Source organism: Nipponia nippon, unplaced genomic scaffold, assembly GCF_047370975.1.
Source record: "Nipponia nippon isolate SJK-2023a ecotype South Korea unplaced genomic scaffold, ASM4737097v1 scaffold_10, whole genome shotgun sequence".
NCBI lineage: Eukaryota > Metazoa > Chordata > Aves > Pelecaniformes > Threskiornithidae > Nipponia > Nipponia nippon.
In genome coordinates this window covers 10,692,944-10,837,122 of record NW_028262291.1, presented here as the reverse complement: position 1 = coordinate 10,837,122, position 144,179 = coordinate 10,692,944, and the positions used below count along the sequence as shown (strand labels likewise).

At 38.6% G+C, this 144,179-nt stretch overlaps 4 protein-coding genes across 17 annotated transcripts; 2 read left to right on the top strand and 2 right to left on the bottom strand.

The window, feature by feature from the left end:
* Positions 1-37,224: 37,224 nt before the first annotated feature.
* Positions 37,225-91,173, top strand: BMAL1 (basic helix-loop-helix ARNT like 1). Of its 4 annotated transcripts, none has more exons than XM_087744499.1 (19): positions 37,225-37,321; positions 63,827-63,950; positions 64,686-64,833; positions 67,902-67,922; positions 68,869-68,907; positions 69,243-69,284; positions 70,249-70,406; positions 71,860-71,939; positions 72,981-73,073; positions 73,996-74,113; positions 76,742-76,891; positions 78,246-78,492; positions 82,927-83,033; positions 83,377-83,527; positions 84,124-84,212; positions 86,115-86,223; positions 88,020-88,113; positions 89,743-89,845; positions 90,461-91,173. In XM_087744499.1, the coding sequence occupies exons 3-19, from the start codon at positions 64,694-64,696 to the stop codon at positions 90,619-90,621; spliced, it is 1,902 nt and encodes a 633-aa protein (XP_087600625.1). In that variant the 5' UTR covers positions 37,225-37,321; positions 63,827-63,950; positions 64,686-64,693; the 3' UTR covers positions 90,622-91,173. The 4 variants fall into 4 exon arrangements, with proteins under 4 accessions (XP_087600625.1, XP_087600620.1, XP_087600633.1 ...); XM_087744494.1 differs by lacking the exon at positions 37,225-37,321 and adding an exon at positions 37,335-37,489; XM_087744507.1 differs by lacking the exons at positions 37,225-37,321; positions 67,902-67,922 and adding an exon at positions 37,335-37,489.
* Positions 91,174-91,467: 294 nt separating this feature from the next.
* On the bottom strand, positions 91,468-122,290 carry BTBD10 (BTB domain containing 10). 11 transcript variants are annotated; one of them, XM_087744548.1, is made up of 10 exons: positions 122,160-122,290; positions 115,385-115,486; positions 114,540-114,698; positions 101,165-101,358; positions 100,198-100,483; positions 97,818-97,920; positions 96,927-97,047; positions 95,623-95,820; positions 94,073-94,183; positions 91,468-92,576 (listed from the first exon to the last, which is right to left on the bottom strand). In XM_087744548.1, the coding sequence occupies exons 3-10, from the start codon at positions 114,638-114,640 to the stop codon at positions 92,266-92,268; spliced, it is 1,425 nt and encodes a 474-aa protein (XP_087600674.1). In that variant the 5' UTR covers positions 114,641-114,698; positions 115,385-115,486; positions 122,160-122,290; the 3' UTR covers positions 91,468-92,265. The 11 variants fall into 11 exon arrangements, with proteins under 11 accessions (XP_087600674.1, XP_087600701.1, XP_087600693.1 ...); XM_087744575.1 differs by having other exon boundaries at positions 114,540-114,669; XM_087744567.1 differs by having other exon boundaries at positions 114,540-114,664.
* Positions 118,891-140,090, top strand: LOC148057060 (uncharacterized). The gene is made up of 5 exons (XM_087746659.1): positions 118,891-118,908; positions 121,857-122,648; positions 123,448-123,580; positions 133,312-133,407; positions 136,935-140,090. The coding sequence occupies exons 1-4, from the start codon at positions 118,891-118,893 to the stop codon at positions 133,344-133,346; spliced, it is 978 nt and encodes a 325-aa protein (XP_087602785.1). The 3' UTR covers positions 133,347-133,407; positions 136,935-140,090.
* On the bottom strand, positions 127,645-128,804 carry PTH (parathyroid hormone). The gene is made up of 2 exons (XM_009461428.2): positions 128,710-128,804; positions 127,645-127,918 (listed from the first exon to the last, which is right to left on the bottom strand). The coding sequence occupies exons 1-2, from the start codon at positions 128,793-128,795 to the stop codon at positions 127,645-127,647; spliced, it is 360 nt and encodes a 119-aa protein (XP_009459703.1). The 5' UTR covers positions 128,796-128,804.
* Positions 140,091-144,179: the final 4,089 nt, after the last annotated feature.

Below are 144,179 nucleotides of genomic sequence, written 5' to 3'. Positions count from 1 at the left end.
AATTGTCTTTATCTCAACCCGTGAGTTTTCTCACTTTTAGCCTTCCGATTCTCTCCCCCATCCTACTGGGGGGGGAGTGAGCGAGCGGCTGCGTGGTGCTTAGTTGGCAACTGGGGTTAAACCACGACATCCACTATGCTTTGTTTTTCTTCTGTGATAGACACTCAAAAAATAAAACCAAAATACAATCACTACCCTGGATTTCATTTACCCTGGGCCCCAAATACCAAACTACTGCACTTGTAACTCTTAAGTCCTGCACTCTGCTCTGTAACACAATCAATAATAATGCCCTATCTCCATACATAAAGAGCAGTTTGTACCATGTGTGCCCCTGACAGAAGCATTTTCTCTCTCAGGCATGTCTCACTCCTCTTTTCTGCTCATGGATTAGTTTTCGAAACCAATGAATAAGAATACTTCGCACTTAATCTTCAAAGCTTCTCAAAAACTTCAACACTAAAAAATTTCTAGCATGGTATTATTCCCATTCCACTGATCAGGAAGCTGAACAAGGAAGTCCACAGATTTTATGTTCACCGAGCAGCAGAAAAAAACCTACTCCTGGTCTTCTCCTTAAATTCCAAATCAATTCAGAATTGATTTAGATCAAACTTCTCAAAAATGTAAAAGGAAAGAATATAGCGTGAAACTCCTAATCATTGCCAGTTATGTCATCAGAGAACTTCCACTTCCAGTGCTAGTTTTACTAAAACTGTAATTAGGCATTTAGTGTCATTAAAACTTTGTTTAGTGTTATCTTTAATAATTTTTAGAGGAATTAGGAAGTCATGAATATAGCCACAAGCAGGATTCAAATTACTGCATGTCAATTTTTTTTAGTTATTTTGCAAGCAGAATGCTGATTTGGACAGCCTTCAATGTCTTTCAGATGCTTACTACAGCACTGAATATTGGCACAGTGCAATAAATTGTATTTTATCTTTTTTTCCATCATGGCAAGCTGTTAGTCTTTGCTAACATCAACTTCAGTGATAGCTAGGAAATAGTGTTGTTTGAAATTGAATTAAGATGCACATAACATTCATATAAGGATTTTCCTGCTAGTACTTTGACATGGTTGTAGCTTTTCCACAAATCAGACTTGTAAACCCAGTATACTCGTATAGAATCAATAGCTTCTAAACTAGGTGCATCTCTCACATATTTATTACAGTATAAAAATCTTGTCTACTTGCAATGGTATAGTATCTAAAACTGAGGATGAAATTATATTCTCTTCTCTCTTAAAATATCTCATCTTGGCAGAAGTATCTTGAACAGATAGTGAATGTTAAACAGTGAATTAATCTCTAATTCCAGAAAAAGAGTGTTAGAACAAAATTATACGTAGTATTTAACAAAAAGATCATCAAATATCAGAACAAAAAACTGCAAAGAAGTTTAAAATTATTCTTTATGTTAAAGATTTCAGTTGTTAAAAGATATTTTAGGGATTTAATGATTTAATGATTCAGCCAGCCATCTACAGTAGGTTGGACTTTAAGCCATTCTTTACGATTTCTTGCTTTGGAAAGGAAAAGTAGTCTTCATAATGGGACAAATGGAAGAAAAAAGAAATTAACATGAAGAATTGTGAGGCTTAGGAAAAAACGACCTAAGTGAGTGAAAAGGAATAAGGAGGGAAGAGGTAAGGAGCATCACAAGGTTGATGCTTTTGAATATATACACTCTCTCTTGATTTACAGTGAGAGAAATTACCATATTAAATATATTTAAAATATATTTGGTAAGACCAACAGAAAGAAAGAGATACCAATATTTTTACTTAATTTTTCTACAATGCAGGAGTTAGTTACAAATGCAGAAATTTAGTCACAAAAAAGTAACTGAAATTAAAATTTTGATGGTAGCTTTTCTTAAATGTTTGTCCTATTTTACCAATAATCTTTTCTGTGTTTAAAGTACTTCTTTTCAGTTTTAAAATTAGCTCCAGCCAGTGCTACTACAAACTTGCTATGGAAGTTCCAGTTGAAATAAACAATTGTCAAGTATCATGAGCTTTAAAACTCCAGGAGTATGAAGAAAGAATGCTTTCACTACCTGTAGATATCTTATATTGCAAAGAAGTTCTAAGGAAGGTATTTAGTGTACTTTATTTTAAATAAGGTACAATTCAGTGCGCTTTTATGTACTGTAATATGATCACACACTTCGCAGATACTGCATAAGACTTCCTAAGCTAATATAATGTTTCCAGCTCTCGATAGCCAGGATAATTTTATTATTCTGTTGGTTCAACCTGCTGTGTGTCAAAAAATGTTGCTGGTTATTCCTAGACTACTTTAACTCTAAGGTGCTCAAAAAGACAGCATAGCAAACCACATTATTAGTAAATATTTTAATATTACAAATATGTCACACTTCTTTGCAGGACACCTGAAACTAGTTTGAAATGGTGAAAGAACAAGCTATCAGGGTCTAAAAGACACAAAACCACTGCAGCTTTACACTTTCTGTAAACAACTTAGGTGACAAATGTGAATAAAAATGAAGAAGCCTATATTCTTATCTTCTGTTCTTTTTTCCAAAATAATTTATATTTTCTTTATATACAGTTCTAAAGCACTGTTTCTCCCAATGGACAAAACTTTCTGCTAGCTTCTGTTTAACTCTTTTATTTCATCCAATACTTAACTGTACCGCTTAATATCCATTGCATAAAGTGCATTTGTATCATTAAATGTAGTGAACATAATATCTTCACAAATATTCAAAGAAAAGACTAAAAACTTATAACAGGGTTTTTTTAAACATCTGCAATAGATTATACACAGAAAGCCTCTCACCAGGGAACCCAGAAGAGGCCCTGTGGTGTTTTCCACACCCAGTCAATTAAAGGATTACCACTATTAAAAAACAAGTCTTTCTTTGGAACTATAGATTTAAGCGCATTATCTGAAATTGGTAGGGATCATCTTTGCTTGTAAAATGCCAGTAGGCTTACTGACATCAAATTTTGAGCTAGGCATCTTTGAGACCCACACAAAAAATCTGAGAGGCTTCTATAATAAGACAGACCAGATCTTATACCAGTTTCTATTAGTGCAGAAATGTAGTTCCTATATTTTTAGTTCTCTTTTGATAGGACCTGTTATCAGCAAATCCCTTCCATTTTCTCTTCAATGACTAAGCACTTGTGTCCAAACTGAAAAATATATCTCATTTGTTGTGTCTAAGACAATTGTTCCTAAAGAAAAGGATTTGTTGGGCTATCACAACTATGTATGCATAGCACAAAATACGTTTTTTTTTCAGTTTTAGTTTTACATAGATCCAGTACTGACACTAATTAAATGCCAACAAGTGTCCACTGTTTTTATATTATGGAATCCCATAAGTGTTTTAGTAGATATAGGCCAATAGGTTGATATAAAATAAATCAGACATGTTAAGAATAGAACCAATACTGCGTGACTTACACAGTGTGTATTAAGGCCTGCTGGAAAAAGGCAGAAAATAGGTGAATATATTATGGCAGACTTTTATATAGAAAAAACGTAGAAGACAAAGAACAGAGATACACGCATATATGTACTTCAGGTCAAGCTTCTGACCTTAGTGACATTAACCTAATCCACAATAACGCTTTTGGATTCGTTTGAGTTCTGTGGCTCATAGATCGGCCAACCACAAACCAAAATTGCCGTGAAAGATGGCACAATTTCTGTATGCAGCCACCTCTGGATTAAGTCCTGTTTTAGGGCTCTCACAAACTTAATTTACTTAAGCAGTATTGCAAAAGGAAACAAATATGGTTGGCATTTGGCCTTTAACTGTCTACCATTCATTGCTTCCTCACAAAGGTCAGAACTGAGGCTTTATACCTACAAACAGCTTCAAGCAAAACATCTGGGGGGAAAAAAAGCTTCAGAGACTAGTTCTGCAAGCTTTATCTGAATGAATGAGTCTCCTGCACTACCTCTTCATTTCACTAACTCGAGTGGAGACACTCTGCAATAGGTTGTCCTAAAGTTACTCCCATGGTATCAAGAAGGTAAGAGGAACTCAAAACAATACAAACCATACTAAAATAAAGAGATACACTTTGGCCAATGAAATCAAGCTTCAAGTATTATTCATAAAACATACATCTCTGTTAAACATGAACAATAGCTGACAGGATCAAAAGTAGCTCTGGTCTGGATGTGCCTGTATTTTGAAAAGAAAAGAAAAAAAAAAAAAAGAGCAGATGGATGCAACAAAGCACTTAAGCCGCTTACTTTACAGTAATACTACATTTTTGCACTTGACGAGCAAATAGTGGATGAGTCCTGCCATGGCAGGTGGCACCTGTAGTTTTGACTATCATAGGAAACATATTTAACTATATCTAAAAAGCTTAGATAAAATGAAGAAGCCAATTACAAAGACTTGGATATATTTAGAGCCACCCTTGAAATAGTACACTATCATAGTGTACACACTACAGAAGTAAAAAAATGTGATATATGTATGCTTAACATTATTAAAAAGTAGATTGATGTGATCAGAAGTATGCTGATTTTACATACAGAGATTAAACATATATCTCAATGTTTATTATCATACTTAAGTTCCTTGTAGAATATATTTTATCTTCCCATATCCCATGACAGGGTCCTTTTACTTGTTCTTTTTTAGTCCTTTTATCTTAATTAGAGAATATATAACTACAAAGCAAGCTCTTCGCTACAGAAATACACAATATTAATGTAAGCTAAGCAGTTAAAGATCTTTAGTAGAGCTTACTGAAGAGAAGGGGATATAAGGCAAGTAAGAAGTGGGATTTAAAATTCTTCACTTACACGCATAGTCCTAATGCCTTTAATTTTCCTGATCACCTCCAGACAGACAAGATCTAAATAACATTTCAGGAGAGTTACTGGTCCTGATCACACTGAACACAGCTGCTCATGCAAAATACACAGAATCAAAGATTTCGGTGAGACTATTCTCCACTATTTAGAGTTTTAAACAGTATTTTAATGCTTTGACTTTGAAGCATACTTGCTAGGTATTAGATAGCTGGCTATTGAATAAATTAGGTCTACAGTGCAGAAGATCAATTCTTTGATAGGTACTGTAATGAGAAAATCTCCTACCTTTACTAATAGGACAATGTTGGAAGTTTTGTATCTACAAATCAAACTCTCATTTACATATCTTATCATTCTCACAGGCAAAGTTCAGCAGTTGAGAAAGTACCTACAATACCATACTATTACCTTCATCTAACTAGGCTAAGCTCTAAGCAAATGTCTCAGTTTTTCTCAGCAACCTCATTTGTGTAGCCAGAGCAACAAAGCAGGTTATGATGATATACTGTTATAATAACCCTGACCAGGCCATGCGAAGCACTGTAATCACCACTCAGCCTTGCTTCCTAATTAGTTCTCTATGAAGTTATACATACACAATCTTTTTTTCTTGACTAAGGAATTTGTTCACAAGAACCGAAAACTTACGTGTAAAAAAATTAACAAAACAGACTTTATCTCCCTCTGTTAGCACTAAATCAACCAAAAATCAGTTTCTTAGTGGAAAACAGTCTTCAGTTAAGCAATACAAAAGCTACCTCTGCACCATCACCCAAAACTCGTTATTCCATGCACACTAATGTAATCTCTGGGACAAAATGAAATTTAGTGCATATGGTCACTGCTGGCTTTTAGAAATCAGGTAAGATGTCTCAGGGCAAGAAATACATTTCCCACAACATTGCTTCAAGCATTTTCAGAAACAGGGTGGAATGCAATTCACCATCTAGAAAGAAAGAATGTGTTTATAACCTTGTATTTAACTGATCTACAAGCATTGTTTCCACTGCTTTTATCCAATTTGTTCATATTCCGGGCAAAAATTCAATCTAAAATGATTTCTAACTTCTCTACTTTATCCCCTCCAAAGTATAGTACCCACTTTATCTGAAAAATTAGCTCACCATTAGATCTGTGGCAAATTTCCTCACAGATGGTCTTTCTTTATCTTTTCAATGCCTTAATTGGATTTTTATTTTGCAGTGATCAAGCTCAATAAAGGTCCATTTCACAAGACATCCCTCTTGCATTTATCACATTGTCTACAAATGTAGTTTTCAATCCCAAATATTCTTTAAGGAATGTTTCTTTAAATATGCTAAATTTATACCTAAGTGCTTTCTAATGCATTTTGCGTAGTCTCAGAATACAATAAAAACTTTACAGACTATTCACAGACTGCATTTGTTAATGATTACGGACATGGGAATGCTTATAGAAAGCCTTTATCCCACCATTTTTTATTGCCATGTTTTCCTTTTTTTATACTTTTCACACAATTTGCACTAATTCTTGGTCCAATACTTACCTGCATGTCTAAATTTCAGATGACTTTCCTATAGGCCTTTTCACAATTAAAAGTTATCAGAAATCACTGACATATAGTACTGTTATACAGTTGCAAATTAAACACATTAAAATTTGCTGACTTAAAAATTCTACTTTTTCTTCTCCTCTGCCACAGTAGTGATTAACCATGATATTCTAAACTTAGTTTCTATGATTATCTTGTCCAGGCTAAACAGAAATCTCAACTAAATCGCTTAAGAGAAGTTTAATACAATTTACTCTTCAAATTTAAATCAGAAGTGAAAGCTAAGATTTACTGCATCTGGGAAATAGTTTCTTGGATCATGCTATCATTGATTAGAAAGAGAAATAAGTACTTATGAAGTTGCCATTGCCCTATTTGGGAAATTTGCTTACAGTAGTTCAATACATTACTGTTTTGTGGTAGCTTAATTTACATTTGCTTCTAACAAAAATACTGTTGTTTTCTGTAATAATGTAATCTCTTTCATGATCCCTAAGAGTCTTTGCCCATGGTTTCCTTCTCCTAGCTTGGAACGAAGACAATAAGAAATCTTTCATAGTAATCTGAGGCTACAAACTACTTCCTTCCAGAAGCCTCCCATATTATCACTTCCAAAGCTGTGTAACATACTAATAGGATTAACTTGGTATCAACTGTAACATGAACTAATGAACATGTAATTAAGTAGTTCAAAGCCACTGTGATACATAAGTAGATAACTGTAGATAAGTTTCCCTTCCACTTGCTCATCATCCAAATATTTTGCCTCTTACAAAATTGTGGGATTTCACAGGCAGACAGAAACCGGGGAGAGGGACCTAGAAAATTGTGAAATTAGCAAATTATGTAAAAACAATATAAGCTCCTTACACTTCTTTGGAAATACTATTAGTTGACTATCTTCATCATTAGACACCTCGAGATCCTTGTAAATGTGACCCTAATCCTCATTCTCAGAAGAGATTTATGCCAGAATCCACAAAAGGGCTTCAGTATTGTTCCATTCAACACCGCAAGGCCTAATTGTAAGTGTCCTGCAACATAAGGGAAACCAGTACTCAGGACCTGCACAAAATGCCTGAGCAAAGCGAAGCACCTTACAAAGAGATGGTCAAGGACAGAAAGTGAAGTGAAGAAGCTACCTCTGCCAGTCATTAGAAAAAATATAGGAGAAGATAACTTGACAGTTCACATCCAGCTCCGTGCCTAGTTTACCTGTGTCTGAAATAAAAATCCTCTCTTGGCACCAGAACCTGAGCCAAGTCAGCCTTTTCCTCACAGTTACAAAACTCAAAGCAAAACCCAACCAGAGCAAGGAAAGCATGCAGCACGTCAGCCTCAAAAGTCACCGCCCGTTGTGCTGGCAGAGCGAACTCTACCAGGAGGGAGAGAGACAGGTGAACGCTGTGTTAAAACCCGTAAAGGGGCTTAGCTGCCAAGCTGCACGTCAGCATGGTGCACAGGAGCTGATTGTGCATGGCAAACTGTTAAGCTAACTTGGTATCCAAAAGACTAGATAATATTCAGGGAATTTGGCTGTCTGTTGTTTTTAAGCTGTTGGTAAGCAGCAGTTTTGAGGATCTCAGAGGAATCTAATCTTAGCCTGAGGTATCTAAATAACAATTAGATGCTTATGCTATATTGGCATGCATAAGGAAAAAGACCGTAGCCATACCTGAAAAAACTTACTTGTTATTCTTAACACACACAAAAAAATACCAAATACAAGCTTACTATCAACTTACTGTCAAGAAAAGTACATTAGATGGACTGATATGGATGAGACATTCAGTTACAACATTCTCCTGGTAAGCTTTAATACAAGTAAGATTGTAATGGATACGTTGTACTTAAGGTATATGAATACAGTGTATTTAATAAGAGTCATGTTGACTTTAGTATTGGTTGAATTTAGTCCCAGAGCTTCATCTGGTAGTAGCCAAGAATTCCCACATGCTTTGTAAAGTATTATGATAGGTTAGTACTATTATTATATAGTCAAACTGCAGTAGAATTTAGAGGTCTCAATTAGGAAGGAATGAAAGGACAATGAAATAGCACTGAGGACTTTTAGTTAATACCATGCATCAAATAGTATAGGGGAAATTTAAAGATACTTGTTGGAAATACTTAAAAGGGCAGTAAAGGCTGCCATTCCAGATGCCATACAGTCAGCAGTTCAAGTGTATAAGAGATGGTAAGGTGAGGTCTAAAAAGATAAAGCAAATAATACCACAGTACAAGAGAGGGAACAATGGAACACCAAAATAACAAGAAGAAAAATATTTTAAAAGATACACATGCTGCAAGCCAGTATTTGTTGAGACGAGAATGAAGATGACTGGTGTTGTCAAGACATGAAATGATAAGGGCCTGAGTGAGAGTTCTGGTCATGTGAATGGAGAACAAAGGCTGAATCAGGCTGAGATTGAGTAGGAAGCAGTAAATCTATGTTAACAATAGCAAAAAGAAAAAAAAAGTAAAAGGCAATGAAGTGAAGTCTAACGTGGAATAACACGTATGATCGTGTACATACTGCCCTGATAGCATGGCATTTAAGGTCACAACATTTCAGACTGGGTTCTCATTTTGTAGTACTTTCAGCTTCCTAACTAGATACCTTTGGCAAAGCCAGTCTGAGAATACAAATGACGTGCTGGAAGGCGGCTATGCAGCTGGTTCTGCAGATGCAAGACATGCATCCTCAGGTGTTTCCTAAGAAAGTACTTCGATGTCAGAGTCCTGGTAGAAATATAGTCTTCATATTTTCCTTTTCTTTCTTGAAGTCCTTCTTGTGTTGCTGACAAAAATACATTCACCATTATGCTGATGGAGACTTCCAGTACTATATTTCTCTTCAAATTCTGACAAAGCCATGACTTTGAAGTGTGTTGATACTCATCTGATAGATCTTGGCATTTTCTTCAAGAAAGGATATATCAATATTCTCTCACTTTAGAACCATTTTGGAAAAACTTGCCATGATTTTGGAATGAAAGTCCTTCTGCCAAAATATTTAAGTGCAGTAGCCCTCAGAGAGGATCTTGTGTTCCCACCTCCTCACCAGTCACTTCCAGAAGTATCAGTTAAAACGAAGGCAAGAAAAGTGGTCTGAAGATGACTGTACAGCAGTAAGTAAAACACTTCATTTACTATAAGTCTTCTTTCTAATGCTAGCACATGAGATTCCTGGCATGATATACACGAAATCTTTTCAATCCATTTTAAAAGAAAAAAAAATTGTAAGTTTTTTCCTTCAGCAAGTAGAGTTTCATATTCTATGCAACTAAAAAAGCTTAATCCTTTTATTAAAAATAATTTAAAAGATTAGTAGAAAAGAATTAACCTGCATTTATTTCAAAAGTCTGTTCTATCTCCTTTTCTGACTAGAAAGCAGTGTGCAATTCAAAAAAGTACCTTAATTCTTGACCCACTCTTAAAATGACTCAGTGTTGTCCCATTGATAAACTGTTTCATAAGAACATGTTAAAACTTGGAGGAATTAAAACCTTAATGTTAAAAAACAACTCGCTCCAAAGGCTGCCTGGTCATTAAAGACTACAATATTCTTCTGAAAGGAGTGATCTTTGGCATTTTTCATAAATACAGCCATCGCAGTTCAGGGGCATTTGTAAATTCTGACTGAGGCTGAATGAATTAGGGTCAACTTTTCACCAGACTCCCCTGCATTAAGAAATGTGAAGGTAAGTCCATATTCTCTTTGCATCTTTACTGAATATGGCCCCAAACTCAAGTTTTGAGATGACTTTCACTTATAACATCATTACAGAAACTATGCAAAGATTATATTGAGTAATGTGATAATGTGCTGGTCTTTGAAAGATTGGTGGGATAAGTTTGGCAACTATGAAGCATACTGTTAATGAGAAATTAGAGGTTGTGAAATTTTAAAAATGATGATGAGCCCCAAACTCTTATTCATCAGCTATACCAGCTGGACAGTCAGCGGTGAGCTAAATTTTTTAAGTAAAAAGCAGGCTGCAGCACATTCTGAGTCAAGAATTTCTGGAACAGTTGCACAATTCAGTTATACAGTAAACAATCATGAGAAAATAAAAATAGAAGAAATACATACATAAATCCACTTCATCAGAAACTGACCAGCTCTTTAATTTTGTTATGTTTAAATGTTTTCTTCCTGAAATTAATAACTTTATACTCTCCACATATGAAAATGTAATGCACAAAAGTGAAAGGAAAAAGGCACAATTTAGTCAAGATTATTTTACGCCAATTTATCTGATTTTAAGAAAATCTGAACTTTAGTCATTCCTCAAAATTTTTAACAAAAGTAAAACCAAAATTTCAAACGGCCAAACACTGCGACAGTGGGAATTTAGGAGTCGCAGCATAAAACAGAGCTACTGGCAGTAGCTGCCATCAATAAAATACACTGGTGTTATACTAGCGGAGTAAGCTATTTTTTTTCATTATGAAACACAATAGATTTAACATCATGTTGAACACACAAAATCCCCAGTACTTTCATTGAATCACTGAAAGACAGGCTCCCAAGGACTGCAACATTTTTCAGTAGCTGCCTCTTACTGACAGGAGCAAGTGTGTAAACTGAGAAGCGGGTCTGATACAATTCAGATACACTGTATGAGAACAGGCGTTTAATTTAATCTGCAGACAATTACTGGTAAAGCTGCTTTGTGTGTTGGGTTTAATTCCTGGGCTGTGAAGTCATGAAATGGTGCTCAGCAGAGCAGAAAGGTGAACGGCATCCTGTTAAGTGAAAGCAAAGAGGCCATTTTACGTATGGCTCTATAAGCTGGCTAAAGCAGGGGCCTGTGTCTCAAACAAAGAACACTGCTTCACAGCCACATTCCCACCCAACTAACCGAAATCACAAGCTGTAAAGTAACTTGACACAAACAATGGTTAAGCCTCTGACTTGTGGCTTGAAGCAAATTTTTTGTCAGAGTCTATCTGTGGACATAATTAGTTGTTTGCCAGAGAATCTCTTGGCACAGATGATAGCCTAACACTTTTAAAAACAGCATGCATTTCTACCCATTGGCAAAGGGGTTCCAAAATACTTTATTGTCAGAAACCATTAAATTAAGGATGTAATTGAAGAGAAAGTGTTGCTTGAAGGTATGAGGAACCCACTGGATACCTGCCATTTCTGGGATGCTCACAAGGGAGTTACTTCTAAAAAATAAAAAGAGGAAGTATTACTCTTAACTATTTACATGTACATAACCTACCATTTATCAAGATTGCTCTAAGCCCTAAATTTGCATAATGATGTGGTGGCACTGAGCCATGCCTGGTACCTGGAAAACCCTGGTGACTTTTCTTAGCTTACAGAAACAGGAAAAGGGGCCCCTTGATTGCAACAAGTACGTTTGGAACTGAAGCACAAGTCAGGCAGTGCTTTTTAATTTCAGGCTTGTGCGCACGTATAACCTGAGAACGTGGCAAAACACATTGCAAAAAATTCAAGGACATTAGTGATCAAAGTTTTGGGCAGTGCACGGGCAGGGCAGAGAGGAGATGTGCCACAGCTGATGCTGCAGTGGGCCCTATGCCATTCACAGGGGCAGAATGGCCGACCTGTGCTGCTCTCATGTTTATGGCTGTTAGCCTGCTGAGACAAACTTCCCGTAGAGGTCACCTAAAAAACTACCAGTTCTTGTGAAATAAGGCCACGCCAGCAGCACCGACTGCATTTGCCTTTAGAATCGTGTACTTAAAAATCAGACCTGTAAACTACTGTAAAACTGAAGATATTGCACAGGTGTTCTGCTTTCCAAATAGGACGTCTAATTGTGATGCCAGCTATACCCATGTGATACAGTAAAATTTAGGAACCGTATTAGTAGCTGATAAATACGTTCAAACAAAAAGGGGAAAAAAAAATTGGAAATACCGAAGACAGATAGTAAAGTGAGGAGGAAAATAAGATATGAACAGATTTCAAGCATAAGATACATAAATAATTATTATGGCAAAACCTAAACGATTTTATTATGATTCATAATTTTAACTTTCTGTAAAAAAAATTTGGAATAATACCTTTCTAGTGAAATGTTTTAAAATAATTTCAAATAAGTATTTTTCAGTAGATAGTACTAATCAGGAATATGTGTGCCAATATTCAAGATCTGACTAATTCTCTCTTCCTGACACTAAAGCACTATATTTCATAGTACTGTTATTACTAAGTTTTAGACTTAGCAAATTTGCTGCCTTTAAAAGGACTGCATCTGGCAGTAAAGTCAGATGTAAAGGCCAGCTACAAAACTGCTGATTTCACCAACCCAATGAAGAAGCTGCTATTCACATTTCTTGAGATAAAATCAAATAGGAAAAAATTGTACGTGCAAACATAGACCCTTCAGCATAACAAAGTTTCATCTACAATGCTTACATTCAGAAACTATTAAAAGGAATCGAAGATTTCCCGCCAATCATCAGACTAGGAAGACCTGACTATTCCCAAAGAGTTAAAAAAAATCACATTATTCTGATTATCACAGACTACAATCTTTCAAGATCAAATATAAAAATTACAATGTAAATAATACTTAATTCATCAACTTTTTAAAATAAAAATTATCAAAAAGCAAAAGCAAGGTTATTAATTTTCAAACCATATTTGAATGAGCAAAACTGGAGACAAGGAAACATCTTCAGCAGTTTGGAATCCAGCATCCACACAAGCCATACAAAAACCAATGAATACATTTGGCTTTTTTAAAAGTAGATGTCAATTGGAATAAAAATGCTAGACTACCCAGATAAAAATTTAATCATAAAAAATTAACGGAATTATTTATCTTTATAAAACATTAAATTCAGAAAAGCTACTTTCTATTTATAGAATAAATGGTTTATGTATTATATAGTGTATATACTATGTAATTGAGTTCCAGTTTTTCTTTTCTTCACAGCCTTTAATAGTATGCTTACATATTACAGTAAATAGGAACTGTATGATTCACAGGGAATCCTCTAAGTAACTCAAAAATATTATATAACTATTTGTAAGGTTTGGCAGTCCCCAGTCAGATGATAACACAATCTGATTCTATCATTTTACTCTTAGTTTGAATGCCTGTACTTTCAAAGATTAAGAATTGCCTCTATGAACTTATCTTAAAACACAGAGAACAACTTGAAGGCAGTTATATGAAACCATTAATTCTTCAAATACTGGTAGGTGGGATTTGCACAACAAACTGAGTGACTTAGGAGCAAAATTCTCCACCATTAATGATGTAAGTTACATTTGAAGGATAGAAAATTTCTATACAATTTCATACAATTCTACAATACTATTTCACACAACTTAGATGTGAAATTAAATTCTAACCTCCTGTCTCTGTGTAAAATATAAAGATCACATTTCAGTTTGTCAGTCTGAAAACAGACTCTACCATCAAGGCAGTGAAACTGGGCAAGTTTCTAAGTACTATAATTTTTTCCAGTAAAGGCAGTGTGTACATACACACACACAAGCCAAGGGGTAGTTTGCATCAAAAAGAAAGGAAACAGAAAAAGTTAATCACTGTAACATAACAGTACAAAAATGAGACCAAAAGGAAATGAAGAGGGAAAAAAATTATTCAGCACTGGAGAAATTAATACACAATGCTATAGTGCCAATTACAGATAGATTTCAGCATTGCTACGCAGTGTTTGAAAACAAAGTAACTAGCCAGTATTCAGGTGGACAGAGTCCAAAACAAGACATACTGCTAGTAAACAGCTAGCATAAATATTAATCACAGAAACAACTAGATTAAAACCAAAAAGATTTAGCATCTGCCTGTTGTTTACAAAAAGAACAACAGTTCATGGTTTTTAACAATCGAAATCAACTTTTCATTTACAAGTATTTAGATACTGTTCTAAATTGAGCACATTAACCAGATCCAAAGTCATAAGTTACTTCTTCAGTGAATAAACAACAGGGTTAGTCAAGCTGCCAATCCTTTTCCCTAAAGCAGGAATTGCTCATATAAGGCAACACTCTCTCTGTAAGCTTTCATTTATCACATGCAAGGTTCATGTTGTCATGATCCATTTTGTAGTCAGGCTTCATGCAGTATCAACAGCAGAAGAAAGAATGTCAAAGTAGAATTGACCACCGTAAGTTTCACTTTGCTTTCCAACAAATAATAGAAAGTGCATCTTAACAGAATTGGTCCATTTTAGGTTGACATCTCATCCTATCCATAACCTCTAGCACAGCGGAAACCGATGGACTTGCCCAGAAATGGACAAATATGACAAAACAGAGGAGAGTGCACATGCAAACAGTGAAAGAGGGGGAGTCAGCAGGAATGGAGAAAGCTGAAGCAAAGGCTAAATGAGGAAGGAAACAGAGTAAACTACCTTCCTATACCTCTGCAGACCAACAGAATTCTCCATCACGGGCTTCACCTCCTTAACGCAAATTAACCTGGAAACTCCAAAAACCTCTTTGCTTTTTTTTCAGCTGGCAAAGCATTGCCAGTTGGGCACGATCCTTTCCTTGTGTTTCATAACAAACATCACAGTATCATTTCCCTACAACAGCTTTATATTTGTTCCTGAACATACATGAAACCAGAGTTGCCCTAAACCAGCAAACATCTACGCAACTTACCCCCCAAAAATGGACCCCGTGAATACTATCTCAAGCTGAAAACAATGCCAACTTGGGAAGCAGAATACCTGATCTCAAATGGAGAGAAGGTGTAGCTGAGTAGAAATTGTGTGAGATGATGCTTCAGTAGGCAGAATTATAGATAGTCATGAACAAAGGATGACAGAAGGTGATATTCTCAAGCATTTAAGGGTTTTCTAGTTCATTTAAACTCTTAGAAAATTGTTATCCTTGTAACTCTTAATGAATCAGAAACTGATCAGGGCATTTTGCCTTTTAAAAGGCAAGGCTAAGTAGTGTCCACAAAATTAAGATGAAAATCATTTCCCACTTCATGTCAAAAACGTAACACTTGAAGAAGCAAAGTACAAAGTTACATAGATTCCACAGCTTCCGAAATTCAACTCAAGTAAAAGCTAGCCAGCCAAAAAAAAAAGCTCTTAGAGGAAACTTTTCTAGATACAGTAGATACACATTCTTTATTTAGATACAGAATAAACCAAATATGTTCTATAACCCCAAGGGAACAAACTATTGTTTTTAGAAACAGCAGAAATATGCAGGCAGAATTCTGATCTTTCTTACACATGCTACAAGTTCTAAAACGGGGAGATACAATCATATCAATTTCTAGCAGTAGGACACCTATTTATTTTCAAGATACAAGAACAGAGAGTCCTATCATAGAAACTTCCAAAAGAAGAAAATAATTGACATTTTCATATGACAAAGGACTAACCCAGCTACTGCTTATTGTTCACGTCTTTAAATCAACTCTTGAGAAGTCACTGATGGAAATTCAAGAAAAAAAATCCACTCTAAGTATAACTTGTATTAGGTTTGATGCAGTATACAATGAAATCACTGTATTTGAGAACAGACCCTGCAATTTCCACTCATTCAAGAAGAATTTCCAGGTTAAGTTAATTTCAAGAAGTGACTGAAAATTGGCCAGGGCATTGATAGTGGCTAGTAATGAAGTTTTTGCCCTGGTGGAGAGACTAATGAATTGTACAATTCATTGTAGTACAAATCTTGGGAATTGTGAAAGAAACAGGGTCGCAGCAAACTAATTTCTCTGAAGTTCATTAGTTTATATGGCAATTTATCTGACAGAGAAGGAGAACATGAGAGGAAATGCTTGAGGCAGTTCATAAGGTTTTAAAAAAACAGGTAATATAAAATATGCCAGATTACAGGTGAAAGTAAATTGAATGAATCAACCATAATTATTCATGGCTTCAAACATTATTCATTCATTAACAATTTATATTAGAAGAATATTTTGAAATAGACGTCATACACCAAAAAAAAAGATTTACATAGGGATATCTTTACTTACTTATTATGCTACTAAAATTATAGTTAGACTGGAGGAGGCAAACTAAAAAGCAAAGAGAAACTCGTATCTTGTGATTTTCTCACTAAGGAAAGAAAACCTGCTTCTGCTGAAGCAGGATACGAATCATGACCATCTAGTCTGAAATAATGAGAACCTGTCACTGTCACTGCATTTTTGAGACTCAGAAACAAGGTAAAAGAAAGCTAGTTATGGAAAAAGTATTCTCATCATTCTGAGGCACAGTAAAGAGCACAGTAAAGAGCAGAAATGATCTTGTTTTTCTGAAGAAGCCAAAGGTCCTAAGAAGCTGCCAATTCCTCCAGGTTTACTAAAGTTTTGCTCAACTCTGCTCATCTTCCTACTATCATTCTGGTAGTATTAACCACATCTATCATGAGATAAGATCAAGTAATAACTATATAGTCACTTAAGAAGTTTGTGGCACCTCATATGCAAGGAGTTACAGATTCTGAAAGCAGATAAATCTGAGCAGAAATCATTACTTAATGATTTTTCTATATATAATACCTGATATGAAACCACCATTTTTGTTAATCTATGTACTGTTTCCTGTCCTGGTTTCAGCTGGGACAGAGTTAGTTTTCTTCTTAGTAGCTGGTAGAGCGCTGTGTTTTGGATTTAGGATGAGAATAATGTTGATAACGCACTGATGTTTTGGTCCTTGCTGAGCAGAGTTTACACTGGTCAAGGACTTTTCAGCTTCTCATGCTCTGCCAGGTGCATAAGAAGCTGGGAGGGAGCATAGCTAGGACAGCTGACCCAGACTGGCCAAAGGGCTATTCCATACCATATGACATCATGCTCAGTATATAAGCTGGGGGAAGAAGAAGGAAGGGGGCGACGTTCAGAGTGATGGCGTTTGTCTTCCCAAGTAACCGTTACACGTGATGGAGCCCTGCTTTCCTGAGGATGGCTGAACACCTGCCTGCCGATGGGAAGTAGTGAATGAATTCCTTGCTTTGCTTTGCTTGCGCACGCGGCTTTTGCTTTACCCATTAAACTGTCTTTATCTCAACCCATGAGTTTTCTCACTTTTACCCTTCCGATTCTCTCCCCCATCCCACCGGGGGGGAGTGAACGAGCGGCTGTGTGGTGCTTAGTTGCTGGCTGGGGTTAAACCACGACATTTCCCTACATAGATGACTTGCAAAATAAGACAGGATTCTAACTGAGGGTGGAAAAGGCAAATCTTCGTAATTGCCAGTTACGGTATTTTTTACTTTCTTTCCTGCAAACACACATCACAAAAACAGGAACCATATTACTCTAGTATTAAGAGCATCCAGTGAATGTGACTGAAATATAAGCATTCACTTTTGGGGTTTGATAATATTAATTTTAGCAATTTTTTTACTTCAAAATGTTTAATAATGCACTTTGTACCTAAAACTGTTTAAGATCCTTGCAATGAATACACAAAAAAATAGCAAATACTGTTCTAGGTCTGTAGAAGAAAAGGCTTTAAAAAAAGTTATCAGATTCAATTCTCAAAATAGTGTTTTCAGAGAATTACAGCCTTGGCTTCATCTGTTCATCTGAATCATCCAGCAAGTTTACACTGACGAGTAAAGCTTGTGTTTATTTGCATTTCAAACAACTAAAAATTAGCTCAAGATACTGTATTTGTTTGGATCCCTATATACAGATTTTAGTACAGGGCTATTTTGGCCTTCAGAATACAACTCTCTGTTGAAAATGTTAAACAGTAAGTTGGAAGTTTTGACAGCTGAATTTACCAAAGAACAGAGTTAATATTAGAAGCATTTTTAAACTTTAGCTGGATGCTTTTGCTAAAGCGATTTGAAGTGAAAATGAATGTGGGCATAGGAATAGTCAGGTTTGGGTTGCCAAGTTCACATGCTGAGAACCAAAGGAGGATGCCCTTTCAAAACGTTTGGCTTGCAAATGCAGGAACACAAATTGCATCAATTTACACTCAGTTCAGATTTTCAAGATTTGTCCTCCTATGTAATAACACTGTTAAAATGACCAGTTGGATCCTAATGCATGGTTCTACAGGAAAATGTGCATTTTGTGCCTGCAATATATTAAGGATCCTAACTGTTTCACATCAGATAGGTGCTGGTTTTGTATCTCACAGGTACAGATGTACTGTAATGGGGTTGGTATCAAAATATTACACAACTATATGAGTTTATCATATGAATTTCAAGAACAGGGGTCACACAACCCATAAGAAGTCATATGCTATTAGAAGGATATAAGTCACAATGCCAGCAATATTTTTATTGCTCATGAAAAAAAAGTAACTTTAAGGAATTATGGCAGCCATACCATTCCAAATTAGCAGACGGTATCTAGGAAAACAGCGATGCAGTTAAAATTGCTCATACAGATAACATAATACTGGTCCAATAAGCCTAGATGCACGGATCTGAACTGACAACACTTTTGGAACAGAGATTCTGGTAGACCAAACTATCTTCCAGCTTGCTGAAGAAACAGCTGTTAGGTTTCGACAGCCCCCATATGATCTGCAAAGCGTGTTTCATATCAAAGATTGCCTTCCTGATCCACAATTTTAAACAAAACCCAAATCATTCTCTCTTAGTTTAGACAGAGGTCAATATTGACTGTTTATAATTCCTAAAATAGCACTTCTACAACATAGCATAATATTGGTATTATTTGCCTCCAAAAGATTTTTTTTTTGCTTTTACTGTGAGTTATTTAAATATCTCCAGAATCCTTCTGCCTACTGTACCTCCAGACCATGAAGATGATGACACCATTTTAGCAATTTCATTTTGTTAATATATTAAGCCAGCTATGTTACTCTGTAGATCTCAAGGACTTGCTTGAGCACACTCCTGCCATTTTTTAAAAATAAAGTCACCAAAAAGGCTCAAAACCAATACTGGCTGGAAAGCTGGCTGGGGGTCCGGTGCTCAGGAACTGGCTGGGCATCAGTCAGCGGGTGATGAGCAAGTGCATTGTGCATCACTTGTTTTGTACAGTCTTTTATCATTGTTATTATTATTTTCCATTTCTTTTCTGTCCTATTAAATTGTCTTTATCTCAACCCATGAGTTTTACCTTTTTCTTCCGATTCTCTCCCCCATCCAACTGGGGGGGAGTAAGCGAACAGCTATGTGGTGTTTAGCTGCCTGCTGGGTTAAACCATAATACCAAAGTACATTGATTGATTTAAATCACTATGAGTGAATGGCCTTTAAGTCAGGTTCTCTACAGAAAATAAAAATAACTGTTGCATTCCATTCCATTAAAGTTTTCAAGAGAAATACTGATTTTTATCTGTTTTATAGCTAACGTGGCTAATATTTTACTATATATTAAAAATAGGCACTTTGGTTTAAAAGCTTTTATTCTAAACCTGGAAAGGCAAAAAAATAACCACCAAACTAATTGCTTTAGAAAGCATAAGAGAAACCAGACTACAGTTAGAAGCAAAAAATAATAAAGCAAAAATAAACTAGATTCACAGTAACCTTCAATAGTGAAAATGACAACTCTGTTTCAGTGTACACTGAATAATCCAGTTAAATGCTTGAGTTCCCCTAGCAGTGCTATTAAAACCCAGAAAGCATTTCCTTCAGAAACGTTCGTTGATAGCAGTGCAGCAATGAAAGACCTACGTAGAAAATACATATAAGTAGTTTCTGAATATCTGAGTAATTGCTTTTAGGTGAACATTAAGTTACAATGACCACCAAATCTTTTTCATAGATCAGTTTTCCGCTTATTTTCATTTAACCGCACAAGATGCCTGGAAGTCCCATGCAAGTGACTATACTGATGCGGTTCTGCCCCCTCCTGGTCTATTCAACGTATGCAAGACACATTACAAATACCTAGAACAAGTAACTTTGAGCACAGCAGCAACAAAATAATCAGACTGACCACAGGCTAATTTGCTGGAGGTTATAGGGCACTGAACTGTCCTACAATCACTGCTCTGAATTCTGAACTATCACTCATTAAGTGTTTATGGACAGAAGGGGATCTTTCTAAACACAAGAGAAACACAAGGATATATTTATGCAACGAAAGTAAACTGCAGTTCTGTTTTTGCTATTGCTTTATTTGCAGAAAGATCTTCAGTAATGCTTTGTTTTGTATCTGCTAAACATTTTTTCTCTTAATCTGATCTAAGTCTCTCTGTGTAACCTCAATAAACACTTAGCTAATAAGAGAGAGTTTTGAGAGACAACCCCATGCTGAGATATCTGAGTAGTATCTCCTGCTTAGGTAAGTTAAAAATCTTAAGTTTTACTTCATCTGATACTTTCCTTTATCCCACCACTATGACACTGCCTTCTTATGTCTATTCCTTTAAGATGATTCTTGTATGTAATTCATAAACTCTAGGCTTGTTACCCAAAACAAAAATGCAAACATATAAATAACAAATGTCCCTCATGAGTCAGAAACATGAATGAAATTTGTTAAAACCCTCCCTCCTGGCTTCCATGATAGCCTTTTCACCTTTACCGCCAGAACTAGACTGCATGACCCAGGAAGTATTGCAGATTGCTTTGCACAATGGGGTCCCAGCAAGCTCACAAACTGCTCCAGCAAACAAGAAAGGCACAGGGAAACTCTAGGGTAAGCACTGCTAAGATATACGAGCAACATGGAAAGTCATCTGCTTTAAGTGTTTTGAAGACATTTGTGCAGAGCAAAAAAATGATAATGGAAACTTGTAAAAATATTGCAGAAAAACAAGAAAGCTTTTACTTTTAAAATTTTTCTACAACAAAAAAGATTTCCCTATTTTCTGTTCCTGCTCCTCTGAAAACAGCCTTGAAAAGGGATCATCTTTGGGTCTCAGCCTCTCGTGGCAATCACAGGGATGCAGCTGAGTTTAGAACCTTAATAAGATTTCATGATAAAATAAAGACTAAATCCTGAAAACTTTGCTTTTTGAACACTGAGAATAGCTGGACAAGTGAGACCATATATCAAAGCAGGTTAGAACAAACAGAAGTTCTCGTGGGCACTGCAGAACAAAATTCTTCCAATCTGAAATGTAAATATTCCAGTAAAAGGCTTATAAACAACTAAACATCTCTTCATATAGTTATGTTTAGAGCGCGGTCAGGAATTACGCTGACTTGCCCCAAACTGTGAGCAGAGTCAGAAACTCCAAGTCCCGCTGTCATCTGAAGCACTCACAAAGAGGATCAGCTCTGACTTCCCATCGCCAAGAACAATATCTGTCTTTGCTTTTAAAGTCAGCAGTCTTCATCTTATCTTTGTCGGGACTTTCACTACCATAGGTTATGATGGAAATGAGGAGAGGTATTGCCTTTTTCATTTCCTGGAGAATGACATTTTTAGAAAATGCTTTTTGCCATGTGTAGAGGCCAATATCTTTTTCCAGGCAAATAGCAAAGCTACTGCTCTGAGGGGCAAAATTTATGTTTATACATACAGATGCACAAGCTACTCACAAGTTCTACTGCAATCAGCTCTAGGACGGAACAATACTAAAAATTTTAGATGCGCTCCGCACTGATGTAATGAAATATTAGAAAATATTAGAATATTTTCATCAAACATTAGCATATTCTGATTTCCAGCATAGTAAGTTTAGAATTAATTCATTTCCAAGTTCCATTTAAATTCCAAAGAGGTATAATTTTCCCACTCTGGAGACAGAATAATTGATTTGACCATACTTTATTATAATTTATCATGCTGATTTACAGGATTCCAGAATGATTCCACACTAACCAATTACACACCTACCAGCCACTTTCCTTTTCTAGCTGTTTTATCTAGGCAATTACTGACTGGAACATTCCGAGTATCCTGCACTGCTGTTCTTACAGATGCAGTCACAAGAAGTTTAAACCAAGTTGCTCAGATTTCAATAAAAATACAGTCACAGAAAAGTGGGGGAACATTTTCATCTCTCTGTAAGTGCACTTCTAGGAGAAAACTCTATGATGAAGGGAGTAGTAGCCATCAACTTCAAGAAATGTAACCTTTAGTTAAAAAACACCCAGCTGTTTCCTGGGAGCAAGCTAATGCATCCACAGTTGTAAGAACTTTGAACCTGGCAGAGAGAAAATCCAGAGATCTAAGAGATGCCATTTCTTGGCATCCCATTCAGCAGAACTAGCTGTTAAAATCACAGGTGGATCTGAAACAGGCTGTTAAAAAGTCACGTCAGCAAACTCTGTTCTTTGCCGCCGTTACGCTCCCTTTCGAGCGTCTCTTTGCTTAGTGGCACTTGTGGCATCCTGCCACAACCTAGTCAGTCAGGTTCAGATCCACAAACCCCGCTCCCCGGGCTCACAGCAGAACTGACTGTCAGACTGGAAGCATGGGCTTGACATTTGCTCTACATAATGATTATTGTTCCACACATGTAAGAAATCGCCATTGCCACCTAAAACATCAAAGACTTGCGCACATTATCTGACAATCTGGAAGTATATAACACTTACACTCTTGACCAGTGGGGAGTAGCCAGCACAATTATCACGCTACAGTTTTATTGTTCTAATTTTCAGCAATTGTTCATATGCGTACTTGGACTATGTTTCTGCTCAGAAGTGTTTAGATACATTGTATAATAATACATTTATCATCTCTCATACGTTATATCTTAATATAACCTGTGTGCCCATGCACTCCACTGGGATTCTGAGCATTCATTAATATTCATAATAAACTTTGAGGATAAAGAATGTTGTGTCATTACTACTGTCTATCTTTTAAATGAATAGATAGCATATGATATGTGCTTTCTGGTCCATTTCACCCATTAATATACTTCTTTCTCCTGTGGCTGTACTATTTAAACAACTAGCTATTTCACAGCATTACTAGCTATTTTACCATAGAAGCAGCTTATGCCTCTACTGATTTGGCGATTCAGCCATTTTAGTATCCCCAGCTAAAAAGAAAACCACCAAAAAGAAAGGAAAAGGGGGAGTTTTCTCCTCCCCAATTAGGAAGATTCTAGTGCTTTTGCTGTATGCGTTGATGCAATAACTCTATATAGGTGATGACAGAGTGTCTCATTTTCTTTCCCTGTCAGAGCTTTTTTCCACTATTTAGCAGGGTCACTTTCTGCAACACCAGTCAATGCTTCTATCACTGTACAAAACCTTTTTAGTACACAAGATTTTCTCTTCCTATTAGAGACTTTTCTCCTGCTTTCTTTTCTCACTCCCTCTCACCTCTCTGCCCTCAGCAACTCACTACCTGTTCTGTCCAAGGAAGATCCAGAAACCTCTCCTTGATTCAGAGCTCTTCATCGCAAGAGACTGTAACAAATCACAGCTACCTAAGTCTTATTTTTTATGAAAATCCTCAAACCTGCTACTGCTTTAATCTTATCTAAAGAAAGCCTCACAGAAAAACACTGCTCCTTCCAGCTGCCGTCTTCTATTAAGGGTCTATAACATCTCTTATCCACTCATAGAAGGTGCAACTCTCTGCACTTAATTTATTGGGAAGAATCTAGGCTTTGACCAGAGGTGAGATCTGAAAGGCAGAAAAGGCTTCCTGTCAGTCTTTTGTTAGAAAGAAATACAGCATTTTGAGATCTGAAATTCTTTGTCTGATTTGGATGTGTCTACATCTGTGTTCTTTGGCAAGTTAGCATGCTGCTTACCTCTATTTTTTCTGTCTTTAAAGACAAACAATAGTACACATACTAATAATTAATGCCAGTTGGTGATTATTTAGATATATTATAGGTCTGAACCTGCATTGTTTTCTCTAAATCCACTGCCTTCAAAATCTATTGCAAATTTCAATCAAAATTAAAAGGGAAAGAAAAAAAGATCCTCCAGGTTTTTGAATAGAAATTCGTCTTTACAAAAAATGTGACATAGTCACAATGGTGGCAAAAGACTTGAACGCTTTTTGGGTGAATGAAAATTAACTTTAAACGCTTTTATTGTAATGTTAAAAACTACCTTTTCATATATATATATATATAGTCTAATTTGTTAATTTTATGCTTCTTATAACAAAAAAAAAGACATAATCACTCTGCCTTTGGGGGTTAACAGAACCCTTGTGACTACTTGTAACCATGGAAATATAAAGAGCTAGTCAGAGCCCAGCATCAAACTAACAGAGGTGCTGAGAGACAGAAAATAGATATACAATGAATTTGCTACACATGAAAGCTAGCTGAATCTGTACCAACTGCATTAACAACATAGAAAGCAAAGTCCACAAAGCCTTTTGAATGCCTAAAAGCATACAGCATTTACTACAGCTTCTCACTGAAAATAAAGGGAAATGCCTTTAAAGGTTTGTTTTTAAAGTACTGAGTGCATCTGAACTAGTTTAAAAGCAGAGACAAAATGAGGTAAAAATGGTTACTATGTGAATAGGAACAGTAACAATATGCATGACAAGACTAAAAAAGGCCCTGTTGAAGAAGAAGGGTTTTCTCAGATGAAGATTGTAGTTATGGAGATTATGCAACCAATGGTCAGTGACACCTGAGTTAGCCTGTACCAAGCATCATCAAGAATGTAAATTTAACAGAGAAATACTCAAGATAAGCTATCACTCAGCTAATGATTTATTGACCAAACTATCTGCCTTATTATTATAAGGCATGTGCATATTTGACTGCCTTCCCTGTGACAGGCCAAACCCACAAAACTTTGTTTAACCCATCACAATTACAATCCTTAAACATAATCATCCTCCAAAAGAGACACCTTTAGAAAAAAGGCAAACGTATATTCCTTGCTGTAATAAGCAAGCTATGACCAACAGCAGAAAAAAAAATCTTTTCAGTAATACATCTTAACAAATTACATCTACTTGGAAAATAAAATGATGACTATACACAGCAAAAAAATAGAACATATATGCACATTACTTACATTACACAGATGTGCAATGACTCAAAAGAGCCAAAATGTGTCAGCATGATCAAATAGATACTCTTTCACTCTTATAGCATTAGCATCATTAGACAAACTAATCAGACCTCCCTCTTTGCCTTTCTTCTTTTCTTTAGCCCAGTGATAACCACAGAATCAGAACTCTCTTCCAGTTCCCCTCCTGGCTTTAGGAAGGCCAAGCTTACCTCCGAGCCAGCAGTATTTCTGAGGCACAGTAATTTATATGCCCAGATGATCCAAATGACAATACCATGCTTCCTAAAATGAGCTCAGCACAGACTTGTATATAAGCTTTAAAATCGTGCAATGAAGACATATAGATACACAAGGCTTAATATCCTTATGGAAAACCTGGTTTGCCGTTTCTTTTCTGTAGGCCCATAGGATTGTATATAGCATGTAAGATATGTCAGCTTTACTTTCCCAGGGACAAGAAAAGAATGCTAGATCAATTCTGCAGACTTTTTGACAAGCATCATTTTCTCGTCTTCTTTGTCCATTTGTCTATTTGTTTTCTGTGGAAGCAAAGCACGGACCCTTAGGTCATAAATATATTGCAGATTTCTGTCAGCACGGCTGTGCTGACCAGGGTTGTAAATAGTTGAGATATCATTTAAATACAAGTCTACTGGTAGTTGTACTTGCAAAAAAAAAATAATAGAATGCCTTATACAAGATGCTGGGAATCCCAGACAACGAGTTATAACTCAACACATGATTAGGACTAATTGTATGCCAAAATAAAGAGATCTTCTGGGCCTATGTTAGCTGAATGAAATAAATACACATTCACTGTTCCTCACATGTATGATCTGCTGTTTCACCATACTACCATCAATTTTCCCGATTTACCACAATTGTTCTTCAAGTCTTCATAAAATTTTAAATTTAGGATCAGGTTAATTCCATGAAAAATGAAGATACTATTTGGACAAGGTTTTCTTGCAATTTCTTTGTCGTCTTATTTGAATCTTCAGTTTCAGAGCTACCTTGCATACCTTTGCAGATATGCTCAGTTAAGGGTACATTAATTACATTAATTATTTTAAATTTCATTATTATGTCTATGAAAATCTCCAAATCCTATACCTAAACTGTAACATTTTAACCAGGATAAAATTTGAAGAAATCCCATTGTTCCATTCTTGAAATGAACTATACAGATAAAACACTATGCATTATGGGCTTTCAATAAAATAGCGGTTTCCAAGTGCCTAAATTTCTTTTTAAATTGGAATGGGTTCCTATGCTGCTTAAACACTTTCAAAAATATTTCCTCTCTATCTGTTTTGCTGGTACAGTATCTGGCATACTAGAACCCACTCCTAATGAGAGTTACTAATGCACTATACTAATTACTGCAATACCAGTAATATATTAGAAATATTACACAAAAATATGGTTTATTACAAAATCCAAACGGATTCCATAGGGTTACATGAGATGTAACTTATAGCAGAATGCATTTCTAGTGTTCCAACAGAATCTTGGCTACACTTCATATTTCCATTTTGCGTGTGATGAATTTCTCTTTTTGAGTCATATTTGGGAACTCACTAATTCATTATTCATGAGAAATACCAAATGCAACAGGTAGAAATGTTTGAACAGAGACCAAGTAATAGAAGTCTGTTTTTTACACTAGTGGCAAAACTTTCATATTGGCTAATTAATATAATTACTGATTATCATAAATTATTATTTGTGGCCTTTTATCCTCTGAACCTTGAGCTAGTACCTAATACAACAAACAAAAAGACAACATGAAAAAAGAATTAGGTGTACCACAACAGAACACTGGCAAAAAGAGCGTGATGATGATTTGCATTTTTATCTTGTATTTCAGTGGAGAATCTTGAGAGACTTTAAAAATATTAAAAAGGATGCTTTGAAGCAATACTCAAAGTAAAGTAATATTATCCCCATTTAACTACACATAAACAGTCAGAGACCCAGATTCAGAAATGTTTAAGTAAATAAATCACTCTGAAAAGAAAGGATTTGGTCTGAAGTAACTTTATGAGTCTGTGGATCTCTTCTTCTGTGTCCTAGGCATGAGATTGCCCTATAACTTTTAGCATGGGTAGTGAATATTTGTTTACTAAATAGGTATGTACTACTAAAATACAAAAGGCTACTAATTGTGCATTGACAAGCTAGGAGCACTGTCAATCTTTCAGCTCTTTTTTTGGATTGCATTGCATTGCTCACTAATAACTTGGTCTGCATACTTACAGATACTGTCTTTGGCTCGAACAACAGCTTTGCATCCAGTTCCCAATACAACACATAAAAACCTGAAATAAACACGCAGGAACATTTCCTTCTTTCACCAAAGACCTGATCCAAAGATCACTTAGGGGAGTCTTTCAATTGACTTAATGAGATGTAGATCAGATTTCTAAAAAGCTGACATTCAATTGATGATTTCAGCCAAGTGTATGCTGTAATGAATATATTTATCCACCTTTACTAATCCTTTCATGCTTGGCATTTATACATGCAGTATATCTTCTATTTTCTTTTCATAGATTTTGTAGTCATGTAACCAATAGCTGATACTAAACCATAAACAATACATTAGAGAACAGTCATTAAAATCTAAAGTAAAAGGAGCCTGATGAAACCGTACTTTTAGTGGTTATATTATATTTAAGTAAAATTATACTAGGGTTGATATAGGTCTTATTTATGACAGGCTTAGCATTTTCCAAGACAAAATTAAAAGAATTATGTAGGAAAAACTGTACACTACTTTATGCCATCAACATAATTAAGTATGACACAACATAAGGATTATGGGAGCAAACCCAAGGAAATTCTAAATAATTGGCTACCCCAAGCTGCTACTTCCAACTTGGAGTTTGAATTAATTAAAAGATCAAGTTTAAAATAACAGTAGAAAACCACATACCTAAAAGGATAATTACTCTATTAAAAAGTCAGAGAAGACTTTTAGCATAGAATTTATTTTCATAGAAGGAAAAGAGTTCTAGGTATCATACCAACTTTGACATGGAGGCAGGCTCACCTTGGTTCAGCTCTCTGACCGAGACAGCCTGCAGGAGGAGCACATGAAGAACCACTGAACAGGATTTTATTTTGTTGGGTGTTGCAAGTTTGTCTGTCATTAGGTTGTTAAGACACCCCTGTAATCTCATGCATTGCTTCTCAGTCTCTGGTCCATACGTTGATCCATAGGACACCTGAAGATGATACAAACCTTTTAAATAAGTATAGACAACTTCCCACACATCTAAGCAAGCAAAGAAATGGCAGAGGAAATAAACATAGTAAATGAATACGCAGAGTATCTTAAATTTCATTAGCTTTATGTGAAAATCACTGAAGTAATACTGGACAAGAAGTGCAACTGACCACTGGCATTTTTTGATTAAAAAGACAGCAGGTTTTTGTTTATATTTTGTTTATTAAAATGCGTTGATTAACATATCCTCGAGAAATCTGTAGCGCTCAGAGCAAGCCATAACCATCTGCGTAGACTGTACCACCTGCACGTGAGGCAGCCTCCCGGCCCCTTATTTATCCAGCAACAATGAACATCTTAGTCATGCTCCCTCCACTCACTCTGACTGACCCCATGTTCAAGCTGCATTATCACACTTCCAAGAAACTTCAACAGGACTGACTTAAGAACAGTATGAATATTATCCAGACTAATTCTCCTAGTCCCTTCTTTGCTCATCTCCAAACACACATGTTCATGGATAAGCAGTCAGGTCTATGCTATGTCTAAGATGAATAGTATTACAGGTCACTTTCATGCTCTTTCTGATCCTGCGGTGTTGAAGAATATCTTTTTGCTCTTCATGCTGTCTGAGAACTAGTGTTTTTTTCAGAAGTTAAAAGAAAAAATAACTGCTCACAAAGAAAAAAAACTAATTTCTATTAGTAGAAATCATTCTATAAAGGCCCTAATTTTCAGGTTTGTGGCCACATATGGAAATATAAGCATCAGATAGATATCAAAGAAGTGCAATATACAATAACAACTAAAATTTATGCCACTCCCAGTGCCATGCACATAATTAATAATCAGATTTCTGAAGTCACTGAAGTGGGTGTGGAGAGGGTGGAACCTGTATCAGATGTGGTAGCTTTGCTTCAAGTACAAATTTACTGCAATGCAATAAGGTCAAGAGTCACGGCAAACTTAATTTCCTGTGACTTGCAGACTCAGAAGCACATACTACACACAGTAAAAAGCAGGCTGGAACTCTGGGCTCCCTCTTCAAGATCAGTCAGTCCAGATCATTCTGGGGCTGCAGTTGTTTGGGCAACTGCAGGAGAAACAAGTGGCCGATTCAAGTCCAGCATGAAAGTGGAGCTGAACGACTGTGTGAATGCACTGAGTCATGATGCAGAACCTCCTGGCTACTGCTAATGGTGAAGAAGTGGAGATTAAAGTCTCCTTGTCTTCCTTCATTAAATCCCTCCCATTAAAACCCAAGTGATTGTAGCAACAGTCCTGGTGAGAATCCATTTAGTATGACATTGGTGCTTAAGATTTCAACAACCAAGGTCAGCTAAACATACAAAACACAATGGATGCCAGTTCACTCCTGCATGAAATAGAATGTGCAAAGAAAAGTAGCTTTCTACCTTTCCTAGCCAAGTTTTTCTGCTGAGAAAAGAGTCAAATTACCCTTACAGCACCAGCACTCATCAGTGTGACATTCTGGTACCTCCCAGCTTCAGTTCCCACTCTTCACATGCTCTAGTGCATAGCTCCTGAGGATGCAAGTCAGGCGACTACATCAGGGCTCAAGGGCTGGTGGGGCCCAGGGATGGCCTATGAAGATGGGGGAAGACAGGGAAAAGCATTGCAAACTGGCTGGACAGGTAGCTCCACTTCATCTTGTGTACAAGGGTCCAATGCCTGCCATACCTCAACAGTGCCCATATTTTGTCCTTTCTTCTCACCAGTCTTTTTCCCAAGCATCTTCAGGAAGAGGTGTCTTTAGCTTCTGTCATGACTATTTTGTCATTTGTTTAGAGCTGACTGGGATTTAAAATGCACAAAGATGGAAAAGACTTTCCTCTCTGCACAAACAGACAGATGAAGTCCTAGGACTTTATGGCAACAGGCAAACTATTTGATAATGGCTAGATTTTGGAATTAGGTTGTAACTTGGCATCCATTTCATACTTACACAATGTAAATATTTCCAAGTGAATCTAAATCATGTATGTAGCTTGTCTTTGTACATAATTAATTAACACATACTGTCTTTTCTGTTATTTGTGCTAGTCGACGGAATTTATCCCCAACATACGTTACTATGGATTCCTTTTTGTTGCCTTTTTCAGCCGCTGAAATGGCACATCCATTTTATGCCATATGCTGCATATATATATTTTGATCACATCACAGCAAAACATTACTGTGGACTAACTTTAATGCTGTTGATACACTGACCTTTTTTTTAACATGAAATGGACAGAAACTGTACATGGGAAAAGACAACACACTAAGATGGAACATGAGTGACTAAGCACAACTATGAGAATAGATTTTACAGGATTATGTTAAGTATCCTTTAGATTGTAAAGATCTCAGCTACCGTAAAACTCTAATGTACCAGCTGCTGTCCAAATAGATCACAAAATGAAAGTCCCCATGCTGAGCAGGGCTTAAAATAGAGCAGCTGATGAGTAAGATGGTATCTCTTATATAAACTTCACATTTCATGCCCTAAGACTTTTCATTGTCGAATATTCCTGGGGTTGCTATTTTCCATGAAAAATCTGCAGCAGAACAAAAGCACCAAATTGTTTGACTTCTCAGGCTGTAAAATGCAGTTGTTGTTTTCATGCCACACAGAAACTCCCTTCTAGCCTGCTTTGTGATTCACGTGTTTGGCTGAACAACTTTCCTGGAACTCAGCACAAGAGAGAAATCTTCCCTAAGTACTTCCTGTCTTTCTACATGTACTAATAACAAGACGGAGTCCTCCCACCTTTCCCATTTACAACACGCCAGGCACACCTACTGGTTGATATACCCATAAGCTTCAGAAATAGTCTACTTTTGCTCTGTTTTTAAAATAGCATGCATTTTTTCTAGAAAAAAAAAAGTTGTTTCTCTAACATGAATATGTATCAAAGCAATATTAATAGACTACTTGACTAATTGTCTGTAGACAGTGGAGAAATCACAGCTCACTGTGAACATAAAAGATGTATTGCTCTTTCTCTTTAAAAGATGGTTCCTGTCTACAGCTAACCACAATGTTGAAAGCATGTTACCTTAAGACACTGTCAGGAGTATAGAAACATGTAATGTTGAGAGGAAGTACAAGCTACGTCACGTGCTTAACCTTGCAGGCCTTACAGCAAATGCCTAATGGAATCAGTATGAAATCAATGCCGAATTTTGACTGTGTAAGAATTAAGTAAAGACTTCAGAATAAGGTCTAGTATATTTACAAGAAGGAATGCCAAAAAAAAATAAAAAAAATCACTGTCCCACTGTCATATTGCAGCCTGTCAATCTGGAAATCCTAAAGGAATGGAAACAAATTACACCATCCTCTAATAAAACCATGGATTGTTAAGCAATCTGCTTTTATTAGAGCTATCAGTACTAACTGAAAATAGAACCAAGCCCCTAGTTTTTAAATATTTCATAGCTTCTTTCCAGAATATGAGTCCTAAGCATCATGTTTTTCTTGTATTTGGAAAACAGCTAAAATGTTTTGTGTAACTGATACGAAAAAATAACCAGAGGTGCTGAGTGGCTTACCAAACTCTTTAGAAGGCTGCCAGCGAGGTACTCCAGTTGTAATTGTGGCTTTGCGTCTGACTTAGTATGTGGGTGTAACCCTGGCCAACTCATTTAATCTCCAGGCCTGTTTTTCCAATCTGTAAAAAGGGGGATATTATACTTATTTAATTAATACAGTCTGTAGCTCTTAATTAGTTGAAAAAAAATGACTCTTCAAATATTTAAATGACATTTACAATTCCAGCTATCCCTTTCTGTTCAACTGATTCTGCTTCTTATTTACCCCTTAAAACAACCGAATCAAGGCTGGCTGAAAAGGTTTCTTTGTTCATTTCATTACCAAAACGGAAGTCTTCTTGTTGCTTTTTTTCCTCACTGATTCTCACCCTCATTTCAAGCCAAAGCTGCATATGTACTGCCTTGCTTTGGCTATTCTGTGAAATTTAGCTTACAGATTTGACAGATTTTGCTATTCTTAAATGAAGCTTTATTCCAATAATAAATTAAGCTTTACCCTACCACAGGAGTGTTGTTACTCTCCTGAAATGCAGCAACTAATGCCTAATAGATTTTTTTTCAGTGTTCTACGACAACGATTATCTTTCTCATATCACTGTTCAAGTGAAGCTGCCACCAGTATTGTAAGGATGCAGTATTATAAAAAAAAAAAAAAGAGCTATCAAAGCTATAGCTTTCCTTGCTAGTAAGAAACAGATTAGTCTTAGTCAAAGATGCAGCTGCCAGTGGACCATACAAAATTGTAACACCCCCTCCCAAGAAAAGGCCGTAAAACTCCATCCTGGATCTTAGCGTCCTCAACAAATCATGAATAAATGCAGCCAGCAATTTCAAGAGTGTCTTCGGTCTAATTCTCTTAACAAAATGGCTTCTAGAATATTTTATTATTTTTTTGTGGGGGGAGGCAAGAATCTCACACCAGCTAACTCTAGGTCTATATATGATGTGTAAAAAAAAATAAAGTAATATGGTGTTCAATCACAATTACTCCACAATGGATACAGATTTTTTTTTTATCAACAAAAATGGTAAATAAAACTTTAGTAAATATTTTGATAAAATTTTAGAAAAATGCAAAAAACAGTAGGAAGACAAGCCCATAACGGAAAAATGTTGTTATTTGAAAGGGCTGTGACCTTCGAGATTTTTCATTTAAAATATTTTATTCACTAGAATTGTGTTAACATATTTAAAATGTACCATCTCTCCTTCAAGTTCAGACTTCCAGTCTCTGAAAACCTAATTAAATTCCATATATTTTTAATGAAGTAAAAGCTCTGAAAGTGCTTCAACCTCCATTAAGTTTGAATCCAGATAAAGACAGAAATTCTTCCTCCTGAGCCTTCCATAAAGATTGAAAAAAATATTGCAGAGAAGTACTTAGAATTTCTTAACTCCCTGGCTTTAGCCTCATTTTCCTCATTAGATTCTTCTTCCTGTTCTTGTTATACTGCCAGATATTGGATTGCCAACTCTTGTGAGTTCCTATTGAGTCTCAGAATATTAATTGGTGTTCCTAGAGACCACAGGGCTGAAATCAATGGATTGTATAAGAATCCTCTTTTTTTCTGAAACAAGCTTCTAGCTCTTGAAATTATGACAAAGGTTGTGAGGATGAAGCATGGACTTTAAAAAGCTCGGAAGGAAGCAGGCACATGAAAAAGTCAACATTTATTGCTTCACATTTATGATTTTTAATGCTCGAATTTGGAAATATTGTGGTAGGAGTAAGTACACACTCTAAAGTAACAAGTGTTTATACAAACAAAAGCAGAAAAACTTAATATTCCCCTGGCTTACGTGTTGTAATATCTCAAGAATTTGAAGAACCCTGAAAAGAATGAGTAAGCAATAGCTCACCAAGACAAAACTTTTGCGGAGGTTTGAGCCAGCCACACATGAGCTGTGACTGACCACCACTGTGGGGTTTTTTGCATCAGTCTGCAAACAGTACCAAGCCATAGTTTCCAGTTTCTTCTGTTCTCGTAACTGGGTTGAAGCACGGCACCAGCTTTGTGTAACAGGGTGAGAAATATGGCTCAGTATGTCTCTGGGTTTTTTAAAGTATAGACAGAACAAGAAATCCAAGTATTCAAGTTATTAAGTCTTGCTAATTTTCTATGAACTCTAACTTCTCCTGCTGCAGGTAACATCATAGCTTGTATGTCAAGAGTGAAATGGAGGAAGAGATTGCATAAAAGGGTAAGACAGGCAACTTAATATTGCCTCTCTGAAAACCTATAACCAAAAAGCAGCTGTTTAAAATGCTGTAAAGCAGCTGAATCCACAGGTGCTCAAATGTATACCACATCTTGGACATATTCTGGAAGACATTAAAAAATACAACACATAAAATACTATCTCCAAACTATTTCACAAAAACTCATGCTACAAAGACTCACAGATTTGCTTCCCTCTGGATCTCTAATTGGGGTCACGATTCATGTTGCAGAGAAAACACGACTAAAACATCAAAGGACTAACTTGGCAGATTACTTCTGAACATCTGTTGTTGTTCCAGAGATATACTGGGGACTGTTTGAAGCCCCCCCCCCCAAAACCAAAAAATCGGGTTTTGGGTTATCGTTTGAGAAATTAGACTCCTTTTTGTGCAATGTGATTGCACAAAACGTGAATACAACAAAGAAAATCAGTTTGTTGGAACATAGGCTAGTTGTTCCAATATTCTATTAATTAAACACAATTTTCAGTACAATCACCACATAGCACACTCTCTTCCTGTTTTTAAATCATAATTTTAAGCCAGAAATGAGTCTAAATTCTGGTGTTTAAGCATGGTGTAGCCATTAATATATTAACATAGTTAAGGAGGCAGCTAAATTTCTGCTTAAGACCTAATTTGCTACCTTCTTTAAAAAAAAGCATAAAATCTGAAAATTAATCAGGTCAGAGTCGACTGGATGAGGAAACGCTTTCGCTATTGTATCAGACACACCTGTGCACAGTGCCCTGAGCAGGGCACAGAGCTGAGCCGGTCCTTCTAGCAGGTTCCACAGTTTGTGGTGTGATCTCAGTTTGAAGTGCTCCTTCAAGTACTACTCTTCAAGGAAAAAGCATTCTACCTTTGCTTAAGCCTTACCTCTTCTGTTGGCTTTTTGTATTTAAAAATGCATGGTAGAAGGGTAATGCAAACACTTTTCCGGCAATAGCAGCTGAACTCAGGTCTCATTAAACTTCGAACTGTCATTTCTTAGCTCTTCAGTGATAAACTTCGCACCCTTAAAACTTTAAGGTATAATAGTCACCAATCAGATGCCTTACTGACCTACAGAGAGAAATTGCCTGCACTGAACTTGAAGAGAAAATCTATTTTGAAGAAAGTCGCAGAATAGGATAGATATATATCATCATATGCTGAATATCAGAATTAACCAGATGCTGTTATTTTCTTTAATATCTCATGAATAGAAACTACCGTATAAAAACAATTCAAAACAATCATTTACTGGGAAATATGACATATGGCCTGCTAAGCTGCTTTCCTACAGAAATAGATAAAGATCATTACTCTTGGCACCATTCCCTACAACAGTCACTGGGCTCATTAAAGCAGACAGTATGTGATTGAGCCCATAAGGAAGATTATTTCTACAGGTGGGTAGAAACAATGATAAAAACTACAAAGACTTGTGAGAAAGAAGTAGTCAAGGAGACTTCTCCACCTCCATAACTTCTGTGCGCTAAAACAAACCAAAGCAGCACCACTAAAACAGTTGCTGAAAAATGAGATGCGTTTTCTCCTTTTGCTTCATGGTATACATTTCCATCTTGCTAATGTATAGTATTTCATTTAACTTGTTCTGCTGGAGGGTTTTTCCTTGAGTAGGAATATCCTGATGTGAACAGGAAGTTTGCATCCAGCAGGGGCCACCTGTTGCCTGTGTTTAGCCACAAATCATTTAGGTGGAAACCAAACCTTAATGCTGTCATAAGATGAGCTCACATTCTGCGATAGTGGATTGGAATAACCACAACCATGCTGTGATGTGATAATGCCGCAATCCAAGCTTCTCCAGTGATGTTATAGTCATAAATGTAAACCAAACGCTTGTGATGTGGCATCACAGGACAGGAAATGTTAAGGCAATTGTAATGTGGCAATGATAATCTGATGTAGCATTAATGCAATCACATTTAGAAAATGTTTGCATTTGAAAGCAACTACGCTGTAATTATGCTCTTGCAACACATCCCCTTTACATGCTAGCACTGTTGCATGGTTCATCTAAATTTAGACTGTAACACAGTGCAGTAGATGGCTTTACTATGTTCCATCAGTGGTCTTTTTCACATGCTGAATAAAACTACTGCTGCTTACAGCATCAGCGTTACACAATCAAACTGGGAGACGATGGGAGCATTTATGGTAGCGAAACGGATGGCAGCATCACACACACGCGCACCCGAAGCATTCTGAAGGGCGGCGTGAGGCTACTGAGCGAGGACTCCCAAAATATGGTGCGTGATGCAGCATCAACTTACTGACGTGATACTGTGTACAGGCACACACACACACAACATGCGAGGCAGACGCAAGGCTGGGATTTGCCAAGGCAGGCTGCCAGCACCGGGAGCGACACCGCGGCCCACGGATGCAGCTGAGGCGGTGGTGGGCTGAACGACACGCGCCATCACAAGGCGGCGACGGTGACGCCAGGGCAGGGACGGCCGAGGTCAGGGAGCCAAGGCCAGGCAGCAGGGCTCCCCGGCCGGCTGAGAGGAGCCGCCGGCTCCCTGAGGCGAGCAGGAAGGCCCGCAGGGCTGCGCCCCAAGCCGGGCCGAGCACTGCCGCCCTCTCTTTGCCACTGAGGGAGGCGAGGCGAGGCCTAAGCACAGGCGGCCGCCCTGCCCGCCTAGGGCAGTGCTGTCACGGCTGCTGCGCTGACCTTAACGCCTCAACAGGTGACATCACGGACCAGGCCGATGTCACACGAATGACGCAGAAGCACTGAGGCGGCGGAGGGAGGGAGCGGGAGCCGCCGCGTGCGGCCGCAGCCGAACCAGCCCCGACCCCGCCACATCCGGGTCCCGCGCGGTGCCCCACGCCCCCCCCCCCCCCCCCCGCCCCACCACCGCGCACGCGCCCCTCCCTCCGCCCGTCAGCTCCGCTCTCGGCCGGGGGGCGGGATCAAATCTCCCAGCCGCCTTTCTGATTGGCTCCCACTCCAGCAGCGCCCGGGGATTAGCTGCCGTTCCGGAGGGCGGGCGTTGCCCGCCTGCTGGCCGGCCATTGGGCGAGTCCGCCGGGGAGCCGCTCGCCCGTTGGCGGGCGGGCGCGTCCGGTCCGGGGCCGGAGGAGGGTGCCATTGGCTGGAAAGTAGGTTAGTGGTGCGCCGTTGGGTGGCAAGCCAGGCGGAAAGTAGGTCAGGGACGGGGGCTGCCAGCGCCGGGCGCCGCTCCGGGCGTGCAGCGCCTTGCCGGGGGACGGCGACCCCCTCCCCGCCTGCCGGCTCGGGCGCGGCGCGGTGAGGGGGCGCGCGGAGCTCGCGGTGAGCCGTTAACGCGCGGTGGGCGACCGTTGGGGGGGGGAAGGGGGGGAGGCGCTGACGGGTGGTGGGCTGCTGGGGGAGGGCGGTCCGCGTCCCCGGCTGAGGAGACGGCAGCCCCCTGGTGGGTGGGGGGAGGCCGGTCAGTGGCCCCCCCCGCCCCGGGCCGCCACCTCGCCGGAGCTGCCTCCTCCGGCAGGCCCTGGGGAGCTGCCTGACCCGGGAGGGGTTGGGGGCTGCGGCCTCCCCGCTGGGAGGGGGCCGGAACGGGAGGGGGGGGGCAGCGGGACCCCGCGGCGGCGGTGCCGGGCTGTGTCCCTTGGAGCTGGCGGCGGGGCGGGGGGGCCGCGAACGGAGCGGCCCCGGTACGGACCGCCTCGGCGGTGTGACGGGACCCGGAGGTGACGGGGCCGTTTGCAGCCGGCCCCGGGCCCGCTGCCGGCGCGGCAGCTCGTCCGGATCCTGAGGGCAGAGCCGGGGCCGGGGGTCTTGCTGTGGGTGCATCCTCGGCTCGGCGGAGGGGGAGGAAAGGGGCAAAAATGGGAGTCCAGGAGCTCGGTGGAGGCAATGCCAGGCTTGTTCCTCCTCCCAGGTTTCAGTTAGCCTCCTCCTCAGGGACATGGAGGCTGAGGTAAGACACTGAGCAGATGTTGGTGCTCCTTCCCCTGCAACAGGCATGGGTCCCTTCAGCATCTGTCCCGTAGCTGATCCCTTGGATCTTCTTCAGTAAATCAGGTGCCTTGTGATAAAGTCTGCTTTAGGTGAGGCCCGAGGAGTGTGTGTATTAAACACCAAAATGATGGTAGCAGTTGGTAATTTCTATGGGTTGTGACTGTTGTACAGAGGCCAGTCCTACCTGTAGACAACTACAGCTAACTCGCCAGTCCCACAACCGGGGGGTTCTCCGCTTCCTAACAGTGCAGCACAGTTACCTCGTGAATGCTTTATGGTGAACCCTAGGGTCCTGAGGCAGCCCTCCCTGGTGCAGCACACTTACCTCCTGAATGCTTTACAGTGAACCCTGGGGTCCTGAGGCAGCCCTCCCTGGTGCGGTTACTTCTCGGGCTGTTTCTGACAGCTGCATGTGTATCTTTGCTGTCAACAGGAGAATGAACGTTTTTCTTTGACAGTGAACGTAGAATACTGGGAGTGTTAAGGTGGCTTCCCAAGATTAGGATTTTGCGCTTGGGGAGGCAGGGGAATCAGTTTGCATTTTTAATTGCTGAGGTTTCTGTTACTCCGGTGCCTCAATTATAACAGCTTTGGAAAGATTTTAGTACTTGAAAACAACGGTGAAGAAACAAGTGGGTGTGTTTTCGTGCTTTTGAAGCAAATATGCTTACAGCAATTTTTAAGTATTTTCTTAGTATCTGAGGTAGAAAGGGTCAACTGCAGAGAGCAATCTTTTTAAACAATTATGAATCTAATCTCTACAAAATTCATTCAGCCTTTAAGTAGATTTTTTTTCAAAATGCTGGTCCTTGAACATTCAAAGTGAAACTACATTATCCTTTTTTTTAATAGGTTAGTATTAAAGTACCTGTTCTGCCTGTTTAGTATATCTTTTATCAAAAAGACTTTTTAAATGGGAGTGACTGATAATACACAGGCTGCAGCTAGGTTTGTAGGGGGGAAAAAAAGAAAGATTGTTTGTTTTAATTAACTATTAATGCTGGCTAACTGTCTCTGTACATGGTCTTGCAGAAGGCTGAGGTTAAACTCTGCCCTCAAAAGAATGTATGTTTTGTATGCTCTAGGAATATGCAAATGTAAATAGCTATTTGAAGTGCCAGAAACTGTAGACCTCTGATCTGAATATTCTAAACCACAGTTGCCTATTAAGGGGAAAGTCTTTACTACTTCTGGGTTTTGTGGGTTTGTATTTCTCATGACCATTCATGGTTTTTTATGCTTACTTGTTGAAATGGGGTGTGTAAAATAACCCAGTAAAATATTGTGGTTATATATGCTGTTTTATCCTGTATTCTCTTCCACACTATGCGTTTCCATTGTCTGTCTGTGTGACAGTTGTGGTGTGTGGTGCTGTGTAGACTCAAGGTCTGTAACAAAAGTACATTGGGAGACTGCCTGGACAAGAAAGAAGTACCACAGAGAACCTAGGGATAGCTGTTTCGTTTTGTTCTTCCCTGCAAGGCCCTTTGGGGGGACAGGGGGGTGTCAGTAAACTAACTTAGCTGTAGTTGGGATTACAACAAAGCCAGAGCTGAAGTTAGGACCTGCTACCAAATCACTCTCACTGCCTGCTACCAAGAGACCTGCTGTATTTGGGGACCGTTGCTAAGGATGTATTAGGAGAGTGATGTTTGTAGGGGGTTTTTATTGGAGACTTTTTTTTTCTTCAAATACCTGCTCTCGAGGATTCTTTTGGGAAACCAGGAATAGGAACAGGGGAACATTAATTGCATTTGTTTGGCAGAGCTTCAAGTTGCATGCAGTTTCTTAGCACTGTGCAAGACTGATGACAAAGCTGAGACCTAATGTGATAGCGGCTGCCTGCGTGCTGCAGATGAGTAAGACGTTTTTCAAAGTGAATTGATATCAAGCATGCTGGAAATACCAAGAGACATGTAGGTTAATTAATTTAGATGAGTACAGAAGCGCTGTTTTCATGCTCATACTCAATGTTTTAAGCTGTTTTCAGCACAGAGCCAATTGTCTGTGTGGTTACACTTTGACAGGAGGTACAGGAGAACCTGAAGGAATACATTGTTGTTAAGTAAAACAAAGTGAATTTGGTGCATCCCTTAGTGGCTTTCTTTTTTTACTTCTGTAACTTGTATGCTTTCTATTTTTAAGCTGTATCATCAGTTTTGTCCATAGTTCTGCTTTTGAAAGAGAGCAGAAAAGTTGTAAAAAGCAGCTACCTATATCCCAAAGTATTAGAAAGTTTAAAGTTTGCTAAAGTTAGTTGTCTTCAGGAAAAGATGTGTAAAGACATGTAATATGGAAATGATTACAAAGAGAAACGCAAAATAAATACATATTTTTAAGCTTGCATAGCTTCCTTGTTCTCAGTAAGTTTACAGAATGCAAAGAATACTTAAGGTTTCTCTATTTACTTTAATAGATTAAACATGTTTTGAAACTTTCATTTTTGGCTATCATCATACTTGGAAAACTTCAGACTAAAAATAATTGGTTTTGATAAATGTAGTAGCTGAGATGATACTGGCTGGAACTCAGCACCAACTTTTGCAGTTAGTTGTTGAAAGGTCTGCTTGATCAGCCCATAGAAATTAGGGTCTGTGTTTTAGAGGTGCTTGAAGATGCAAATAAGGTGTTTTGTAGCATTTTCAAAAGCAGCGAAAGAGCTTTCAATCTGGGTCTTCCAGTCTTTTAAAAAGCTGTTGTAGGTTTTAGATAATGGACTAAAAAAGCAAAGCAGAGGTATACTCTGCCTGTTGTGTATATATATATGTGTTTGCATATATATATGCATGTGTATGTGGTAGTCTTGCATTGCAGTAGTAAATATGTTGCAGGTTCAGTTAGATCACATGCAAACCGGTGACTTTTGCATACTCTTGTGGTGTTATGTAGGTGAAACTCAAGACACTGAAACAGAATACAGAATGATGCACTTACAAATGAGAATGCTTGTCTTTTTAAGAGTCAGCATATTGAGTTATTTAGAAAGCCTACTGAAGTTTTGTTTGCAATTTTTTTTTTTGTGGAAGAGATCCCAGTTGTAATTATCAAATTGTTTTTATCTGTATTTAATCACTTTGAATATCGTCGAATAACCTGTGGTGTATATTTAATTGAACTTTACATTGAATGAGGTGGATATTGCGGTGAATAACTCGCTGGCATGAACTGCGTATTGCACCTGTCTTTTTTTACCTTAATTTGTTGGAAAAAATGCAGTAAGGCTACTTATCCAAGGCCCAGACTTCATCTCCTTGGAAACCTGATCTTTCACCAGATGTTGAGAAATGTAATTTCTTTTTTAATCCACTCTGCAGAAGAACGCAGATCAAAACAGCATCTTCAGGCTTTGGTAGTCTGGAATATTCATTAACTAAAAAAATAGTCTGACATTTCAGTCTTTGTCCCAAAGAAGATTGATAGCTTCTGTTGCATTTGATATTATTTCAAATTTATTTTAGCTGTTGCTAAAATTCCTGTAGTGGTTGTATAGTTCAATTCAAGAACTGGCTGATAATGCCTTCTTCGTGTGTACGGTGCAGGACTGTCTGTGTTCCCTGCCCCTTTCTTGTCTGCAAGGATTCATCTTTCTTCTCTATGTTCAGGGCCTCTTTTCTCCCTTGCAGCTGCAAAAAGATATTTCTTAGCGAAGGCATACAGAATCTGTAACCTTTTCAGTCTCCTGCCATTTGAGAAGCTGTTATTCAGTGTCTCTGATGTCAGACGCACTTCTAGGTCAGCTGCTGGTGTTAGAACAACTTGTGACCCTGAGCTGAAGCCACGTTGTAGTTTAGTAGGTTGGTCTTCTGTAGGAATGGTGCCAGTAGGCTACTTATAGAGCAAGAAATATCGTTGACAGGATTTTAGAATGGTGAAATAACAAGCCACATTTCTTGTGGTCTGAGATGTTGATGTTCTCTACTAACTTTAAAGAGACCCATTCATATGAATATAAGCAGTTGAGGAAGATGGTTGTAGTTGTCATGTTTGTTTTGACAGTATTTTCCTTGCAAATGTTAGTAGGCTCTATTTTCCACAGGTACAAGGCAATTTAGTGGCACGTCGTGTAAAGGAAGCAGCAAACGTATTGCTAAATCCTTAACGATGCTTACTTGGTGTGGCTGTGATGGCAATACATCTTCCAATGTGCTGTTGCTGTCATGCTGGGGAGGATATGTGGGGAATTCCAAAGCAGTGTGTATTGGCATCGTGTCTCTCAATTCACCTTAATAGGAAGGCGTTTTGTAGTAAGACACATATGCTTATTCAATTGCAGCCGTTTACCATAATTCCTTTCCGTGTCAGCTAAAAATAAGTTAATGGAATCCATGTATTTTAAAGATTGGATGTGGTCTTGATACAGGACTACTCAGAAAACTCTAAATTAGCCTTGTCCATTTGGAATTGATGTAGGTTTTGGAGGGAGAATGAAATAAGGCTATCAGAGAACTCAGAAATGAGTAGTATTCTTGATCTGAAGCTCTTTTTATTTTGGAAACTTCCTCAAAGTGGCTTTGCCTTTTCTAGTTTGTCTAACAGAAAAGGACAAGATCAGAAAGACTTTGGTAGAAGTTGCTAAATAATGCTGTACTACAGAATATTAATGGGGTGAAGTGAGAAGGAAGAGTTACTTCCTAGAAAAAACAGGAGAAAATGAAACTAATATACTTTTATTTTAACTTTTTTTGAAGAATGTATTTCTGTCTTTAAAACTGGTAGTTTTATAGTTTCCTTGAACAGGTTCGGCTGGTTTTTTTTCTTGAACTGTTTTGAATTGATTTCTCTTTGTTATTTGGAGCATTATGAAATTTAGGACTTCTGTTCCAATTTGAACCAAAACTATATAGTAAAAAGTAATAAAACTTTTATCCTTTATGTTGCATGTATGCGTTGTAGTTGTGTTGAGTGACAGCAAAATGGCTTTGGTTCGAGTAATACTATTTCTAACCTTCACTTGAGGACCTTTTGATAATTGTATTTTAAATCCCCCTGAGATTTGGGCTTTATGCTGCAGTTTGGCTACCGGCATATTAGTTTTAGTATAACCTTTTAAAATAGCATTTATTTTGCCTGTAGACTTGAATGGCCTAGTCATTTTTCAGGGATAAATTATGGGGTCCAGAATACATTGCAAAAAAAATCAGATGTTAGTCTTTGAGGTTTATGTTAGAATGTGTTTTCTGACCTTGCTTTGACCGTGTTGGGTTTTCCAGTTTGCAGTTCTAGAGTTGTTGAGTGCAAAACAGGACACTTATTTATTCCTCTGTTCCCTTTCCCAATATGTTTTGTTGCCAAGCCATTTCATGTAATCTTTGAATTTGCGTTTACAGGTTGGGTTGTTATAGATCAAATGAATTCACTGAGTTTAGGAAAAAAAGTCAGTGTTAACACTGCGCTGTCAACATACCTCAGAATATTTTTTGTTATACTCAGGATATGGCCCAAATTTGTAAATCCAGAAACTTACTTAAGTTTGACCTCAGAAGGCTCTGGTATCTAGATTTTTTTTTTTCCTTAATGGTCTGTTAGAGCCTCAGAACATTAGGCAAACTTGCTGTCCTAGAGTAACATTATACTGTAGTTTTAATTTATATCTAGCTTAGACTGGCTTTTTGAGTTTTGAAAAGTCTTCATCACCTTAATTTTTAAAATCTAAGTTAAATTTTATGATGTTAGATGCTGTAAAAAATTTACATTTACAGAACTTTTATTTCAATTAACAGTTTTTTGCATAGTATTTGATTTCTAGTGATCTTACATGAAAATAGGAAATTTTAAATGAAGTCTGTTATAGCTCTTCATTCTCACAGTGCCATTTTTAGTGACAAATTGTGCATGAAGAGAAGTTATGCATTAGCTTGGAAGTTTTTTATTACAAATAATGTAGTTGTTCCCTATTTTTTTTAGAATTTATCCTATTTCTCTTATTTTAAAGTATTCTTTTGCTGCAATGACCAAATTAGCCACTGAATATTACAGTTTGTTTTAGAAACCTGTCAAGTCAGTTCAGTGACTTCTTAGAGGGATTTGTCACATAAAAACATCAGTGCCCTCCAGTCGTTAAAGAGCAATCTGTTCAAAATGTTGTCAAATGCTTGCCATGGAGTTCGGGTCCAAATTCTAGAAGTTGTAGAAGTTATTTGTATTTTGGAAATACAAGGCCAGGAATTGGATGTTCCTATTTTTAATAGGAAGAGAGAAATAAGAGCAATAAGTTTATGCAGGTTTGGGTTTATACTGGAATTTTCTGTTTCACCTCTGTTAGAAATTCCAGGGCTCTTACAGAATTTATTTTTTTTCACATCTGAGACCTATACCACTTGGTCAGCTTCTCTGGACTGGGAACAGTCTGAAGAAAGATGGGTATTTCCCTATTACAGCATTTAAAAATCTAGTTCAGTCTGTTTAAGATATCCCAGCTGGCACTAAAGAGTTCTCAATTACTGCATTTGGCATTATTTGTTGAATGAAGTAATTCCTGTCCTAATTTATCTGACTTGACCATGAGACTCTTCCATAACAAATGCCTGCTTTATTTTCTTAGCTGGAGTAGCTCTTTATTCATCTTACTCTAATGCTGTTGTCATCATCAAGAATAAGATGATGGGGGCGGGGGGGGGGGGGGAATAGAGGAGAACATTACAGCAGTTGGCTGTTGTAGAAACTGATGTTTCTACATTCCCGTTCCTGGCAGAGATTAAAATTTGCTCTGAGCTGGTAAATGGATAACAATTGTATACGGCTGATTCCACCATGTGAGTTTTCTGACTGTGTCCTTTATATCTATGTCCCTCCCAAGAATTCTAGTCTGACTGATGAATTTTTGGAGACTTTCAAGGACCTGTGTGGGAAATGCCACTGTTCAGGGCAGTATCACCAAGGCTGTGCTCAGGTAGTTGGGCAGGACAAAAAGCAAAAACCTATGGCCAAAAAGAATTCTCTGGTTTTGGTGCCCAGCAGTTTGTCCTATAGTGACACACGAATCCTTTTTGACATCCATCAACAGTTGGATGTACCTGACGGTAGTTTTGATGATCATTTGAACTGGATTGCTATGGACAAAGTAGCTCCCATCAACGCTCCAGCTCCTTCCTGGCAAACCATTTCCATCCATGTATCCTGTCCCTCTGCTCTGTGGTGGCATATGTGTTTGGGCAAAGGTACTGGACTGGGGAATCTGCTGTGGCTCAAGGATAACTTATTTTCACTGACACCATACACCTTGTGGCTTCATAAATATCTGTGGTTTTGTAGGTTAGGAAACAGCACAGTTCACAAAATGATTAGTCCTGAAGGAGAGGTGGGAGAGGCAATAAGTGTGAAGAGTGCTGTTTTAAATATGTTACATTGCAACCTTGACGTGGAGAAGAGGAATTACGGCAGAATATTTTTGGATTAAGCTGTGTTGGGTCATTTCTTTCATAAATCTACACAAAAATTTGAAAAAAAAAAAAAAATGTGCTTTTGATATTGATACCCAGAAGCCAGAAGAATAAACACCTCTTTACTTTCATCTCTGGAGCTGCGCAATGGAGCTTTTCACTGTTTTTTGCACCATTTTAAAAATTCTTTTTCATAACAAGAAAGAGTAATTCAGCTAGACGTCTGACTCTTTTTCCCTTTCCCCTGACTGGCCCATGTGCTTCTGGGTTTCCAGATGAATAAAAATAGAAGTGTTTCAGATACACAAATCTCTCGGAGGCTCATTCACCACAATCATTTGAATTTACCGAAGCTGAACACTCACGTGTCCAAGTTGTTGTCAAACTGATAATTTATCTAAAAATGGCAGAGACCCAGCAGTGTCTCCAGTTAGGCTTGCCAGGAAATCTGGAGGAAATGGAATATAGGAAGGAGACGAAAAGGAAGAAAATTTTCTTTTCCACCAAGGCAATATACGGTTTGGACTTCAGTTTAATAATTATGCACACCTCTGCTCCCTTTCAGGGTGGGGAGCTGTCTGTTTAAAAAAAAAATAATCTTGAGTTGCTGTTTAAGAATGATTCTCTAACTTGGCGTAAATCTCCTCTTGCTGTAGTTTGTCTACATATTCTGTTTTCTGGAAGGAAAACTCTCTAAAACCTACTCAGGTTTCCCTTTAGAGAAATGTTGGCACCTTAGTTTGTTCTCGATGTTCTTATCAAATAGCTTTTCAGGAGAATTGTCCTTGTGTTCAGTGACATGAAAATCTGTTTTCTGTATGGCTATGATGTACACTTTTTGAAAAGATTTACTAAAATTTTGAAGATAATTTGGAATATAAATAGAAAGTAAGGAAAGGTTTAAGTCAACAGACAAGAGGAGAATCTGTGCCTTCTAATTAAAATGAATTAATGACTTTTTTTTCCCCCTAGAGCATATGAACGCTAATAAGGACCAAATAGTTGAACATCTCAGAAGCAGGATAAAAAAAAAAATCCTCCATGCAACAAAAAAGTGAGGAAAAGGTGCCTATTGGTATCTCATTAGAGACCTAGTTAGCATTGTAGCATATAGACGATTTTCTGTCTCTAGGTGAACTGGTCATTATCCAGCCTTAACAAGAGTTTTGAGGTTCCTTTAAATGCTTAAGTTAGTCTATCAGAGTTCTGAGTGCTTTTTAAGCAAAATTAATGTGCCTTTTAGAACAAGATTTGCTCAGGCAAGTAGTTAAGCCTCATGGTGTGCTGTAAAACTTGGGTAATCTACTTCCTTTGGCACGGCTTTCAGATGCATACTTCTTATTTTTTAAAACAAATATTTTGTCAGTCATCTGATTTGTCTTCTAGTTTTAGAATATTTCTGTGGCTTGCTAGTTCCCTGCAGCCCTAAACATACTGGAATGATGGTGTCCTCTGACAAACCTGGGAAAGCACTGGTTTCTGTTATTTGTCAGTGGAACCTATCTTTCCATTTTTCTGCTGAATTTTGTTTGGTGACTTTGGAAAACCTGGTAACCGGTCTTTTAACTGGTCTCTGACTTTATTTATCAAAAAAAAAAAATGTTTTTCCCCCTTAGAGCTGCGTGTGTGTGGCTTTTCGTTATCCTCTTGTCTCAGTTCTGTGAGCGCTTTGTTTGCTTGTGTGTGTGTTTTGTGGTGATGGCGGTGTTTTGGAATGATACTGTGTTGGCAACCAGGTCAGAGAATAATATTGGTACAAGTTCTCAGGTTTGTTTGTAGAAGGAGCTGGCGAGTGGATTTCGGAGAATTTCAGGAAGCAGAAAAAGGAACTTTCCTGGCCTTCCAACACCTGGAAGAACCTTGATGGACCAGCAGGTTTCTACTTAAAGAAGAAACATTAGGGATAAACAGGTTAACTTTAATTTCCCTTTCTAGCAAACCTAATTGCATGTTGTAGTGAAGCACCATAGTTTTCTACCTTCAAATACAACACAACATAGCCCTTCTAACTCCTCCCTGTGATGTAATTTGGCTGAGTCTTTGTTTGTTTGGCAACAGTATGTAAGTTTTTCTTCAATCATTCTTTATGGTGTAGTTCTGTATTTTCCACGCATCCTTCCAAAAGTGTACTCATCAGAATCTTTTCCACATGTGAGCTAATCATTGTCTTCCACCCTTAAAAGGGGTGGGCAGTTAGTTCCTGCTGGCTTCCTGTATTCTTGTGTTCCACTTATCTTCACGGTTTTCACATTCCTGCTTCTCAGTCTGTAAACGTCAGTCATCTCAATACAATTATATTTTGATGTTTTTATGTACCATTCTAATACAGAACAATGTTTCTTAAGCCTAACTTACCTGGATGTTGAATAGCATTCATACAGGTTCTTTCTTGACTGTGCTCCTATGTTAGAGATTGATTTGTTTTAACTCGAGTGTTGATAAAAGAGGCTCCTATAGAAGGAGTAAATTTATTTGAATCAGCAGCTCACAAAAAAACCAAAACCAAACAGCCGCTTTTCAGACCGTTTCTTGAATATTTCTATTACACTGGAGGCTTTGTAGGCTTATTCTTGCTATAGTATCCCTATAGAAGTTAACTTGTGTGTTCTCATGTTCAGATGTGTGTTTGCTAGGTAAGTTTATATGTACACTTACTGTTGAGCTCATCATCTCTCCCCCTCCTTTGTACAATGCTGGTACTTGTTTGACTCCCTGAATCACCTTAGTGTGATCTACTCAGACTTGTAGATTTTTTTAAAACTTATTTTTTGGCAGGATTAGTTTTAATCTATTTTGGATCTCTGAACACTTACTTCAGTGTGGGTTTAGGTGAGTGCCAGTGCTGTATGGGAGTATGCAGCTGAAAGATGAAGCTAGGAGGTTAACAACTCTTGCAGTCACACTTCAGTTACAAAGGGCTAAATGGTTAGATTTGCAACTTCTCATCTAATAAAAAAAAAAGTAAGAATTCTGTCACATGCATCTCCCAAAGAGAGGTCTATGCTGCACTGTAAAAATCAATGTAGTCCCATATTAAATAAACTAGCTAACTGATTCATACAGTTAAGGTTTGTGATCTAAGCAAGGATTAGTCAGGAACATTGATTCTGGCAATTTCCACCTGGCTTCATCCCTGATGTTATGCTAGTCAGGATCTGTATCAACTATATGATGGCAGAAGAGACTCTTATTGGTGAGAGGGCCAAGTGGTGCAGGTTGGCCTGTTCAGTTATCAGTCCAACAGCCTGTGTGGCTTGGTAAGATCTTGCTTAAGAAATATATGAGCCATTTCTAACTAGCTGCCAAACAGTTACATATCTGTATATCACACTTGTAAGATGAAGGTTTGAAGTGGCTGAGGGTGGGAGGACGTTACTGGTTGGCAGTTCCCGGTGCAATGCTACAGAGAAGTGGACAAATGACTTTTTTTTTTTTTTTTTTTTTTGCTTGGTAAACAAGGATATCAAGCTGGATACAAAAGTAGTTTGATCTATGTATGATGTTAATGATGTCATAATTTTAGTACTTTCCTGTACTTTATAAAGTGCTTATAGAAAACTGAAAAGCGTTCAAGGGATGAACTGTGTTTTGCAAACACAGCCTTACAGTGGGAGATCAAACAAATGCAGCTGAAGTTAGTTAAAGGAGGAAAAAGCAATTCACTGAATTCATCTTTCAGTTAATGACCTGATGAGGTTACCTGGTAGGAGAAAATGAAATGAAGTTTAGTAGCCAATAGGTGACCTACTCAAATTCAAAGTAGAAAAGTTGGAAGTTTTGAACAAGAAGAACTAAGCTTTGGAACAGAAAAAATAGGAGGAGGGTAATAGATTCTTGCAACATATCAGTTCATCCAGGATATCTTTCTCAAATAAACTTTGGCCTGAATTACAGCATATCAGTTTGTTGTATAAAATAGTAGATGAGGTTACCTCCTATTGCGGAGGAGATCAGAATACATGATCATACAAGGGAGCAAATCTGAGTGAATCTGGTATCAGTATTAAGATAAAACTTACATACTTTTCTCTACGCTGCAATGTGCTTGAGTAGAAGGAAGCTGAGGGACACACAGCTTTAATCAGACTTTGAAGGAGAGGGAAGGCCAGAAAAACTTGTAGCAGAGAGGAGGGGACCATCTATAAAGACTCTTGCAACCTTTCTTCAAAACAACTTAAGGTTAAAAATACTACTGGGGATTCTCATATTGTTATTTTGTAAGGCATAGATAAAATGTAATATCTAAGAGTTTTGTTCAGCAATGCTAAAAAGCAAAGCAAACCTCACCTTCGATCTGTAATCTTGCTAATTAAGGGGGGCAAAATACAACTTCTCTGTTTCGAAATAAGAATATCAAGTTCTAATACCAATGATTTCTACAAGAACAACATTTCAAGCGCTGATACTTGATGGAGGCAAAAGGGGGAGAGAAACCTGAAGGGTTGATGTCCGTATTCAGCAAAAAAAGATGTAGTGATTTAACATGAAGATAATGGAAGGACATTTATATTTGTTGGTGAAGTTACTCAAAGTAAATATTTTGTGTTTAGTCAGTTACTTCAGAATTTATTGACTAGAAACTTAAGCTTGTACCTCTAGGGACAAAGAATAAATTCAACACATATGGAAGAGGAGACAGAACCCTTGAAGACAGCTGAAGGGGCTTTAGCAGATATCCTTAAAAAACATTTCAGCTGAGCACCAGATGAGGGACTGAGGCAAACACACGTAGAAAAAGGGTATGTATTTCTCTGGTGAAGTCAAGGCAAAATAGTGCATGAGACTGTAGATCATGTTCTGAAATGAACATCGCAGAAAAATAGGACTCTGAAAAAAGCCAGAAATATTTATATCTAGTGGCTAGTATATGATCCCCTGAGATACGTGATTCTTTTCTATTCTATTCTAAGCATGTTTGGTTGACGTTTTCCCCATGTGTTATCAGTAACAGTTTCCCTACTTTGCTGGCTCCTTTGGCCTCTTTAAAAGACAATAGTAAGCTCTGCTTGATGATTTGAAGTTTAATTTCATACTGTAAGCAAGACTTCGGGTAAGTGGAGAACTGTGTGTATTAATTGAAGTGCTTAGCAAGGTGAAGTGTGCGACGGCCATCCTGGGTGTTTGTTTTGGGTGGTTTGTGCCTACTGAATTTTACATTCCTGCTCAGTGCTATTGTTTCTAGCCACTGCATAGGAATTTAGTTGTTTAAACTGGGTTTGAAATTCCACTTATGAAAGCAGATACCTAACATATAAATCTTGTTTCCTGTATTAGACTATTTTTCCTAATAAGCTAAGCTTTTACATTTGCCTTGCTAAACTTGGTGTAATGTATACTGACTGAATTTAAATCTTCCACCTGGTGTTAAGTGATGTTATAGTGATAACTGCAGGTTAGTTGACTTAAACCAGAGGTAACGTAGAAAAGTTTTTTGAGGATGTTGTACGCTTTATACTTCACTATTGGTGTTCCATGTATGTCATTCTTGTAAGTAGAAATTTTCTCTGAATACTTAAAAATTGAGATAATGTTCTTTTGCTAATACTGAAAGAAGGCAAGAGTGACCTGTTGCATGCTGTAATGAAGACCCAGTTCCTCTAGAGTCCCGTCTGGAGCGGTGGCTGTGAGTGGCTGCCTGGTGAAGAGTAAGATTAGGGCAACCATGTGTCCTCTCATACTGGCCCACAGTTATTTTCGGCTCAGGGACTTTACCACCACATCTGGCTTGTGACCCTCAGCAGAATTCCTTTCCATGAACTGGTCCTACCTCTCTTTGGAAACCACACGAACTTCTAGCCTTCCTGTTATTTGGCAGAGGGTTTCCACAGCCTACCACCTCATGTGTGAAGAGCTGTGTTGTTTTCAACCTTTCAGCCGAGCTTTGTTTGATGTCCTTGTGACATTTGATGATTTTGTAGACCTTGGTCCTGTTGATTTTCTAAGCTGAAGAGTACTAGCTTGCTTCATTGTTCCTTATACAGAACTCATTGCCCGTCTTGTTCCACTGAGCAAAACTGGAAAGTTTTCCATTTTCTAATAAATTTAATTGCTGTGGATTTATTGGATGATATCCAAGTCATCCTCCGTACTGTTCAGGAGCTGTAAATAATTATGAGCGTTTGTAAGTGGTAACTAAGGGACTGTATTATTAATATTTGGCACAAGCCTGCTACTTGCGGAAATAAGATCATCTAAACCTACTTAAACTTTTTGTGGAGGAATGTGAACTGTCTAGTGATCCTTCCTAGGTCTTTTGGGATCGGACTGCGTAGGTCGTGGAATGTTCTCTTTTGGAATAAAACAATGGGTTGGAAAAACTTCTGCTTGCAACTGTTAGTCAGATGTCCCTTTGCTCTGTATTGTATCCCCTCTTCATTTGGAGGGGGAGGGAGTTGTTGCATGGGTGGATCTTTGATCCAAGGAAAAGCAATCATTAAAAAAAAAAATAAAAAATGCAGCCTTCAGTTTTACCAGGAGTCCTTTTGTGGTGTGTGTGTGTGTCTGTGTTTTGTTTTGTTTTTTTCTGAGCAAGTTTTCTTTCTCTTTTGCCCATGTTTGGTGTTGGCATGATTTTTTATCTGTTTTTTTCCTGTGGATGACATGCTGTTCTTCTGCATTTGCTGTCTTTTTCTCTTTTTTTTTTTTTTTTTGGTAACAGTCGAGATGTCTGCATAGCATAGGGACCCTATTCAGTGAATTGCTAGTGCTCCCTGATCATTACTCTGCCTGTATTAAGGGCTGTCTTGATTTGGTAATGTCAGTCTTTGTTCTAAATACCACAGTAATTTTAAAACACTTTTTCAGTTTCAGTTGTAATGTAAAAGCATTCAGACTTCACTGTTGATTTAAATTAGAAATCATAGGTTTAAAACCTGCCTGGAAAAACAGAAGTCTGAGGCTTGCATCCGGATGTACCTCTGGCAGCTGAATGTCACAGGTTTGGAAATTTGATGGTTCAATGTCAGCATTAATGTATAGACACACAAAAAAAAGAAACGTGTTTCATCAGCCATTTCTGTAAAGGGCTTTCCTATTGCTGTAGGCCTTTCTCAAGAAAATAAAACTTATACTCCTACTGAAGCAATGAATACAGAGTAGATAGGAATGCTCATCTACTGGGCTTATATATTCATAACTTGTCATTCACAAAAGAACAAACTCCTGAGCAGAGAAAATGTCATAGTGCAGGCGTGCATCAGTAGAAGGGTGTCAGCACACTTTGCCTTGCTCAAACCGTGCAGGGATTTGCATGTTGAAACCAAATCCTGCTGGAGTGCTGTGAATAAGCTGAAAGTGCAGTTAAGGGATATAACAGGGATATTGTAACCACTCACTGCAGTTGAAAGGGACAGTTCTGCCCCTTCCCCTCTTCTGGTGTGTCTCGCCCCCTTGCGTTGCGCTGGTTCTGGGTATCATCTGGCCTTTCAACCTAAGATGGTTGAGCTTGTTAAATCCCCAGCAGACTGTGCTTTCTGTCAAGTTACTCTTATTCAGCCTGATGAGCAGATTGATTCGACACACTGTACAGACAGGCTCTGGGGACTGTATAAAGTCTGTGCTGGAGTACTGGAAGGGAAATCTGGGGGAAGGGGGACAAGGAAGAGAAGAAAAAAGGGAGTGAAGCCACCCCTTTGATGACACTAAAATGTTATATCAGCTGTTCTGTGGAACTTTACTGTGAGGTTTTCAACAGTACCTCGTGCTTATTCTGGGCTAGGCAACTACTTTTTCCAAGCCATATAGCTGTTATTGAGGTACGTACTGCTCTGGACATGAATGTAAAAGGAAATATTCTGCATGGTTTCTCCCTAAATTATCACTTGATTTGCTCCACCAAGTCTTACTTTGAATGCTGTGATTTACAAAGCCTCGGAAGCAAACATTTCCCAGATGCTGGCTTCAGTGAAGTGCACACTGTGCGGTATTTGGGGCTCACCTTGGAGATGTGTCACATTGCACAGAAATTCCAGTTTATCCAAGTAAAAGAGAAGGAAACATAAAAAGTAGCTAGTGCTGTGGCAGAAGCTGCCAAGAGTATGTCACTTATGCATTCAGTATGTGGTACGATGACACATCTAACTTTACTTTTAATGTCCTGTTAAAGGACTTCTTTTAATTGTCATTTTGGTTTCACAATCATTTGAAACTGGTGAAAGTATGATGTGAGACTAGAAGAAGCCGTCCTGCGGTCACGCTTGCCTTGTGCTCTGGCAGTACTAAGCATGACTGTTGGTTGAGCAGTTGAATGGGTAGTTTTCAGCTATAGCAATTCTGCTCCTAATGCACTGGATCAATATTAGCGCTGGCCCTAGGGAAGTGTTGGGAACTTGCCCTACTTCTTAGTGTTCCCTATTGCTGCGGTTCCTAACTGCTTTATGTGAATCTCTCGGAAGAGCAGAGTATTGGATAATGCCACAGTATGAGCTGTCATAACTCTGAAATGCTGCCTTTCTTAGCGTTAGCAGCAGATTGCTCATTTAAAAACCAGGATTTCGGGAATGGGGGAGGGTATTATTTCTGAAGCATTGAACAAGACTGGAAATGGCATGTGTATCTTTTTTTGAGGTTTGTGTCTTTGCATGTTTTGTGGAAACCGTGCAAGTGTTGAATTGTTGCAGTGTCTCAGTTTTCACTACTTTGATTTGGATTTAACTGGCAAATAGTGTGACTTCAGGAAACCAAACCGCTGAGCTTATTTATGTTAGTGTTTATTGTTGCTCCACATATATCAAAGGGACTCCAGGTGCAGAGACAAGTAGCTGAGGCTATTTGCATGAGTGTGAGTGGGGAGGGGTTATTTTCTTAAAATGGGAAGTTTGTAAACAATTCTAACTTGCAAATTTCTCCATTTCCACACATAAACTTTGTTAACTTAACACATACAGTAGCTATGCCATCATTGTATGTTCATCTGCATCTTTTTTTTTTTAGCAGACTACCTACTCATATACTTAACAAAAAGCTGTGATGCTTTCCTATCCAAAAACCAGTGCTGTAGTGGGAGAACAAAAATGAAGTTGAGCCTCTAATGTAATACTGAGATAGTCTGAAGGAAGAAATATTGATGTTCACATGGATGTGATGCATATGTGTTTGACAGCTGATTTTGTGTAAAGCTAAGTCAAAAAAAGCTTTTAAGAAACCAGTGGGGAAAAATGAACCTGTCAGGGGTGTGTGTGCTAGAGGATACAGTAGAGAGGCAGCCGAGTGGGGAATACCCCAGCTTGGTTCCAGGCAGGCTGAGAATATCTTCCTTTTCCCAAGGCTTACTTTAGGATCGAAGGGGAACTGACAGCCTGTCAGCTTGTCTTTGTCAGGCTGGCAGAGTGCTGAGAGCAGGGACAGCTTCTTCCAGACAGCGATGGCATTTAGCAGGACCAGAGGGAGTGTGCAAAAACTGGAAATGAAAGTATAAGGTATAAATATAACCACCTGTGTCTGCACTCCTTGTTGTGATATTTTTGCCCTGTTGTTTCTATGCTTTGTTCCCTGAAGATATAAACTCTTCAGTTGTAGTTTGTTTGGCAATAGATCTCTGAATGAAAGATCTCACACATGCCAGATGCGTTTGCGTTTGTTGTAGTAATAATGTGCCTGGAAAACACAATCAACTGTATGCAGTATGTCTAACAATATTTGGACCAGGTGATTCAGCCCAAAGGAGAATGCAGGAAACTAGGTTTGTCACCTTAATAAATGCACTTCAGAGACTAAAAGAAATGTGTAGTGGTTCAACCTATTAAACTGAAAAATGGCTAACATCCCTGAATGCATAAACTTTAAAAGTCAAGTGAGGAAATATTACTTGGGGAGTATTAGTCATGCCAGAGTGTGAATGTATTGTCTAGTTTTGATGCCTACAATACTCCAGTATGAGGAGGGGAGAAGAAAATGAAAACCTGACAAAAGCACAGAAGGATTTGGTGAGTGGAAGCTGGAGTAACTGATGGAGTACTAAAATAGTGCTTTGCCAGTGAGACGAGTGGATTGGGCTGAAGCTTGTTCTCACTTGAAATCTTTAAATCAAGACATCCTATTGCAAGTTATATTAAAGCACAAGCAGCTGTTGTAAGCTTGAGGAAGAAATCCTAGAATGGGTTCCATGGTGTGCCAAATCACCAATCGGACTGGATAAGCTTTAGAGCGGGGTCTGAAAATACAGCTTCTACCTTTGAAGTAAATGAAAGTGTTTTGCTAGACTGGTATTTCATATGGATACCTTCTAGAAGACACATTTCTTAGAACTACTTCTGAGAGGATTTTGCCTTCTTGCCATTGAAAGACAACTTTGGCTATTATGAACTACAGGAAGAATATTTGCCAAATTATTGAGGATACAGGAGCTTCACTTAGCTACAGCAAGGAAATTAAACTTGCCCAGAGCATGTCATGGTCATAATAATACTTACAGTGAACAGTTAGGCTTTAGGACACTCGTAAGCTCTAAATTAGAAGATGTATATTTAACTGCATGAAACTTTGCTTGTTCAGTTTGGGTAATTGGAGGGTGAAAATATCCTTAAAACTTGTATCTAAGGCACCTGTCTGCTGTAAACTAGTGCTCATATTTAGAAGTCAGATGAAATCATGGAACAGAAAGCTGCATCTTTTGGACTGCAAGTGCAAAAGGTAGCCATTGGCAGTGGTGAGTTAAATTCACACTGTTTGTGTAAACATGAGGAGTGAGTTAAGTAGCTTACCTACTTGTTATCTTGTATGCTTCTCCTGCTCTGGAAATGTCAGTCCAGGTTGTGTACAGTCCTCTTAAGGAGAAATTTCTAGTTTTCTAAAAATTTTTGCTTTGAAGTTGACTCTGCAGTGCAGCACAAGATAAGACATCTTGTTTTGTTGACAGATCAGAAGCAATGTGTACAACTTGGGAGACTTCACAGAACCACTGCCGCCTCAATTGAGAGGGTTTTTGTTGTTTTTTTGTTGTGTTGTTTTTTTTTTAAGGTTTCTGATCAAAGCACACTGGGAGTACATAAGCTACTAAAGAAGTCAGTAGTAACTTTGATTAGGTTTTTACTTAAAGCATATTAATGCTGGCTAATTGACTTACCCACATGGTAGGATGGATTTCCCTCTGTCTTTCAGCCCCCCCCCCCCCCCCAATTGCTTGGATGGCCTGGGGTTGATGAACAAGGTTGTGAAACAGTACATCCTTCACACATTGGAGGCTGGACCTGCCTTGGAAACAATTTGAGAACTGCAACTAAGTTTATATTTCAGTAATTGAGCGAGAATTTTTTTTTTAACTTTAACTGTGTATGGGTCTGTCATTACTAACAGAATAATGAATTTTGGTGTTAAATGAGCAGAATTAGATATCTGGCCCAAAGGACTTAAAGTTTCTGTTGTCTATTAATTTTAAGTCCTCCCCCCCCAATTTTGTTGAAAATATGATACTTTGTTCCTTCCCACACATGCACAAAGTCTTCTAAAGGATTGGAATGAATGAATATTAGATACTACAGCTTAACATAGATTTTTGTGAACTTACTTTACCAGCATTTAACATTGGTGGACCATATTTTTAAACGTAAAATATAATTAGTTTGTTCTATAACTTACACTACAGAAATTCTGGGATGCTGTGCTGAACAAAATGTATGTAGCATTGTCTTAAAGTTGGTTTGATTGGTTTGATTTTTTTTTTTTTTTAATTGTAAATAATCAAAACACTTATGATATTGAGCTCGGTTCTTTTCCTACAAGCAGCTGTTCTTGGACTAACTGATTTTTATTCCATTTTGATTGTATCCATTTCCAGTGAAATCAAACTGGATGTTTTTGATCCACAGGACCTGTTGAAATAAGGCATCCAAAGGCATGAAGGAGTGTGCTAATGGAGAGTGGATCTTGCGTTGATAATTATACCTGGGTGTAATTCTTAATGTAATTTTTCTTACTCTTTGTAGGAGATCGGCGGTTATCTTACAGATTTTGTATGACAGCTATACTTTTTTTTGTAAAAGCCTCCTTAAAATATCCGTCTTCTTGACATTTGAGATGAAATCTGAAAATATGTTCCTAGAATACCTGTGAGGATCTTGGTGTGTCTGTAAAATGTCATAAGGCACCCAGTAAAATGTTTGCACAGCTCTGAGGCAGAATTCACGGGTTCCTGCTTTAAGCAGAGACATCTGAACTGGTTACTCTCATTCTGGCCACTGTGGCTGAGCTTAGGAATTACTTCAGCACTGATACAGTTACATGCAGTATCTAGTGATGTGAGGACCAGTACTTTTTGCTTCCAGAAGCCTACAGAGAGGCTATAATTTGCTTCATGTGTAGGTAACAGCCGTGTTTAGTAGGTGTGCTGCAGAAATCCCTTGAAACCTGGTGTTCCAAGAAAGGCGTGTCCGTGTTATTTTCCCTGTGGAAGCAGTTTCTGGAAACCTAAGAAGAACATGTATTCGAGAATTGGTTATTGAAGCAGGCCAAGTTCTTTTGGTAACAGCAGCATCTTAGTACTGATTTCCAAGAGTGTGCATCACCACCTGTTTACAAAGGCTTGATTAGTTCCTTTGTGATGTTTCCTCTTGATGGCTGCCCAAAATGAAATACCTGAACAGGCCAACATAAGCTTACTTCAAAGAATAAGAGCTCAGAGAGTCTCATCTTGGCTGACGAGAACCTTCTACTAGATCAGGCTTTCAATAATGACTGCAAACTAGCAAGCTGTGTTGAAACACTTTTTTAGCTGGGATTCATGGAATAAGTAGAGAGGCAAATGGTCTTGAGACGAGAGAGGAAATGAAGTCTCCTGTGTCTGAGGGTCAGCCAGTTAGGATGCTGCTGCTTCTCATGATGATACAGTCTCCAGACCCAGTGGCTGTTCTGTAGAATTGTATACTAGACTTTTACCTATATGACTAGAGGTGTGTACCAGTCCCCTACTAGGGAGGGAAGTACTTCATCCATAGCACAGACAGACCCCTTTCAGTCTAAACAGGTTTGATTCCTGGAATTGGCATGGATTGGCTTTGGTTTTGTTCCAGTTTTCATTTTCTGCTGTGAAGATGATCCATATCTCTGTCTGTAAGGCCTTCCCATGGGACTGCACCAGCCTTGAAGCAAACACTTATCTGCTTCACTGAAAGAAGAACGTGAGCTAGGATTTTTTGGGGTTGTTAAATCTGTCCAGTTCTCTTTTGAGAACCAGGCTCTTTTCCTCTCTTTCTGTGCTGTCTGAAGCTTAATACTTACAGGTAATACAAAACAGGGAGGAGTGAGTGATATACCACATGGGTGTGCTACCAATCAGAGGGATCTCGACAAGAGAAAAAGATCGGCGAGAACCTGTCGAAGTTCAACAAAGGCAAATGCCAAGTCCTGCATCTGGAGAGGAAAAACCCCATGCCCCAGTACAGACTAGGGGCTGGCCATCTGGAAACCAGCTTGGGGGTGCATGAGCCGGCAATGGTGCCCTTGCAGCAAAGAAGGCCAACAGCCTCCTGGATTGTGTTAGGAGTAGTGTTGCCAGCAGACTGAGGGAAGTGATCCTTCCCATGTACTGAGCACTGGTGAGACACTTCCGTGTTCCTGGGTCTAGTTCTGAGCTCCTCAGTGCAAGAGAAAGTTATTTTAGTTACCGCTTATTCTTGGTTTTGGAGCAACAGAGAAGTCCTTTGTTAAAATAGCTGGAAGTGAAAGTTCTAAGTACTTAGCCTTTTAAGCAAGGAGAGATGGGATCTGATGCCTCTCTTGAACTGGAAGTCTAAGAGCTCTATAAACAAGACAAAATTCAGATTATTGTCCTGTGGCTCCATGACCACTATCACAGTCTGGAAAACTGTCTTTTCTCAGAGACACTGGTGATGAACAGACCTGTTTTTGGTAGGGGAGTGCATGTGGACAGTGTATTGATCTGTTGAGAAACTGCCTTTACAATAACTTCCTAGGGCTGAAAGATGTTCTTTGTGCCTGTGGAGGTTTTTCTTCTGTTTATTGGAGGCTTTTTTCCCTAAATTAAAATGATTCATCTTGTAGCTTTGTGGCTGGTTTAAATTCATGGGATGCTTCCCTCCAGCCTGCTACTTTTTCCTTAGGAAAGATGGGGAGCAGCTGTTTGAACAGTTAGTCACTTGAGCTGCTGAAGGCTATGCCTCTGCCTTCCACAGAGCAGGAGATACTTGTGCCCTCTTGTGAGGGGCTGGGTAGCAGCAGCTGCCAACATGAGAGGTGCAGGAGGCTGTTGGACCACCGGTGCTCTGTGCGTGTGGTTAAGGACGGGGTCGAAAAATGAGCTACCGATGTCGCTAAGGGCTTGAGTTGGGAAGAGTTCCAAAACTCAGATGTGGATTCTAGGCTGCCAGGGTTGTTGAACATGCTGATGAGCGAGTGGTAAAAGGATGACCTCAACAAGCAAAGCAGGGTAAAATCACTTCTTTGCTCCAGAGTGTGTGGTGAGATGCATCTGCATGTGAGAGGAAGCCACAGGGCTTTTTATCTTCTAGGACTACAGAGTGTTCTTGCAAATAATATTAGGGAGTTCAAGGAACACAAATGTGCCATTAAAACAAAACAGTATCAATATATCGGGCAAATACGAAGTATTCTGACAGCTGCTCCCTAAGTACTGAAGGAAAAGGAAAATACCACTGCTTGACTTCAGAGTTCTTCCTTTGATTCATACAGACTATTTCATAATAAAGATTCTGATGTAGGAGCCGCTTGTTTCTTGCGGCAGCCATGCCCCTGTGTGCCAGTATGCATCTTGAAATCATCTTAGGGACACTTGCAATCCTTGTGCTGCTGAGCAGAAATCTCCCACCGTTACTGAATGTGTGCACATCTGGAGTAGACATACATTTACAACACCTCTTGAAGAAATGTAGATAGTGTAGATAAATAATCCTATTTTTCTGTTTCTTACTAGTTCATACTGTGACAGTTAACTTCTGAGATGAAATACTGCTGCGAAAGGAAGCAGGCGATTTCCTTTTGGTAGCTGTTTTTGGTTCAGTCATTACGCATAGGGACAATGAGTATCTTTTCAATTACTTCTTAAGGAAACCACACCACAGTTTTCCTCTGTCATTGCAAAATGGTGCTTTTAAGATATGAGACACTTCTGATTCATAAAGTTATGAATTGCATTTTTTTAGAATAAATATGTATGCATGTTGGAGATGGTTGACTCTTGCCTAGGGGTAACTGAAACGTAGTGCTTGTGTAAAGAGGTCTTGACTCCCGGATGGGTGCTTGGCAGATGTAGTTGACCTACTTTAGCTCTGACCTTGATTTGCTCAGGGGTGTTTATGTACTCGTGATCAGCTTTGCTGCATGATTAAGCTAGTCACGTGTCATCTAACTTTTTTTTTAAGGGTTGAACAGTAAGATTCATTTTTACTGTCTGATTAGCCTTATTACAGGGGGTTGAGAAAGATTGAATGCGAGGGAGGAGAATCCTGAAGGAAGTAGTCCCAAAGGGGCTGTGGAGAGACACTGTCATACGATACAATGACAAAATACCATTTGATTCTCATCTACAGGAGAATTTATTCAGGAAGTGGACTACATGGCATTTTTTCAAGTAGGTCCTTGAAGTACTTTGGCAACTGGCTGGGCATCATAAATGGATGATTTGAACTTTGCTTATATGTATGGGTAACTTTTGTGTTCCTTCTCGTAGAGGATTTTTCTGAGCCATTGAACAACTAGCAGCTGGATGCTGAAAAGATAGTAAAATACTCAATTTTTCAGAATTTTAAGAAAGCCTTGCAACAAAACATTTCTCTGAACTGTTCACTATTTATTATAGTGGGGCATGCTGATTTTTGCTCTGATCATTGGGTTGACATTTTCTTAACTTTAAACCTCATTTCAAGAGACACGTATGATTCTTAACTCCTGTAATGCTAAAATGTAGGACTGTGGTTGTTAGAACTAGGATGAGCATTTGGGACATGGTAGAGAAAGGGCTGACTTGAAAAGAAATTGAGAATTCTGTTTATGTAATTTTGTTCTGCTTAAATGCTCAAGACACTTAAAATAGCTGCTTTGAAACTCAAATGTAGACGCTTGGTTATAATTTAAAATAGCGCAGTTGAATGGATACTTGATTTCAAGAATTTTTCTATAAAACTGCTCTGAAATTTTTGTTTTGAGATGAACAACAAAGCAATCTTTTTTTTTTTTTTTTTTTTTTTTTTTTTTGCATTAAAGCACACCGGTGACTTGTGCTGTGTTGTGATTATTAGGCTAAAATGTTGACTGTTGCAGGCATTCTTAAAGGGAAAGGACTGTGTTAAAATTAAACCTCCTTCCCCCCCGTTTTCTTTTTTAATTCCAGCTTATCCCAACCTTCTGTCTGAGGTCGTCATAAGTGGTCCATGAAATCATATTAAGCAGTAAAATGTGAGTTCAACAAGTACGCTCACATATAAAGGTGTTCAGGAACTTTTGAAAGTTAATTGTGGGTGGTTGGGCCAGAAATTTTAGAAACTATTTGTTTCTAGTATGTGCATTGTACCGTGCTTGGGTTTTATATTAGCCTCCAAGACTGAATCATGGATGAATAGTAATTGGACAGCGTAAAAAAGTGGCGTCGTAGGTAGTTTGGTGTGACAGTACTTTTATCACTGGATTCATAGGGCTTAGCCACAGGCCACGCTAAGTTTAGCTATAACTAACTTCTGCACATCGACTGATCTGCACATCAGCTGAGGCTGAAGATAATGTGTTTGCACCTGAACCAAGCACAGAGAAATGGTCAGTGGATGTGGTTTAACTGGTGGCTTGTAAATTAAGCTACAGTAATCTTGTAAACCACAGTAACATAATCGAGTTTATAGATGTTGGACTACTTTGAGTAAGAGAGACAAAGTGGACAACTAGGAGAAGGCTGATATAGGAAGAAAGTAAGGCCTGATCTACAAGTAACTGTATTAGTGTGAATGAAAGCCTTGTAAAATAAACTGTGGTTATGGATTCAATGGCAACTTATAATTTGACTTAAATTTGTACTGTACTGTAGCTTCTGTCAGTGACCTTCTGGTGCCAGCTGACCTCTTCACTTGCCTGTACCAGTACGTCCATACATTTGCAAATACTTGGCTCCTTTTTAATTTTTGAGAAGGGACCACAGAGAAGTTGTTGGGTGAGATGGACAATGAGCCCTCAGCAGCACTTTGGAAGCTCTGCTTCTAGAACAGTAGTGATCTTCTGTTCACAAGTTGGTGGGCTTGCCTGACCTTAGATTTAAGAGCTGTGATCCTGACCGTTATTACCATAACAGGACCAGCAATTTAGATAACTTAAACTTTTGAAATAAATTCTGAATTTTCTATTCCAGCAGAGCTGAAGAAAATCATACCACTGACTTTGGATTTTGTAAGGTTTCTGTTGGCTTGTAACTCTTAACATGTCTATATATCGGATTCAGTAGAATTGGTTATAATGTGGTTATGTTGACAGAATACTGGTTGTTTGACTTGCAGACTTCTGAGAGTGTCATGGGAGCCTGCTGATCTGTGTAACTGGGAAGTTCCGCTGTCATTGCAGCTTGGAAAGGCAGTCACAATGTTCACAGATGCATTTACCAGAAAGCAGTGTATCCAAAAGACTTTCAAGTTTTTTGCAAGAGGCAGACTTAGAACAGGTTTTAAGTCTTGCATAGTAAGTTTTGCTAAAAACTTGTTTTGTGACAGAAATCTGGAAGGGAAAGACATCCACCTGCAGACTAGCCACTAAGTTTACAGTGTAGTTGGGAGACACAGTTGAGGACTTGAGTTATAGTATGGGGTGTGGATTTTATTTAAAACTTCAAGCCTACAGAATAGAACAATGTTTAACCCCCTTTCCTTTGAAAATGCCAACTGCTGTTACAAGGGGAAATAAAATAGTAAGCCGAGCCCAAACTATCTTACTGCTATGGCCACCTTCAAAGTGAGGCAGCCAGGAGTGAAGGGATAAGTCTGCCTTTTGCACTGTAACAGCAGTTTGACTCGTTCTGGTAGCATCTGACAACAAATGTGTTCAGATCTGATCATTGTGAGCGGAGGGGTTTTATGCAAAGACCAAAGAATGATAAGCAGGGCCCAAAAGGAAGTGATGCTGAAGAGATCCCTTCTGTTCCAAAGCTTGGTCCATTGGAGATGCACATCCCAACATCTAACCTTTTTAATGATGGATAAAGCTTCTACACTTTATAAGGAAATTAAAGTTTGATCCTTGAGTAGAAAACATCTATTTGCTGTTTTAAACTGTGTCTAAAACAATTGTTTGAAACAAACTTGCTTTGAAAGTGTTTTTTAAGCTTGCTGGTTTTCTTCCCATTCAGGTTTTTGAAAGTACTTGACTAACGGAATATGAGGCATGGAAAAGCTTTAAGGTGATCAACTGCTGCAGGCTGAGCATCATCATCTTTCCCCAGGTTGATTTAGGCTTCCAAGACAGGCTTTCAGGTAAAAACTGTTCTGTTTCACAGGTGATGCCATTTAGTAATAAATAAGCTTTTCACAGGGTTTTTTCCAACAATATAATTATTTGCAGTCTAGAGGGCTAAAATGTGTACGTTTTGGATGAAAAAGCCAATTAGATTTGTTTGTACCTTTAACTAGTCTTCTCAGACCACCATTGGGTTATTAGGTTTTTATTTGTGGGGTCTGCTGTGGTGGAGGTGTTTATTTAACCTGATTTTCTATGGAAATCTTCTGAATTCTGTTCTGTGAAATTCAGTGGAATTAGAACTCTTAAAGCTTATGAACTTTGATAACATGATCTTCAAATGGAGACGCACACTAAAACTAGTGTTCCTACTCAGAGAAAGACAGACTTATCCTTTATTTACGTTAGGTAGAAGCTGTTGGCTGGGCCAGTTAACAAAAGAGTAAACCTGGTTTAGTTGAAGATCACTCTGACAGTTCTTTAAAAACAATTGTTTTAAGTAATGTGTTTTGAGAATGGTCATGGTTTGTATGCAATATTCAATATACCAGTAGCTGGAAAAGGAGAAATTGTCTATTATCTGTTTTATGGCAAAAGGAAATAATAGAATTGTGATTTTTTGCAGTTTTTAAGAATACTAAGTTTGAAGTTTGTTTTTTTTTTTTTTTTGGTTAAAAATATATAAGTTTCTGCCTCTATTAATGCAGTGGGGTTTTTTGGTGTTTGTTTTTTTTTTTTTTCCCCAATGTTAGACAAGCCAATGGCAGACCAAAGGATGGACATATCTTCTACAATTAGTGACTTTATGTCACCAGACCCTGCTGACTTGATCTCCAGTTCCCTTAGCACTTCAGGAATGGATTGTAATAGGAAAAGAAAGGGAAGCTCTACTGATTATCAGTAAGTCAGATTTCTCTTGATTTAACACTGCTAAAAAGAGGTTGTAACACAACAGTACAGTGGGGGAGAGGATAGAAATATTTATAGTAATTTTTAAATAACCTTTTCTTAACAACCTGTCTTAAAGGTTTTAATAAAGAAAAAAGCTACTATGCACTAAGAGGAAAGTTCATTATTTAATAATAAAAATAAAGCCTTCATCTTGGTGCAGCTAGAATTGAGGACTATTAAATGGGGTAAGGCTGAGGAAAGAAACCTTTGGCTGATGAGGGGGAAAAATGATGAAACGTACTGTATGTAGGTTGATTATATTGACCATTTACATAGGAAATAGAATGTCTGACTAGCAGGAGAGCAGATAATAAATTCATTAAAAAGCAGAAGCAAAACTGGGGATAGTTCTTTTCTTCACCTACTTTTTTGCCTTTTTAGCCACTGCCTATCAGTGTGCTGCCAACCTTTGCCTGATGAAGCTATTTTGGTCTCCCAGTTGAATATGAATCTGAGTAGTCTCTGGTTTGCGGCAGTAGATCTGCCTTTCATGTAATCAGCTGATTTAATCTTGTGTTGATCCTCAACTGTAGGTTATTATTGCTGACAAAATAAAAACTTGGTTTCTTCTGAATCAGTGGTAGAATGTGGTTTTGTTTCAAGAAAGCTGCTTCTCTTTAAGGGAAGCTTGTAATTACAGTGCTCAGAAGCACTGTCCAAGCCATAGCTTCTTTCTTGGGGCAGGTGTTTGAAATGGAAAGAAATCACACCAACTCTGCTTTAGAATAGTAAAGGTCGTGGTAAAGTTTGTCAAATTTCCAAACATGTAATGTCTTCTGCACTAGGTACACAAAGACCAACCTACTTAGCTCTAAGTTACTGTGCAAACCTCACACGTATTGTAACTTTACAAAGTCTAGCTGCAGGGTAACTTGTGAATGGGTGCCATCCATTATTAATAAAGCTACGTAGTCCATTTTTATGTAACTTAGCACAATTTTTATCATTGCGAGCCTTTGGATTGTTGGCAGTTCTTTTCACAAGGAGGGGTAGAATTTTTAATCCATGCTGAGCCTGACAAGAATTAGGTTCCCTGTGCACAGGGCCTCTTTTTAGGAGAACTTAGTGCAAAATGTTAAGTGCTGTTTCAAGACCACAAACATATGGCATGTGTACCTTCTCTAATGTGCATTTAGTCTTCCTGAAAAGTACATGACTCCCTCTAGTTGAATTGACTACTACAAAATTCAGTGAACAGCCTCAATCTGACCAACTTCCTCTTCTCTAGAAAGGATTTCTCCATCTTTATTCTTCTGGGTAGGAGGCATTGCTCAAGTCCTCTTTTCCAAAAGACAGCTTGCTCTTGTAAGTTATAATTCTGCCCTTTAGGTTGTGTGTGCATTTTATTAAATACGTGAAAACACTGTTTCCTTGAATCCTAAGTAAACTAAGTTTACAAGAGCTGTCATGATACCGGAGTTCATGTTGTGTTGCAAAGGAAATGGTGGCTAGTAAATATTCCTATTTTAAAATAGAACTTAAGGTAGACTTCCTTGATCCCTCCTTCTATATGTATGTATCAGTAAATGTTCAGAAATGCTACTGTTCAGCTTTTTCTGCCTGTTAACAATTTATTTTTTACATAAATTGTCTGGGTGTCCAGTTTTATGCTTCATTTACCAGTGAAGTCAGGGAATAAGGAAGGAAGAAGCTAACTGTTTTAGTGTGGTTCTTTGTTCACCTCTCAAGTACAAGCAAGCATATTGATGAGCTGCACTGTCAGCTCTCCACGCCAGCTTCTCCTCAATTCTTTGTCCTGCCACTCCTCCAGGAAAATTCCTGTCCAACCTATTGCTGTCACTTCAGCCAAGGTTGTCTGTTCTCCACTATGGTCTGTTTTAGTGAAATGCTGGAATCCAAGACTTCATGCACAGGTCTATAAACACTTAATTTCCTTTCTTGGGAGTAGTGTTTTCAGTTGAAATAATATATGATAAGCAAACAAACTATTCTGAAGCATCTGTAACTTACCTTGTACCTCTTTTTAGATTTAGCTCTCTGGGTTTTTCTAAGGCTAAAATGAATTTTGTCAAAACAAGCATCCTGTAGCTAAAGGTGGCGTCACTGGTGGAATACTGATGCCTCGTTTCTGTTTCTAAGTCCTGTTCTAGACCCGCATGCTGTTTCTTTGTGAGCATCAGAAGTGCTTTGAGCCATTGACTGACAGTAACTCCAATGTGCAAATTGAGAGATGAAGAAAACCTTTAGCATTATTCAAACTTCTTTTAAAAACTAATCACAAAGATAATTGATTTAGAAGTGCAATGAATAATATGTGAAAGCCTACCATGTTTATTTTTAAGTAGGCTAATGTCCAGTGTTGAACAGGAATAACTAGTATGTTAATGGCTATATGAGAAGATTTTTCATAAGGGTCTTATAAAATGTAGCCTCTTAACTCTTAACTTTCTTAACTCTTTTTCTTAACTCTTAACTTTCAGATCACTTTACAGTCTAGAAGTGATGCCAGCAGTTAGCTTTCGTGTAGCAATTCTGTTTAATTTCCTTATGATATGATAAAGTCTGTATAAAGTTCAGAATTAGGACTTTAGTACTGACTAAAAAAAATTTTTATCTGTCCTGCTAGGCAGAATCAAAAACTGAGAAACTTGGGATAAATTTTTTTGTTTGTTTGTTTATTGTTTCTGGCCTTTGAGTCCTCTGAAACCCTATTTATCTAACCACAAGGGCAACACACATAAGGCACAAATCTTTCATTTCTGAAGATGAAACAATATCTCAATGATTTGCATAACATAATTTAGGTTAGTTGTTTTACTAGTTTTTCACATTAAGTGTAATGAACTATGCTATCTTTTCTTAAAAAGCAGAATTATTCTTTCAGAAAGTAGATTAATTTGAACAAGCTTGTTTCCTTAGAATATGTTCACTCCTATTGTCTTTTCATTGTGCTTTTCATTTCAAATAGAATATAAATTAGCTTGAGAATTTCAACAGAAAATGTAAGACGTTCTTATTTCCTATATATGGTGTACTTTATTTTTCTTTCTTTTCAGACTTGATGGCTTTCCTTTTGAGTAAGTATAAACATTTTAATAATTGGTTTCACTTGAAAAAGATGCTTGGTGGTTTTCCTTGCCTCTGCCTCCCCTTTACCTAAAATTTGCTGGTAAAAATTAAACCAGAATAAGCCAGGCTTGAGAGTGTCCATTTAAGCACAGTTGTACAGATTTATATATATCAAAGCATTCTCTTACAAATTCTTTTGTCTAACAGTGCTGTAGTCTTAGGCATTCAACTCTTTTTTTTTTTTTTTTTTTTTTTTTTTTTCTTTTTCCTTACATTTTTTTTTTCACGTTGAGGCAAAAGCAAGCCATGTATCTACACTGAAAGTTGTACTAATTTAAAACGTGCCTGGCTAGTTTCATAACAGTCTCTCATTCTGTCCATCAATTTGGCCATTTCCGATGGTTTGTTGGTGTAATTACCATCTCATCCCCCAAAATCAACTACTGTAAGGCAAACTAAAGTGTAGAACACACAGGCATCTGCACGAAGTAATTCAGGGCAATTTGTGAATTTTATGATAGGCACTTTGATAACTGCCTCTGATCGAATTTTTAACTACAGTAAATGCAAGTTAGTAGCCCTATTTCTGATGAAGGCATGAAAAATATCTGCTTTGATATGTCCTTTATTTTTTTTTTTCCCCCTCTTGTTAACTGAAAAACATTTTTGTAACAGATGATATCTTTGAACTGCAGCATGCTTTACTGTCAAACACATCAAACTGTGCCATTTTGTTAGCTCTGAAGGAGACACAACTAATTTAAGAAAATGTTTGAATATTACAAAAACCACACAACTTCTTTAGCCCTTCCAGGTTCTCACTTTTGTATTCTTATTTTTGTATTTAGGATTTAAAGATTACAAAAATACTTTATTCTAATTTTATGATAGTTTGATGACAGTTTTGCTAATCCTGCTTAATTTGTGATATATTGCTGTGTTCTCTTTCTGCAGGGAAGGTATGGATACAGATAAAGATGACCAACATGGAAGGTACTATTGATACAGTCACTAAAATGTTCGTTCCACAGTACTGACGTAGGATCCTGTGTGTAGATATCTGTTTTCAGTGTCACTGTGGTCAGGTGTCCTAAATTGTTTCTTTGCTGGGACAAAGGCTTAAGATTGCTGAAGAAATTAAAACAGACAAACAAAAAAGCCCAACACTTTGAGCCACAGTATTATAAATAAGGAGATTTTCTGAAGAAAGGTTAAATAAAATAATTTTTTTTAAAAATTTGAATGTTTAATGAAGATCAGTAGGTATGATGCATTAAAATAATTGTTTTCAATGTTTTCAACACTATAACCTTGTGATTTCTCAACAGATTGGAGTATACAGACCAACAAGGCAGAATAAAAAATGCAAGGTAATACTCTAAACAAATATACTGAAAACAATTGATCTCTTGCCTTTTGCCATATATGAAATATTTGAATGTGTTTCTTATCCTAAAAGTCTTTTTTTCTAGCTTTGACCTTCTCTTATTTTTCGATATCTTTGCACTGTTAACATTTTTCATGTATAAACTGCATATAGTTTTGTGAAAATGTTAACTTGGTAGCTAACTTGGTTTTAGTCACTTCCGTTGATATTAACATTGAAAATGAAATCTCTATATGTCTCTGATGATATTATATTCTTTATTTCAAATGGAGTAGCGGGTTGTAAAAGTGTTAACAATTACTCTTTAATGTAGGAAAATATAAAACAAAAATAAAATAACTTAGTGTTTATCATCATTTTTCCTGGTTAGGAAGAGTTTAGTTCAGAGGTATCTCAAATACTTCAAATGGAAAGCTGTAGGATGAGTAGAAGACTTACATTGCTACAGCAAAAGGTAGTTTTAAATACTTAGTGCATTCATACAGTATACTGATTACAAATTATTAATTGAATGCTTTATTCAACATTTATATACACTGGAATTTGCTTATCTGTGACCTTTATGATTCCAGCTATGTTTCAGTGTACGTGCTAAGAACAAAGTAGTGTACAGCAGTAAAAATCTCTAGATAATCTCATACTGTTTAGTGGATTGTTTCAAAACTGAGGATTCAGTGTACTGTATGGCCAACAGTATATGTGTTTCCTGTTAGACTGGAGCCATGTGCTGCGGCCTTGCCTATTGCTTACAACTGCTACTCACCCAAATAATGAATATAAAATGTCTGAAGAATTCTGTATGTGGATGTCCTTTTCACGAGGATAAGAAAGTAACTTAATTATCAGGAGGAGGTTATTTTTGTGGTTTTGTTATACTGGAGGATATTTTTTTACATGATTTATTTTCTCACGCTTTTCTGTTTTTCCTCACCGCCTTACTTGTTTAGGGAGGCTCATAGTCAAATTGAAAAAAGGCGTAGAGATAAAATGAACAGTTTTATAGATGAACTGGCATCTTTGGTACCAACGTGCAACGCGATGTCTCGAAAGCTAGATAAACTCACTGTGTTGAGAATGGCTGTCCAGCATATGAAAACATTACGTGGTAAGTTGATTGGGGGCAAAGGGGGTGGGAACAAGACTAGAGGAGGATGGCAAAATGGGGCTTCCCCAAAGTCATGCTTTTTCTCTCCCTTTTTTGCCCTTTTGCCAGAAAGGAGTAAGTTAATATGTTTTGGGAGGACTTCTCCCCTTTTCTTAGCATTTGAAGCTGCACATTCATTTATAGATTACTGGTTCATGGTCCAATATCCTGATCTGACTGGGAAACTTGTGGGTGAGAAAAGAAGAATTTTCCATCCTCTGACCTGATTGATCACCATCACTAGATTCAACAAAAGCAATGCAGCTGAGGCAGGTGGGGGGAGGGAACAAAAGGCTCAAGTGGCAGTGCACAGTTGAATCTTGTGTAGCACTCAGCAGTGCTTTTAAGCAGGCAATGTGCTGCAAAACTTGTTGGATAGAGAGGTTAGATTTCAGGTGTAAGTAATATTCCTACAGGACTTCTGAGGTCTTGCGTTCATTCCTTTAGCTCTGTGTGAAAGAATAGAGAGTACTTTGAAAATTCTATTTTAGTCTTTTTAACCAGTTTCTGTTACAAGCACCCGAAGGGAAACACTTGGGTTTGGAAGAGTTGGGGTTGCTGCAAATTTCTGTACGTCCTAAAGCTTCATGTAAGAGTGAATCAGTGCTTGGGTACAATTGGCAATGATGGTGAAAGCTTAAGTTGTCAAGAAGTATGCCCCTGAGAAAAGATAGTGATGCAGCTAATTTAAAGAAGGAGTCACTGTTCTAGTTTCTAGGAGACCTGTTGTCTTCCAATCATATTTATCCTAGTATTTTTGAAAGGTTAAACTTTTTCTGCCACTGTCATTTGATTAGGTTACTACTTCATAGCACTTCAGTGGTTACTAATTTGACTCTTTTGCCTTTATGAAAGGAATGTAATGAGAAGCATTCCTCTTCAATAAATAGCTGCCTCGTTTGTTGCTAATTTGGGGCTTTTGGCATTGTGAGATGTCATTTTAATATTGTTTTTTGTCTTTGGCATGGAATGAGAGAACTGATTTTTAAGTTCCTAACTGACAATCTGTTTACATGACCTTGTCATGTTTTACTAAGTTATAAAGAGAAGAAATAGTTGGAAGGTTTTTATGCTTTAAGCTCTTGTTTTTCATTTCTAATTCTGAGAATAGACTATAAATCAAGCACAGCATTTGGGTTGAAAAATATGTTGAGGAGCACTTGTATATCTCAGAAGGCATATAATTTGCATTACTGTGTAATGCAGTATTTGTGTTTTAGCAAAAAAGCTTCATCCTTTTTTGAGTTAATACCAACAGAGCTCATGTTGATAGTAAAACAAAACCAAAAAGCAACTTTGATTTTAAAGAACACCTGCAATGATAACAGTATAAGAAGGAGCCAAAGGAAAATTGCTTATTTAAGTGTGTATTGTTAAGCTTGTGATATGGGGATTGTTTGTTTGTTTTGTTTAGGTGCTACAAACCCATATACAGAAGCAAACTACAAGCCTGCTTTTCTATCAGATGACGAATTAAAACATCTTATTCTCAGGGTATGTTTCAGCTTTTGATTAAGAGATATTAATGGCTGTGAATGTAACTCTCTCAAAGCAAAACACCAGTATTTTTCTGGCTTGTATCTCAGCTTAAGTATGTTCTGATTATGGAGGATAATGTAGAAATCCGCAAGACTACTGCGTAAAGTCAATGGGTTTTTAATGATGACTAGTGTCTCTTAATTTAAGCAGAAAGATTTAAGAGGGAGATCTGAGGAAACTCTGATCTTTTGATGGTAACCATCAGAATCTTCAGTTGTTTCATGGAATGAACCAAAATTACGTAAATTATTTTCTTGCAGACTTTCTGCCATGGACTACCTTGACATGATTTTCAGCATACAGTGATGTAACGAACACCTTTTTTTTTTTTTTTTTTTTTTTGAGGTCACTGATGTAACATGACTTAGTATGTTTGGCTGCTTGCTGTATACTTCTTTTATAGTGTGGAGAATATATATCACTTGTCAGTAGTTAAGCTCTTCTGGTAGCTTGTGCAATTTGTGAAGCACTGCAGCGTCCAGATGCAGCATATGCAGAATTTAATTTCTGCAGCATTGTGACTCTAAAGCTATAAAATTAGGCCCTAGTCCTGCATGCTTGCATGTGACTGAAAGAGTACTATTGAAATGGGTGTTACTTGCCTGCAGGAACATAAATAAATATCCAGGTTATGTTTGGTTTCTAAAAGAGGAACTATGGAATAAATGCAGTTAAAATAATATTTTAATTCAAAGGCATTATTAAACATAATCATAATATTATTGGAGAAGACATGGATTCTTTCTTCCCATACAATTGATTTGAAATTCTGGGCGTGATGCCCAGAATGATGCCAAAAATGTTTGCAGATGCAAAAAAAATCCTTTATTGTAATTTCATATCTTGCCTGTTGACTCAGTTATCTCTAAATGCTAAGACAGCTCTCCTAGTGTAGAAATTCTACTGTATACAAGGTGTTTTTACATGTTATAATGATGCAATGAGGATGTATAACTTAGTAATTTACTTTTTTTTTTTTCCCCCTTCCCTAATTAGGCAGCAGATGGATTTCTTTTTGTTGTGGGCTGTGACAGAGGGAAGATACTGTTTGTTTCAGAATCTGTCTTCAAGATCCTCAACTACAGTCAGGTATTCTTTTCCATTTTAAGTAATCTTAGGCCTTTAAAAGATTTGAAAGCTTTTTTTATGATTATGTGTTTATGTGAAGGGGTATTTATGTGATTAGTCTATCTTGAAAGCTGAGATTTGTTGCAAAGAAAGAGCTTTTCTCTGTCGTGTCATTAGAGAAGATTGTTTCTGGTTTTCATTCAAACTAAGGAGGTGAAAAGGAACTAACTTTACTTCACTGATGGATGCATTCTGATCAGGGATTTACCCTCAGGCTTGTAAAAGCACTATCTAATTGGGAGTGTAAGCAAATATTGAAAAATCAGTCTAAGGATCTTCCAATAGCGTCACGTGAATTTTTTGACTTAGTTTTCTTTCTGTCTGTTCTGGTTTTGCTAGCATACTTACTAATGGAAACTAGGAAGCAATTATACCAAAGCCAGGTTTTTTTAATATATGTTTAACATGAGGCTTAACTTACATTCTTCATTCTTTCTGTTATCTGCCCTCCTTACCAAATTTAAAAACTGTATTAGCTTCAAAAGTTTTCCTCAGTCAGCCTTTAGTTAGGTGTATACCAAATACCTACTCATCATGTAAATATTGAAAGAAAACATTTGCAATTATGATTTTTTTTTTTTCTGTCAAATATGTAGCATATGAAGTAAGACTGAAGGCAAACCAGAATATTTGGTGGTGGTGGATTGAGTGTGCTATTTCTGCAAAACTCTTACTGAAAATTATGAAATAAATTATCATGTAATGTAGTCATAACTTCAAAATATATGAAGAAAACGTATCTTCCGTTAAATCCTGGATCTCAGATGTTTGATTTTCATTGGTTAGACCTATATGTAAAAGGATTATTTATAATAGGTGCTAAAATTGGGAAAATATACTGTACAATTATCTTAATTTTTGACTGAATATGCAATCTCTACAGAATGATTTGATTGGTCAAAGTTTATTTGATTACCTTCATCCTAAAGACATTGCCAAAGTGAAGGAGCAGCTCTCTTCTTCTGATACTGCACCACGAGAAAGGCTTATAGATGCAAAAAGTAAGTATTGCCACCTTTTGAAAAAGTGTCATGTAGCTTGAATATTTGCCTAATATTGAAAGTGTGTGTGGGGGGTGCTGTTTGGATTGTGTGTCATGCCAAGGCAGTTTTAGCTAAAAAAAACCAAACCAAAACAAAAAAAACCCCACAAAACAAAAAAGCCACCCAAACACCACACACAAAAAAAAAAAAAAACCAAACCCAAAACAAAAAAAAACCACAAAACCCAAAAACCCCAAAGAAACATACTTGAATGTAGAAGCTAGTAGGTTTGGCATGCACTGCAGTATAGATGCATTAGTTTAACTGGCTTCACCTGCAAGGTGTCCTCTCTTTTTCCAGGCATCAAAGGTTTAATTTTCCCCATTGAAGCATTTGTCCTAATCTGTCATTCTCAATGATCAGAATACACTCAGTATTATTTTGGCTATCCTTAGCTGTCAGTCAAGATAGAGGAATTTATTTATTTAGTTATTTATTACTGCCACTTCCATCAGTGACCTAACCTTGTCTCTTACAAGGTTTTTAACCTGGTCCTTGGAATCATTTCCTACTATGTCTCTTAGCTCTATTCCACTCTGGTGTTTTAAAGTAGTTGTGTATCTGTGCTGCTTTTGGGGTGAGTGGGTGTTTAATTCACTCTTATAACAGGAGTCTGCATTGCTTAAGTAGAAGATGGTATCTTACAACTGCAGATTTCCAGGTCATTAAGTCTCATGCTTGTCAGGAGGAGAAACCTCTAGGATCTCATCTCAAAGAAGCTACCAGCTCAACTTCAGAAACTGAAGCTGAGAGAGATCATTCCAGGGCAGTGAGCCTAGAGGCTCCAGCTGGATCAGCTGAAGTTTTTCTGGCTCCTGGTTTTGTCTGGTTGTCAAGCATGTATATCCAGCGCTAGCTCTGTTTTTGTATGCCTCTGACAAAGTTAGGGCAAAAATAAATGCTATGAATTACAGTCTTCCCATCTGCTATGATAGACTGGTAGAATTTGAAGAACTTACATTCTTCAGAGTACTAGTATGTATGTATTTATTTTCATGTTGGTGTAAGTGACTCAGGCACAGCTTGTACTCTCACCACTGAACAGCAGTTTAGAGTGCATGTGGTGCAGGACAGAAAAGGAGGCTCAGGGGAGACCTTATCATGCTCTGTAACTACCTGAAAGGAGGTTGTAGTGAGGTGGGGGTCGGTCTCTTCTCCCAAGTAACAAGCGATAGGACGAGAGGAAACGGCCTCAAGTTGCACCAGGGGAGGTTTAGATTGGATACTAGGAAAAATTTCTTCACCAAAAGGGTTGTGAAGCATTGGAACAGGCTGCCCAGGGAAGCAGTTGAGTCACTATCCCTGGAGGTATTTAAAACGTGTAGATGGGGCACTTAGGGACATGGTTTAGTAGTGGACTTAGCAGTATTAGGTTAATGGCTGGACTTGATGATCTTAAACGCCTTTTCCAACCTAAAGGATTCTGTGATTCTGTGACACTCTGACCTTCTTGAGGTGACCTCACTCAATTCTGATGTTAAGGGAGGCACACTTTACACTAAAACATTGGCATCATTGTTTTCCTCCTTAAGTTAAAAGCCTACAGGTCCCTAGAAGTTTTTGTACATGTTTATAGCTGTTTGTTTATACATTTCCCCATGCAGAAATGGTTGAAGTGGATAGCAAGCTGTGGAAGACTTGCTATGTGATTTAAATCCTCCATCAGCTCTTGGAGCACTGTCCCCTGGAGCTCCAGCTGCATCACTGGTCTTGCTGATACCTGTGCTCCTGATGCATGCCAGGCATCTTCCTAGAGCTCTGTTTGTACCAGCACTCTGCTGTTGGCTCCCAGAGTTGATGTGTGTTTTGGTACTGCGTTTCTCCAGTTACTTTCCGCAGAAGAGAATCTAAGAATCTCCTGCAAGAATATGGTAAAGGTCAGGACTTATTGTTAGGGCACATTCATATGCACTTCTTTCTTTGAGGCTAGAGGCTTCTTACACATAACTGGAGATCTTGGGGAATTGCAGTCCCTGTGTAGGTCACTGCTACCTTTTTTCCCCCCCCTTCCATCAGAACAGTGAAAAGATCTGATGTTTAGGAACTCACCAGTTGAGGTGGACCTGGAATGTCCCTGGGCCTCTTCTGCTCTATGCATGCATCCGTGCTCTGTGAGTGGGTGTTGTGAAAGAAAAGTCTTCCAGTCTGAAGGGTCATGGGTCTTTTGAGTGACTATATGTATGAAATACTGCTCTGGTTATGAGTAAATAATCTCTGTCTTTTTTTTAATCAGTTGATTAGTGTTCAAAGAAATCACAACACTTATTGCAAAACTTGTGTGGATATTTACAATCTTTGCTAATCTTTGCATTTAGAACCCTGTGTTCTCAAGCTCGTGTCAATGTTTTCAGACTAGAAAGTGTAATCAGAAATTCTAATGTTGCTATGGTCAGTTGAGTCCTGCACATATTGACTTAGATGAAAAGCTCCAAAGTAGGACTTCTGCTTCCGAAGAAGGATATAAAAGGACTCTGTGCCAGTCCCAGAAAAGTTGAAGCATCATACAATTGGGTTGTATGTAATGGTTTGTGAGGTTAAGTTTTTACCTGACAAAGAAGGCTTCCTCACTTCCTCTGTTTGCTGCAGCTGGACTCCCAGTTAAAACTGATATAACACCTGGGCCATCACGACTATGTTCTGGAGCAAGGCGGTCCTTCTTTTGTAGGATGAAGTGCAATAGACCTTCAGTGAAAGTAGAAGACAAGGATTTTCCTTCAACCTGTTCAAAGAAGAAAGGTAACAATTATGCATTTTATTACTAAATGTAATGGCTGTCAGGCTTTTTTTAATGCAGTTGCTCATTTGCAGTGGTTAAATTTCTTACATTTATTGAACACTGTCAATGTGTCTTATTAAGATATTGAACTATGTCTAGGTCTGTTACTTCTTCATGCTTCTCCCCCCCCCAGTAGCTCTTACACACTGTATTAGCATATAAAGCCAAATTCTCCTCTCTTTCTTGAAATTTTTGCAGGCGGTTTGTGCTTACAGTTCTGGTGTGGTTATTGCATCTTCTTCAGACATTGATCATATCACATTCAGTCTTGACCTTCTAGCCAATGTCTCCAACAAAGGGGAGCTGTTACCCATTCTATTTCTCTGCTCCATATTTGACAAATGGTATTTGGATGGATATCCAACTTAAAAAAATAGTTTATTCTGAGTTCATCTGTGGTTTTGGTACATTCTGAGTACTGGAAACATAGCATTTCTACACCAGAAATACTTGGTCATAACATTATCAAAGTTGGTAATATTTTTTCCTTTGCAGTGTGTTATTCTAGATGTGTTGGAATATATATTTAGTCCAAATTTGAAAGTTTCTGCTTTGAGTACTTTGGATAATACATTCGGTATTAGTGGAAGGTGTCAACTACAGAATAGAAGGCAGCTTCAGTGTTTTGGCTCTGGAGGTGACAGCTGCCCCCAGTACTTCCTTCTGCGTTCAGACACTGCTTCAACCTTGGATCGTACTTTAGTGCTTATCCCTGAGGAAACCAGTTTGTGTAGTTAGGCATAAGCCTTTTACTCTGTCTCTCTGTGAAAGTCGTCTTCCCTGCAGTTTTAAGGCCTGCTCAGTGCTGAGGAATATGAATTCTCCTTTCAGATGCTAACTGTATTACTTGTCATTATGAATCTTCATCCTCACCCCTGTGTACAGCTATCCCCTGTACACCCCAAACAGTGTATATTCTGCCAAACGAATTGTTCCTGCATTTTGTAGGAGCCTCACGTTTGGGTGCAAAAGGCATCTTATTTATTAACATATTAATTTTTTCAAACAATCCTTTAGATTATTTGCATCCTTTGCTGACATAATGTGATGCAATTTCTACTTAAAGATCATCAAAAGTGACCTTGGTCTGAACTATGTGGTGTTTCAGTATAAACAATGGTGTTGCAGTGATAAATTGTTTACTGAACACTCTCAGATTAGCTGCATTGAAGCAGGAGTGCTGAAAAATCCTTCCGTGAACAGTATCCCCAAGTTCCTGGATAAGAGGGGAGATGCATGATTAGCAGAACTGAGATTAAGTTCTCCTAAGCAATATCCATGACCTAACTGCCTTTTTTTTTTTTCTTTTTACAGCAGACCGCAAAAGCTTTTGCACTATTCATAGTACAGGATATTTAAAAAGCTGGCCGCCAACAAAAATGGGACTAGATGAAGACAATGAACCAGATAATGAGGGTTGTAATTTAAGCTGTCTCGTTGCAATTGGACGGCTGCATCCTCATGTAGTACCACAGCCAGTCAACGGTGAGATCAGGGTGAAACCTACAGAATATGTTTCTCGACACGCAATAGATGGGAAATTTGTTTTTGTAGATCAGAGGTAAGAATACTTGTAATAACTTCCACAATAAGTCATAGTCCAACACTGCTTTGCTGACAGCTTTACTTAAAGCAGTGTAAATACTATTGAAAAAAGAAATGACTGTTCTTTTCAGCTTTTTACTAAATCCTGACTGCAAGTTATTTTGGTTTTTGAGACCCAGCTCAAAGCCATTACTGTGTATTTATTCAGTACTACTGATTAATTTAAAACAAAAACAAAAAAAACTCAAAAACAAACCTCCAAAAATATGGCTTACTAGACAGAATAACCCAGGGATCATTTCTGCCCATTTGTTAAGGGAATGTATATATGTAATCCTCAGAAGAAGATGCTATCCCATTTTTAAACTGGACTTTGTAATTACTACCTCTTTGTTGTTTGAAAACTTTTGCAAAAGCTACATAGTTAAGTTATTGCACAGGCTGCATTGGGCTTTGATAGCATATACGTTTGTTTAACTATGTACTTGGACACATTCTGCTAAACTAATACTTCTGTATGTGATCTTTTGTATTTATAAGAAAGAAAACTTTTTATAAGCTTTGCTTCTTGGAAAAGGTTTGAGAGCTTGTACCAATGTGATATCTTCTTTCAAACATCAATTTTATTTATTATCTAAAAGGGCAATTCTTATCTTTTTCAAAAGAAATTGCTTGAATTTTCTTAAGTAGCAGAGACACATGACCTGGATCTTCCATCAAAATAACAGGCATATCAAGGGAAAAAGGATGGTCGAAGGATGTTAATGGAGGGGTTACGTTGGGTTGGTTGGAGAGGGCTTCTTTGTTTCTCTTCCTTGTGAAGATGGGTTGAGACTGCCTAGGTGAGGTTGCTTCAGGTTGCCTGTGGCTTAGGCTCAGTTACTTACAATGTAAAAAAGCCCAGGCTCCAAACTCTGGCAGAATCTGCTTGCTGGAATTCGTTTCAGGGGCGTGTCTGGTGTGTCAGCTGCTTTGGGGGGACTTTGAGAGGCCACAGAGCTGATCCTCTTGAGAGAAGGTGCAGTAAGGAGAATCTCTTTCTTAATGTTATCTATCTGGTAGAGGTGGTTAGGTTTTTTGGTTTGGGGGTTTTTGGTGTGGGTTTTTTTATTCGGTTGTGTTTGGTTTTTTTTTTTAATTTGATAGAAAGCTTTTTGAAACACTAGCTCTTCCGCAGCAGTGCTTCGAGCTGGTGGTCGCTCTGGGAGCTATGAGAGCATTTGTAGCCTTTCTGTTGCTCAGAAAGCGTGCCATTCTGTAATGCCGAAGTATGGTAGTTTATGAATGAGTTTTATTTTCAAAAGATCAGATGTGTTCCCCAATGGCTAATTTTGCAGTATTTTTGAAATAGTAAGACTCAGAAAATGTTAACCCGTTGGATTTAAACACATGCTCTTATTTAATTGTTTTCCAGCTGTTGCTTACAGACCTTGGAATGTGTATACTGCTTCAAAGAGCTCTTTTGAAAGGGAATTTTTAAGAAGCAAGCCTCATTGGTAGGCTTAAACTTGGCATCTGTGCTTTCACTGGAGAATATTTAGGCACCTGTAAAAGTTGAAAACTATTAATTTATTTCTACGTTGGGGTTTTGTGGTTGGTTTGTTTTCATATAGACTTGCATGGTTCATTTGTCCAAAGAAATCCAGGAAAGAAACACTTTTTAAACTCTCTGTGACCCTAGCTTTTTGTCCTTATGAGTTGCATGGTCCCTGGAGGAGAACTGCTGCAGATGAGGTACTAACTAGCTGGGCTACCACAGTCGGAGAACTACTTAACAGTTCACAGTCAAAATGGCAGGCTGCACTGAACAGAGTTTTAAAGACAAGCATCCTACCTCTTACTTTCTCAGTGCTTTTAATGACTCTGGTGAATTTGAGAGCAAGATTAAGTTTATTATATATGCAGAAGATATTGTATACAGGTTCAGAATTGAAAGTTGCCTCGTTAAGTTGGAGAAGCAAGCTAAGGAAAAATAAAGGATGAAATTCAAGAAGGGCAAGAACAACTTTCATTCCTTGCTTAATAGAATATGGTCAGATCTTGAATTCATTGTCTTTTAACATCTGCAGTAATTTGGTGCATCTTCCTTCCAAAAAGCCTGTTTATCCTGCTATGAAAGTAAATTTAAAAGGCTGGACAAGTTGCTTACTGGTGCCCATATTGGTTGCTACCCATCTGTGTCAGGTTTCCCACCACTGCAGTGCTATTAAAAGGCTTGGTTACTTCAGTTCTTGGAAAGATTCTGGAATAAGGTTGACTTGGTTCCTGGCTCTTCCTTTTTGAAGATAGACTCTAGGTTTTGCTGCTTTGTGGTTCTCCACAGGCTCCGAGAGACAACTCATCAAAGCAGTCTTGGAGCTGCCAGCAGGTTAAGTGTCCTGGGATAAGGCTCACCAGAAAAAAAAACAAAACAGTTTGAAAAGTTATCTCGTGAATACTTGTAATATTTCCTTCTCCAAGGCTGAGGTCTTAGAGCTCCCTGTCAATGAGGACTTCAGGTGTAAGCCAGCTGGTTGGTGCTGAATGCTTTTAGTGTGTGTGTGTGTGTGTGTGTGTGTGAAAATACAAAAATGCCCTGCATTTAAATACTACGGTTTTCGTCAGTGGCACTTCATTTTTTTTTTTTTTTTTTTGTGCTTCAATGCTTTTCCTGCTGCTCTTATTCATAGTTATTAATATGTACTAATTTCTATATTTTATAATACTTCACTTGGGCTTTTTTGAGATTGCAGAAGAGGTGATGGATCTACCCAAGTTTGTTCCTTATTACCCTTCCTATTTAATTTGCACTGCAGTAGTTTGGAATTGTGAATCTTATACTGATTTCTTCAAGGAACTGTCATTTTTCCTTCAGTAAATTTTCTTCTAAGAAATGTACGAAATCCAAGGTCACTGTAGTTCACTAGTTTTGTTTGCTCTCTGTTCTTCCAGTGAGGATATCGGACCCTTACCCTGGAGTCAGCCATGTTACTGTCTATCCTGCTCTTCTTGAGCAGTTTCTCTAGGGCTCCTGCAGATTTGATTCTGACCATGTTCTCTGTCTTCTAAATTAAATGGTGTGCGTTTCAGGGTCTTCCTGGATGGCTTGTCCTGCTTTGTTACTTTCTCAACTGTTTCTCCTTCACCGAGAAGTCTTAGAATGATTTCCCAGGTGGTGGTTGTGTTCTGTGCACCATGGTAGCAGTAATGTGCTGCCCCTCCCCGATACCCTCAAAAGTCTGTCTTACGCTGTCTTCTGGGGGCTGGAGACAAGCGTACACATCCCTAATGTACAAGGTGACAGCAGCTCGCCCCTGCCCCCATCTGTTGTTATTCACCTTGGTATTCTGGGTTAGATGAGTTATCCTAATAAAGCTGTTACAGCTTCTAAATCATGAACAACTCAAGACGTAATTCTTGTCGTCTTGTTTTAACACACAGATCTCTAGGGTGTTTAGCATACTGGCCCACTATAGCTCCTTCCTTGGCAAGAATGACCCTTTCACCTTGTGTTAGGCTGTTGTATAGCTCGTTGTCACTTACCTGCAGTGTTGCTTTGCCTTTTCCTTTTGAACTTAGTTTAAAGCTTGGGTTACCGAGTTGATGCACACAGTCTTTTTTTTCCTAGTTTCTTGAGATGTTCTCCATCCTTGCCAGCAGCTCCTTGAGCACTATCTGAGAGTCAGATCAAGAGCCCATGTCTTTCCCATGTTGCAGATCACAGGTGTATTTTGTTCTAAAGTTTTCTGATGAGGAAGAAAATGAGTTGACTTTGTGGCTGGTTCTGATGAAACAAAAAGTTGGTTTATTTGCTTCATGTTCCTGTCTGATTTAAAACAGAGACACATAGTAGATCTCTTAGTGCTTATTCAGGAGAATTCTATTTGTTAGAATAGAACCTTTCTTTTTTGTGGGTGTGGGTGCAGGGTTTGGTGTGGCTTTTTTTTTTTTTTTTTGGTACCACTCTTCAGGTTTGTGACTTGAGGGGGTAAAATGCTCCTGAAATACATGTTATGCTACAGTTTGGCCTCTGGCAGCAGCAGCACCGTGGGTACACGAAGGAACACAGCAGTTCTTCAAACCTTTGATGTCTATTTTTCAATGGCATTTTATGCAGGGAGCTTTGTGTTATCTTGTGGCTGCTACAAGGCGGCTTTATTCAGGTTTAAACTCTCAAAATCACAATATACCTCCAAAGCTATTTAGAAAGTCTTACATCCCCTCCAGTGGTGATAGGTCAAATATAATACCTGAGGCTGTTGGTGTTATGTACTTTTTTAATTACCTGATCATTAAAAGAGTATTCTAAATGAATTTTTTTACCTTCTAAGCTGCAAATACCTTTCTGCATTACTTGAGCCTTACCCATCTTCAGTGTGTGTTTTAGTAATGTCACTAATACTTCAGCTTGAAATGAATTTTTTCTCTCTTTTTTTTTTTTTTTTTTTTTCCCTGACCTCCCTTCCCCAAGGGCAACAGCCATTCTGGCATACTTACCCCAGGAACTTCTAGGTACTTCGTGTTACGAATATTTTCATCAAGACGATATAGGACATCTTGCAGAATGTCATAGACAAGGTACGATTACTAACGCTTCGGTAAAGAAATTTTGTAAAAATATTGGGAACAATTGTGTATTGAGAAAACCAAACAAACTTGAAAAGATCTGCATATCTGTTTGCAAATGCTTTAGTTAAGTACATTGTGCTGGGTGTGCCAAACAACGTGATTATCTTAGACTTCTGTGGATTTTTAGTGAATATTTGAGGTTCAGGTTGGGTGAGGGGAGATGACTGCAGAAACAGCATTTTTCTTCAGGGGTGAAGGGAAGAATTAACTGAGTTTTCCCTGATGAGGGCTCCGCTTATGTAGTCGTGGTGCCTGTTTGACACAAGGTTACTTGCTTTCTGTCTGTCTTTAGTTTTGCAGACAAGAGAAAAAATTACAACTAACTGCTACAAGTTTAAAATAAAAGATGGCTCTTTTATTACATTGCGGAGTCGCTGGTTCAGTTTCATGAACCCTTGGACCAAAGAAGTAGAATACATTGTCTCAACAAATACAGTCGTTTCGTAAGTATTTTTCCCTTAGCAGATGCATGTAAATGCTGCTTGCTTTGCCCTGTTTTCAGGTCAGATTTGACCTAAATATGTGCACATCTTCTGTATGACGATAGGTGTCTTCTCCAGATAACACCCAGAAGTGCATACCTGGGTGGAGGGGAATTAGTTTAATAATTGCAGTAGTTAAATAACTGTTATTAAAGCTTGCAGAAATATGAATGTTTTCTTTCTTTGGGAAAACCTGAGGTTCCAGCCTTTGTATGGGCTTACAGGAGATGCATTTCTTTGCTTATGTAGGAACTTGCCCCCTCCTTTCCTTTTTCCTTGAGGGTTCTTACAGGTGCAGTGACTTCACAGTAGAATAACTGCTGTAGAGGAATGCTCTTACGAGAGAAGCTGTTGGAGTTCTGTGCTTTGAGTTGGTACACGGTGTTTTATTTCTGTTGTTTATCTAGCCTTGGTGTCAGTCACAGTGCTTTTTTCGCAGAGGTGATAGTGACTCACAAGCTACTTAAACCCTGAAGCATTCCATTCTGACACACTGGCAGAGTGACTGTTTCACAGGGGTTTCTATCACTGATTCTTCTAATTCTTGAAATCCACAGCACCAACGTACTTGATAGTGGAGATGCAGCCTTTCCACAGCTTGCGGCTTCTCCACACAGCATGGACAGTGTGCTTCAGGCTGGAGAAGGTAACTACTGTACTGTGAGGAAATTATTGGCAGTCATGCCTTGTTAGCAGCTAGTCTTGCGTGCACAGATCTGCTGCACTCTTGCACTGAGAATTTGATAACATCCTAAAGAAAAATAAGTTTTAGGGCAAAAAAGTACTAATGCAGCTCTTGCCCTGTTGAACTTAAATACCAGCTTTGGATATAAGGTGGTCAAAGAGAAGCGAATGAGCCAGTTAAAAGAAACAAGTATAAAGTGTTGGAGGAGTGACATAGAGGAGAAAGGTTTGCCTTCATGCATGGCGCTATTTGTACACTGTGCCAGAGTGAATTCACGTTCTGGGGTCAGTGCAGATGACTACTCAGGGGGTGAATGGATCATAAACACAGTTTGGCCATTTGGCTTCTTGCCCCTCACCTGCCCTTGATTTGACTGATTTTTTTGTCAAGATGTGAAGACTGACATCTGGTAATCACCATGGGCTTGTTATGAACGCTGCGGATCACCGAACCATCTTTTCTAACGGGTGGCATGCAGCACAATGCGGAGCAGAGCTTGATTTAATAATGACGTGTTACTGGAGCAGGGTGGAAGTGAGGTGGAATAGAAGGATGCCCTGACAGCCCATGGATGAACGACAGAGAAAGAAAGACAGTGAGAATACTGAGATTCTTTCCAAAGAGTTGGGAACCGTTGCTTTTAGAGACCCTATTTACTAGATACTACTTTTAGCAGCTATGCTTTTACAGCTGCAGGGCAAGGATATTGTGCATGTCTGGAATTACTTTGCTGAAGTCTTGCACTGTCTACAACTTACAAAGCTGGGCTCTGTTCTGAAAAATGAGGTTCAGTAAGTGAAACTATGGAGGAGGAAGGGTGGCAAAGCATGGGACAGCTGACAGCAGTAGGAAGAGAAGCTGCCATGTAGGCATGATGGTTAGTAACTGAAGGTAGAGTAACGGCAGTAACGTGGTGTCTGGGCCTTCTGAGAATGGAAAAAAATATAGAACAAAGTGTTCTATAATAGGATAAGCTTATTCTTGCCACAACACAACCTTTGAAAAGAAAACAGACGTATAATATCGTCATACTGACAGTTCTTGTCCCCAGAAAAGAAAGTTAATTTAGTGAAGTTTAATTTCAAGGGGTTCTGGCTCTGCTAAGGATTTGATGACATTTCAGGTGAACCTTCTCACCTCCTCATGGGTCTGAGCCATAGAAACTGAGGGTTGCTATTGTTAAATATGGATTTCTAAAAGAAGGCAGTTATTCATTATGCATAAGCAATGCTAAGGGCTTTGTTGCCCTTTCAGTACGTGATCTTTTCTTCGCTATGCCTTGGAGTATATTGGGCTCCTTCTTGACTGCCTCTCAAGTGTTGTGCAAGTGTCACATCATGTTCAAGTAACAGTGAGTTCCAACTCACTTCCCACTGTTCAGACTTCACTTTTTCCTCCATTCTTATGTACTTGCAGTTACCTACAGGGGGTTTGTTTATGTCCATCAAGTAACTTGGGCTTATCCCATATCGAATGGAGTACGCGCTGGCAAGTTCTTTGCACAAAGCAAAGAACAAATGTGTTTGGAGATGAACCTATTCAGGCACAGAACAAAGCAGGTCTGACAAGCTATTCTGTACCAACCCTGGACGAGAGGTACTACCAGATGCTTGAAACAGCCAGAATCTGATAGGAGTCAGGATATGCTGGGCACCTGCTAATGCAGAGCGATGTCTAAGAGACAGCATGGCTCAGTGCAAGTCAGAGCTTTCCATACATCTGAAGGTACTCACCAGTTGGTGGAATTGTAAATAAATACGGTTCAGAACATCCTGCAGCTTGTTAAAACATGCCTAAATACAAACGCTTTTTGGAAAAGGTTTGCAAACTTGTATCTGACCTTAAGATATCTGCTCATTTCAGGTGGCCCAAAAAGGACCCATCCTACTGTGCCTGGAATTCCAGGTGGGACAAGAGCTGGGGCAGGTAAAATAGGGAGGATGATTGCTGAAGAAATCATGGAGATTCACAGGTGAGAGAAAAGGGTATGAAGTTAGAGGAAAATCAGTATTGTTCTTTTAGAGAAAATTAAGGAAGTCTTTCTTCAAGCTGAATATGGAACGATACAATTGCATTTTATAAGTAGACAGCTACAGATACCTATTTGGAACACCTGCGGCAGTCAAAGCCTATAGTTAAAGAATGAAAAAGTTACAGCCTTCCAGCTTTCTACTGTAAAAAACTAATATTGGAACTTTTTTGTAATGGTGATAATTATGTGTTTACCAGAAACAGCAGTTAGAAAGAACAGCTAACTAGAAACAAATTCCTTTCCAGACTGTTCTTTTTCCAATGACTTAAGGGTATAAGTGGCACAACTTTCAAATGGCAAAGCTATTGACGTGCCAAAAAAGCAGTGTTTGTTTTCATGTGATCCACTTTGCTCAGATGCTTTTAGAGTTGTTAGGTATGCAAGTTCAGCTTGTGCAGTGCTCCCACAGTGCTTTGAGCAAGGATGCAATGATTAAGCTAGCTCTGCCCTCCCAGGGCGGCCTGTCTAAAAGTCACGATGTAGGTCTCGGGTTTAAAGAAGAAGTCCCATAGCACCCTTCAGGAAGGGACTGCAGCGGTACCTAGCTGTTGCTCAAACAGCTGTCTTATCTCTCACCTGGGTGAGTGGCTACTTTCAGTGGGTATCACTTAATTTCTGCTGGCTAACAATCCTTGTTCTTCATTAATTTCCTCTTGGGAATTGTTCCCCTTCCCATAGCCTCATCCAACAGATGTTTAGTAGCAGTAATTTAACCATACTGAGCTGCAATTCAGGAAAACGTTCCGTCTGTTCCCCAGTTTTGTTTCTGCTGCAAGCCAGAGACTGCTTACATCGCTGCTTAAGGGAACAGCACATCAGGCTCCTTTCCTGCCTATAAGAATAGGAAGGAGGAAGAAAGGGGGGGGGGGGGGAAGGAGGGGGGGCGGGGGGGGAAAGCCACACCAAGGCTGAACCAGTGCTTTGAAACTTAACCATCCCTTTTAGTAGCTGGAAAACACTTAATTAGCCTCAGTGAGTGTAGTAGTATAGCTTACCACCCATGTTTTCATTTCATTTCAAGACCCTGGGTTAGTTCCAGTCCTTTTTCAGCAGCTGTTACTATTTTCCAAAGCTGCCTTCTGTTCAGCTTTCCCAGGGGAACTCTGCCAAGGATAAGATTCCCATTTCCATTGCTTTTCTCTGTAACTACCCCTCCTCCCTTTAGTCTAGAGATTTGTTGGTTCTACAGTTAATATATTATTCATTAATAAAAAAAGAAAAAGATATTTGATCAAGCTATGGAAAATCGAAGTGAAAAATGCTGCTGCTTCGGACAGTTTAAAAACCATAATATTAACTATATCAAATGCCCAGTGTACTTCTGTAGCAGTAGCTCACTTGAGGAGTCAGGGTTACTGCCACTGCAGCAGCTCGGATTTTTAGCTGGTCTAAGTTGAAGTAAAATACAAAAAATGAGGCTTTCGTCAGTACCCAGGACCTCTTGCTTCTGACTCTGTGAAGGCTGTACAGGAACAAATAAAGAGGGGGAGAAGGTAAAGCTTGCAGACCGAGCAAGCTGGACAATTTACACACAACTATTTATCTAGCTGCAAATAAAAACGTTACTACTGCTGATTGGAGTAATACTAAAAAGTGAGGAAATTACAAAAATGAAGTTCATGCTTTTAACACCTTATGCCAACTGATACTAAAGTCTGCGTTTGAAACTCCAAGTCTCTGGCACCTGAGTCTCAAAGTTGCTGGTAAATTCATTCCCTACGTTATCCATATTTTAGGATAAGAGGATCATCACCTTCTAGCTGTGGTTCAAGTCCACTGAACATTACCAGCACACCACCACCTGACACATCCTCCCCAGGAGGCAAGAAGGTAAGGACAAGCTTTACAACATGAGGTCATGCTCGCAAAATTACAGGTGGTGTTGAACTCCTCCTGGCTGCTTGACCGAAGAAGTCGATGAGAGCAGGTCAGAGTATTCTGGTGGCCAAAATCCCTTTACTACTGGTCCCTAAAGTGCAGAGACCAGTAGTTCTTAAACACTGGCAGCTTTTGAAATCCACCTGCTCTTTAGACTTTCACTTTTTTTTCTAACAGAGCCACAAGAAACAGCTCTTGTCCTCTCGCTTGATCCTCCAAAAACTCTTTAACACCACATACTGGTGAACACTGGAATTGCTATCGTTTGAGCACCGACTGTGCTTAAATGAATCACAACAGTTTTACCATAGTGCTGTAGCACAAGATATGACAGTTAGACGCTTTACTGTGCACTGACAGTTTATTTTTAAATCAATACCATGTACCATGCCTTGTTCTAAGATTGCTTGAGTAGCACTTGCATACCATTACCAACACTTAACCACCTGAACACTTGTACCGGCTGCATTTAAGTTGTCTAGTAAATTACTGCGTATGGTAGTTAGATTCAAGGCAAGAGCAGCACTTATCCAAGTCCTTATTCTGTGCATTTGAACACTGCCTCAGACTTACTTAACTTTTTTTCCCCAGAAATTACAATGACTATACGTAAGAATTCCTTGTAGCAGAGCATATAGCTGACAGTAAATATTTCTGTCTATTCCTGGCTTACCTTGTTCTTCAAATAAAACTTGAAGTTGGAACAAACTTGATTTGTAATTCTAGGAATACATATTCTTGCTCCTTCCACCCTACAATAATTCAACACCTACAGTAAGGGCTACTGTAACAGAATAAAGGAAAATGCACATGGAGAGTTGTGTATTTCTAATAGGGTACCCCCTTAATATTTCTCCTTAGTTAGAAGACTCTGTTTGCTAGAAAGAACACAAGCTCCAGCTGATGCTGCCTTCAGAAGGGAGCTCAGAAGTACTTACCTTCCAGTGTACACACATCTGAGCAGCTCAAAACTATGGTTCAAGTTCAGCTGTTTAAGAGAAGGTTCTTCGTTTCTGGTGAGCTCTGGTGTACGCAGTACCGCTGTGCTGCTCCGCACCAAAAAATGGCTAGACTTACGATCCAGGAGCAATGCTCAGCCCATGCAGGCTGTCTCTACCTGGGAGGATTATGCTCCTAAAATGAAGGACCTTAGCTGACAGTACTTTACATATCCTGTATTTGTAAATCCAAAAGCATTCTGTAGTTAGCTGTAATTACTGTCACTTGCAGCTGGAGTACATAAAATAAAGATGACCCACAGAAATCCCCTGAGGACTTTTTCTGGTGGTTTTTCAGAAGTTACCTTCAGAAGTTTAGCACGTAGTACTGACTTGATCTCTTCCTTGCTGGTAGTGATGTACTATCCATCTGACATCTGCTTGGTGGGCATAATACAGAGGAAGTAGTTCCTAGTTTACAACTAGTCTGATTAGCTAGACTTTAGGTGGTGGGGTGTTTGGGTTTTTTTTTCTTATTTTTTAGTAAGTCCATCTTCCCTATATTAAAAATCCCAATATAGGACAATTTAAGACTTAAAACAGCATGAAATGTTGCATTATGGTTTCTGTTTTCTCTTTCAAGATCTTGAATGGTGGCACTCCAGACATTTCTTCGGCTGGGTTACTGTCCGGGCAAATCCAAGATAACTCCGGTTACCCGTATTCTGACAACTCCTCTATTCTTGGTAAGCGAAGTCACACTAACATGCCCCGATACCAACTAAACACACACAGACAACTGTAACAAGAGGATTGTTTTTAGCAATAACTTGCTTTCACCATCTGCAGCCTATAGCCGAGGCATAAAGCCCATAACCTACCGCTCTGCTTGCCAAAAGGGGTGGCTACATGAGCGGCCTGGCAGTCTGGTTTGCTAGCTTACTTTGTATTGCCATTTTTTTTTTAGATAGTACTTGGAAGCCTCTCTTCTCTTGCTGAATCAGTGTGAATTAGCTGAACTCCTCGCCTGCCTTTTGTGAATGCTTTTAAACAACTGAAGCCAAGAAGAAAAGCTAGGCTGACTCCTAGATGTTGATCTAGACTTGTTTTTGAAGTACTGTCGTATGTTATTGGGCATACTGGTCGTTGCTGAGAAGTGACCTAGCCTTTGTACCCCGACACCCACGTATCGGTGGTATCCCCGAGACTGTGGCGACCTGGCTATCAAACAGTCTAATACTCCCAAAATAGTTCAGCCTGTTCAGATACTCTACTTCAAGTCACATGGCAAGTGCCCAGAGCAAGCAAAGCGACCAAAATAAAACTGAACTTATGACGACTTGCTGTATTTCTGCTTACAGGGGAGAACTCCCATATAGGCATTGACGTGATTGACAACGATCAAGGATCAAGCAGCCCCAGCAATGATGAAGCAGCCATGGCAGTAATAATGAGCCTTCTTGAAGCAGATGCAGGTCTTGGTGGCCCTGTAGACTTCAGTGATTTGCCATGGCCCTTGTAAATGATGCACCTGGCTTCAACATCCAAATATCAAAGTGCATTTATTGGTGGAGTTCTACAGTCTGTGAAACTTGTTGGACTGAGAAGCTTTTATGTATGAATTGCATAAAAGCTGTATCAGAATGCAACTCATCCTACCATGTGTAACTTCAGACAAAGTGGAATAACCTGCTACAGTGTTCTGTGTTGATTTGGTTAGCTGTGTATAGCTTGCAATACTTGTATATTTTGGATTCTGTTGTTTGAAATTTTTTTTTTTAAATCACTGTGCAACTCACTGGCATCAGTGGTAGCTTTTATATGCAAATGACCATTTCAGATGTATGGTGTGTTTTTACACTGCAAAACAGTCCCCATGTGGATATTTCTTATACTAATTGTACCATAAAGCTGTTTATTCTTTCTTGTAAGAATCCTTTACTATAAATATTGTTAAAGTGTAATGTATTAGACAGTTAAATATTTTTAAAATAAATGTTTCCCTTGTTCTAAGATGGAGCATTTACTTTGATAAATAAATTTGATAAAACCCTGTTGAAGGTGCATGCTAGAAGCAGTTGCCTATTTATCATTTCTTTAGCCTTAGGGGAAAAGGGAGGAAAACACCACCTTTTACACATTTCTTACAAGATTTTGTCACCACAATGAATTTCTAGAGAAGCTCCCAGATTCAAGTTTATACTAAGAAGAAAACCAACAGTAAGGTAGGTTAAGATAGCCTGATGTTACCAGGTTTTAAGAAATACTTGTTTTTCACTTAGCAACCATCCTTCCCTGAGGAAAGAAAGGCAGCTACTTTCAAAATGCATCCCTCTACTTAATCTCATTCACAGATCATTCAAACCCATTAAAATAATGGAAACTTTATTTGCATGAAAAACTTGTTTACAATCATTAATAAATGAAGAATGAACCATTTGCATTTTCCTATTTCATGACACTTATGAAAAATGTATTAAATAAATATTTGTGAACATATTAAGGTAAGGCAAAATTTAAGATAAAGCCCCTCTCTGTTGTTCACAATTTTTGAACATGGCTCACGCTGCAAACAAGTGAAAAAATTCACTAAAGAAGTTCGAGTTTAACAAGATGTTACATGGGTAATTGAATCATGTCCTCAATCCAAAAACCCAATAGTAAGTAGTTTTGTGCTCAACCGTATACAATAACTTTAAAAGGGTCAATCTATTTACAGTTAATACTTTTGATAGAAGCACTTTGTTAGTATTGTGCAACACATTTATAAAAAATGGCTTCAAATCCCATTTATCAACCATTTATAAAGTGCTACTATCAATTCCAATTCTGCGTTCTAACCCCCGCGTAACAACACCGATGCACAACTAGCCACCAGCACCCCATTGGTTTTGATGGGCTTCAGAGTGAGGACAGTCCAGCATACGAATCACCAATGTCACAAACCTACTGGTAAACACATACATGTATGTAACTGTAACCCCAGGACGTTTGATCTGTACTCTTGCAAAAACAACCAGGTACTCCCCGCGGCCTTCCCAAAGGTCCGTACTGCAATATCCTAAACACTGGTACACAATGGAAAAAAACTGGACTTGCAGTGTAGTATGAGTCGAGTACAGAGTCACTTTAAAGTAGCATGCTTTTGTTTTAGTAAGAGTCTAGATCAGAGTGGTGGGTTTTGTCCCTCAGTATCCATCTCACTGTTACTGGGTGGAGGATGAATGGGCAGAATATCCAGCTCATCTACTTGGGGGGTAGGATGCATTACCACGAGCTGGTCCTGGGGTATATCTGCTGCCGCTGCCGCTAGATTTGTAATAGATTTGCTTTTCACACACTGAAAGTCAACATGCCGACTCTTCCCTTCCTCCTTCTCCCATGACATCCGAATAAATGGTCTTTGGACATAGTTGTAAATCACCTCCGGCCTTCCGCCCGGTCGCTTTTTCACTTTCTCTTTGTATGTAGGGTAACCTAAGAAACAGAGTACAGCAGAAGTTAACAGCTCCCGTACTGTTTACTTCAGGGTTTTCTTTTACAAAAAGGCAGCGTGTGGAAGCATAGCGAAGATGAGCTGTCATCACCATCACCCTCCTGAACGGGAACAGATGCCATCGTGTTGTCCCTAATGTCATCTGTGCAAGGAGAACACACCGTCAGCAGTTTAACTACCAACCGAATTGCAAGGAAGGAGGCTACAGTGCTACCGATAAGGAATATATCGCCACGAGACAACTCCTCCAAACCTTCCAGGCAAAGCCAGTGGCTCCTTCCTCGAGCCAAAAGCAGCCGGCTGTTTCTAAAACACTCTGACCTGGAAAGCGGGACACGAGATCTCAGCAGCAGAGAACAGCGTCGCTCTGATCCGTGGTTGAAGTTCCCAAGCAGAATCCTAGCGCGTTCCTCCCAGCTCCCCCAGGTCATGAAAATACCTTGGTTTAGACCAGTTACCAGTTCTGGTTATGCTGTGTTCGAGTCATCTCTCCCCTCCGCCTAAGCAATAACTTTCATTACTAGAAAGCTGCACATTATTATGGGGCACTAACATTAAAATTTAGTCAAAGAGCTGTTCTTTGTCTGAAACAAGAAATGCCAGCAGAAATAATCTGGAATTAGCCAGCGTTACACACGCAACCAGCTCTTGTTTAGTTGAATGGCATGTCAGTCAAGGCTCACACCGTGTTCAGCTGAACTTATTTACTTAATTTAGAGATCACAAGCAGTTAAAAGCATTTGCTTTTTGTTGGCAAATTACAAATGTAACTATGACAACCCGGTGAGTGAATGATGGAAATCCTGCAAATTATAAAGGCCGGATTTTTAAATATTTGGGTCAACGATCAGAAGGAAAATGAACTGCAAAGAAACCCAGTTGTTACATTCACGATAAAAATCTAAGACTACTTAATGTAGTTGTCTTTTGCAAAGCCAGAGCTGAGATTTTACAGATCAGCCTCCTGAATTACAGGATGTTTATTTCAGATTAATGTTTCTTTCCACTTCAATGATCCATTTGATAGTTTTGTATTTCCTGAAAGAAAATATTTACCTGCAACTTAACAGGATTTTTTTCATTTCAAGCCCTGAAAAGGACACCAGACCAAGAACAGAATATACAAAGCTGTAAAAATGCATCATTACTTCAAATAAAGTACAGAGAAGATTTTTGCGTGAAAATTAAAGGGCAAATGGCGTGAGATGCAAGTCGTAAGTCAGCAGAAACCGCCTGCTGCTCTGCCAACAGTCTGGCAGCCAGATACATCTTGCAGACCAGCCATGAGCCTGTAATCGGGTTTTCTAGCTGGACCAGTTGTTTACTGGGCACCACTCCCCATCTGGCCGTTTTATCATCTAACTTCCATACGAAAGACAACGCCAACCCTTACTTCTCCAACTGCAGACACGATCGTAAAGCAGGTAAGTGCAGCAGATCGTTTTCCCCCGCAAAGAGTTAGCAATGCTTCTCTTACCTTCAATGCCCAGTCGGATCTTCTTGAGCCCCCTTTCCTTCAGGACCGACTTGGCCACATCTCGATTTTCAATGTATTTGAAGAATCTATACAACTTCGTGCTGTAAATAACTAAAAATAGATTTCAATGAGGAAAAACTGTATTCAAAGATTAAACTTCCAGTCTTAAAACACAAAGATTTCTCTTTTTCACTGTTTTGCCTTACTCCAGTATTTCTATTTCAGAATAGGGGGAGAGACTCAAGAACTCCTCAAAATATCCAAAACAGAAGTCAGAGAAAAATGGCTGAAGGGACTGCAAAATGGGTTGGTTGCACATGTCTCTTTTCCTATCCATTTAGTCTGTTTTATACACTTAGGGGTTTTTTGTTGGATTTAGGAATGCAATAGGACAATTCACAAAGCAAACTACATTATATACTCCCAACCCCACCTCCACAAAAAAAAAAAAAAAAGACATCTCCATTTTTTCCCCTTTATGATGGAATTCTTCAGACATTAAAAAAAAAAAAAAAATCTTTTCATTCTGCTTGCCATTATGTAAGAGAGATCTGCAAATCAGTTTCAGAAAACCCAGACTTGTGAAGCAGAACAAGAGGGACACCTTTGCAATTTTGGTTATAGCACCTTCAAAGAAGGGACCGGGGCCATCAATCCCATACAGCTGCGGAGACCCAAATCAACTATTCAGGAAAAGCATAAATGTAGAAGGCAAGTGTGTGTCTAACCAATTACTTAGGGTAGGGGGTATTTTTAATTGACATCTTTGAGACATAAAGGTCCTAGAAACCTGGGCCAGTTGTGTTACTACATGACAACAGCCACATTTAACCGATACTCGCATCAGCCCTCCCTTCTTTAGGAAGAGCTGCAGGTTTGCATCCTCCAAAAATGTAATTTTTTTTGTTGCTGTTGTGGATTTTTATTTAAAAAAGGAAAAAACAAAACAGCAAAAAACTGTAATACTTTGAAGAGACTTCTAAGATTTTATACTACTGGAGTACAAAGAGTATCTCAAGCTCCTACACGCCCCCACAAACCCCTGAATACCAAGTTTTCACACTGATGGAACATCTTCAGCTACAGGGACAGCATTGACGCCAGGAAGGGCACTCCATTCACAGGTGCCTTTAACTCATCTATACACCAAACTGTTATACTTCCAAAACACTAGCAGACACTTTCCCCCTCCCAAAAAAAAAAAACCCTCTAGTTGTTCTCCCACAGTAAACATGACTCCCACCCATTTTTCTCATCAAGCTCTTTCTGAAAAAAAAATAAAAAAATCATTTCCTTCCTCCTCATTGACTGACAACACCTTGATAATAAAAATTAGCTTCTCTTTTTAATTAGACTTGAACATAACATGCAACATATGCTTCTGTGAAGCAAAATATTAAGCAGAACTACCAAAACTAAGTTTTTGTGAGGCATTAGGGATGTTGTAAAGACTTTGCTAACAGTGCTTGCGTACAGATAAGTTAAATCAGCACATTTTCTGCTACCTCTACCATAGCGCGGCTTGGTGGAAACAATGAAAATAAACTTACTTTGTGAATACTCCTCTCCCATTTGCGGAGGATACTCTTCATCCCAGTCAACAACATCATCATCTGTCAGCACTACAATGTGGCACTCCCTCTCACCACTTTGGGCACTGGCTACCATTAGTGGGAGAATCATTTCTTCTAGGTAAAACTCAAACTGTTTGCGAGCACCATCATTTGACAATTCATGCATGAGAGCACCTGGAACAAAATTTTAGGCATAAGCACATTTGAAAGCTTGGTAAAGAAATGAAGGCAGGAATAAGAAACACAGCAGTTCTGTTTATTTTGTAGTATTTACTGCAGACAGCCATAAAGACCCTTCGTCTATCAGTTTGTGTAAGATCAGAACTTTTTCAAGGGTTTAGCAGAAGTTCAAACTAGTAGGACTTTCCTGCAGATATTAATATTACATTGGGCAGACAGTGTAGTGACGTTGAAGAGACCTCCTTCATGTTTTACTACTGCTAATCATCTGGTAATTGTGTGTAAGAGTCCTCTCAGGCTTCCTAAAAGAAACATTATTTAAGCCAGTTGCTGAAAGAGTAGAGCACGCAACCCACTTTTCATAAGCAGTAGCTTAAAAACAAAGCCTCTCAAAACCGTCACAGCATGAGCTGCTAAATCCTTCTGCTAAGGACAAAGTGCACTGAGAGCGTGACTCAGCAGGCGGCACGCCGTGAGGTTGCGGCACTGCCGGTGAAGGCACAGGTGCCCCGCGCAGATCTCGCAGCTTGGCCCCACGCCGGGCTCTGCTCTGCGCAAACACCACGAGATCAGAGGAACCAAAGACACAGGCCAGGTCATGCAAACACTGGCCAAAACTTTGGCTGTGCTCAGGGAAGGAATGAGCTGAAGAGACATTACATACTGGGAACCATGATGCATCTCACACCACCAGCAAAGCTGTGCTACTTTTGTTAGCAACACCGCCTAATTCTCTTAAGCAAGGAGCTGAATAAATTATCCTCCCTCTCCTCTGCAAAAAAGATACCACTTAATGTTACTGTATCTGTACTGCAACTGCATCAATAGTTTAAGTATTCCACACAGCTGACCATAGCAGAAAAATATCTAAATATCAGATACTGAAATATCAGAAACATTATTTTTCAAAAGGGGTACATCCATTGTCTTTGGAGCTTTATTACATAAGAGAAAAAAAGGATGGGATTTTGCTCATGTATTTGCTCAGCCATGTTCCTTGCTTCAATAAAGGATACAATTTGGAATTAACCCCCCCGCCACATATATTTGCTTAAGTTAGCCTGTATAATTCGAATTATTTTAATAAATTCTGTACTTACTGAGATCTCTGCATTTAATAGTACTATACTCAAAAGAGATACAGAGATAGTCACATGCTTCTCTCAATTCAGGAATAGATATCCCATCAGGACAGCGTATCACTCCAGTCTTGTAGTAATCCTACAGTAATGCAGCAAACAAAAATCACAATGCACTTCAACATTCACTGACAGAAACATTTCATCATTTCATTTACGATGCTTTCTCCACAAGCAAACCCCCTAAAACGTAAGAGAGCAACGTATGTTTAGCTTTGTGAATTCTATTGTCCTCAAATTTGTCAATTTTCTGACCTCCTTCCAGAGCAGCGAGCTCTGGTTAAAATTGTGAAGTGACAATTATTAATACTGATCATTTTGGTGCATGTATACTGTCTTTTATCTATACTTCACTCAGCTGTGGCTATTCCGATTCTGCTGACAAAGCAGTAGGGCCGCTCGACTTCTTTGTACAGATATGAAATACATAAGGGCCCATTTTCTTCTCAGACTGAAGTTTGCTTTTCTTCTCTTACCTGCAGTAAGTTAACTTCCAGTACTCCGTTTCATCTAATTTCAGCACAAGAAGGACCGAATAGATCTGAACTAGGTGAACTAGATGCATAGGAGAAGGTGAACAAATTTCTGGCAGGCAGTAGCTTTTTGCTTCGTTTCATGCATGCTTTCTCTCTCCCTGGCTGTCACATGGACATATCTAGAAAACCTAGGGGTGCTTTCATATCAAACATTTTTCTCCCCTCTAGAGAACAATACAGAAAAGCAGTATTTATTCCATCCACAAAGTCATATGCAAGTAAGGCTAAATCAAGAAGTTACGCCTCTTCATACTCATAGTGCTTGTCCTAACAGTACTTGCTTCTGCCTTTTTTCCCCTCCATAAAGAAAACTCACCAGAATAGCACGAAACACAGTGGAACCAATTCCTTCAGCAACTTCATACTCTCCTTTCTCATTAGGACGTGTAAAGTTGTGTTCTCTGCCTGATCCAAACATCCTGCTCAAGAATAAAAATGATTTGGTTAGAATTCCTTGGTATGGTGGTGTTTGTTTTTTTTTTTTTTTCTTTTGTAAATCTGAAAAGTAAAATGTCAAAAATTGTACTGAAATGGCAGGGAAAAATCAGTCTATTCTCTCTCATATGTATCTACACTGTTCAGTTTGGTTGATGTTTAGGAAGACTACCAGAAAATAGAAAGCAGGGTAGTGTAACTCAGGAAAGTCTACTCTTATTCTTCAATCTTAACTTGCCAGTATCCTTGGATCAAAACAAAGGTTAGACCAGGCCGTTTCCTGCCAGCGCCAAGGGTGGGGGGCCCCCGAAACAAGTCTTCTGTGGCATTTATGGGGTGATGTAGCAGAAGAACGGGTTTTGTTGTGGAATTCTCATTATTTAAAGACATTTAAGAAACAGAACTTAGCGTTCAAGTACATGCAACTCACCTCAATTTCATTTAAAAGATTTAGTTAATTCTGAAGTTAAAATAACATTCTGATAGAAGATACCCGTACTTAAGGGTAGCAAAGTCCCAAATAGTATCTACAGTATCCCATTAGATCACCGGGAAAAGCAGCTGACTTTTAAAAACACACCTATGATACCAAATTATACCCTACGCTTAGAGAAAGTATTGCCATCTACTCTTTGTTTTATTCACAAATATACCTGGATGGCAAAGCTTTGCTTTCATACACACAACCCAAAGAAACAGAGTTGGTGTAGTGTGCGCATTTGTAACGGAGAATGAAGTAACTTTTTGCACTTAATGATTTGACGTGCGTTTTCTGACCACTCTGAGACCTGAAATAATATTTCGGAAAAAAGGCAGTCTAACAGGATATAGGCTGAAGGCAAATAATACATTATTATAGTTACTTTTACTTCCCAGAACATACTAGCTAAGGTGTTCCTGTTTAGTGTCCTGTGAACTGACATTGGGGGAAAGTGGGTTTATAAATAACTTTCATTTTAGACCAGTATTTCCATATCTTCATTAACCTACTTTTGAATTAGCAGAAGATAAAATAAGCTTGTTCCTTGAACCAATCCCAAAGGGACAACAACTCAGCAACACACACAGAAAAAGAAAAATCTAGTGCATTAGCCAGCATCACTTACTCTGCGGCTGGGCATGAAAAAGGAAACTATTTCACCACATAACTTCACACTAATACACCCCCAGTTTGCTAGCCTGGATCTTTATGTGTATGCATGTATTACATATATACAAATGCCTTACATTAATAATTTAATTTTGATTACTTCTATTTATTTCCCTTTACTGTTTACACAGAGAAGCATTTTTTGCTTTCTCTGTACCTCTTCCCCCTGACTTTTCACAAAATAGGGAACCAAGGTACTATTTCTCCCACACAGCGGTGATTTAAACAAAGCAGAAGTTGTTTACTTGTATTTAATACCTATACCTTGACAAATAGCTTTATATATATATGTATTTAAAATACGATTATATTCTTATGGGCTGAGAAGCAGACATATTTTAATGAAAAAGCCAAATCCAAAGTGACACAGACATAAACCTTCATTTCTTTCTTGCTGCAAGTTTGGAAGCAGAGCTCTCTACGTTTGGACAATGCAAAACCAGCCGGTATTTGAGCAAGTAAAGTACAGAATCTTTTCCTGCCAAGTAAACGTGTTAAATAAGTGGCTCATTATAGTTTCTACAGAAAATATTACACATATATTGTGGACTTTCATTCAACTATTGACCATTTGGAGTGTTAGGTCTCGTTGCTGAGAGGCTCTGACCTGTGATACTATCTATTTGACATTCCCCTGTCCAAAAAGCATTTCAGAAGATAAATGTGCTGAGCTTGAATGTTGTCAGGGTAGGCCCATTAAGCAAAATAAATTCCTTCAAGGTTTTCCTCCTTGCTATTTTGAAAGAGACTATCTATACTCACTACTTTGTTTTATGAAGCAACTAGCTTTAAAAACAATAGATGGAATGAGGCAGACTGAATACAGACGCAATGCCCAGCAAGACAGAAGGAAATGTGTACATCATGAAATGTTAATTTACTAATGAACCCTTCTGTCTCTAGGTAATAGACATCTATTGGCATCTCTGCCAAAAACATAGGAGAACTTACTGATTGTTACTTAAAGACCTTTGCAAACTGATAATATTAGACATTAGCAGATCAGCTGTAGCAATATGAGTTCAACAGCTATTTAAACAGTTTTAATAGCTACAAAGCATTTATGGCTCTCTTTTATCGTTAGGGATTAAGGGAAAAAAAAGATACAAACCTGCCCAACATTGTATTAGGTTGTGCAGTAAAGATAGAAGGATCTACAACAAATCTGGTGTTGTCCACTATGAGTGTTACTCGTTCAGAAGTTCTTACATTCCGAGCTCCCTCTTTTCCATTTTCATATACAAATACCATTTCCCCACCAGCCTTGCAACTCCCATCCGAACTTGACTGGCTACTGTTTCTGCTGCTGTTGCCCATGCTAACAACAGAACCGTTAGGGGAAGTCTTCTGAGGACGAGGGCTGCTTGGTCGAGATGAACTGTGATCCTTTTCTCGATCTTAAGTGGGGACGAGGTAGAAGGAGAAAAACAGGAAACGAAACCATAGATTTACATGAGCTCTACGCAGTTTGTGTCTTTCCAGGCACAAAATATGGCAACTTGATAAGTTAAGTACAAATTCTTTCAATTAAATCTATTCTAGTTAAAGAAACCTTCAAAAATAACTGTCCATATATGAGATCTTGAAGTTTCTACCACTTAGACATCAAAGCCATCTCATCTCCCCGAAGCCTTTACAAGAAAAATTTAGCATTCTAGTACTGAAAAAGCAACTCAACGTAATATAGAAGCTCTGCATCACAGTTGGTGCTTAGTGCTGCAGTTCAAAGAAACAAACCAAGTTTTGTCACTTAAAAAGAAAAAAAAAAAAAGTGTTTCCTATATTTCTAAATACCTAAACCCTACCAAGTAAAGGGGAAGTGTTCAGTCAATTATCTTCTTAGAAAAATTAGATTGTTCTTGTGATTTGAACTAAATAAGAGCATCATGCAGGAATACACACTGCAGACTGAACAAAGAATTATGACCTATCAGAAAAGGGTACTCCCAGCCCAGGGCACATGTAAGAAATCTGTATGTTATCGCATCAACAAATAATGCTTTTTATTATATTCTTTTAACAAAATACTAATTAAGTTTAAGAATTTTAATCCTGAAACGCTATAGATCTGAACACACCAGAATGATACTGTCTTGTTGGTGAAGTAACATTCCTGATGCATGGAGTGAGCTGAGATTCTGCTCTTTCATGGGATGAGTCACGAGATCTGTCACTCGATCTGCGTCTGTCCCTTGATCTCTCGTGTCCACCACTTGCACCATGGAGGCTCATTTTTGTGTAGTCTATTCCTTTAGCAATACGAGATGAGGTGCTGAAAACAGAAATAAGAGAAACGTTCAGCATGTCAAAATTTCAGAAACATTAACATTTAAATTTTAAAGGCATTCATGCTCCACGTACATGCTTTGAAGATTATTACCCACCTCCATTTTCTTTGTTGTACTCATGTTTATATTTACAAACATGAACAGTGATTTGGAACGTTAAGTAGACAGCAAGAATTACCTGTTTATTGCTGTGTGATCTACAGAGACACTGCCTGATCAGTCAAGCCTGCCTGTGAACCTGTATTCACAGAAATCCTTTCCAGAACAGGTAAGTCAAACACAACTGAGCATTTTATTTTGATTCTTACTGTTAAATTAAATGTTCTAATCAAATCATGAAATTAAAAGTTAGGGGTAATTTTTTCCAATGAAACCTGTTTTGGAAAGCCCTTCTCAGAGCACAGGCTTTTAGTACTGACTTCGCTTTTTTTGCGACTTGCCATTTACAGACATGGTCAGCCTTAAACTAGTTGATACATCAAGAGCCATCTGCCAAGGGTTTATTTCTGCGCATTGTTTTTTAAATTTTCAGTTACTCTTAGACAGAACAATAGTAAGCCACCACAACCCAGACAGAAAACATAGGAACTGTATTATTAAAGCCAAGACCTGCAGCACTGTCAGTAATAAGTAGGACATTTGTTCTAAACTAGCAAATGTTAATGTAACAGTTCAAGATTTTTTTAGTCTGATTGCTATGTTAACATTTCTTAAGTTAAGATACCGATTACATTTTGCAATTAATTATTAAACCTACTAACAAAACCAGTCAGTTTCAAGATCCAGTACTCTCAGAAACTATCTAAAAATTAAACATCAACTTTCAGCAGCTATTGTTGCATTTTACCAGAAATACTTACGCTTTTTATTTGTACTCTTTACAACAGAAATTTTTACGTCAGGACAGCACAGACCTATCAGTGTCCTTGCTCCCCACTGGAATTCCTAAATCAGTTCCTTTGCTATTTGCCTTTCAAGTGCGGGCATGACAACACTCCTTATTTATGGGTTTAACTGAAGAACTTTCCAAAAGCCTCAGGTACTGGATAACCGAGACAGACGTCTGCACAACTGCAAGGTCTGACAGACAAAGAAGGGTCATAATTTCCCACAGGAGCCTCAATGCCCCACTTGCTCGCAGCCTCCAAATCCCACAGCTTTTACCAAGAGACCTTCAATATGACTGCTAGGAATGCTGTAGGTTTCAAGAACACAAAGAGGTGAGAATAATGACCTAGCTAAGAAAAGGACAACAAATTTTAAAAGCATGAACTGTACAAGCAAGTTGAGCAGAATGTCCTCTTTTTTAAGTTGCTTAGAAGTAATGACAAAAAAAAAAAAAAAAAAAAAATCAAGACTGTTCAAGAAAGCGACCATCTAGCATGACATGTTTCAGCTTCAGGTTTCTGTGACCGATAAGAAGAGGAGCTTAAATCAGAACAAAAAGGCTATGATAGACCTCATGCAGTTTACACTGGCACAAAATGAGTATGAGCACAATGCAAAGAGTATGAAATATACCTCTCAGCTAAGGAACACGGGCTGCTTCCCACCCCATGTGAATGAGGGAAGGATCTCGTATCCAATAAAGCAGAAGTTTGGTGCAGAGAGAATCTACTGCAATACTGTTTCCTGCCAAGCTTAAAATATGCTGCAATAAGACATGCATCTTTAGGATGTGAAGCCAGCCAAAGGTCTGTTGAACAAGGTAAAAGAACTGCAAGCCTTGCTTATGGCTGGAAATACTCAGATTTACAGTCCAAGAATAAAGATGATCCAACCACTTTCATTAAAAGGAAAGAGAATTTTCCTTAGGACTTCCAATGCAATTCCGAATGTATTAAGATATATAGCATTTCAATATGGCTAATGTGTCATCTTAGTTGTTTTACTTCTCTATGAGAGAAAGGTAAATTCTGTATTAGGAGTGAAATGTGCAAAAGTTTGCAAGAGTGAGATCTGCAAACCTCCCTTTCGAGAACATCAACAATTTAGGAAAACCTTTGTACCTTTTCTTCCACATATATCTATATCTATAGATATATATGCATACAAAACATAACATTTTAAGATGTATGAAATATGCCCAAAAGTTATCAGAAATGTGGATTGCAGCCTATAATTAAAATCTAACTCGAAACCAAAGTCTGACCGCTGTTTATACATGGTGATATTCATTACTACTACAGCTAAACTTCCCAAGAAATGGTCAAACTTTAAAAAAAAGCAAACAGCTAAACAAAACAATATAAACAACCCACCTCTGTATCTCATCTGCCCCTAAAGGGTTTATATTTGCACATCATGGTATAACCAGCTACCCCACAAAGGGAGTGGGTGAGTTCGTGTGAGTATATGTGCGTGGAGTACTCAAACACGTACATAAGTCCTATGACAAAATATCTCAGCAAATCCTAATAAAGCCAAATGTGATCAGGCCTTTGTTAAAGCAGCGCTTTGATCCTGGCCCTGATAATATTGCTAACCATGCTGTGACAAACCAGAGTTTTGCAGGTGCCACATTTTATAGTATCAAAACGTATGACTCACTATTTCTCAATAGGTAAATCGTTCTAGTTGCTTTAAATAAGGGAAACGCACTAGAAAATGAAACTGAACCACTGTGAGGATATGCAGGCTTATCGCTCATTTGGCAGAGCAGATGTGAATTACCCTTTAACAGAGAAGGCAATTAAAACGTGATTCTTAATCCCGAAAACTATCTAAAGCCACATTACCCTCTAAGCAGTGATTCAGAGTTCACACTGAAGTAGGGTGAGCCCTAGTTAATAATCTCTTTACAGGAGTTGAGAAAAACAGGTGCTACAGGAAGCAATGCTGACTCAGCAGGCATCCTACTTCCTCCTTAGTCACGTCTGAATTAAGGATTGAACGCGCCAGGCACGACTGTTTCAGCTATACCTTCCCAGTATCGGAACCGGGGCTACTTCTGCCTTGGTGCGCACAGCCAGCAAGCCTGGGAGGAGAGGGGCAGTGCGCAGGTTAACGTGCCTCCCGCTGCCAGCCATGTCCATCCCTTCGGAGCGCGGACCCATGAACCATCAATTCAGCACCCCGCACTACGAAAGAGGCAGAGGCTGCCAGCTGGAGGAGGACAGGATCCTTAAATATTAAATAAATTGTTTCTGAAACAGATAGATCGGTAAATATTTTCAAAGAGCTGTTCAAATTGCAGCTGGCCACAGCATTCATTTGTTCTGCTTCTATGTTGTACTCCCCCCCCCCCCCCCCCCCCTTTAATGTACAGATTAATGCTAACTGTGAGACTGGCAAGTTATCTGTTAGCCAGAAGACACAAGATATCTGCAAGCCAAAATTGCAAGATTTCTGAGAATTCAAGCAGTTTGGCTTGAGACAGCACCATCTGAATCATGAATCTTCACTCATCTTAATAATAGCCATCTAAAATGTCAACCTTAAATCTCATCACCGTTGAGTCACTGTACACACAAAAAAAATTTATTTCTTTGATCTGTTGGATATATACCTGACAAAATCTGAAGTTCCATTTGTTCGATAGCGTGTGCACTCAGATAAATACTACCACTGCAATACAACTTTGCTCTACAATAAACAAGACAACTAAAATGAGTTTAAATCCGAACAAAAAGAAAATAAAGAGGTGGAATCTAGCATGTCAGAAGAGACAGTCACTGGCTTTACCCTGCAGTATCTGACTAGGAAAACTGTGTCATTGAGCTACTCTATCAGTTAGTCCGAAAAAGGAGCTACATCTGTGGCCAGTACATACGAAAGACCTGTAGCTCATGTTTTCCTGTAAAGAGGCTTTAGAAGAAGTTGAAAGTGTTCCAAAAAAATGAAGACATCAGAACTACCAAATAATTCTGCTTTTTTTGATAGGAGGACTTGCTAGTAATATTATGTCCATCCGTCCCCCGCCCCCCAACAAAGCCACTGGGGACAGGACGTTGTTTCTGCAGGGGAAAACCCCTTCGCTCCATACCAGCAACGCAAAACTTGTTAGGAGTTACCTTATTTCATGCATAACTAAGACGAAAACATTCACTCTCACTCTCTCTCTCTCTCCATAGTTTTAAAATACTGATTGCTTAAGTTGCTAACTAAGACTTGGCAGTGCATTTTGTTGAAGAAGCCCTAACATTTGTAGAAAACGGAACTATAACTACAAACCTGTCCCCAGCAATGCAGGCAAGCCAAACTGACATTCACCAGGGTGTTCCACAGTTGTGTCAACGCAGCTACCTACCTACACCAATGGAAAAGCGATCGACAAAAGCAGAGCTGCCCCATTTGCAAGAAGAGGCAAACTGTTAGGAAGTATTGTGGTTCACAGAAGCATTATGCAGACCAGATAAAACAGCAGTACTTCTCCAACAGCAGTGAACCGCTGATAATTAAAAGTGCCAGGAAGCCCTTGGTCTCATGCGGCACCTGGCTGCCATGCTATATTAATCTGTAATTTCAGCCTACAACAGTCATGGTGCTCTGCACAGTGCGCTACTTCAAGCCTCTAAGAAAGTCACTATAGTTTCAGATCTCTGTCTCACTCTGAAAAGAAGTATTTGCAATGTCAACTTTAAATTAATTTCCCAGCCGATAACCACCAGTGCTGTGGAAACCATGGGCAATGACTGAGGCACAACACCAGCCTACAAGCAAGATATTCTCCTGTGTGCTTAATAATATACAGCATCTAATTTAAAACTGTAAGAGACAAAAACAAGTCCCAACGTTTTAAACCCACAACCTCATTTCCTAATTCACTAAAGCTGGAAAAAGCCCCACATATGTAGACCATCTAGTACCCAAAAGTTTACAAAGGAAAGGTAAGAGAATCTTGCTTTATCAATTACTTTCCTATGGGGGCTGGGGGGGGCAGACGGAGACCAAAACACCCAACCCAATGAATATTGGTATATTTAGACAATCTTCACAAATTCAATATACAGTTTTTCGTGGCTCCAAAGGAACATTGGGACACTAGCACTGCACCCATTCAAGAACTTTAGGTCAGTGATAGAATTTATTTTCCTCCTCCGTCAGGAATCAAGGAAGCTCTGCCTTTGTAAAGGGAAGAGGCATTTTCTTTAAAAGAGCTGCCTCACAAAGAAAAACAAATAAGCTTAAGGCTTTATTTAAGCAAACCTATTTAATATTATGTAAAGAAAGAAAAGAGAGTACCATCAAAATGGCACACTTGTCATACTGGTATGCTTCCTATTTTTGCAGTAAGGGAAGAGCTGTTTTTAAAAAATGTAAATGCTCTTCAATTTAATGATGTTTTGGAGTCATCTGTGGAAGGAGAGCTTCAGTTTGTCTTTATACATAACAACATATTGCTCTGAATATATTACTAATGATTAAAAGAAGTCATTAAACTGAATTAATTCCACTGCCAAAACAATTAGCATGTATTCCAATACAAAAACTTCATGTGCATCCTACTGAACACTGCCAATAAACATACTTGTTTTATAAAACAGGCTCTTGTCTACACAGAATTATGGTGCTAAACCAATATACTTATTACCCTCAAAACCACCCTAAAACGTTATCTAAATGAAAAGGATGCAGCAGTGGAATATTAACCAAGATTTTTAACCTTTTTTTTCTCCCTTTATCTTCTAAAACTTATATTAACTAACTCTTCTTAAAATATAAACTGAGATCCAATCCTTTCCTAGGACGATTCACATAATCAAGACTTGTAGAACAGGGATATAGAGCTTTATCTATACACTAAGTTACAGATATAATGCTATAAGGCTTTAGAAGAAATCTGTTCTGCTCATATTGCTAGGACTCACACAATGACAATGCTTATGCCCCTCTTCCTCCCCCTCAAGTCTGTTCTTTGTCAGCAGACATTTCAATTGACCAGTGCACACAAAGGACAGTACTTTCCCTTTTCCTCATTCTTCTCCTGAATAATGCCCACAGATTATTCCTGTTAAAGGATACGCACCTTCCTCTTGTATCTATCAAGGAGGAAACACAAAAGCATGGAAATAATTTTGAAATCAGAGCACAAAGGAATTCTGTTCCTTCCAAGAAGGCAGCTTTGAAAGCCAGATCAGCATCCTTTGGCATTACTTGTTAAGTTCAGCATATTTGATATTTCCATCATTTCTTCAGTAGTTCACTGCACCATCAGCGAGCCTTACTTTTTCCTCCATCATCTTCCCCTCAAGGATAAGAGATTGTAGCTATACGGTCCATTAAGTGTTCAAAGACGCAAACCCCTCTAGATATTAATTCAATTCAATTTCTCACAGTCACTGACTCAGCCATGCGTAGTGCAATACTGACGTCTGACCTCGCAGCCTCCTGTGAGCTGAATTCATACTTGCCGTTTCCCCATCTCTAAGCAGCCATTGGGTACCGCGAGTGACAGGCAGGGTGGGGAGCGTGCGAGAGGAGAGCTGCTCGGTACCGTGCCAAGCACCATCTGCGAAGCTATTTCTAGTCCTGCCAGCTTGTCGGGTTTCAGCACACAAACACCACATCTGAAAAGGTTATTGCTAACTTTCTCGTCACATCTCTCATTTGTGTTCATGATCGTTCAAGATCGACAAATCCATGCAAGTTTCAGGGGATGCTTAATTTGTTCCTGTAAAGTCTGCCTGGATTAATATTTAAAATTAATTCACCTTTCGCTGAGTTCATAAGCAAGAACAGCAATAGCCTTTTGAGAACAAGGCAGTACAGCCTCCATTTTTTAACTACAAACATCCCTTTTCCAGCAAGTCTAAGCCAGGAAAAAAGTGTACTATACTTTGTGACAATCTAAATATTAGTATATCATCATACTAATCAGTACGCTTACTGATCAGAAATCAGTTCACCAAGTCCTGATGTAGTGCATCTTCACATCAATAGGTCATCAAATGCTTGACAACAAGTCGAGCCCACCGAGCACAAAAAGCAACAAAAGGAAATTAATACACGTGTCAGGATAAAATTTTCTAAAGGTTTTTTCTTTGGGGGAGGACAAGTAAGCATTATGCTACAGCTTTTTTTAAAGCTATTCTTTTTACAATGTCTGTAGGCTGTTTTAAGGAGCCACGATACACTGGAGGAATAGTTCAAAAGCAAGTCTTAAAATAAATAAAAATCAAGATGTCGTAAGCGGTAGAGTGGAAATTAAAATATGATGAAAGCTGAAGGAATAAGGGGGATTGTTCAGCAAAAGATTGCTGTTATAAAGAGGAAGTCAGTAACAAAAACAAGAGACTTGTAATTAGAAAGGCAGGAGAGCATCAGCATTCTAGACCAGAAGAGCCAGCTCATTACACATGGAAGGAAAGTTTCTCCTCACACAATTTCAATTACCTGAGCTAGTGAATTTTCTCCTGTTTTTAGGGTCTTGTGAGGATTCACACAACCACCCTCCCCATGCCCCAGGGGTAGAATAACCATCAGAGTCTTGTAAGCCTTTTTTTCCTCCCGTCAAAATAAGCCATGGAAGACATCGCTATAATAAGCTGTACAGAAGGCATGCTGGAAAAACCTTCCTTCTCAGGCATTTTTTTGCCTCCAATAGAACAGTACCCCAGCAGCAAGAAGAAGTGCAAGTGCACCCAAGTTCTTTCAGCACTGGTTCCCTATACGGGGTCTTTTCTCCATAGCAGAATTAGCATGTTTTGTTCTCCTTTACTCCTATTTCAGGTAGAAAGAACACACCATGGATGGATTAGCTCCCAATTCCCACAAAACTACCCCTCAGGCCAGAATGTGCATCCATCAAAATCTTGTAGAAGAACGGTCCAGCAGTCACACTTATCTTGGGGCTCCACCTCCAGTAAGGAAGCCCTCAGACAGAATTCTCTCTGCTTAATTTGGGGAGTGCTACAGGATCTTCCCTCAGCTCAACACAGCAACTTTGTGAACACTTTCCTGATCCAAAATTCTTAAATAGTCACATAATTTTGGTCTTCAGTGGGCTCTCTCAGCCATGAGTAATATATTTCTTAGTAATTCAGTTCCATTTCAGGAAGGAAACAACAAAAAAAAAATCCTCCTATGAGTGTTCAGTTGTCAAATGGATTTTTCAAGCAACAAGGAACTAACCTTTAGGTAGGTACACATTCACACCTTGTGACTTCTGTCAAGCTACCCAAATACACGACTGCCATAAAAGAATACTTGTTGCCTTTATTTATATACCAATTCCTATTCCATTTTCAAAACGGGATGTTAGGTAAAAATCAAAGTTTAAGAAACTCAGAAGCATATTTTCTTCCTTGGAACTACAAAGTACCTCCATCTATTAAAAAACAGCTTCAGAAGTTCAAATTCAAAAGAACTGGGTCCAAACACTTACTGAACCTGTAGGTAGCCATTACAGTTTCTACTGTCAGAGCAGAAAGGAGCAGACAACAATGCAGAAAAGAGTTGTCCATAAAAATTCTAGGGCATAATAGTTCCGAGCATAATAGCTTCACCTCTGAAGTGCTTTGTGTCTTAAATAAAAGTCAGGGTTTGATCAAGTTTTGCATGATGCCAAAGTCCACCACAAATAATATCTGATGATATTTGGAAAAGGTCATTTGTGTGCTGGAGAAGTTCAAGAGGATTTAGTGTGTGCTTTTGCACAGAAAGTCACTAAGCTTTCCTTCTCAGCAATGTTCACAAACTGCCATTTCAGAAATGAAGGATGTCAAAAAGGAAGAAAAAAAAAAAACAAAACCAAACTGTTTAAGACCACTCACTATACCCTAGATACCTTACAAAGGATTGTTAGATTGATGTTTTTGAAAGCCATCACTGAGTGCACCCCATTTTTCTAGATTCCAAGAACATCTCTTCCCAGCCCATCTCAGTTTCTTCCGAGGGCTTTACATCCTGGTGCCAGTAAAATCTAGATGAAGAGATCTTGATCTGCCAATACCAGGTTGCAATTAAGGGCAGGCACGTTTGCAGTTAAGTTAAAGCAGATGATGCCACGGTAATTCATAGACTATGACCTGAGCCCATGTTGAAAGTAAGCCTCATTATTTTCATGTCATACATTGTGTAGGCCTGTCCCATGCTATAAAATGTTCAACTGCAGAAACCCAATTTACAAGAAGAGAAATAAAAGCCATCCTGCAGTGGAAAACACATTAGACATTCTGATATCATTCCAGAGATGAGAAAAGGACCATTCTGGGGATGCTTCACGTACTTACAAAATGCTGAGACAAGTGGCACTTCCATTCACAACCCATGAATGCATCCTCCCAGCATGCAAAAATAATATTAGGGAAAAAAATTCTCAGCATTCAGCATCTGTACAATAACTTGTCCTCTATGGGAAAATTTATCAAAGTAGTTCAAGATTTTCAAAGATTCAAGAGGTTCAAGAGTCATGACAACAGAATCACAGCAGAACCACATTTTGTTCATTAATGCAGTAGGGCAGGCAGGACTTTGAATCTAATCCTATCTAAATAGAATGAACAAACAAGGAACTATCAAATGGGACTAAAACAGAAGCAGATTTAGAAAATTAAATCCAGGACAAATCTTAAGGAAGAGGAAAATTTAAGCCATAGATTTTTCACCACAACTCCAGAGAAAGCACTTAGTACATGAGAATTAGAATTAAAGTCTTCCAACAACAACAAAAACTACAGCACTATAGGGAAATTACATGTGGGAAGTGAATAACCGATGAAAAATTATATAGAAAATACAGAACAGCAATACCTAATAATGAAAATATGAATTCACAGGCCATTTACTTGAACTTTAGCCACCATTTAGTCAACATACAGTTCCTCAAAGTTTTCTTCCATCTTACTCAGGTACTTAAATAAAAAGCATCTCAAAGATTTTTGTAACACCTTTTATCACTTGTAACATTTGTAATGTTTGTATCATTAATTACAGTCAGTTTTAACACCATATAATTTTATCCTGTCAGGCTCTTTGGATTTATACCAGGCATCACTTGCATTATATTTTTGGTCCTTATTTTCTGAATCTCTCCCTTCTAAGTTTTCCATTACACTGACCATCGCAAAACAAGTAAGAAAACGGAGGAGAGAAAACAATGGTACAATTTGCCAGATGTTTCAAAAATTGGACACTCGCCAAACTAGAAGGAAAAAGATATACTGCTAACCTGTGTAACTGTTTAATACAGGGGTGCGTAACTGTTTAATACGTACACCCCCTTAGATAGTTTTGCCACATGTCCTTTGCCTCAAGGCACAGTGACGGCACAGTGAAGGGAGCCGAGTCCCACGGCTATCCTTGCTGCCACATAAGCCTTACACACAGAAGGACGGCTCACAGTCCTAGATTATGTTTTCTATGAGTCTAGAAAATTATCTAAGCTATTTTAAGAATGTTAAGGCTGGAGGATTAAACACTCCAAAGCACCAAGAAGTAACAAGCTAAGCATCTATCTTAAATATTACTCCCTTGTTGAGATTTATTATTAAGTTCTTATTTCACCATTACACTTTTCAAACATGACATATTTTTTTCCTTATGATAACAAGGCATATTTTGAAAGTGCAAGACAAATAAGACTGCAGTACCCAAACCTTTCAACAAAGCAGTTCTGTTCAACTAATACCATTAAAACTTATGTCTCCAAAAGCATTTTTCCCCTCACACTGCATTTTCCACACAGACTTTCACTTGTCTGGAGAAAAAGTGTCAATTAAGTCAGAAATGATAGTAATATGTCTATATTCAGCCACCCAAAATCCAATTATTTTGTTTAGGCTTTTCAATAAAGTACACTATTTTCCAATAATTGGATTCTCTGAAGTAATCAAGTATCTCAAAGGAACAAGGTAACAAAATATTTCTCCTTAATTTATTCCTTATTCTATTATGACCTCAAACTATTAGTCAGATTCTTATTCTCAAAGCTTTCCAAAATGGGTCTACATTATTTGAGGGGGGTGGAGGGTGGGGGGAAATCCGATGTTAGCTTGAATACTATATCCCCACGATACACATTAAAAGTTTCCATAAAACACTGGCTGTTTGCATTTTATTGGAAACACAAATTGTGTTTTGCCAGAAATATGTCCAACTTAGCTGCAATTATTTGAGGCATAGATTTCATACCTTCTGATGTGTGAACCTTGAATTCAGATCATACAAAGTGATCAACAGCAGCCTTTGTGAAAGGCATAGGCCACAGACTTCCTTGAGTTAACTCCTATCTCCATCGAATAATATTTTCAGAAAGCTGCACAGCTTTTTATTTAAACATTTCCCCAAAACAGATAATCCACAACAGACCACACACGGTAAGACACATGTACTGTTTCTCTGGACTGCATTTACCGAGCTTCAGCTTCCAGCTACTACACTTTATTACAAGTTTGCCTACTGACTAAAGCTCATCATCACAATGCTGTTTCTGCAAGGATCTTTAGAGACTGATCACGACGTCATTATTTAACCTTTGAGTTTTCCCTGTCTCAAAAGATATTTCCCCTCTAATCAAAATCTTCCCTGAACTGCTGATACCAGACTTCCAATAAATCCACTATACATCCAACAGCTGCATTAGCCCTTTTGACCATATGATGTTACTGGAGGCTTATGTTCAATTCACTACCCATTGAGACAGTGTTCTTTACAGTGCCAATTATACCAATGATCGCGAGTTAATGTAGTCTACAGAAATGGCCTACGTTCTTTGTTCCTAAATGTTTAACTTTGTATTTAGTCATATGAAGAATGCATGGTTATTTGCACCCAGTTTATCAAACCACTCAGATCACACGCTATTAACGAGTCCTTTTCATTATTTAACACTCCTCATCGTAGGTCATCTGCATCACTATCAGTTTTAGGTTTTATTCCAGATCACCAGTCATGGGAGGTAGCACGGGATCAGAGATGAACGACATGAACTGGACTCAGCAATGAATCACCCATTTACAATCACACTCCGAGACCTGACAGTGAACAGTCCTCACCTCACATAGAATGCCCTATTATATCTATACATCGTTCATTTGCTGATAATGCGCCACATTTTGATCCCATATAAGAAGCACAGATCGACCACTTACCAGACATGATCATCTCCATAAAACCATCAACTGTACAAAGCTATATTCCGTAAGCCTATACTGACCAGCAGCAGCAGCCACCCTCTTTGGTTATGTCTTAACCCGCTCCATTACTCACATCACAGACAGGCCTATAATTACATGGATCTCGCTGTGAGCCTTTTAATTATTGGTGCATTCTTTTTTCCTGCCCTCTTAGATGTTTCACAATTATCCAAGATTTAATGACAGGAAAATAACCCACAATATTAATTGCCCATAGAATACTTTGGGCAACACTTGAGTCCAGTTTATCTGAATCTATGCAATAAAAATGTGAATTAAGTTGCTGTTATTGAATGTGCTCCTTAGCTCTTTTCCTACCAGCTTGCCAGTGGGAAAGCTTAAATCACTAACAATTTTAGCTAGCTAACAGAGATGTTTTAGTTATATTTAGCACTTCTAAAAGGGCAAAGTACTTGGAAGATACACACTTATTTGGATGCTTATATGTATTTCCAGCAACGTGCTTCTTCGCATGCATTTGCTAGGTGACTAACTGCTTTGCTTAGTTCATTTTTGAACACTGTATGCTGGAAAAACACTAATTAACTTCATAACTTCTTCAGATCAAGAAGCATTTAAAAAAAAAAAAAAAAACATTCTTACAGTGAGGCATGCAGGCAAAAGCAAGATCTGACACACAGCTTTACAGAGAAAGCACTACATAGCGTGATACTTGCATGCAAGCAACTATTAGTTACCACCGTGAACAAGTTGCACATATTTTAAGTATGCTACTTCACAGAGAGTACTAAAAACTAAAAAGTGATGAACAGGAAGGAACTCCTAGTAAGCACCCCCAAAAAAATTTCATATATTCAGTCACTCAACTGGTGTCTTGATATGCACACAAGGCATTTAGTTTTTAAAAAAAGACTAAAATCCCACTCATGGCAAAACAAATCTAAGCACAGATTAGGGAGCTGACAAATCAGTTAGGTTAGAAAATATCTTTTAAAAGAATTAAGAAACGTTCCTTTTAGAAGAACTACAAAAATTATGACAGGACTTGCCACAACCAGATACAGTAGCCTTTAGAATGGACTTTTATCATAGCTTTTGAGATGCAATAGATGGTATGTAGCACCTACCTTGAATGTTTACAAAGTTTACGAGGTCTATTATGCAATTTCCGATCCCAATTCTCTGGATCACTGGAGTTACTGTCATAAGGATGAGGCCGTCCTGCCATTCCACTGCCAGCTTCCTCACACTACTGCTCTGAAAAGCACACATGCAGCACTCACAACCTACATTAAGAGAGCAGTGTTTACCTTTAAATAATGCCACACAGAGAAAAAATTAGACATGCAGAATTTAGTGTTGTTAGGTTTTGGTTTTTTAAATAAAGATTACAGAAAATAGGATATACTGAAGCACAACTTCTAAATTGCATGACAGTAATATTCTATACATTTTGCTGATACCTGCACTAAAAAGATTATTTTATTATAAGAAAAATAGTTCTATAAATGTCGGCAGACAACTTCAATTTTGCCACAATTAATTTCAATGTGTCCAAACAGGAAAGTCACTGGTTATAAAACACAAAGCAAACACATCATAATTTTCTTTCAAATGTATAAAGTTAATTCAAAGAAAGACCCCAACTATAAAAGAGAGACCAACAGTTTTACAATTTGAATGGCTGCCCAAGAGGAAAACAGAATTAAGAGTAAGAAACAGTTATATCTGAGTCCTTAGTCCAAAATGGAATCAACAGCAATCCTTAGAAACACTCGGTGTAGCCCAGTTTCACTGACTTTTGCAGAAAAGTCACCAAAACTTAACAGAAAAATAGACATTATAAGCCTACCCTTCCTCGACTGGGATCCAATTCAAGTTCAGCTCCCACTAAAATTCACTCGTAGATAAAACAACCTTGTGACTGTCAATAAAGATAGCCAATCTTAAATGACTGGTATTCAAGTCATACCTATAAGTGACACTTGTGTCAAGAGAGTTGTATAGTTCAGAATGACCTGGTTACAAAAACAAAAAAGTAGCCACAAGTGAACAGCTGATGATTGTACAGCATCTGGAAAAAAAAAAAAAAATCAAATTACAGATAGATAAGCCTACTAAGTAATGGAAAGATAAGCCTACTATGTTTCTCTAAAATTTTAAGCTAAATATTTTAGAAACACCATATCTCCTCCCCCCCCCTTTATTATATTTCTATTATATTCAATGAAACTTATCCTTTTTGGAACTGAGTCCCAAAGGAATTGAGACTTCTTTAAAACGAGGTAGCTTCTCAAATAAAAAGTCCCTCTAGTCATGGAAAATAGAAAAGCTCTTCTGACAAATTTATATTCTCTTCGCTAAATTTAGACCAAATAATTTTTATTACAGGGGACTGGTAGAGAACAAGCTTCTTAAAAATGTTAGTTGCATATGAGTTTTTCTTTCATGTTCAGTTCTAACAAAGAAAACAGATTTTATACCAGTTATACAATCTCCACCACAGGGTTGGGTTTTTTTCCTGTTATGGTTCCTATAATTAAACACACTTTGATTGGAAGACTCATATGGTCAGGTGTCCATATAGACTCAAGAAAGGAAAAAACATTTTATTTAAAATTACAGGAAACACTCAACTTTCTGATGAAAAAAAAAAAAAAAAAGGCAAAAAGCCCCATTAAGCTTTTCCTTGTGTATTACCTGGAAATTCAGGTTATCAAAGCACAGTCAACGTGTGACAATTCTACACAAACACAGAAGGTTATAGGATTTACACACATTTATCAGGTGTGTTTAGACACTTAATAAGGAGAAACCTACAACCTATTTCTGAACAGAAAAAGTATTTTAAGGAGACAAGGGGAAGGAAGGCTGCTTTATAAATCCAGTCGCGAATTACTTCAGCGGCAATCATTCAGAATTTAGGTGCAATATGACGAACCATTTTCATACACAAGCAATACAAATATAAAGACACCGTTTATCCTGAATTGAAACAAATTGTGTTCATTAGATGGAGTCACTCGAGCAAGATACACAGTGAGTCTTACTACTGGTGGCAACAACACGGTTTAGAACAAAAAGCGAAGACTGGCAATCTCCCAGCGGAACACGACAGCTCCCGTTCTGCAATCACTCCCAGCTACTGATTACCGCAGGCTCCTGCTTTGACTCCCATACTTGCTGAAGCACCACAGTGACAGGCTCATTTAGCACCACACGTTTCTTTTCAAGCTTTTGTTTGTTTCCACAAATTCTCTCTTTCCTTTAAAACCATCTGAAATTCTTATAAAACACCTCACCCTCTCAGATATTGACCAAAGCAGGTGCCTTATCAGACACAGGCTGTCATCCAGCAGCTAGTTTGTATTCATTTCATCGAAGTAAGACGTCAGTATTTGAATTTAGCTTTCGCACTGGAAAGGCATATAAAAGCAGCTGTTTTCATGAGAACTGCAGCTGAAAGGACAATTTAAAGTCACTTTCTTAAATTGTCTCACACTTTCTGCCTTCTCCCCATCTTTCATTTAATCTAAGTGACAGGTTCAACGGGAGGGTATAGGTTCACGTACACTTCAAAGAAAAAGACTGTTTTAAGTAGGATCAGTTCCTCAATCTGCTTTGCTATGCAGCTACATGCTTAAGCCATTACAAACAATAGATGACACAGAAGGACAGAAACAAATGGGACTGCTCCTCATGAACAACAGCATTCCCTTTTCCCAGCTTAAAGCATATGAGGAACCCCATATGCAGTGTCACTGATGAAGTACCAGACGAGCACACAGCTCAGAACTACAGCACAGTTATGAAAAGATAAACAATCTGAAAGCGTTCAAAGCCTCAACTTGTGAAACTTCTAATATAGTTCCAAGCATGTCACACTATGAACTTGTGAACAAGTCTGCCCTCCACCCTCCACTCAGCAGGATCTTAACAAGTAAGACTTCTCTAAGAAACAATTTGCTGTAACACAGCCAATTTTTTTTTTCTTCTTGACCATTGTTGATAGCACTTTTTTGTGGACTATAAACAAACGTATCAATTTTATTTCAGGTTTTAACGAACATGTAAGACCATAAATAAGGAATATTTTTGACACTTTATTGAAAATAGAAATTTTCATTTAGCAAATGCTGTATAAATTCTGTAAAGTAACTAACTAGTCCTCCTGATTAATTTTTAAAGACTTCTGCAAATCCACTTTTTTCTGCAATAAAAAAGATTATGTTTCAACTGTGGTTCAAATGATTTTTTTTTTTTTTTTTTTGCATGGATTCACACTGTGGGCAATAAAGCAAGCATTCTTTGCGGAACATTCTGGCCTTGTGCATAAAACAAAAGAAGTGCAAGAGTACGTGGCCCTAAATATTATTCAATGTTTCTCATGAAATCAAGAAACTGCATCTGAAATGTTGGTAAAGGCGAAAAAACACTGGGAGCACACAAAATAAAGAAAAAAAAATCAAATCCAAATATCCTTTGTAGATCACAAAATGTTGTCATATTGGCCAAACTGATTGCTATTCTAACTAGCTAATAAGCAATTCTCCAGGTGTAAACAATGATTTCTTACCCCTCTGCAGAAAGTTAATGCTCCAGAGAATTAGCACAGGGAATAATCGTGTAACACAGGGAATCAGGAAGCAGACTTTCATTTTCAGAGCTTTCAACACAGACAGCTAGAACACTTCAGATTTGCTAACATCAACTTGAAACCAGAATCATCACTAATTTATGAAGGTTGTAGGCTACTGAAATACAAGTGAATTGTAAAGACAGACACCCAGTGGGTTTGGGAAGCTAATAGTCCATGTGGTAGAGACACCCCAGGCATTGCAAAATACAGTAATTAACATGTTTACACCACTACTTGAAGAACTCATAAAAGGATGTATCATATACTAACTTATGAGAGCTGTAGAACAGATTATGTTAAATAATACTTAAAGCATATTCAGTTCTGTGCCATGACAAAATACAAGGCACAAAAGATGCACAGCAGATTAAGCAAGATTTAGACAACATCAAACACTGGACAGAAGTGGACAAATTCTTTTATGAGATGCAGGACTTGCACTCTTCAAGGTACTGCAGGTGAGGGGAAAAAATGCTCTTTGGAAATCTTTCAGGAAGGAAGTAAAGCTAACCTCAACCATTATCAATATGTTTCAAGCCGGCCAGCCACACTGTATTTATTGAGAATACCTGTAAGGCTGCAAAGCTCTGGAGTCTTACGAAAAAAGATCACTAACATAGCCTGAAGTTTTGAGGCAGAGGCCCAAGATGTCATTTTCCGGACACCAGCTCATCAGGTGGAACAAAGAACTGATTGCTCCAGCTGTCAGTACAGATGACAACATTCAGATAACTAACACGTAACACTGCAGGCAGCTGCTCAGCTTTAAGCCTTGGTCAGAAGCATTTCCTAAAGTAGGACATGCTTCAGAAGCTCATCTGCTCTAACCTGCTACCGCAATGAAATACACTGTAAAGGTGAACCAGGATAATCGGAAAGATCCAATAGACAAGTAACCAGCTAGGACAAAACCTTCACTGGTTGTGACAGAGAAACTCCAAGACTCAGATTATTTAGACTTTCTGTAAGGGCTGACAGTCTGCTGTTCACTGCCTCCAGTCATCAAAGCACAAAGCAGCAACAATAAAAACTAACTTACAAGTAAGATTTACTGAGAATGCAAGCACAGTGACATTACATCCTAATTAAGAAATACAGTTCAAAGTATACATGCTCATAATGCAAACACCATATATCACGGAAATCCATACCTGCCAAGCGAGTTTCTTGCAAACTAGTGCAGACATCAGCCACAATTCAGCCACGTAAAGTAGCTTTATAAATTATCATCATTGAAATATTATCAACTGACACCGATGAAAGCACAGCTAAGAAACACCCTTTGCAATAGAGTCTCAATGTTAACATAGCAGGTCAGGATTGAAGCGTCTCTTAGTAAGTAAGAAGTAAAAAAAAAGAAATCAAGCAGTCATGTGAAGCTCATGGTATTTCTATAGCACCATGAGCAACAGATATCCAATGACTACCTTGCAAGCTTTAACTTTGTAATTCCTAAAAGGAACATGACAATAAAATACCTGTCTGGTATCAAAAGCCTTAAAAGCAAGAGGCAGATGATTCCCAGCTCCCCCTCTGTATTAGGATTCATTGTGTAAAATCAGCCTAGGTCTACCTGTAAAAAGGTCAGTGGATTGAGCAACTTCTCCCACACAAAAGCAGAATCGTGGGTATTGCTGCAGGAAAAAGGAGCAGAACTTAACTTCTTGCTGCTACTACTAGCCCCAACCCCTGTGGCCCACCAATATAAAACAGAAAGCAGACAGACACAGGGCTTCATGACACTCGGCATCAGTGACAAGATGAATAACATGAAACAGAGTATCAGGTAGATTTCTTGAAGAAACAAGCAAGGTCTATAACCATGGTTGTACCCAGCAGTAACAATACATCTCAATGATCAAGAAAATCCCAAATAATTTTTCATATTTTACATGAATTCTAAATTAGCTTTTGATTTTATACATATTTTAAAGAGATACATACTTTTATTGATAAGCAACAGCACTGGGCCAAGATTTAAGCAACACTGCTAAAGGAAAGCTGTGCTGAAAGAAATTAGCGCATAATGAGATTTTAATTTTTGCATATGCATACTGGACAAAGGAGCCCCAGCCTCAAGCGTACAATCTACAAAAGCATACCGTTTCTAACAAAGTGACAGAAAAACCAATGGTGATCACATTTGTGACTAATTCAATACGCAGTGTCATCCACACGTCAGCTGTTCACCATTTTCAAATGCAATGGCACCTAGAAGGAAAACTGGGCTTCAAGAAGGAATTTAATGTGTGATACGAGAACTGCTTTAACTTGTTGTCTTTCTTAAGCCCCAGTTTCCTTGGCATTAACACTAGGCAAAAGCACGAATACAAACCTGTGCTGAAAAAAGTCATAAGAACAGCCTCAAACAGCATCATCAGTAGATGGCAATGATGACCACAGGCAGGATGTAATAGACTATGATGAGTTTCTGAGGCAGAAATGGGACAAATCAAGAAGTTTTATGCAAAGGCTTTTGGTGGGCGATTTGTGTGTCTTAATAGAAAAAAAAAAACCAAACAACAAACAACTCTGTGATGTTTTGCAAGAAAGAGACCTAGTCAAAGACAAATCGACACTGACAGACCTGCAAAACAAATACAGTGCAATAGTTTTCCTTAACTACAGATAAATGGTTAAAAAAAGAAAAAAAAAAATCAGCCAGTTCCTTTTGACTGTACTGTATAGTTAAAGATATATGAATTCAAGGTAACCTACACAAGATGATGCAGAGACAGATTTTTAGTTCATATAAAAGAAAACAAGTGTGAACCATCAGGTTATGAACTGTGAATAGTGTGAAGTTGATAATTTGAATTGTATTTCTGGATCATCTAATTCAATAGCAAATTGAAGAGAGAAAAAGAGGGTCTTCCAGGGAAAGGATCACCAAAGCTAAAGCAACAACAGAGATAAGTACTCTTTAAATGAATCACTGAAGATGTTTCACGAAGAAAATAGGCAAACAAAAATAAGGAGAAGATGACAGCCAAAAGGCTACCAAGAAGCCAGGTTTTAAGCATGTACCCGAATTTGTAAGAGGCAGCCAACAATAAAGAACAAAAAGATACAATGCTCAACCACTACTTTGGACAAAGAAGCCAGACAAGTGACAGAAACAGACCTGGAAAAGGCCTATGATGGAGTTGGGTCCAAATTCTGAAAGAAAAGAGCTCTGAAGTGACATGTTTGATGGGATCAGAGATAAAAAGGAAAAAGATGTAGAAGCAATAGCTAGAAAGAAAAGTAATTTTAAAGAAAAGAAAAAAAAAAGCAATGATAGGCAACTGCAACATGTAATTGTACTACAACAGATTTATCATACAAGTAACTGATATTTTCTGCAAATAAAATATGGTTATGTGGAACTAAGTTTTATAAAGATATTGAACTTATTATGAAATCATTTGAGTATGTAAATCAATGCTCAGGAGTTATGCAAAGTAAGTATGCTCCGGAATGACAGGGTAGCTGTCAGGCAGTCCTAAGCAACAATGCTGTTTCTGTACAGCCCTTATAGCAACTGCAGGGTTTACCAATAAACATCATGCGATTAAAACTAGTAATTTAAGCAGTATTCAGCCTACTCACGACACCACACGCAACAGAGCTATCAAGGCGCAATGACCTGGCGAAGGCACCCTTTCTACGATGCTTTTAAAGCGCAAAAGCTTCAGCACACGACCTGTCCCAGGCGACAGGGGAGCCCGAAGCGAGGCCCCGGGGAGATGTCACGCCTCACGACAGCGGCTGAAGGACCCCGCAGCGCCTGCGACGACTGCGGCACGGCTCCGCTCCCTCACAGGGGCAGGGGCGGCTGCCGCTCGCCCGGGCCGGCAGCACGGCGGAGCCACGGACGGGCCAGCCTCCCGCAAGCTCTGAGGGGGGACAGCCCGGGAGCCGCGGCCGAGAGCCGGGCCGGAGGGGCACACCGCCGCCCGCACCCTCCGCCGGCTCCGCCGCAGCGGCGACGGCCCTACGCGCGGGGAAGCGGCCCGGCAGCCGCGGCACACGGCCTCCGCGGAGCGGCGTTCCGCACAGCCCGAGCGGGCCGGGCCTTCCGTCGCCCCTCCGCGTCCCGTCCGCGCCGCCTCCGCCCGCCACTCACCCGCGCGGCGCCGCGGCCGAGCCACCGCCTTCCGCCGCCACCGGCCGCTGCGCCCAGGCCCGGCAACCGCCGCCGCCGCCACCTCTCGCGAGAGCCGCCCGACGCGCAGAGGAGGAGGAGGTGGCGGCGGCGAGCTCTCACGAGACTTGCGGAGCAGGGGGCGGGGCGGGGCGAGGCGGGGCGCGAGGCGACGCCGTTGCTAGGGGCGGGCGCGGTGAGGAGGCGGTGGCGGCGGCCGGCGGCGGGCCGAGCCCGGGGCCGCCTGAGGGCCGCGCCCGCTCCGGGGGGCCCCGCCGCGCCGCGGGCAGCGGGCGGGCGCCGGATGGCGATCCCGCCGGGCGCCGCCGCGGAGTGTGCGGCCAAAGAGGCGGAGCCTCCGCCGAGGGTGGAGGCTGCCGGTCTCAGGGCCTGAGAGGCGGTGCTGGAGAGCGAGCGCCGCCCGCCGGCGGGAAGAGCTGCTCCTCGGCTGCCGCCTGCCGCCGCGGAAAGGTAATTGGGCAAGATGAGGCAGATGAGCCAAACTTTCCCCTACAGAGCTACACTGAGGGGATGATGACTGGGCAGCTAGCTGCCTTTCCGCTGGAGCCCTGTCAGTGTTTACACATAGGTGTTCTGAGGAACAACCGTTACCGGTTTTACATGGCAGCACGTACCCAGCAGCCAGGCCTCTAGTCTAGCCCCGTGGTACTCTGGCGCCGTCATCCGTCTGTCCCTCCCTGGCACAGAAGAAATAGAAGCCAAAGAAGGATATAATACAGTTTAGCTAGATGAGCTGATGTCTTTGCTATCTCAACCTTCATCCTAAAACTGATTTCTGATTTAAATTAGAACTATAATTTTTAGGTTTGTACAGCCCTGTTGGTTATATAGAGTCTGCATAATCTGCAGTCTGTTTAGGAATATAATTAGTGGATGTGGCTTTCATTCCATAATACCCCAGCAGAACTATCATGTCCCACATTGTTGGCAACTGCAGTGTACTGAAGTGTCAGAGTTGCTGAGCCCTTTCCACTCCTCAGGGGGGAGAATAAAATGATACCAAGCCACAACTGTATTCAGATCTAAAGATAACATTTGTCTCTTTTCTAAGATGTTCTCTATAGCATTATTAAATGCAGGGAGAGCTTGACTTCCATATCAAGTGAAAGGACTGTAGAACTCTAGACAATCAGTATATCGAAGCAAATTGGAATTAGTGGAGAGTTTGGGAGGAGGAAGAGAGGGAGCAAATCTCTGCCCAGACTTTTGAATGTTTATTTCTTCTCCTTTGTGCACTGTGGGAAGCCAGTTTGGTTGCACAGTGGATATTTTGGGACAGCCCTGCTGTGAAGATCAACCACTATGTATGGGGTCTTGTCGGAGTCTCATAAAATGCTATTCTAAGCCACTGTTGGACCAGACCTCCCAGGGAAAACATGCAGGTAAGAGGCAACATGAATCTATATCCTGCTGATGAGTAGGGGTTCTGATTTAACCTCTGGTGCAGGAAGTTGACAAATTTGCTATCGGATTCCAGAGACTGGAACTCTACAGCCAATGCCTTTCATGTGCTTCTTATATATCTCCTCTTTCAGGGACACCTAAGTATTAATCTAAAGATTCAGTGAGTGTACACCTCTGGACTTGACTGATGCGTTAGCAGATCTGACTGCTTCAGGCAGGGAATATTAGATAGACAAGTTGTACACCTTATGCTCACTGGGGAGAGGGAAAGAGGAGGCAAGAGAGCAAGGATTTGTGTCTTTGCTATACTGAAATGCCCCATAAAAGACACAAGCTTAGCTACAATATACAGCAAAATGTGAATCTGTTAAACAAATTCTCTTTTCCATCCTTTATCAATAACCACAGAGATAAACGACACAGTTCTAGAAATCCACCAGCAGAACAATGATGGCCAAGCAGCCCGCACAAAAGCTGTTACAATGCGCTAACTAGGCGAGGAGTCAGATGTTATGTGCTGTTTCACAGTCAGCTGAGCAATATTAAACAGCAGTATTTACAACAAAGTTAGAAGCAGCTAAGAAAGCCAAATCACTAGCAGTTAAATCACCAGCAGTAGTTTTACCTACATATCTCACAATTTATCTATTTTTTATTAGAGTTCTTGTGATTTTGGCTTTCTCAGTTTTTTCACGAGTTGTTTTTTTTTTCACATGCTACTGTTTTACTTCCCCTGAAGATGGATATTGATATTAGTGCTTCTTGTTTCAATGAGTCATGAGTGAGAGACACAATTATGTTTCTTTTTACTGAGAATTTGATAAAAAACAGGTGTGTACAAAGCCCTTGCCGGATCATAAAGCAAGGTTTTCTGCCTTGAAATGAAGGATGTGCATAGAAACTGCATTCTTCAGGGAGGAAAGAGGCCTTCTAGAGACACCCCATCTTTGGAAGGCTGATCCTGTGGATGTGAAGGGATGCGGACCTAATACTTTTCTAACTATCTCACTATAACAGGGGACATAGGAAATCTCCTCTGGCAGTCACATGCGTGTCTGAGTCTGTTGTGAAGTGCAGGCTCACTTAGTATTTACATTGTTTACATGCAAGTACACAACCTGGCGTAGACTTAAGGCACATTCCAGTGCATGTGTGGGAGAAAAACTCGAGCCTAGCCAGGGGTCATGCCACTGTCTCCTCCAGTGACATTGACTGGAGATGAGATTTTGGCTCATACTAGCTAAAAGCTCCATATTCAGCCATGTGCAAGCTCAATTCTTTGCCTGTCTTTTCCTTGTTCTCTTAGAAAGATAGGTAGGCAATACCATTTATTCCTCCATACTGTTCATTCATCATATCTTTATCATGCCTCTTTATTTCTTTTCTGACTGCTGTTGTTACCATTTATTATCATATATAAGTGTTTCAGTGGCCCTATTGTTTCTTACCAGCCTCTTTCTAGTCCCCTTAATCTGTGAAAGAGAGATGACCAAAATTGCATGTGTTAGTCCAGGTGAAGATGAATCTTTGCAATATATCATGGTATTAAAATATTTTTGATAATATCCTCTGCCCCACTCTGAACATTTTGCTCTTTTGACTGCTGCTACACTGATCAGAGGTTTAAGTTGAAAAGCCCTAACAAATCTAAAGCCGTAACAAATCTGTTTTCTAGAAAATTACTGTTAGTAAGTAATTTCATTCAAATTACATCTTCTTTCTAATGGGCATTACCTAGCACTAATTCATCTGCCACTGTGCTGTCTTTAGTCCTTCTGAAGAGTCATACTGTATGTGGGCAAAGCAGATGTTATTTTAGCCATAAATGAGACAGTGCTGAGCATAGTTCGTCTGTGGCTGTATTTCTAGCTAAATGATGTTCAGTGGTGCATCCTCTCTGACCCTGAAGCCCTTTGTTAGCAACAAGTATTTCTTGAAGTGTACAGAAAATTTAGAAAGTTATGTAAGCATCTTTCATCTACTGGAGAGCTGAAGATTAGGAAGAACAAGTTGTTTAGATAATAGAATTATTTGTTTAGATCAAAATGAAATGGTTTATGAATTTGGCCCTTGAAGATTGTATAGTTTCTGCACGTCTGTCATTATTGTAAGAGGACATAAATAGGTTTGTGCTAGGTAAACACCTTTTGTTTAACCATCAATATGATTGTGTGTGCAGGAAAGACAAAACGAAAAATAAAAATTGCTTTCATCATTATTTTTCTATTTATATTGCTGTAATAAAATAAAATGGCTTAATAATCTTGCCCCAAATGCTAAATTATAACAGAATAGTTACAGGTCAGTCAGTTATTATGCTTTGAAATAATGTCCAAGAGCTTTTGGTCCACTTTATTTGGTAATACATAAGTGAGACATAGGTACAAAAATGCAATTTTATTTCTTTAAGTTAGCACAGATGTCTGTTAAAAGAATAAATAGAAAGTGCACTTTAAGGCCCCAATTCTACAAATAGACAAGTGGCATGGAACCCTTGCCTGTGTGTGGGGCGCAGTGATGCGCACAGGCATACCATCTGCTTGCAGCACCAGAGCCTTTACATTACTAAAAGTATAGCCAAGATTATGAACTACAGTTCACTAGTTATGAGTACCTTTTTAGCCTCCAGCAGATTTCATTTATATTTGTAATGATTTATGAGATTTTTACTAGGTTCCCCAAGGTGTGCTAGACATCAAACAAACAAATAAGAAGCGATATGGGAACATACATGCAGACACTTTGGCTTAGAGCAGCAATTCATCTAGGTTTGAGCTCTGGCAATGGCAAATTTGGAGGCAACCACCGTCATTCCTACTGAGAAAACATTCTTATCAGTCAGAAATGATTGAGGGTCCTAAGCACATACCATTCAAAATAATTTTGTATTTGCCACTTTTTAAAATTATTGTTACCATAATTGATTTTTTCCCATCCATATTTATATCCGATTCTTTTTGAGTCCTGCCTAGAGTTTGAATATATTGCAGCTAATGGTTCCTCTCCCAGGTTGATTTCTGCATGTTAATGGATCTCATTTTGGGGATTTGGCAAACTGAGATCCCAATTCTACAAAAAATTGCATACGAAAATGAGTAATTTTATTTATGAGAGCCACTAGTCTCACAAACAAAAAATACTTACATTAGGCCTAACACAACATACAGAAATTCAGAGATAGATAGTTTACAGAGAAAATGAGGGACAACAATATATATTGCAAGATTTTTGTTTCAGTTGTAATTGTCTGGTATAGAATCATTTCCCAGTTCTATAGGGCCATGTTTAGATATGTGCTACCATCTCTGTTCCCACTGTTTCTGCAGTTAATTATAGATTATCATCTTTTGGAGGAGGGGAAGGTAATCAAACCTTCCCTTCATTTCAGTATTGTGCAAAATTTCATTCTTCTATTTCGTACAGAGTTTGTTTCAATTTTTATCCCATTGTACTTTAATCTTAAGCTTTGCCTTCCTACTTTAACTTTTTTATGTTTGCACTCTTTTATCCTACATTATTATCATGCAGTTTTTGCTATGTAATTAATGTTCATCTGATTTTAGGCCACCTTCTGAAAATAAATGTGGATTTAAGTTTACATATTTTCATTAGTACAAAGTTAAACAAAATGTAACCCTAGGCAAAATGGTGCCCTACTCTCGAGACAGGTTCTACTGCATTTATTCATTGTTGGTTAGCAGTTCAAGTAGGCCTAGTGAATACATCTGTCCATGTAAGAGTAGTAGAACTGGTCTTAAATGATTTTTCAACTTTCTTATTGTTTTGGGTTTCTTTTTCTTTTTATGCTGGAAATTTATAAGATACATTAGCCCAGAAATTAGCAGTGGGCTGGATCCATGGGTGGACTGTAAATACATTTTATTATTTGTTTGTGAAATGTCTAACTCAATGGGGCTACAATCTTGAATGGAGCCTTTAATCCTTATTGCAGTTTTAATAAATAATAATAAAATGCCCTACTTGATCAATGATATACAGACACGTGCTTACTTGGACAGGCATAATGCTCTGGCTTTTTTCATTATGGCTTTGTTTTAAAGAGTACATCCATGTAAGCTTTGTCCAGATCAATGGATTTCTTCTGCATTGCTGCCTGCAAATGCTCAGGGAGCAGCCTCCGACTTCTTATCTCACCCAGGACAATATCATCCTTGTTTCGAGGCCTCTGGGTCCTAGCATCCTCGATGGCACTGTGCACATCCTGCAGTTTCATCTGAAGCCAGTCCTGTCTTTCCACAGTGTGTCGATGCTCTCCAAGATTATGCATTAATTGCATCTCACTCACTGATCTTTTCCTGCATGAAAGAAAAGCAAAGAAAGAGACTTACTGTGGCCCTTCTTGAATTCTAGATCTTCACCCAAAACCCCAGGTTTGGGAACTTTTGTGAGGTATCGCAATACAGAGCCGTAGAACCTACCTTTCTAATTTGTAAGGAATAGAATGACATCTGGAGAAGAGAAGGAAGGTGGATGGTGATTTGTTGTTGGTAATGGATATATTAGTGAGAGGGCATCAAAAAAGGGAAATAGTCCAGTTTTGTGACAATATTGTTTGACTATTTATTATTTATTTTAGCTGTTGTATATGAGCTTAGGGCTTATACGATAATAGGTAACTGATTAATAAAACTATGGCATTTATTCAGCAGTAGTTTTTTGTGAACACTAGAGCTAAGGAAGCATGATTTCCTGTGGATTTGTGTCTCAATGCTGATTGATGTTAGTGTCTAAGTGCGAGTCCCAGGTAGATTCTTGCACACTAAAAAGGATGCTCTCCTGTGTAGACCCTCCCAAGTGTCTAATAAGACATGCAGCCTACCCAGTGATATTTCTAAGAGAACACTTACATGATTTTTCTCCCTCTAATCAGCTGCCTGTTTTTAAAAAATGTGTAAGAACTCAGAGTATCCGAGATCTCTACAGCTGTATCTAGAGGACAGAATTTGGCCAGCTTGGCCAAAGGATTCAAAAGCAGGGACAGAAATACTCACATACACATAAACTTACATACAGACAAACCAACCATGCTCTCAAGAACAGTTAAAGTCATCCTCCAAACTTTGGAAGTGTATAATAATGTACTTACATCATTGGTCTTCCATCAGAGTTTGTAAAAAAGCATATGGCATATAAAATCATTGCAGTCCTGGCCAGATTTTTTATAGAAGTCATTTTGTCTACAAAGACAGAAATGAATACATGTATAAATCTTTATTTCAAGTAATTTCTGTTCATTTCAAAGAAAAAAGTTGAAGAAAGACATCAGAGAACTGATTTTGAAAGTTGTTTTTCTGTGAAATGGGTTAGAGCAAGGAATGCAAATGAAGAAAGTCATTCTAATACTAATTTTGTGAGCAATTTACTGTTACTTTGTAGGCAAGTCTAAGAACTTTGGTCAGCCTTAGTTGCCCTGCATCATCATCATATAGGTACCCATCTCTCGGATACTTGGGTGAAAAGCACCACGTTCTTCAATAATACTGTTATTACTATCATTATTTAAAACTTATTTATACTTTATATGCTCCAAGAATGTTGAAATACTTCTATATAGCTATGCAAGTAAAAAGTTTTGTTCTTTTATCTGTTTATTTTGCATATTCTTTAGAATGAAGAGGCTGACACTTTTCTTGACAATTTTGCATAGAGGCGTAACTGTACTGAGTTATGTCATTCCCCATTTAATTACATAAGAGAAATCAGAATTGAGCCCCTCATTTATTTCAGTGATAATCCTGCATTGCCAGCAGGAATTCCACTCTGCATTGTACATCATCAGCAAAACTGCCACTTGGGATATATTTGGAAAATATTTCTTACTGATGATGCTGTAGCAGGCAGAAATGACACAGTCCAAATATCCACAGTTTGGATTTTCAGTATTGGCAGCCAGAAAAGGCATCTTTTTGTCATAGCTTAAGAAATTTGGTCCAGAGTAACCGAAACTTAAGAAATATAAAACTCCACAATGCCATTTTTGCAATACTTTTTGCGGCTTTACTCTAGGTCGGAAAAGCATTTATTACATCGTATCTTACATGATAGCATGAATATGGTCCTAGCAGTCCATCTAACCCAATATTAAAAATTCAGGAGTTGAATTCACTTCAAGATATTTCTAACTCACTGTCTCAGATTTTTTCATTTCACAAATTTGGTTCAGGTAATAAAACAGTTTGATCTTACTAATATTCACTTTATTTTTAAGATAGTCTGAAAAGAAGGTAATGTAAAAATGAATAAAGAATCAATGATAAAATTTTCTAAATAAGTCTTGTAGAGAACTTGGAAATAAAACAGAGTATACTTACCAGATAGTATCTTAAACAGATTTCTGGTTTGGGTATGTCAGCAGATGACTGTCTCTTGATGTCAAGTATATTTAAAGACTACTGAATTGGTTTAGTGGACCCCTTAAATGTAACTCTAAAATAGAGCTTCTAAGTAACTTAGAAGCCCTTTTATTGTCTCAGTTGATGTCACTCTCAACACACACCCTCCTGACCCTCATGTACCCACCCTCGGATGCTTTTGTTAATTTGGCATTTACAGGGAAAAGAAAGGTCTCAGCAAAAAGAAAGTATCCTGTGTAGCTGTGACTTTTTTGTTTGACTTTTAAATTCAGATTCCTTATTACTCAGAGATTTGTGCCCAAGATAAGATGATCCCTGAAGCTGTTGGAAGGATATGCAAAGAAAACTTTGTCTTGTTAAATGCAGGCAGGTAAAACTTAAATAAGGCAGTGAGGTTAGTAATCTACAAATGCAAGATTAAAACAAAATATTGAAAAGCTAACATCTATAATACTTGTGGGAAATAAGAATAGTCACTTCAGGTCAGATACTAGGTTTCTTTGTGAAAGAGTATACTGGAGAGGAACAGAAGCCCCAAGATGATAGAGGATCATGTTTTTAATGAGAAGCTGGTGGTACTGAAAAGTTGTTAAAATACAGTGTTAGACCCTCACTGTTCTGTTATACCAATACCTATGAATATCCCTGAATCTCTCAAATGCGCCAGATAAAATGGAGGCATTTGAAGAGGCTGCAATATAAATTAGTACTTTATAAATTTTGGAAAAGAAATATAGAACTCTGCCTACATTCTAAGAAGCAAAATGTTTAAATCAGCAATACTTTCCCATATGCATGAAGAAAGATTACTTTTGGCTGCAAGATATTTTTCCTACATTAGATGCTTCTTCTGAGTTCCAGCATATTTCTCCAGGAAAGAAAAAAAAGTTTACACCTGCACATTTTAACACACCACTTGGAAGCTATTATTGCTTTTACCATGACTGCAGAGATGGCTTCCAATATTATACTGTCAGTTGTCAATATCCTTGCACCTACGTAAAAAGAAAGCATACAGAGGTTTATGGGGATGATATGTTTTGTTAGGAGATTTGTATCTGATGTGGCCACTAGGGATACTAACCCGAAGGCTTTAGTGACTAAAAATGTATAATGGCCATGGCATGCCAGGAAAGGATTTGAGAAATCCCTACAGATGATAATGAAAAGTTCCATTTTTTAGATTTTACCATAACAAACATATGCAAAACCTTTAAGACAAAGCCTCAAGGCAGTATTTTTACAGAGGCCTGGCATTCATATGGAACCTCTAGCATATGACAGCAAAGCCTTAACTAAAGGACAAGCATTAGAAAATCTAGCCTCTGTATACAAAAAAAATATACTTTCATATAAACTGGCAGCAACTGATAGCAAAAATTGACAATAAGCAATTAATAACAATTGCAAAATGAGCATTAGCAGACTTGAGTTGCCGACATTATTCTTTTAGTTGCAGTTGCATCCCTTACAATACACGTGTAAATCTGGAAGAGACCCCAGGCTGGAGCTTTGAATAAAACTGGGACAGAGAAAACACCGGAATATGATGTTGCAATTGAAAATACTTAATTCACCTCAGACAACTTATAGTATGTTAGTGCAGACGCCCTTAAACAAGATGTAATTTTAACTGGCTTATGTGCTGCATACCTAGTCTTTAAAACAACTCTGAAACAGGATATCTTATTCATTGTCATTTTTATTCAAAGGTGCTAAATAGGTTGTACCTAAAATCTCAAACAAAGGTGGCTAAACTTGATACTTTAAAAATCTTTACATGTGAAAAAATGCACAAGACAAATTAGAATTGCACTGTTTGCCTCAGATGAGTGAAGATGCAAAAAGAATAAATATATGAAATATGTACCCCACTATTTGTAAACTAATAGAGCCTGTGATGGTAATTAAAAAAACTTTAAATTACAGCTCAAAATTGGCATGGCTTTATCTGTATATGCAGAAAAAATAATTTAGTTGATTTGGATTATTATCTGATATCCAGGAATGATGTTATTTGAAAATACAACTGCTAGTAACTTATCTCATGTCATCTGTACTTGCTAAACTTGGTATATCAGATGTGGGAATGACAGATATGAAAGTAGTTCTTGTGCAAAATACTGTACATTGTTGTTTGGACACAGCTTATCCGCTGTGTAGTAAGGAGCTGAAAATGGTATTGAGCTCTTTTAATGTTTCAGAAAGATGAAGATTCATGTTCAGATTCAAATTTTTCTCTATCATCTTAAGCATCTCTCTAAAAAATTCAGATCTCTTTTGGGCACTACTTAATGGAAGAGCCGAGCCTGGGAAACCAGGGCTAACACCTGCTGAAATGCTGTTCAGTAGGAGGCTTAAGACCACCCAAATTTACAGACACAATGGTGAAAAAGAGGTATATAAACTCTTATGATGGAAAGAACAAATAAAATATCTCCTCAATGAAAAGTCATTTCATGATCCTTTGTAGGTATAAGACTGTGTATATAAATACAATTGCAAAATATGGGTGAAAAACCCCCAAGTTTCTTAGGAAATTACCTTCTACTAGTGGGGGTACATTTCTAGGGCCTACAAATGAGGACTGACCTACAGGAGACAATTTTTGCTTTTCTTGGGATAAGAGGAGGGAAACCAGTGGATTCTGAGTTTCCATATTCTGCAAACAGCAGGCTATGAATGAGCCAATGCATGAAACAGTGGGTACAACTGAATAGAGCAGTCAAGAAACTATAAACCATTAAATGTTTCAGGTATCTACCAGACAAAGGCAACTGATTCAGAAATTGATTGCAAACTATTAGTCTATATATTGCATTATCAATACTGAAATTTCTTTTCCTTTGGAAGAGGAAGTGAGAGCAGGTAACTTTTTATGAGACTTAGGCTGAAATACAATAATGCTTAGAAGATTGTAGTTCAAATTTGTGATTATTTCTTTATGTATGCCAGCAAACTGTCTCAGACTAGATCTAAGCTTGAACTGAGTGTTCTCTTTTATCATCATCTAAAACCATAGAATGTTATACTGGAAATGAGACAATATAGCAATATACTCCAGAGTTTATTACAGTAATGGCACCTCTTTGCCATGAGGCATTGTAGACACCAAACAAGGGCATGGCACTTCTGAAGATGTTCTGAAGAGGGCTGAAGAACTGAAGATGCTGGAATCACAGTGTGGGAGGGAAGAGCTGACCACAGCCTTTTCTTCTGACAAGACTTTTTCTTGATCAGCCAGAGGACTACCCTTCCCTGACCTTCCCTTATAGATTGTACAGATACTTGAATCAACTGTGCATGAAAAAATCTCTGTGTTGCTTTGTTTGCAGGTGGCGTGCCACTTACGTTGAATTTGTGCCATTGAATGTAATCAGACTCCAGGGTTGAAAACAAGCAGAAAGCAATTAGACAGATTTTACAGCCAGGTAGGTGAACAATGGCCATATTCTAAAAATTCTGAATTCTTTATAATCTACTTCATATATTCTATTCATTTTGTCAAGGAAAAATATTATATTGCATCTTGAAATTAAACACATACTGAGGTACATTACTGGAATATGGTCAGAGGACACAAAGCTTTCTAGAATTATACTTTTAAGTGACTAAAGCATATTTTCACAAATCAATTATGTAATCTGATGTATTAATATTCCTACGGAATTCTTCATCCTCTAGATTTAAGGCTTAAACACTGCAGTCAGATTATTTCTGTGCTATTTACAAAAGCAGGCTTTTTCCACTTTTGCTTGTTCCAGCGGGTAGTTCCAGATAAAATGCTTTCTAACTGCAACTATGGCTAGCGAATATTAGTAGGTCATTGAGCAAGGGAACAAAGTAATTGGTGACACACTGGATGATTGGTGAGGCAACCTTTCTAAATGTGTCCAAGGAATGTTTCTGCCTTGACACAATGAAGAGCCAAAGTGACAGTCAGTAAACTCTTTAGAACTTCATTTGATTGACAAGATTTATGGCTTTTCAAATACCACAGCAGCGTGTTTGGTAATTTATGTAAGCAATGTTGGGTATCTTCAGGTGTTTTTGGGTTCTTGCAGCTAGATGAAGCTTTGACCACATGCCAGTTTCCAATTAGATAAAAAACGGCACAGAGACTTCGGTGAAAATCAAAAGATGGCCTATCTCAGTTTCAGTTTGCATCCAATCTGCTTCATACAATGTGTTTTTAGCAGCTACTGGCAAATGTGAATTTGGAAATAATTGCTTGCCAGTATATTTTTCTCCAGTTACATAAAATCTTTCATCTGAGAATCACAATGTTCCTGAATCTCCCTGATTTGTTTCTGAGGGACGTATATAATGATGATGTTTATTTCTACGTTATGGACATTTCGACAAAGACAGATTAAATGCAAACATCACTGAGAAAAAGATCAGAGATAAAACAGAAGCTGGTAGATTCTAGTCCCAGTCACCTGACTTTAAGTACACTTGCTTTCCTAGGGAGATAAACAGGACACTGTAATGATAATTGTGGTCCAGATTATTTCTAGAGTTTTCACTGATTAAGTGAAACATATACAGTGTCTGAATGGACACCCCCTTTTGCTCTCAATGTAACTTAGCCGTGTTATCTAATAGAGCTATCCAGTTTATCATGGAATTTCTCTATTGACCTATCATGGACATGCCAGGCTTTGATGATATGTTCATGAATGTATGAGTGTTTGCTCTCTGCATGCCACCCTATACCATGGCTGCATAGAATTTCACATAGCATTACATGGCTGTTTTGAAGCCTAAATGGAGAGCCCTGCTTACCTCATCTCTCTCTCATGAGAAGAATCTGAAGCTTGATGAAACAGCCTGGAGGAATGCTAAAATGGCTGTTAAGGAAACTCATGAGGATGAGGTACCTCAGTCTCTACAGAGACATATTTCAGTGGTCAGTAACAAAAATGCTATTGCGCACCATGAACAATAAGAAAAGCCGTGGTTAGTTTCAACACATACATATTGGCACATTTTTGAAGTACTGTTAGTGAATTGTAAACTAAAAATGTAAGTACTTATAGAATTGTGTGTGAAAGTATAGGTTTTACTTCGGATTTAAAAGTTCTGGTAAATTATTTTACAGTCAATAATTAGTGGGATATTAGCCCTCATGACACTGAAACACCATGCTGTCAATGCTTTGCTGAATTCATTGCTATAAAGAACAATACAGTACTTCATGACCTTTTTTAGTAGATAGGAAGCTGGTACAGTACTCAAAACTGCTGTTGGATCATCAGATTTTTGGGATCGATACCAAATTGAATTATGCATATGCACACGTATATATAGTCATATATAGGCCAGAGTGTTTATTGGCCTATTACTGGCTCTAAATACTTTGTGCAAGCTTGAGTTCCCTTTTAATGACATGCAATGTAGTTGGAGGTCTAATGAGGGCTCATGTTCTTTTTTGTCATCCTTCAAACCGACATGGCATCCCTGACAAGCCACACAAGGAGACCAGTTCTGAGAGCACAAATAATCCCAGAGGGAAATGCATCTAATACTGAAACAGGGGTGAGTCTAAAATCCACCCCACCCCTTTTTCCAGTCTGACGGACCTCACTCAAGACTTCAGGATTCAAGAACCCTCTCTTCAGCATACATCTGCACACACACGCACATACGTGCGCATTCCATAAAATCATCATTTTAAAAGAAATTAAGACATCTACTAAAAAAGATTTGAATAATTAAATATTAGTGTCCATTTGATCCTGAAAGTGGGAAGTAGGGAGCAGCAGATATCTACAAGTATCAGGTTTGACCTAACAAAACTGTTGTAAGAATGAATGTGCCAGCTCTGCATAAAATAACCATGAAGACTCAGGATGACACAGGATGGAACAATGAAGGTCTGCATGTTTTATGCAGGTAGCCACATATTTTTCTATCCTTTCTACTGAAAAGACATTTCAAGTTCATATTCCCATATTTTTTGCAGTCACTGCAGATGAGCAGATAGCATCCAAGTAAGCAATCTGGAGCGTGATGAAATCTCATGGGAATCACGAGTACAATTTACAAATGAATGATGGCATTTCAGACCTTTCCTTCAATCCAGTGAATGTCCTGAAAAGATCTTAGTCCCTAACCAGCTGAAAAACTTGAAAACAGAGAGAACTGGCAAAAATGACTGTTTTGTTTGGGTTTTGAAAGAAAATATTGTGCTAGGTGCTATGCAAACATGCAAGAAGATACATAGCCTCTAATAATGGTGTTACTAAGGAAAAAATGTGTGGTATTTTATATGAAGCTTTTCATTATTTGAGATATTAATTACAGCAAATAAAATGTGTTAAGTTATATGTTAAAGACCCTGTCCCAGCAATAAAGTCCTTTAAATGAGAACTTCTAGATACAAGACTCATTGGAGATTAACTCAGTAGTTAAATATTTTGACTTGAAGCTCCTTCAAGATATTCTCTTAATATCTTTGTGCATATATTTATATTATTTTCTAAAGGGATAGTACTTTTTCTGTATTTTCCCTGCTCTATTTAATCCATCCTTTTCACTGCATTATTACCTGGATTATCAATAGTTGTCAAAACCAAATTCTTGAATTAATAATTTTCTTTTACAGAACTCAAAAGACATTTTAAATACATGTATTTTATTTGCATTATTTGTATATTTTAAATCCTTCTATGTTGACCAGTAGTTTTCTCAAAACTCCTTTTTCTTCTTAGACCTTCCTGAAATATCAGTACTAACATGAAATTCTTATAGTAACTCTCACAATCTAGTTCATCAAGAAGCACCTTGTATGCATTTTAAGCATCAGTCACTTCCTGTTCTGCTTTTTGCTTCATTCTTTGCTCTGGTTGGATTTGACAATGTAGTCTATGAGAAAATGTGCTTTATGGTAAGATGTGTGGGTCTTACAGTTAACAGTTATTTGCTTTTGTTTCTTTGTTTCTCTCTGTTTCAGTCTCTATGTTGAGCCAGTGAGAATCAAAAGAAAGAAAAATTGGAGTTTGGCTCTACAGATCATCACCTTGGCCTTTTCTACTACGATCTTCAGTAGAGGGGAGCGTTATTATTAACTGTAGTCGTAGTTTCAGTGAATTAGAGAGATTATGCTAATTAGTATGTCTCTCTTAGATCTTCATTGCTGACGTGCGTATTTCTCCTCTCTCACAAAGCTATACAGACTATCTCAATTTAAAATTTTTCACGTTAAACTCTTTAGTTCTCTGCTTAGCCTCTGCTGAAATCTGTTCCTTGTCTGTGTCTGTTCTTCCATATGAAATTCAGTCTCTTCATCTTAATTTTCTAGGCTTTTTATAAAAGGCCTAGATCCCTACTTTCGTGCACTGCACATTGTCATTTTAATCTATGCAGTTTGGGCTAGGATACGAACAAATAAAAATTTGCTTAGCTTGCACTGTGCATGAATGACAATATAGAATGCTGAGTAGTGAAGGCCCTAACCCTGTATTTCTGCCCTCATTTTCTGCTACCCTTTGTTTTACATTGTGATCTCCCTATCTCATAGGATAGACTAGTGAAGGTAAAAATTAACCAATTCTGCCTAAGCAAGTCACTTCATTTTCTGTGCTTCATAGTCCTTATTAAAATGGTCATCCCTATAGAATCCTGTCCCTAACTTGGTCTTTTCTGTGGTAACCCCTATGTTAGGAACAGGCTTTTCTCCATTAGCCAGGTAAATTTCCTCCTCTTGTCTCCTTTGCCTTCTTCTTACTGCCCACTGCCAAAACAATTGGCTGTTTTTCAATATTTAAGAAAAGATAACAATGACTATATCTAGACAAATACTTACATATAAAAAAGCAGAATCTATAAGAAGCAGCCCAAACCTACACTATTCTACTGCAAACTGTCCCTTCCCTTCCTGGCAGTTGTACAATTCTGCATGACCTCAAGATTGTGAACTCTTTGAGTATGGATTGTATTTTTTCATTAATTCTTATGCACAGTTATCATCCTGTAGCAGTATCAACGGGCTTTGTAGTTTTACCGTGATCCTACAAATGCATCTTAGAAAACAGAGAATCATGTAAAGGACGGATTCTGAGCCATCATCCCTAGCAGCCTTGTGAAATTAAAGATCAGAATAATTTAGGTAATTATTGCATTAGTTTTCCCAAGATTTTTGCCCCTTCTCCTCTCTCATACACTGGGAAACTCCTTTAAAAGGAGTGTCTGCATATCTCTGTAATACAAATGACCCAAGAAACAAAGGCATGGTCAGAAGCTAATAGGAAATAGGGCATACTAATGTGCAAACAGATGCTGAAGCAATAGTAGCATCCTAGACCCCCAAATCTCTTTGTATCTGAGAGATCTATAAACATTTGTGAGAGCATAAATTTACCAAGGTGCACAGAGGAGATGGCTTGAGCTAACAGTTTGTTTTTCTTCCATGCATCTGTGCTGTAACTATAGGAACGGACTCTATAAATAGCCCAACCCAGTTACCTTTTCCAGAATTTCAGGGATGGCTAATCCCCAAAATAAATGAATTACATAACTCTGTTCTCTGAACATACTCGTTCACTCTGCAAATTGGGTTCTTTGCACACCACTTTAAAATTAGTGCATCCCTCTAGCTTACATTCAATACTCACTGGAGCAGTTGTTCAGTTGACATCGTCATTCTAACTTAAAGGAGCAATGTTAATTTTCAGCATCTGAGGATTTGGACTTTGGCTGCAGGTATTTGTTAAAGTGCATTTAAAAAGAAGAGCAGATCTGAAATATCAGACTATAACACTGATTCTAAAGTTAAATTAGGTAGGGTCAAAAAGACGTATTTTTGACGCATTAGGCTGGATGCACATGGCTGAGTTATATGAGGGGGAGCAGATACTCAAAATGAATCATGCACATTTGCAAGACTGTCCTTGAACTTAAGGTTACAGCAGAAGCCGAGGAAGTGTTTCTTCCTCTGGAAAACAATAGTATTTAAGAAGCACTGTATACTAAAGGGAAGATCTCATTCTGGAGTTCTGAAATCTGACCTTAAAGGAGCAACTGTAGATAAATCTGGACCCAGTGTATTATAAGTAGAAATGCCATTCTTGGATCAAATGCTAACTCTCCAAAACTCTAAGGGCTGTTTACAGTGAAGTTATGTATTGGAAATATTTGCAAACAGTGTACCACAGGAGTCCTTAATGCATGCAATTTTATGTCCAGTTACTGCCTTCTCAAGCTGAGCAATCACATATGTCACTGCTACAGTGGCCTAGCAGCCTAATAATGTAAAGAGAGGACATTGCATTGGAATGGGCAGATCTGAAGACACACATGCTCAAATATGACCTCATCACATAAAGGATATACTTAGAGGAATTGTATCCTTCCAGAAAAGAGTGCTCTACAGCTGTGTTATCACTAATGCCTGACCAGGTCTCTTGCTCATGGTTATTCTCATACCATCTTTGAGGGAAGAGTTACTTTGCACATTTTACAGATGAGCAAACAGAAATAGGAAAAACTATGTCCACAAACCTCAAAGCTGAAATCTACCTAGAATGACAGGAAATATCACCAAAAGGCCCCTGCATCACTGCATGTAAGTGGAGATACTTTCCCATAAAAGTGGTCCACACTGTGTAACATTATGGTTGCTGAACTTGTTTGGTATGTGAAGTCCTGCGTTCCACACGGCAGTGCAGTCCACAGGGCTGCGAGTCTGTTACTGCTCTATTATGTAATGTTTACAAGCTCTTTGCCACAAGTGATCTAACACCTGCAAGAGGCATGTATTTCCCACTCTACTAGGGTTGCAATCTCGTCTTTTCCTCCCTGTATTGATCTTTGCAGAGAAATTATACAAAATCTGCAGACTGTTTTTTTTAAGCTTCTTGGGTGTTACTAAATTTTCACTCTGTGTGTGTCTCATGTTTTGTGCTCTCCAGACATACTTATTTTCTTTTCATCAGTCTTCACTATTTTATCCATCTCTGTTGTGGTTCTCCCTTGGGTTTTTATTGCTAATTTATAATCAGTCATATGGCACGCTACCTACCCTATTTCTGAAGAAATATGAATACGTATTGTTCTGCATAATTTATAGCTCTGTTCTTTTGAAGCATGAAGTAAAAGCTCTTTGCAAAAATATGAACACTGAATGGAATGATTGTCATTTTTAGGATTTCTGGGGAGCCTCACACTGACAGCTGTTATTGCTGGTGCCAATCCCACCTCCATGTAATAAAACACTTCTCTGTATTATCTCACTGCACAAGTATGATAAATACTTTGTTACAGGCATCTACTTACATCCTAGTCCTTCTGTGATGGTGAAACACAGGTGTTAACAAGTCACTCAGCTTCTGTGACTGCATTGTAAATAGCATTAGACTAACCAGGTGATGATATCACATCAATACTTTGCATTTCCAAAGAAATATCTTGCCTTTTTATTTTTTGAGTACAGACCATGAAACAATACAAAGGGCTTTTCAAATTTCTCAATGTTCAGAAGAGACTACTGTCCATGTAACATTTTTAAAAGAAGAGGCTTTCAACTATCTCCTGTTTCACAGAATCATTTAGATTCTCAGAGGCCCTGTAGTCCAACTGCCTGCTCAAAGCAGGGTCAACGATGAATTCAGACTAGGTTGCTCAGGGCTTTATCCAGTTGGGTCTTGAAAATCTGCAAACACAAAGATCCCAGAAGCTCTCTGGGCAATGCGTTTCAGTGTTTAATTGCTTTTAAGGGAAACTTTTTTCCTTCGTTTGAATGACATATTTCAATTTGTGGCCATTGTCTCATTCTCTCACAATGCACCTTGGTAAAAAGCCTGGCTCTGTCTTCTTGGTAGCCTCCTCTTAGGTACAGAAAGACTGTTATTAGGCCCTCATAAGCCTTTTCCAGGCTGAATAAGCATTTCTCAGCTTCTCTTCACAGGGCAACTACTTCAAGTCCCTGACCATTGTGGTGGTCCTCTGATGGGTTTGCTCAACTTGATCATCTTTTCTCTGCTGGGGGCCCCAAAACTGGACACAGTATTCCAGATGCAGTCTAGTGTGTGCTGAGTAACAGGGGATAATCACTTCTCTCAGTCTGCTGGCTGTGCTGCTGTTGATAGAGCCCAGTATGCTGTTAGCCTTCATTGATGCCAGAGCATACTGCTGAATCATGTTTAGCTCACTGTCCACCAGGATCCTGATGTCCTTTTCAGCAGTGTTCTCTCTATCCGGTCAGTCCCCAACCTTTTGAAAGAGATTAGTCCATCCCAGGTGCAGGACTTAACGTTTGATGTCCCTGCTGAATTTCATGAGGTTTCTATAAACCCATTCCTCTAACCTAATGCTAGGTCCTTCTGAATGGCAAGCCTGTGTCATGGTTTAACCCCAGCCGGCAACTAAAGCGCCACACAGCCGCTCGCTCACTTCCCCCCCAGTGGGATGGGGGAGAGAATCAGAAGAGTAAAAGGGAGAAAACTCATGGGTTGAGATAAAGACAGTTTAATAAGTAAAGCAAAAGCCGCACACACAAGCAAAGCAAACCAAGGAATTCATTCACTACTGCCCATCAGCAGGCAGGTGTTCAGCCATCTCCAGGAAAGCAGGGTGCCATCACACGTAATAGTTACTTGGGAAGAAAAAGTGCCGTAACTCCAAATGTCACCCCTCTTCCTCTTTCTTCCTCCAGCTTTATATGCTGAGCATGACGTCATATGGTATGGAATATCCCTTTGGTCAGCTGGGGTCAGCTGTCCCAGCTATGTCCCCTCCCAACTTTTTGTGTACCCCCAGCCTACTCACTAGTGGGGTGTAGTGAGAAGCAGAAAAGGCCTTGACTCTGTGTAAGCACTGCTCAGCAGTAAATAAATATAGCTGAATTATCAACACTGTTTGCAGCACAAATCCAAAACATAGCTTCATACTAGCTACCATGAAGAAAATTAACTCTACCCCAGCCAAAACCAGCACAGCCTGCCTTTGAGCTATCAACTCCACCCCCCAGGTTGGTGTCACTGACAAGGTTGCGGAAGACACACTCTGTCTAATCCTCTGTGGTCATTCATAAAATTATGAAAAAAGATAGGTCCCGGAGTAGACCCCTGAGGAACTTCTCTTGTCATCGTCCCCCAGCTGAAGTACAAACCATTAACCACTGTTCTTTGAGCTTGATGATCTGGGCAGTTTTTCATCCATCTAGTAGTCCATCTGTGTAGACTGAGTCCCATCTTGGTACAAGAATACCGTGGAAGATTGCGTCAAAAGCTTTGCTAAAGTTAAAGTAGGCAACATCCACTGTTCTCTCCTCATTCCACAATCATTTCATTATAGAAGGCAATCAAGTTGGTCAATGCCATGATGGGTATTCCCTGTCGCTTTTCTCCATATGTGCCCAGAAATGGCTTTAGCTCTACAAAGGAGGCTGAACTACGCATTTCAAATGTCATTAATTTACAAAGAAAGTAATATAGTAACTAGAGAAAGAAACAAGTTATGTTAGGTAGTTAAAGGATCTTCAGTATTTAGTTTTGTTTATACTAAGCAAAACATTCAATAGAAATAGCCTCTGTTCCAGAGGACGGTGAACCAATTGTATCAGTCTTTGAAAAAGGCTTTTGGGGTGATGTCATCCACTGGAGCATGAGTTTCCCGCAAGGATTTTGTCCCCTAACTTTCTGTTTTCATCAGAAAAAGAATGCAGATACTGAAAAAGTATTTATGTGAAAAAAAGATTACTTGTGCATTTAGGGTTTTTTAATCAATATGTTTTACCTCATTTAGGATTTTTATCATACAATATCTTGGCTACAAGTTGGCTTTGGCAAATTACATCGAAAATGCTGGCCTCTCAAGGGGTTTAAGCAAGTACTGGCAAAACATTCAAATACAAAAGCTTTTGAAAATCTGATGCATTTGCAGCATCTCAACAATAAGTGCTCCATTATAATTAAAACTATACCATTAGTCATGAATATTTGTAATCAAGGGCAGATCTGCTGAGATGGGTGTATCACAAAGGTCGTTCTTTGCCTAGCATGCATTTTCCTTGGCTCATGTTATCATTACATCTGTACAGCTAATTGATTTCTTCAGATACCTTTCTTAGAACCAGAGAAACAAATCAAAGGTACAAAATATGATGTGGGATGAGGTGTCATTTGAACTTATCATACTGTCTAAATCACACATGCAACAAAGAGAAGCAGCTCTTTGTAATGCTTTTCTATTCACTCAGTGTATGCACACAGAGTATAATATATTTAATATTTTTGTTTTCTGACCCAAAAGAGCTCTGACAACACCTTCAAGAGTGCAGTGGCAGTGGCTTCCTTCAGTGTAGACTAGATGGACAAAATTTTCCTAAGTGGCCTGTGAAACCAGTCGGCCAGGATGTTTCTTTTTTTTATTGGTACAGTTTCACAAGCACAGAACCAAATGTAAGTATCCTCAGAGAGCACTGCTCTTACAAGCCTAACATTCTCACTGGGGAAAATCCCTTCACTTGTGCCAGTGATCCTAAAAGGAGAATTTGGCCTACAGATCAAATTTTCTAGCTCCCAGCTTTCAGTTTTGAGAGGCAACTGAGCATTCATTAACCAAGACAGTTCTTTTACCATTGTAAAGGTAGAGATGCACAGCAGGAAGCCTAGGCTCAGTGAAGTCAATTTTGTATTAAATTCCAATATACGATCTCAGTTTATTGATGTCATCAATAGACTTACATTTTGTTCAAAAACATGCAAGTTTAAATGAAAAAAAAGGTCTGTAAATTGTGCCCCTGCAGAGCTGGTGAAATTTTAGGTAGGCTTAGGTTCCTAAGAGACTCCCTCCAACTCCCAGCATAGGGATAAGTTCTGAAACTTAGGGTTTAACCGATGTTTGACCTGGGGACCTTCTTTTCTATGGCTGTTTCCCTTGATGACATCCACAATAAAAGATTCAAGTGTCCCATGTACTGCCAGCAAGGATAGGAGTTTACTTGTTGGGGAAATGAGAAAAAATGGCAAGAAGCTTAGGGGGAACATTGCTTATCATCTTTACATGGATATTCTTCAGTTCTTGCATATGTTAGAAAACTGAGAAACGTCACTTTTTTGACTAATCAGTGTGCTATCAAACATGTTTTTTCCAGATTTTAGTGCTAGAAGGGACATGATAGGTTGTAAAATACCTATAAAGAGTAAACACTTTCCTCTGTATTTTATTTTAAAGACGTTTCTCTATTACACACGCAGAA

Coding starts and splice junctions, on each gene's coding strand:
- BMAL1 (XM_087744499.1), top strand. CDS start 64,694: ATGGCAGACCAAAGGATGGACATATCTTCTACAATTAGTGACTTTATG. Junction 74,114..76,741: donor AAGGCTTATAGATGCAAAAA/GTAAGTATTGCC, acceptor TGTTTGCTGCAG/CTGGACTCCCAGTTAAAACT. Junction 86,224..88,019: donor GAAATCATGGAGATTCACAG/GTGAGAGAAAAG, acceptor TCCATATTTTAG/GATAAGAGGATCATCACCTT.
- PTH (XM_009461428.2), bottom strand. CDS start 128,795: ATGACTTCTATAAAAAATCTGGCCAGGACTGCAATGATTTTATATGCC. Junction 127,919..128,709: donor TCTGATGGAAGACCAATGAT/GTAAGTACATTA, acceptor TCTTTCATGCAG/GAAAAGATCAGTGAGTGAGA.
- LOC148057060 (XM_087746659.1), top strand. Junction 122,649..123,447: donor CCGCCTGCCGCCGCGGAAAG/GTAATTGGGCAA, acceptor GTGGGAAGCCAG/TTTGGTTGCACAGTGGATAT. Junction 123,581..133,311: donor CTCCCAGGGAAAACATGCAG/GTAAGAGGCAAC, acceptor CTTTGTTTGCAG/GTGGCGTGCCACTTACGTTG.
- BTBD10 (XM_009461429.2), bottom strand. CDS start 107,467: ATGCCAAAGGATGCTGATCTGGCTTTCAAAGCTGCCTTCTTGGAAGGA. Junction 97,048..97,817: donor CTGTGTTTCGTGCTATTCTG/GTGAGTTTTCTT, acceptor GCATTACTGTAG/GATTACTACAAGACTGGAGT. Junction 95,821..96,926: donor TATTAAATGCAGAGATCTCA/GTAAGTACAGAA, acceptor ATTTTGTTCCAG/GTGCTCTCATGCATGAATTG.